At 40.4% G+C, this 144179-nt stretch overlaps 9 protein-coding genes and 1 pseudogene across 12 annotated transcripts in view; 6 read left to right on the forward strand and 4 right to left on the reverse strand.

Annotated features, from left to right (window-relative positions):
• LOC148364458 (bile acid-CoA:amino acid N-acyltransferase-like) overlaps positions 1-685 on the forward strand; it is a 14188-nt gene extending 13503 nt beyond the window's left edge. Inside the window, exon 11 of the mRNA XM_088337353.1 lies at positions 585-685. Coding sequence (XP_088193479.1) covers positions 585-685 — 101 coding nt within the window. The remainder of the gene's footprint in view (positions 1-584) is intronic.
• An 11132-nt stretch (positions 686-11817) lies between these two features.
• On the forward strand, positions 11818-23530 carry LOC148364459 (bile acid-CoA:amino acid N-acyltransferase-like). The gene is made up of 11 exons (XM_088337354.1): positions 11818-11926; positions 13773-13979; positions 15720-15819; positions 16970-17160; positions 18926-19098; positions 20726-20842; positions 21533-21618; positions 21721-21814; positions 21883-21963; positions 22035-22170; positions 23430-23530. The coding sequence occupies exons 1-11, from the start codon at positions 11818-11820 to the stop codon at positions 23528-23530; spliced, it is 1395 nt and encodes a 464-aa protein (XP_088193480.1).
• Positions 23531-30065: 6535 nt separating this feature from the next.
• On the forward strand, positions 30066-53879 carry LOC148364460 (bile acid-CoA:amino acid N-acyltransferase-like). The gene is made up of 13 exons (XM_088337355.1): positions 30066-30239; positions 34301-34359; positions 34957-35069; positions 36628-36834; positions 38562-38661; positions 40753-40943; positions 41920-42092; positions 49144-49260; positions 49955-50040; positions 50143-50236; positions 50305-50385; positions 50457-50592; positions 53779-53879. Exons 1-13 carry the CDS (start codon positions 30066-30068, stop codon positions 53877-53879), a joined length of 1632 nt encoding a protein of 543 aa, XP_088193481.1.
• A 157-nt stretch (positions 53880-54036) lies between these two features.
• LOC148364461 (protein S100-B-like) lies at positions 54037-56437 on the reverse strand. Its single transcript, XM_088337356.1, has 4 exons — positions 56414-56437; positions 56169-56312; positions 55683-55821; positions 54037-54095 (listed from the first exon to the last, which is right to left on the reverse strand). Exons 1-4 carry the CDS (start codon positions 56435-56437, stop codon positions 54037-54039), a joined length of 366 nt encoding a protein of 121 aa, XP_088193482.1.
• Positions 56438-63312: 6875 nt separating this feature from the next.
• inpp1 (inositol polyphosphate-1-phosphatase) lies at positions 63313-76063 on the forward strand. 3 transcript variants are annotated; one of them, XM_088338550.1, is made up of 6 exons: positions 63313-63525; positions 65992-66207; positions 67857-67917; positions 71117-71317; positions 71382-71556; positions 73929-76063. In XM_088338550.1, exons 2-6 carry the CDS (start codon positions 66004-66006, stop codon positions 74416-74418), a joined length of 1131 nt encoding a protein of 376 aa, XP_088194676.1. In that variant the 5' UTR covers positions 63313-63525; positions 65992-66003; the 3' UTR covers positions 74419-76063. The 3 variants fall into 3 exon arrangements, with proteins under 3 accessions (XP_088194676.1, XP_088194678.1, XP_088194675.1); XM_088338552.1 differs by having other exon boundaries at positions 63313-63516; XM_088338549.1 differs by having other exon boundaries at positions 63313-63490.
• Positions 76064-76117: 54 nt separating this feature from the next.
• On the reverse strand, positions 76118-86091 carry dnajc14 (DnaJ (Hsp40) homolog, subfamily C, member 14). Its single transcript, XM_088338548.1, has 7 exons — positions 85938-86091; positions 83147-84541; positions 82959-83065; positions 79730-79849; positions 79486-79646; positions 79292-79394; positions 76118-78547 (listed from the first exon to the last, which is right to left on the reverse strand). The coding sequence occupies exons 2-7, from the start codon at positions 84368-84370 to the stop codon at positions 78250-78252; spliced, it is 2013 nt and encodes a 670-aa protein (XP_088194674.1). The 5' UTR covers positions 84371-84541; positions 85938-86091; the 3' UTR covers positions 76118-78249.
• Positions 86092-87075: 984 nt separating this feature from the next.
• Positions 87076-109492, forward strand: nab2 (NGFI-A binding protein 2 (EGR1 binding protein 2)). Of its 2 annotated transcripts, XM_088338554.1 has the most exons (9): positions 87076-87131; positions 93143-93358; positions 93463-93516; positions 96207-97090; positions 98453-98586; positions 99911-99962; positions 100040-100154; positions 103332-103517; positions 109056-109492. In XM_088338554.1, exons 4-9 carry the CDS (start codon positions 96212-96214, stop codon positions 109151-109153), a joined length of 1464 nt encoding a protein of 487 aa, XP_088194680.1. In that variant the 5' UTR covers positions 87076-87131; positions 93143-93358; positions 93463-93516; positions 96207-96211; the 3' UTR covers positions 109154-109492. The 2 variants fall into 2 exon arrangements, with proteins under 2 accessions (XP_088194680.1, XP_088194679.1); XM_088338553.1 differs by lacking the exon at positions 87076-87131 and having other exon boundaries at positions 93049-93358.
• Positions 109493-112593: 3101 nt separating this feature from the next.
• Positions 112594-116741, reverse strand: LOC148364465 (uncharacterized). The gene is given in 4 exon segments (XM_088337207.1): positions 112594-113636; positions 113638-113875; positions 113935-114066; positions 116621-116741. Coding segments are annotated over 3 exon segments (549 nt in total). The 5' UTR covers positions 114047-114066; positions 116621-116741; the 3' UTR covers positions 112594-113437.
• A 12075-nt stretch (positions 116742-128816) lies between these two features.
• LOC148364466 (U2 spliceosomal RNA) lies at positions 128817-128931 on the forward strand (annotated as a pseudogene).
• A 1415-nt stretch (positions 128932-130346) lies between these two features.
• nr4a1 (nuclear receptor subfamily 4, group A, member 1) overlaps positions 130347-144179 on the reverse strand; it is a 16560-nt gene continuing 2727 nt past the window's right edge. Inside the window, exons 2-7 of the mRNA XM_088337208.1 lie at positions 139950-140731; positions 138055-138184; positions 137638-137801; positions 133604-133806; positions 131944-132122; positions 130347-131862 (exon numbers count right to left, since the gene is read on the reverse strand). Coding sequence (XP_088193334.1) covers positions 131600-131862; positions 131944-132122; positions 133604-133806; positions 137638-137801; positions 138055-138184; positions 139950-140729 — 1719 coding nt within the window. The 5' untranslated portion in view covers positions 140730-140731 and the 3' untranslated portion in view covers positions 130347-131599. The remainder of the gene's footprint in view (positions 131863-131943; positions 132123-133603; positions 133807-137637; positions 137802-138054; positions 138185-139949; positions 140732-144179) is intronic.

Here is a 144179-nt window from a genome sequence, read left to right on the forward strand (position 1 = left end):
CAGAGGAGAACAGACAGCATTATAAAAACCAAAGACCACACTAGAAAGGCCCGGGAAAATGTTGTGGAAAAGTTCAAAGCAGGAATGGGATAAAATAAGTTGTTGCAACATTCACATATCTCTCGGAGCACTGTGCGAGCAATAATATCAAAATGAAAAGAGCATAAAACATACCAATACCTGGCTGTGCCTCTAAACTTTCAGCCCAAGGAAGTATTTTTGTAATATTACTGTAGTTGTCTTTTTGGAGTATTTTTGTAGTAAATAATTATCCAGTCTCATCTTATCTCATCTCATCTCATTAGCTGCACCGCTAGCGGTGCAGCTAATGAGATGAGATGGGAATTTTGCAGTAGTATTTCGTAATATAGTAAACTGTCGTAGTATTTTTGTAGTAATTCTATATTGATTGATTTGATTGATTTGTCGAAAATACTTTGAGCTTTTTATCCATAAGTTTGAAGCCTGAAATCTGGCAATATACATCAAAATGTTTTTTGGCGGGGAGGTGTTGGGGTAGAGGTCAATATTTTCGCAAGGCACTGCAGACGACTGAATCTTGTCGTTTTGTGTTTCCTCTTTAGTGTTCATAATTTCCGGCGGTCACCTTGCCGCCCACGCTGCTGCCCAGGAAGATTCTTGGAGGAAAATTCTTACATTTTTGAACACAAATCTAAGAGTGTGACTGATATTTTGGATTTGACCTTGACATGAACGTTGAAGATTCACCTCAAGGGGGAGCTGTTCAAACTAATGAACTAATCTTTCACACTGTGATGAAAAATGAAGGGGAAAAAAATAATCAAATCATTTCTTGAATGACATTTTTTATTGTTTCTAAACATTTATGTGCCAACTCTTTTGCATCAATTGTTACTGACTGTGGGATTTCATTATTTTGTGAGAGATTATAATCACAATAAACATATCAATCCAATTCACTGTTTTTTTTTCTTTTTCAACCAGAATTTATGACGGATTTTTCACTTGACATTATTTAACGCAGTTGGTTAACAATATTGCAGCCGGTCAGTGCATATATTGCATTTTAAAGGGTCAGTGTGTATTATTTGAGCACTAGCTGTTGCTATATTGTGTAGTGCAGGGCTGGGAAACTATATGGTCAAAATTGTCCCAAGGTGTGAATGCGCGAGCGAGTTGTCTGTCCCTGTGTGCCCTGCGATTGGCTGGCAATCAGTTCAGGGTGTCCCCTGCCCACTGCCGGATGATTGCTGCGATGGGCTCCAGCACCCCAGCAACCCTACTGAAGATAAGCGGTGCAGCTAATGAGATGAAATATATATATATCCATCCATCCATCCATCCATTATCTTCCGCTTATCCGAGGTCGGCTCGCGGGAGCAGCAGCGTTAAAAGGGAAGCACAGACGTCCCTATCCCCAGCCACCTCCTCCAGCTCATCCGACGGGACCCCGAGGCGTTCCCAAGCCAGCCGATAGACCTACGTGTCCTGGGCCGCCCCCGGGGGCTCCTGCCGGTGGGACATGTCCGGAACACCTCCCGAGGGAGGCGTCCAGGAGGCATCCTTATTAGATGCCCGAGCCATCTCAACTGGCTCCTCTCAACGCAGAAGAACAGTGGCTCTACACCGAGTCCCTCCCGGATGACTGAGCTTCTCACCTTATCTCTAAGGGAGAACCCAGCAACCCTGCGGAGGAAACTCATTTCGGCCACTTGTATCCGGGCTCGAGTTCTTTCAGTCATGACCCAAAGTTCATGACCATAGGTGAGGGTAGGAACGTAGATCGACCGGTAGATCGAGAGCTTTGCCTTTCGTCTCAGCTCCCTCTTCACCACGACAGACCGGTACAGGGTCCTAATGACGGCAGACGCTGCAGCGACCCGTCTGTCGATCTCCCATTCCATCCTACCCTCACTCGTGACCCCAAGATACTTGAACTCCTCTACTTGGGGCAAGACCTCCTCCCCAACCCGGAGGGAGCATACCACCTTTTTCCGACTGAGAACCATGGCCTCGGAATTGGAGGTGCTGATCCCCATCCCGGCCGCTTCACACTCGGCTGCGAATTGCTCCAGCGAGAGCTGAAGATCACGGCCTGAGGAAGCCAACAGCACCACGTCATCTGCAAAAAGCAGTGACGCAATACTGAGGCCCCCAAACCGGACTCCATCCCCGCCAAGGCTGCGCCTAGAAATTCTGTCCATAAAAGTTATGAACAGAATCAGTGACAAAGGGCAGCCCTGGCAGAGCCCAACCCTCACCGGGAATGAATCCAACTTACTGCCCACAATGCGGACCAGACTCTGGCACCGGGCATACAGGGACTGCACAGCCCGGATAAGACTGTGCGGTACCCCATACTCCCGAAGCACCCCCCACAGGGCCTCCCGAGGAACACGGTTGAATGCCTTCTCCAAGTCCACAAAACACATGTAGACCGGAGAGGCAAACTCCCATGCACCCTCAAAGACTCTGAAGAGTGTATAGAGCTGGTCCAGTGTTCCACGGCCAGGACGAAAACCACACTGTTCCTCCTGAATCCGAGATTCGACTTCCTGGCGGACCCTCCTCTCCAGTACCCCTGAATAGACCTTACCAGGGAGGCTGAGAAGTGTGATTCCCCTGTAGTTGGAACACACTCTCCGGTCCCCCTTCTTAAAGACGGGAACTACCACCCCAGTCTGCCAGTCCAGAGGCACTGTCCCCGATGTCCACGGGATGTTGCAGAGGCGCGTCAACCATGACACGCCCACAACATCCAGAGCTTTAATGAAGTCCGGGCGGATCTCATCGACCCCCGGGGCCCTGCCACCGAGGAGGTTTTTGACAACCTCTGTGACTTCAACCCCAGTGATACGAGAGCCCAACCCAGAGTCCTCAGGCTCTGCTTCCCCAGAGGAAGACGTACCGGTGGGATTGAGGAGGTCTTCGAAGTCCTCCGCCCATCGATTCACAACGTCCCGGGTCGAGGTCAGCAGCGCCCCATCACAGTGTTGATGGCACACCGCTTCCCCCCCAAGACGTCGGATGGTGTATATATATTTATATATTATGTATATATAATAATATATATATATATATATATATATATATATATATATATATATATATATATATATATATATACATTAAAGCAAAATAATATACTAGGTGCTTGTTTTAAGCGTTTCATTTGATCTTTCGTTTTGTAGTATTACTCTAGTTGTCTTTTTTTTGTTTTTTCAGAATATTTCTACATTTAGGTTTTTCTTGTAGTTCCGTAGTATGTTTGTGTATTACTTTAGTATTAATTCTTAGTACTTTTTTAGTACTTTTTGCTGTATTTCCAATGTATTTGTGTAACATTTCTGTACTATTTCTGTAGTCATTTTTTAATAGTGTAGTTAAAAGAACTATTACCTATGGTAACTGCAGCCCTCCCTTTGTACACTGGGTCCGTTGACTCACTTACAAACAACTTTAATACTGCTTTGGTTAATGATCTGGATTCTGTGGCGCCCCTAAGGCATAAATTTTGACCTAAGAAGCATACACCTTGGTTTACTGAAGAAACCAGGTCACTCAAACAAGGTTGCAGAAAACTTGAACGAAAATGATAGTTCACAGGAATTTGCTGCTCTCTGTGAGCTTTTTGCCCTGTGAGGGAGATCTGGCCAGCGAATCTGAACACCTAGGGTGTGATACTGCTATGCACGGAAGTGATGTATGTTCTGATTTACTTGACGCAGTCGAAGGCAGTGATGTCCGTACAGTAAACTGGGTGATACAGTCAGGTGAAGAGCAAGTTCATTCAGAGGTGGAGGATAACTCACTAGACAGCATTCCTGATGTCCAGTCTGACTCTCTCAGTCGATACATCCAGTCAAGGAAGTCAGCACATCCCGAACAAGATGTTGATCATACTGCAAGTGACAATACGGAAAGCCCACCACGGTGCTCTGAAAACATGATCCCTTTGGGTATGGGCCCACCAGACAATGTCCTCCCAGACGAGACCCCATTGAACACTGACCACCCGGACACTGTCTCCCCTGATACTGACTGTTTAGACTTTACTGTCCCAGACCCTCAAGCTCAGGTTATTTGTACTCAACCTAGCCGTTATGATCTTATGGCCATTCCATCAGGCCTCCCAGTCGTTTTATTTGTCAGATGAATGACCAGTTTGTAGGTGACAACTCTGTGTCTGCAATATCTGCTAGTTCCTTGTTTAGGTTCTTTAGAGATGCACTTTCAGTTTGAGTAACAAAGCTTGAGCAAGAAACAAGAATTGTGCCTTTGTGAGCACTTACAACTACAGGAACAATGTTTTATATTTCAGAGATGTAACAGGCATCTTTGAGTCTGTGCTTAGTTAGGAGTTTGATCGCCTACTTTCTTTCCACACTCCTTTTTGGGAGAGTTTTAGAACTGACATGCACTTCAGTTTGTTCCTTGTAATACTGTACCAGTTTTCGGGTCCTCTTTTTCATCAGTATTTGCCTTTTTGGCATGTGATTTTTTTTTCTGTGTAGTGTAGCACTCCCATATTTAGCAGAATTTCAGGGGGGTGTATGTAACGGGTGTAATAATAACTTTTATTTTATTGAAATTCCTGCTAAAATATGTGTATAGTTTTTGGTAAATGTCCTGCAATGATGAGTCCAACAGTGCTATCTGCTGGTATGGGGTGGGGTTTGGTTTTGGCTTCTGACATGTGACCGGGAGGCAGGGTTTGTTGGCAGTCTTACCAGAGACAACTGCAATGGTAAGACACATCTTTTGGTGCTCCACAAAATAAGTCAATTTTAAACATTATAACGCCAGCTTACAAATCTCTCAACATGCACAGTAATGTGATTGATATTTTTCAAGCTGTTTACGTTTATTTTTGTTTTGTTTCTGTTTCACTAAAAATTTTAATTCCCCTTGTATAGATCAAAGAGATCAAATCCAGCAGAAAAGCTAATGTTGTGGCTCATCCATTTGCAGATAACTTGTACCCGTAGCATATGAATAACCTACTCTTCTCGTTGGCTGAAAAATAGTCTGTGTAATATAGTGTAATAATCTGTGAAGCCCTTTGAGACTCTTCGTGATTTAGGGCTATACAAATAAAAATGACTTGACTTGACTTGAGGGACAGCTTGCTGAAATATAAAGTAGCTCTTGCCTCAGCTAAAGCATCGTTTTACTCTAAAATTATTGTTAAGCATAAGAATAATCTGAAATTTTTGTTTGACACAATGGCGAAACTTACCAGACAACAACTTAACCCAAATAGTTCTACTTATTCTGCTAATGACATTATGGATTTTTTCAATTAAAAGATTCAACTAATCAGGAATGACATTTTAAAAGAACACTCTGTAACCTCCTCCTATCTCAAAGATGTGGAGGTGTTAGGTAAGGACTGTGTTGGCGGTTGTGCGGAAACATTCTCCAGTTTCAATGATTTGTCCCTTGATAGTCGAACACAGATGGTCAGTAGGGCCAAACAAACTACTTGCCTGCTTCATCCGTTTCCACCTTCACTGGTGAAGGATCTGTTTGGGATCTTAGGACCATCGGTGCTAAATATTATGATTTTAACTCTATCCTCGGGTATTGTTCCTGTAGCCTTCAAATTTGCCGTCATTAAACCCACGCTTAAGTGACCTAACCTTGACCCAGAAAGCCTAGATAATTATAGGCCAGTGTCAAATCTGCCATTTTTTGCAAAATTACTTGAAAAGGTCGCTGCACAGCAGTTAAATAGAAGAATGGAATAGAATAGAATTTACTTTTGTTGTCATTCTTTTTAACCATGCACACAGAACGAAATGTCGATACACTTTACCCGTACAGTTAAACTGTAGCGAGCCGATGCAGCCGCAGCCAAACAGGGCGCCGCCATTTTAGACCCAACTACGGTGTTAGGAGTCATTAGGTGACCAAACCCCCCAATTCCACCCCTTATTGGTCCAGCTCACTGTCATGAGTTGTTTTCAAACACTACCCTGAACCTAGACGAATGTAACATCACCCATAGTGACTCGGCCGAAAATCTAGGTGTTATATTTGATCCTAATCTGTTGTTTCAGTCTCACGTGAAAAATATTACTAGAATAGTTTTATACCACCTCCGTAATATTGCGAAGATTCGTTCGATGCTGTCCTAATTAGAGGCAGAGGTTATAATTTATGCGTTTACTTCTCGGCTTGATTAATGTAATGTATTGCTCTCTGGTCTCCCAATGTCTAGCATCAAAAGTTTACAGCTGGTTCAGAATGCAGCAGCTAGACTTTTGACTAAGACAAAAAAGTTTGAGCATATTACTCCTGTATTGGCCAAATTTTATTGACTCCCAGTCCACTTAAGATGTGACTTTAAGGTTCTCTTATAAACATATAAATGTTTGCATGGACTTACACCCTCGTATATCTCTGGTTTGATTTCCCCCTATGTTCCTGCATGAGTCTACGCTCGGAAAATGCCGGTCTACTTGTGACTCCGAGAGCCAAGAAGTCTGCAGGCTTGAGAGCGTTCTCCATCCGGGCCCCGGTGTTATGGAACGCCCTGCCTCTGGAAATAAGATCTGCAACCTCAATGGAAGTTTTTAAATCAAGGCTTAAGACACACTTTTATTCCAAAGCTTATGATTGATGCCCATCTCATATTCTGTATTGTCCTGTCTTTTTCCGACTGCCTACCTGGTGGTGATACGAAGGAGATGGACGATTTGATATGAGTCAGGGGACCAGTGTTTGACCTGAAGCATGTGAACGCCTGCATGGACCAGCTGGCAGAGATGGGAAGCTGCATCGTGGCCGTCATGGACTTCCTGGACTAGTTTACAGGCTGGGGCCGTCGCTGCTGTCATGCAATTTCCGGACAAATTTTGTTACCTAGTGTTTACTATGTTTGTGTACGGTAATGCTAAATGTAATTCACCCTGGTCATCCTGAGAGGGGGATACCACCTGTGAAGTCCATTCTCAAAGTAAGCGGTTAGCGGCGTTATAAATCTTCGGTACCATCCGCAATCATGGTAAATGCGAACTCACTACCAAATGAGATCAACAAGTGCTGGTGGAAAACATTGAAGTGCACAGGGAGCGCAGTTGCTGTGTTTTGCGGAAACGTGGCTCACGTTTAGCATTCCGGACGCTAACGTGTAGCCACCCGGCGCTACCCGGAGCAATCCGGCTTCAGCGTCGCTATACAGAGACACAAAAGCCTATGGGAATCGGAGAGGAGACGGACTCGCTAACACGACGTGGTGTATCCCTGGACACAAAGAAAAAGATTTCCATTTGCCGCAGGGATGTCGAACTTTTGGACTGGCGTGTGACGTCATTTTCTCCGCTACAAGCACCCCTAGGGCATCAAGTTAATCTGTTAATAAACAATGGGGTAGACTGCTGGAAGTGTGAATTTTCCTACAGGGATGAATAAAGTATCTATCTGTCTATCTATCAATCTGTCTATCTATCTATCTATCTATCTATCTATCTATCTATCTATCTATCTATCTATCTATCTATCTATCTATCTATCTATCTATCTATCTATCTATCTATCTATCTATCTATCTATCTATCTATCTATCTATCTATCTATCTATCTATCTATCTATCTATCTATCTATCTATCTATCTATCTATCTATCTATCTATCTATCTATCTATCTATCTATCTATCTATCTACATCTATTGAACTCTGATTTTTTCTTTATTTAACACTTTGTAATGTCCTCAACTGCATTGCTTCTCTCCAACTCTATTTTTTCCAAGTCCGAACACTCGGTCGGGTCCCAGAATAAGAACATGCGGCAAGACATCAGAATTGTCTTTTGTCTTCAACACTTCAAAGGGAAATGCCTACCTGTGCATGTAGCAAATCCACTAAAATGGTCACCACAATATCGACCTGGAGTGTTATTAGTTTGAAAAAAAGATGAGTGGATGCTGGGCCGAATTGGGGGAAAAATTGGTTGATTGGTGTATCAAGGTTTCTTTATTTTTCTCCTGTTGAGGTTTTTGAGTTTTTCCTTGCCTTCGTGTAGGTTTTAGATCAGGGGATGGTGTAATAATGGTCTGCAGTTTGCAATAATCTGTGGTCTGTGCAATCCTTTGAGACTCCTTGTGATTAAGGGCGTTGCAAATAAACATGGCTTGACTTGACTTAACTTGTATTTATTTTTGGATATGCAGATATAATCTTAAAAATAACATAGCTCAATCCCTTTTTTCTTGTTTGCACTTACCGGTACAAGTCATGTTTAATTGCCTTTATGTTTGTAAAGGGAGTATTTCATCCAACAGCTTTGGAAATATTAAATATACAGTGGAACCTCGGTTTTCGAACGCCTCTCAGTTCGAACAAATCGGAGTCCGACCGAAAATTTGGAGAAATTCTTGTTTCGCTGTTCGGTCAAAAAATCAGAGTTCGAACGCCGGTAATGCGTGAGTGCGTACGGTAGGGTGCGAAGCTGAGCGGCGTACGGGTGTAGATCGCTCTTTCGTGACAAACTATTGTCACGTGCGGACGTGCTTCGTTTTGCTTTCGCTTTTAATATTGGTGTACAAAGTGTTTTAGCCCCTAATTATGCCTCTGAGGAAAGTCAGCGCAAGTAGCAAAGTTGCTACAGGTGAAAAAAGAAAAGTAGTGCGTACAACTATTGCATTTAAGAAAGAAATAATAGTAACATATCAAGGAGGTGTGCAAGTGTCTGATATTGCTAGGGAATATCCCACCGTCCACTTGCGCCTTCTGCTGACCACCACAAAAGTAAGAAATCCTATTCATAATTATTTTCTTTATCCGTTTTTATTTTTAATTTTACACGTTCATGTTAGCCCTCTTTCCAATGAACCGCTCACCACTTGTTGTGGAGACCCGGGTGCTAAATGACTTGTAAACGACCTGATTTTTTTATTTTTACACGTTCGTGTTAGCGTAAGATTACGATAACGCAAAGGTACGATTGGCTTGGGTTAGCTTTATGATGACGTTAAACATTCAAGGTAAACATTCAGGGTGTTGGAACGGATTAAAACGATTTACATTACTTTTAATGGGAAAAATTATTTCGCTGATCGAACAAATCGGTTTTTGCACAGGGATCTGGAACGGATTATGGAACGGATTATGGTCGAGAACTGAGGGACCACTGTACAAATCAATATGTTTATTCACAAATACCATTTTTATTTCCAAGTAAAAGCAAAATTTATGGAAGAGGAATGCTGTATTTTGACTTTCCCGTTTATTTCAAAATACTTATTAAAATTGATCCAATATGGCGTGGCGCATTGAAGCAGAAGCTCTTCGCTCTCCCATTTAGTGTTTTTCGTGTACCCCTGAAAGTTTGCCTTGGGACTCTATCCCCCCATACATTGGCGTTACACCACTACACACAACCGGAGCTTGTGGCCATCGGTTACCGATATCGATATATCACAGAAGGAAGTATCGAGATCACCGGGTGCTCTGTGGATTGTTCTGGGGTCTGGGAAGCAACGTAAGCGGTGTCGGGAAATGAAGCAAAAACAACTCTTGAGGCTACGTGATAACACTCACAACTACAAGCAGAGTTGGGCCCGTATCTCACCAAGCCCAGATCCTTTACCTATGACACGGGTAATGCCAGTAAAGAAGAGTCATTAATTCATTCATTCATCCATAATGTTACTTTGTGAGTGGAGGCCAGAGCGATTAGGTCAATTGTAGTCAGCAAATAAAAGAAAAAAACTCTTTGGGAGTGGTGCTTAACTTTGGCGACACCCTCTGGACATAGATAAGACTGCCAGTCATTGTTTGACGATGCGGCTATTGTTCACTTGTGCGTCTTTCAGCTTTGTCTCGTGGGTACGATTAGATCTGTTAGCGGGCCTGATTTAGACCAGGTCTGTAGTTTGACCATCCTCGCTATAGCCCTTAATGTCATGATTACCCAAATGGAGCCACCTGGGGTAATCATGTGGCGCGCTGGAATGTGCTTCCTGATTGGTTAATGCTCCCTTTTTAAACGCGTTACGCGGAGAACTCTTTGTCGGAGGATTACTCCTGTACCCCGTAAGACTCTCCTGATTACCTGTGCATTCTTGTTTACCTGATTCTGCCTGCCTGCCTCCGATCCGACCTGCTTCCGTCCCGCGCTACGATCTTCTCTTCAGTCCCGGTAAACTCGACCTGCTTCCGTCCACGCTACGATCTTCTCTCCAGTCCTGGTAAACTCGACCTACTTCCGTCCCACGCTACGATTGGCTACGTCTTCCGAAGTTGTCTTCACGACGTTGCTGCTGACGTTCGACGGTCGTCGTGTTTCCCGCTAACCCTTACTCTTCCCCAAATAAAGAATTGTACGAACGCTCTGGGGTCTCCTGCTCTGTTCTGGTCTTCCCTGACACTTAATAAATAAAAGTCTGAAAGGACTGCACAGACCACCATTTTAACATCCCCTCACCCAAAACCTAAACAAGGGGAAGGATAAACTTAACAACCTCAGCATTAGGAAAGTTAAGTAATCCCCCTTTCAGGATGACCAGGCTGCAGTCAATGTTTCAAGGGCATCAACAGTCAATCCACAGTCATCATCAACATTAATTATGGGGTAATAAGAAAATGTCCTTTTGACAGCTTTCTGCCCCAAAATTTTGAGAAATGCAGCAGGTTCTGGATGAAAATTCAGAGTGGGTGAAAATTAAGAGAAGTAAAGTCACGAACCAAAGACCTTGATTATTGAAAAATTAACAACAACTGATATGTAATGTTTAAGCTTTTCACATGGAAACAAACTTTAGTTCTGCTGAAACATGGAATTTGTAAGACCCAAAGCTTAATATTACAAAAACATGAGAAATTGAATTTGAAATGAAAGACACAGTGGTATTCATTTCTTATTAAAAAATAAAGTAGTATGGCTCTCCTTTCCTTTTTTAAACAAATCTTTTTCAAAGCCGACAACAACAGAACCAAAAATAGTCATGACATTTGATAAGAATCCAACATTTAAACTAATGACAAACCATGCCTTGCAGTACAAAAGTGGTCTAATTCTATTCTATTCTATTCTATTCTATTCTATTCTATTCTATTCTATTCTATTCTATTCTATTCCATTCTATTCTATTCTATTCTATTCTATTCTATTCTATTCTATTCTATTCTATTCCATTCTATTCTATTCTATTCTATCCAGGCTCAGCCTTCTCCCCCAAGGACAAGTAAACAAGAGTATGAGGTCAACGTCACCATAGAGTATGTGTTTGTTTTGAGCCTAGATTAAAAGACATCTTCTTTGGTTGCAGAATGTATGTCTGAGGTCAGAGCATTCCGCAGCAAGGGGGCTGGATGGAGAATGCTCTTGAACTTGCAGACTTCTTCTTGGCTCTTTGAGTCACTAGTAGACCAGCATTTTCCGAGCGGAACAGAATGATAAGAGGATGCCAGTTCATACAAACTTCTGTATGTTAGCAACATAACCTTAATAATCACATCTTGAACTGACACAGAGCCCAGTGCAGGTTAGCCAAAATTGGAGGAATGTGATCAAACGTTTTTGTCCTAGTCAAAACCCTCGCTGCAGCATTTTGGACAAGCTGCAAACCTTTGATAATTTTATTTTAATGACAATATATCTAACCTGTTTAAACCCAACTGTGACTGACATATCGAAGCCTGTAAGCTTGAATTGCACTTGAACACACCTTCTTAATTGACGTCAACACAATGGATCGGATCTTAAAGGAAATTTCACTAATCTCTAAAGCAAACCTAAAAGTCATATCAAGTAACCTGCAAATCCAAGCTTGGTGAGCCTTTCCAAAGAAAATTTTTGGTTGATTCATCACCGGTTAATTTCCAGAATGATGACCGGAACTTGGGTGAGGATGGCAATAAATCGGCATTTCATTGGAAACCAGCTGACTTCACATGTTGGCTTGCAAAGAAAAAACAGCTGGTTGCATAGTAAAATTGGTAAGAAAAAACATACTGTCGAAATGATGGTCTTGATATCTTTCGTTAAAATAGTTGTAGAGTTGATTTTCTCTGAGTTTACCATTAGCATTGCTGCATTCAGGGTACTTTAGTAACATGCCGTGGCGTTTTGCACATTAACCATTTACTGCTGCAGATAAAAATAACCCAAATACCTGTGTGACATAGTAGCAGTGCTTACACGAAAGGTTTTCTCATATGGCTCTACCTGTTCAGCTCATTATTAAATGTTCTTCTTTCATGAAAAGACTTAAAAGAGATTTGCTATGAGATATGAGATATGAGCTATGAGATATGAGATATGCTATATTAACACGATTTATCTCAAAGATACGCTTAAGCAACGCCAACCTTGTTCTGGAAAGTCTATGTAATTTTAGACCTGTATAAAACCTACCGTTTCTTTCTAAACTACTTGAAAAGGTTATCGCGCAACAGCTGAATGACTGAATGAAATCTTTTTGAGTTATTTATCCTTTTTTAAACACTTAGAAAAGTTAAAACTTTAAGTAGAGGGCACAAATGCAAATATTTAATGTTGTTTTTTAGAAGAAGAACCTGTTCTTTCAGCTCAGCTCACTAAAAAGAGCCGATTCTTTCGGCTCCCAAACGGTTTTTCAGATATTTTTGTTTTTATTGATATATTACCAAAAATAATGAAACATAACAGACCAAATAAATTATTTTGATGCATTATGTTACTATGTCCTAATAGCCTTTAATGTTTAAACATAGAGTTTTTTTTAGACTCTTTATACAAAACAACCACAGAGATATCAGAATCACAACCACCTTCAAAAAAATGAGAGCGGGAGAGAGAGGGGTATGAATGACAGGTAGAGAGATGGCGAGAGAGAAAGAGGTAGAAAAAGAGAAGGGGAAGCGAGAGGGGAGAGGTGAAGCAAGTACAAGCCAGGGAGAACAAGAGCGAAATAACAGAGAGAGGGAAAGAAAAAGAGAAAGAGAGGAGAGAAAACAAGAGAGAGGGAATGGGAGAGAATAAGAGAGGAGGAGGGAGGTAACGGGGTAAAGGAAGAGAAAAAAAAGAGAGAGAGAGAGAGACAGAGAGAAAGAGAGAGAGAGAGAAAGAGAGAGAGAGAGAGAGAGAGAGAGAGAGAGAGAGAGAGAGAGAGAAAAAGCAAGAGAGAGAAAAAGAGAAAGAGAATGAGTTAAGACAAATAGAGAGGGGAAGAGAGAGGAATAGAGAGGGTGAAAGAGAGAAGGAGAGAGGGAGAAAGAGAGACAGAGAGCCTTTTGAAGGGTTCTGGCTACCCTTTGACGGGGATCCGGCTCTTTTGGTTTATTTTATTCGCAAATCACACGTCACCATGAATCACTGTTCAATTTATTTTCCTTTTTTGTCGGGCAAATGGCGTTCCAAGCGTACTTCGGTTGCTGAAAATTGTTGTGCAGATAAAGAGAAAGGCTTAATGGCTTTTTTGTTTAGGCATTTGCCAAGAAAATACTTAAAGAGTAATTATTCTTTTGCGGTATTCCCATATTTTAAAACGTGCAAAATGTATGGAAACAGTCAATGTTTTTTGCGTAAATTATTTTCCAAAACAATGCATTTTGAAGACAGCCTGTCTTGTCTTTGACTTCTTGAGCTGTGAAGTCATCTGCCTCACATGTGGTGTTACCAGGATTCGCCATTTTGAAATTGTTGTGTTCCTTCAATGACGTCACAGCTCCACAAGAAACAAGACGGATGGGTTACCTTAGAGACAAAATTTTTTGATCTTTCCGGCGGGTGGAATATCATGCAACGTATTTGCATAATTGTGGGGAGGAATAACTTTTAACATGACATATTTTTCCCGATCAGGCATGTCATTTAGGACCGTTTTCAGTCCAGCTCCAGTTCTGACAGCTGCTCCAGCCCGCAGCATGATGGACGAACCGGTCAACGTAAAAGCAAGCTTGCTGTCCCCGCACCATCCAGTTACTTTGTGTGCAAAAATGAAGAGTGAGGATGGTAATATGTGGGAAGCGTTTGGCCATTACAACGCAAGGGAAGACGGCACTGTCGACTGTGAGTCACGCCGAATGTGCATTGTTAATTAACTGTACATTGCATTCGTTTGCACTGGTTTCTATTATGATCTTTTTACGAATCCCATTACAGTAATACCTCGTTTTTCACAGGGGTTGCGTTAAAAAAATGTCACGCGCCAGACAAAACCCGCAAAGTAGAAGCCTTTATTTATTGATTTATGTATTTATTCATGTATTTATTTGTTCATTGATATATCTATTTATTTCTTAAATACTCTATTATGCAGAGTGTTTCAAAAACATTGGTATTCTTTGTGTCATAATTGCCGATTCAGAGCACCTGCGACTGCTTGCTTGGCGCCAACTGCCCGGAACGCTGATTGGCTGATGTACTCCTTCCACGAGGTCGATGTCAGATCGTTATGCGAACCGTTGCCCCCAGCTCAGTAAGCTCTTACATCAGATTCTGTTCCTGCCCTGCTTTTCTCTGCATAATCCGCGTTGCCAACCTGTTTCCGGACCTGACTCTGCCCCGTTCTGCCTGCCTGTTATCCGATCTATTTTGCCCCGTTACCTGCCTGCCTCCTGTTGCCGACCTTGTTTCAGAAATGGACACCGCCCATGCTCTCCAGTCCCGCCTGTTTTCAACCCTCCTCGCTAGACACGGAAGTGCCCATTCCGCTTCTCCTGCTCCTCTTGTCCGAAAACCATCGGATCGTGGAAGCAAGCCCTGCTCTCCCTCTTTGTTAATAAAAACTGAGAAAAAAGAGTGCCATTGGCTCCTGTGTCCGTTTCTGGTCTGTGACACTTTGAGATGTACGTATCACAGAAAGTATATATTTTGGGTACATTGAATTAAATGGTATTAATGTTGAAGATCATAAAATGTATTCTTCCAAATCTGAATGAGAAATTCAAAGGCTTGTGGATTATATGAACGATTTCACAAACGTTCAAAATGAGCACTGACTGAGACACTGCGTACGTGATGTTGGTAATACAGCTCCTGCCAATCACTTCAAAGCATATTTTGGGAAACTGTCTCTAATGGTTGTATAGAATACTTTCTGGAATTTTCTATGTTAGCAGGAGAAGGGGGGAATATACACCATTCCCTTCACGTTGTCAAGAGACCGGACCAGAACGGAGGCAGGAGGAAGGGAAGGGAGAACTCATTTACGTTGACGACCAGAACTTTTATTTAGCAAATTAAAAGTCGTCCAACTCTCAGGGACAAAACAAAACAAAAGCAGGCTTACAGGCAAACAGGAACTTAGACTAGGAATACTAACAAAACAAGCTTTTACTCAAAACGTGCAAACGCAGGTTTCCACCGACTCAAACAAAACAGGACAGAGCAAAACAGAACAGAAAATGTAAATGAACCATCACCCGCAATACCCACAACTCACCCTTAAGCAGCACACACGCAAATTAGCTGATCTACTACAGCCCGTGCCCAGGGGGGCGGGGCCAGCCGGTCGCCACGGCGACCATGCTGGACACGACGCACGTATTCCCATTCTTAAACAAATGTTTGAGCCTGGAAACGGGGTTTGATCTTTGGTTCCAATATATAATAGAACATTTGATAAATACATTTTTCTACTTTGCGGATTCTACGAGGAATTACTGTATCAATGTCATGATCATATTTTTACCATTATTGTTTAACAGCCGAATTTTAAAAAAGTGTAGTTTGCCCACACTCGAGAACACATTTGTCCATTATACTTGTAACATCTTTGTCTTTCCTTCTCTCTTGTACCTTCCGCAGTGAGCAGGGATCATTCGGTGGGTGGTTCATATTTGGGTTGCGAGCCCATGGGTCTCTTCTGGGCCATGCAAATCGCTGCTGTGGACAAGCGTGGAATAAGGCATGTAAACTAAATACATTGGTATCTCTTCATACGAGTTGAATTTGTTTCAGGGATGCTTTAATCGCTCATGCAAGTTTGCAAGGGAGAGTGACGGAAATCGCATACTTGTCAACCCATACATGTTCTCCGTACCTTACCTGGTTTAATTCAACAGATGAGTGAATGCAGTTTTGCACCTGAACCAACTCACTAAACTATACGAACTCAACACTGCCTATTAGTGGCAGGAGAGAGCATTTGGTTTGCATTCACTTAAAAATCATAGCTTTTTGTATAGTAAGGACCGAGACACAGAGACTTGCTTCTTTGGCCTGTAGGAATTGGGATGACGTGACTTGTTAGTGAGTGGATGCGGAGGGGTAGAAGACGGCGATTTAGTTAAATATCAATTTAAATATATACTGTAAATAATTTGACTATACAGATACAAAAATTACACAAAACGCGAGAGCCTTTGAGCAAAGGATGTTACGTTATTGCCACAAAGTTTGTTTTTCAACAAAAGTACAAAAGTAAAAAATGATGCAATGCGTATTGTACAAAGTGAAACTAAAAAATCTTGGAACAAAATAGTTTTCCCCCACTGATTTAGTTTCTAGTAACAGTATTATCAGATGCTGCTGACTGTCAATGTTGAAGTTCGGCTCATCTCTGAAAAGCAGGATGACGCTTTCCACCCTAAAAAAAAAAACAACGGCCACCAGATGATAAATGTGCTGTATCTGAGTCAGATAAGGAAGCATCTCCTACTACTGGTGACCATGGAGACCAGTACTACTTTCTGTTCCGTCTGTGGGCTCAAACCCCTACCAAAAAAAAAAAGATTCAGGAGAATGACTTGTACCGCAGGGCCGTACTTGCCCAAGACACACCACATGAAGTGGTGCCCCCTATGACTCCTGGATGTTAAGGCCTACCTGAACCTGAAGTTTGCATGCACAAACTCAAAGGAGCTGATGCAGGCAGTGAGCAGTCACGAACGTCAAGTAGACTCAAGTGGTCTCTAAAGGACCATTAGCCTCTGGGACTGCTCGTGTACTGGAATTTCTTTCACACTCGATTCCTCCACCAAAGTCTTCCATTTTGGACTATAAATACCATTGTTGCCATGGATTGGTAGAAAAGGATGTGATTGTTTCTTGCAAAGGTTTCTGAAGAAGAACGTCGAGACTCCTCTCACCGTGGACGTTTCCTTGCTGGATGGTCACGTTTCTCCGAGAGAGCGAGAAAGTGCTGAGCTGGCAGTTACGACTACCGAGCGCTGGTACACGGCACCGGGCGTTCAACGTATAGACATTCGCCAAAACGGAGTTGTGGGAACGCTATTCTTACCACCCGGTGAGCTAAATTCCTAAGTTTTTAGTAAGGGTGGTAGTACTCATCCATATATTGATATTGTCGATACTAAGTAAATATATATATATATATATATACATATATATATATATATATATATATATATATATATATATATATATATATATATATATATATATTTATAATGGACTGTCTCAGAAAATTAGAATATTGTGATAAAGTTCTTTATTTTCTGTAATGCAATTAAAAAAACAAAAATGTCATACATTCTGGATTCATTACACATCAACTGAACTATTTCAAGCATTTTATTATTTTAATATTGCTGAATTTGGCTTCCAGCTTAAGAAAACTCAAAAATCCTATCTCAAAATAGTAGAATATCATGAAAAAGTATACAAGTAGGCTATTCAACTAATCACCTGAATCATCAAAATAACTCGAAACACCTTTTCTTGAGCCTTAAAAACACTCAGCTTGGTTCAGTAAACTAAATCACAAGTATGGGGAAGACTGCTGATCTGACTGCTGTCCAGAGGACCATCATTGATACCCTCCATCAGGAGGGTAAGACACAAAAAGAAATTTCTCAAAGAGCTGGCTGTTCACAGAGTGCAGTTTCAAAGTATATCCGCAAAAAGTCTGTTGGAAGGGAAAAATATGGCCGGAAACGCGGCACAACCGAGATGACCGCAGCCTTAACAAAATTTTGAAGAAGAGCCGCTTCCAGAATTTGGGGGAGCTTCAAAGACAGTGGGCTGAAGCTGGAGTCCAGGCATCAAAAGCCACAGTTCACAGACGTGTCCGGGAAATGGGCTACAACTGCCGTATTCCCATGGTCAAGCCACTTCTGAACTCAAGACAACGGAAGAAGCGTCTGACTTGGGCTATGGAGAAGAAGCACTGGACAGTTGCAGAGTGGTCCAAAGTCCTCTTTTCAGACGAAAGCAAGTTTTGCATTTCATTTGGAAGTCAAGGCGCCAGAGTCTGGAGAAAGGCTGGAGAGGAGCAAAATCCAAGTTGCTTGAAATCCAGTGTGAAGTTCCCACAGTCAGCAATGGTTTGGGGAGCCATGTCAGCTGCTGGTGTTGGTCCACTGTGTTTCATCAAGTCCAGAGTAAATGCAACTGTGTACCAAGAGATTTTAGAGCACTACATGCTTCCATCTGCTGAAAAGCTCTATGGAGATGAGGATTTCATTTTCCAGCATGATCTGGCACCTGCCCACAGTGCCAAAACCACCAGTAACTGGTGCACTGACCATGGCATCACTGTCCTTGATTGGCCTGCTAATTCCCCTGACCTGAACCCCATCGAGAATTTGTGGGGTATAGTTAAGAAGAAGATGAAACACACCAGACCTACAAATGCAAATGAGCTGAAGGCCGCTATCGAAGCATCCTGGGCATCAATAACACCTCAGCAATGCCACAGGCTGATTGCCTCCATGCCACGCCGGATTGATGCAGTAATCCCTGCAAAAGGATTCCCAACCAAGTACTGAGTGCATCAATGGACATTTTCAAATGTTTGATTTAGTTTTGCTGTTATAAAATTATTTTTTGACTTGGTCTGAGGAAGTATTCTAATATTTTGAGATAGGATTTTTGAGTTTTTTTCAGCTGTAAGCCAAAATCAGCAATATTCAAATAATAAAAGGCTTGAAATAGTTTAATTGATGTGTAATGAATCCAGAATGTATGACATTTTTTCTGGGAACATACTTAAATTTTAGACTTATTTTGTAAGTGTCGTTTCTCAGATTTTTATTTCATTTGCTCAACAGGCCAGGGTACGTTCCCAGCCACGTTGGAAATATGGGGAATGAACAGAGGACTAAAGGAGCAGCGTGCAGCCTCACTTGCTTCCAGGGGCATTGCAAGCTTTAGTGTGGTCTACAGGGACCACAAAGATCTGACCCTGAAACGTGATGTGAGCGCTTTGGGTCCATACATGAAGGCAAGATGACCTCCTTGGAACATACTGATCAATGTATATATTTGGCAGTTAGAGGTCAATGAATAAGAATACATTTTTTTGGTCGTGGCAAAGTTTGCACCAGTCCATTCCTTGATGTTGTCAGCCCAGTTCTTTTTCGGTCTTCCTTTCCTCCTGCCATCTTGGACTGTGCCCTAGAGAATTATCTTGGCCAGTCCTGATGGTCCACTGAAGTTTCCACCTGCACACAGTTGACAACAGTTCTTCGTAGGGTGCAATGAGCCCTCCGATGGTGTTGCGCACCGTTTCATTTGTCAAATGGGCTGATGCCTCGAAGTTACCCGTAGCATCTCTTTTCCAATGCCTGGATTTTCTTTTCCAGCTCTGCTGTATGAGTTCATTTTTCAAACGCGCACAGGAAGGTGGAAGTAACCAGTGTGTGCATGAGTCTAATCTTTGATTTCACAGCTATGTTCTTGTCTCCGCAAATGGGCTTAAGACTAGGGAGTGCGAATATGATTTTGAGCTATCCTGGCCATGATTTCCGGTTCTGACCCCACTTTTGATATGACAGCTGCAAAATGTTTAAGTTTGGCGGTTGGAAATATGTATTTGTTTCTCAGGAACCGTCCTCTTATGGTTCATATTCTATCTCCCAGATAGGACGCACTGTTATAAATATGGTGCAATGACATCTGTTACCTGCAGGGTTCAGTCCTTGGCCCCCTTCTTTTCAGCATTTAGATGCTTCCATTAGGTGATATTATTCGCAAGTATAATATCAGTTTTCATTCCTACGCAGATGACACTCAACTATACCTTCCGATGTGCGAATCTACCATACTAAGTAGTGGAAATTTGGAAGCCTGTTTCACTGTGATAAAAGAGTGGATGTCACTCAACTTCTTGCGCCTTAACTCTGAAAAGACCGAAATGTTAGTTATTAGTCCATCTAATTCTAAATAATATGATTTGTTCTAAAACTGCTCTGAACATTAACAAATGTAAGATAACCCAGAGTGACTCCGTTAAAAATGTAGGTGTCATATTTGACCCTGATCTGTCCTTTCAAACACATGTGAAGAATATTACTAGAACAGCCCTTTGAGACTCATTTTGATTAAGGGCTAGACTTGGCGATTGACCAGATCACCGATTTTCTGTTCTTCTTCTCCCAATCTAGAAATATTATCAGCAAAAGTGGGCTTAGGGGCGTTGTGTCCCCTAATGCTGACTGCACTTTAATGTTGGTCCAAGGCTTCCGTCATGATCCTCTTCAGGAAGATGTTGGATAAAGTTGGAGAGAGAATGAAGCCTTGTCTCATACCGACTGTAGTTTGAAAGCACTCTCCAATGGTACCATCAGTACTGCACTGTTGGCATTGGAATACGGCTGTTCAACAGTCTGAATTAGATCCTGGCCCATAGTGGACTTAGTGAAGAGTACATTGTCAGTATGAATTAAAATCCACCAATTTGTCCTAACATAGTCCATCGACCTTTTCATCCATCCATCCGTATGTCCATTCACCCATCCATCCAGCCAACCATCCATCTATTTATCAGTCGGGCTGTCCATCTATCCATACATCCAACACCTGACCGTCAATCTATTCGTTCATACTTTGTATTTTCATCTCCATTTCAGAAAGCATACAACCTCCTCAGGGATCATCCTCAGATCCATGGCGACAGGATTGGTATCATCGGTTTCTCTTTTGGAGTCTACCTAGCCCTCCAACTGGCCTTTCAGTCTGATGTAAATGTATGTCAGAAAAATATGTACAGTAACAACATGATGCTATCTTGCCTTATGTGGCATGGTAGATGCTCCATCATCAGTACCTTAAAATTTAGTCTATACAGCGCACCTGATTATAAGTCGCACACTTGACACTTTTAAAGGACAAAACATTTTGTACAAACATAAGCCGCACCTGGCTATAAGCCGCATGTCTCCACATTTAAACACAAGTATTTCGTAAAGAAAAACGGAATATCAGAGTTTTAATCATTTGCGGTACCCTAACGAACCCCAAGTTCTGACTGCCTGCCGGTGGGCAGCCGGACTTTTAATAAAACAATTATCCTACGATGTCACCAGTCACTGAAATATGCCATATATCATTGGAAGGCTGAAACTCTTGGGATTCAAGATCTGATGACCATTTCAAAATATACTCATCAAAGAAACATTGCAATATAGTTTAAAACAAGATACCCAAAAACTATAAAGCCGGCGTAACTCACCAATCCCCCATGGCCTTCTTCAATTTCGTTGAATGTATGCAAAAATGGCTTAGTTACATCAAGGACAATGCAAAGAATTCAGCCATGTAAACTACTTAATATAAAACACACGTTAATGCAAACGGATAAATAGAAATCCTCCTTGAAATTTCTTCTTCGTTGGACGTTGTCAACTGTTTTTTTGTGTATTATACCAAAACTGCAGCCATCCTGTTTGGTTTGCATCAATGGCCCAGTTGGATGCAACAAGGAGCTTGCAGACCTATTTTCCGTGGCCAATACATTGGAAAGGTATTCGAAAATTATTGTTGGGTGTTTAGTTGGCTGAATATTGGACTGTTTTTTATTTATTTTTTTTTCTAAGTATCCGCCCTCTCTTGTTTGACCCTTTAGGGAAAATACACTTTGGCTTCGCAATGAGGCAGGCCATTATAGTTTAAAGAGGATATCTTTGCCCAAAGTCTTCTCCCCTGAAATGCAATTGAAGGTGACATGAAGACCATATTGGTGAGTATCAAAGACTAGAACGGAAAAAGATGTGTAACATCTTTGCAGTTTGAGAACCTGGCTTGTCCGTTGATGTACATCTGTGGGGAAGATGACCAATGTTTTCACAGCATGGAGAACCTAAACATGGTACGAACATATAAGCTTTGCTGTTTAGTTTGCTCCAATAATTAATGCAGCCCAGTTTCTGTGCTGTCCAGGTTGAAGATGAACTCAAAACCGCTGGAAAATCTCACCTGCTCACCCGTTTGTCATACCCGGGCACTGGTCACATTATCGATCAACCTTACATACCCTATCTGAGTGTGTATGTGTGGAAAGCCAAATCAAAAAATGGTAAGATCTGGTTAAATTATCTGAATCTCTCAAATCGAACCCTCGTGTGCAATGTCACAAATGTCTGTAAACGGTTCACAGTGCCTAGCTAATTTATTACCCCCCCCCCCCCCCCCAAAAAAAAAAAAAAACCTTTTGTCATATTGCCACTTTTCAGCCTTTGAATTCAATGATAAAAAACTGAAAATACTTTCTAAGAATCACCAATTAGTGAGACGCAATTATGAGTTGAACCAAATTTTCAATATTTTACATCGTACTTACGTCAATCAAACTGAAAAGTGTATATTGCAAAAATATCTCTTCCCAACCATCTGACTTCGGGTGTTTCCTGATGACTCCTGAATGTTACAATGATGACCTAAAAGGACTAACAATGACAGAGTGCAACGGTAAGACATTAAGTCTCTGTTTTAATGCACCTGCTCTGTGATGGGCTCAGAGGAGAACAGACAGCATTATAAAAACCAAAGACCACACTAGAAAGGCCCGGGAAAATGTTGTGGAAAAGTTCAAAGCAGGAATGGGATAAAATAAGTTGTTGCAACATTCACATATCTCCCGAAGCACTGTGCGGACAATAATATCAAAATGAAAAGAGCATAAAACATACCAATTCCTGGCTGTCCCCCTAAACTTTCAGCCCATAAAGAGAAAACTAATCTCAGAAGCGACCATGGGACCCATGATCACATGGGATGACCAGCAGGCATAGACAGCTGATGTGGGCCAATCTGTGCTAAGACAACTATTAGTCATACGCTAAATGATTCTGCCCGTTATGGAAGGGTGGCAAGAAAAAAATTATTTTTAAAGAATACTGCTAAAGCCTTGTTTGGTGTTTGCAAGAAACCACATGGGAGACACAAATAAAGAATAAGGTGCTCTGGTCAGATGAGACAAAAATTGATTTTTTTGTGCCTGAATGCAGAGCATTTTGTAGTATTTCCATGGTAGTATCTTTTTCAAATTTCTTAGTATTTCTGTAATATTACTGTAGTTGTCTTTTTGGAGTATTTTTGTAGTAAATAATTATGCAGTAGTATTTTGTAACATAGTAAACTGTCGTAGTATTTTTGTAGTAATTCTATATTGATTGATTTGTCGAAAATACTTTGAGCTTTTTGTCCATAAGTTTGAAGCCTGAAATCTGGCAATATATATCAAAATGTTTTTTGGGGGGGAGGTGTTGGTGTAGGGGTCAATATTTTCGCAAGGCACTGCAGACTGAATCTTGTCGTTTTGTGTTAACTCTTTAGTGTTCATAACTTCCGGCGGTCACCTTGCCGCCCACGCTGCTGCCCAGGAAGATTCTTGGAGGAAAATCGTAAAATTTTTGAACACAAATCTAAGCATGTGACTGATATTTTGCATTTGACCTTGACATAAACGTTGAAGATTCACCTCAAGGGGGAGCTGTTCTAACTAATGAACCATTCTTTCACACTGTGATGAAAAATGAAGGGGAAAAAAATAATCAAATCATTTATTGAATGACATTTTCTATCGTTTCTAAACATTTTTGTGCCAACTCTTTTGCTTCAATTGTTACTGACTGTGGGATTTTGTTATTTCGTGAGAGATTATAATCACAATAAACATATCAATCCAATGCACTGTTTTTTTTTCTTTTTCAACCAGAATTTATGACGGATTTTTCACTTGACATTATTTAACGCAGTTGGTTATCAATATTGCAGCTGGTTAGTGCATATATTGCATTTTAAAGGGTCAGTGTGTATTATTAGAGCACTAGCTGTTGCTATAATGTGTAGTGCAGGGCTGGGATGTATATATATATATATATATATATATATATATATATATATATATATATATATATATATATATATATATATATATATATATATATATATATATATATATATATATATATATATATATATATATATATATATATATATATATATATATATATATATATATATATATAGATATATATATATATATATATATATATATATATATATATATAGATATATAGATATATATATATATATATATATATATATATATATATATATATATATATATATATATATATATATATATATATATATATATATATATATATATATATATAAAACCTTGTGTAACCGAGGTGTATCTGTCCCACCAAAGGTCCACATTCACCATGGACTGGATGATGAGGTTTTTATTACAGTTTCTGCAGAAATGAGTCACAACATTAGCTTTTCCGCTGGCTTTGATCTCTTTGATCCCTACAAGGGGAATTGACATTTTATTAAAACAGAAACAAAACGAAAATAAATCTTAACAGCTTGAAAACATCAATCACATTACTGTGCATGTTGAGAGATTTGTCAGCTGTGGTTATAATGTTTAAAATGAACTTCTTTTGTGGAGCACAAAAGATGTGTCTTACCGTTAGTAGCTGTTGGAGTTATATACATATATTTATCCTACAGTTGACACAAATATGTAATAAGTGTTCTCAACCCTTTTTGTATAGTTTTCAGCCTAAGCTCTTCTTCAAGGCCATGAGTTGTTTTTTGTTTCTGTCTGTTTCACATCCGAGTGGGTGCACCCTGACCTGTGTATGCCATAACCCAAGTTGTTTTTCTCTGAGGAACCTTATTATTAGAAGGGAGGGTTAGGAGACGTCTTCAGAGCGAGCGAGGAGGAGATTCGTAACAGCTTGGTCTCCGTGGCTCTCATAATGATGATTAATAAAATAACCAATTGTAAAGAACAGATTCTCTTTGTCTTGTATTTCAGAGAAAGAGCGAATGAAATATAAAGTTGTCTCTGGGCAATTGTATTTTATATTTAAAAAAAAAAAATAACTATAATAATAAATATTCGATGAACTCCAATGTGAATACTGGAGAGTCATTTATAGGGAAGATCCAACCGCAATCGAGCCTCTGTGTGGATAAGAGTGAGAAATTTGGGAAAAATATAAATGAGCTATTTTAGATGCGTTAAATCAAAATAGTGCCAGAATAATTCCGAAAAAGATAAAATATTCCCGTTTTCAGTTCAAAAAATTGGTAAAAAAAAAAGACTGGGAAGACTAAGAAAAATCTAATTGAGTGAATTGGAATGGATTAATTTGAGATAAGGGCATTTTTATACACAAAAAAAAATTGAAAAAATTGTTTATAAATACTTTTTTTTTCCTAATGAAAATGGAAAAAAATTGATTGAGTGGAATTCAAATGAGTAAGATAACTTGTAGACCAATACATGCCATTTTCACATTAAATAGATGAAGCTAAAATAGTAGATTTAATGGTTTAAAGGAAAAAACAAAAAAGAAAGAGAAACATAAAGGGGAAAATTAATTAAATATTAAGAGATAATTTGTTGAAAATTAAGTGAGACTAACCTCAATACAATAGATTGGGACAAATAACCTTACTTTTTCAACATTAAACTGTTAAATCTAGATGACTAAGTAAATGGGTGAGAGTGGAGCACATTATAGAGTGCTGTTGAAGATCTTCATTGACTTGAAAGGCGTTGTATAGATGCAAACCATTTGCTATTTATGGCATTACCTTTGTGGAAATACATTGGTGTATCATAAAAAGGAGAGTTTTCAGAAGATAACTAGAAACTGATTGACCCTGAGTAGGTATGATCATAGGAATTTAAAAATAGCAGATTATTGTCTTGAGACATATCATGAGAATTTGAAAATATACCTGCATGGATAAAAAATAATGTCTACATGGCCATTTAACTAAAAAGAAAAAAAGAAATTGTTCTGTGTAAAGAGTTGTTGGAACACGCACGGGTGGATTGGAGAATGACGGACGTATGGTCTGAGATTAATGGTCATTGTGCAAGGTTGCAGGCGCAGTTAATTCACGGGATCAAGAGTGAGTAAATCAAGAAGGAAAGGGAAGGTACATTTTTGGCAGATCCCCGAAAAATGAAGGAGGATCATAGGTCATAGCACGGCCTTCTGCAGTGATTGATTAAAAGGGAGTACATGATAAGAGAAGAAGAAAAAGGGAGTATTTTTCTGGGTTGAATAATGGTTTTAGATGTAGAAGGGGAGGATTCACACGTGACACCTGGGGTCATGCAGTTGATCGAGCAGGCCGTGAATAATAAAAAAAGAGGTGAAAATGATGGCGCAGGAAGTAAGTGGACACTAATTTAAGGAGAAGATAAGGTTATAAATATAATTGATACAATATTTACACAAAAATATTTGCATGTAAGATGTTACAAACAGTTGAGGTTTGTGTAATATGCATTTGGTGACTAGTCATCGTAGTGTAAAAAAAAGTTGTCGGCATTGTGCAAAACACGTGACAGTATTTTTATAGATAAGCTATAAAAATTAACGGAAATTATTTAAAAGATGAAAATCTAAATGAAGGCAAATGAACATAGACATACTATCGAACACAACACTATTTTGTTGCCATAATGGGAAATATTATAGACTAAAGAAAAATTATTAGGGAACTATCGTGAAAACACTACGAAGGAACTAAGGTAAAGTTTGATTTTACAGCAAAAGCGTTGCTCTAATGATGTTTTTTGAGTTTTAGAATTTTGGTTCTTGTCTCATTTGGACTCAACAACCCGCTGAGGAGAGAATGGAAGAACGGTGAGGAAAAAGTAGCATTAATAACCATGATGAAGATCTTACATGGGATGAGCAATGGTAAGTGTAAAACCAATTGTGATGATATGAAAGGAATATGTCAACAATAAGGGCGTTACAGGTGTGATGCAGAAATTGTTTTGTGTTCATATACGGGCAGTATGAACCATAACCTTGATAGGTAAATCTCATCAGCTACACCGCTTGTCCTCAGTGGGGTAGCAAAAAATGCTGGAGTCCATCGCAGCAATCATCGAGCAGCGATTGGAGGACACCCTGAACTGGTTGCAAGCCAATGGCAGGGCACACAAAGATAGACAATTCACTAGCTCATTCACACATAGGGACAATTTGGACCAACCAGCCCACCTGAAATGCATGTTTTTGAAAGAGGTAAGTAAACCGGATAGCCGGAGGAAACTAACATAAACAATGAGAGCATGCAGATTTCGAATAGGAGCCAGTGGCTGGTTGTGAACACACACACCTGTTCCCAGGTCCTTAGTAATGCCGCACAGGTGCTGGCCACTGCGCCACCGTGCTGCACACACACACACACATATATATATATATATATATATATATATATATATATATATATATATATATATATATATATATATATATATATATATATATATATATATATATATATATATATATATATATATATGAAACAACTGAACTATCAATGATGATAATATGATAGGAATTTTTAATTCCGTGTACTAGCTTGCTAAAAGATTTATAGATCTTGGCAGAGATCTAAGAACCCCTAAAATTTGGTGATACAAAGATCGAAGTTATGAATCGGTGACACATATAGTAGATATCTGCATATTCATTCAGTTTTGATCATCAAATCATTAATTTATTTTCTGCATTTGTTGATGGTAATTGCGGATAACAGGCTTGTCTTTTTTCATTTTTCTACTTACTGTACTTTTCTTTAACATCTTAGTACATCATAATTCGTGATATCAATCATCAAAGCAAATGAGCCGTTTAAAAGCAAGCTCTCTTTGATGAATTGAACAAGGAAAAAAGCCGTTTGTCTAATAAAAAAGACTGACCTTCGCTCGACAAGAATTACCAACAACAATGACGTAATCTCGAAGCGACGAGATCTCATTAGCTAAGATCGGCGTGCAAAAAAATAAAAACTCATACAGCAAAACCAAAATAACGATAAGGCTTGTAATGTGTTAAATCTTTGTTAAAGAGTAAACTAAATTATAATGACAATTTAAAGGGAAAAAAAGTTGCGTCCCCAGCATAAATGATGCGTCTAGGACAGGTAAATGGGAAATTGAAAACACTGAGTGTATAATACAATATAATAATACAGAATAGTTTTAAAAGAAAGAATATTTGAGTAAACAACTAATCATTTTTCGTTGAAAATGCAAATAGCAAAGGTTAATAATTTTAAGACGTGTAGTTTTGCTCTTAATAAAGCAAGGACGATTAAAACAATGAAGATGACTGGAAACCGTCCATAATTTCAGTGTCCATCTTCTCGTTCGTAAATGGACAAATTCAAAAGAGGCGTAATACATAAAAAGATTATTTCCTCAGTTGTTCTCGTATTCAATAATACATTACTCTCAATAAATGATGCAGGTCATTAGAACTATTTCAAATAATCAAAATTTTGAAAGAAATTTGAAAATGATGACAAACTAACACAGAAAAGAAAATTCGAGATTAGAAATCATTAATAACGTAGTTGAAGCTATTTCAGTCAATGAATGAAATGTTTCCTTTAAACAAAGGAAAAAAGAAACGTATTAATAGTCTGACTAGATCATGTTGATTTGTATAGCCTTAATCACAAGGGATCTCGAAGGGCTGCATAGAACAAAGACCAATGCGTAGAAACAAAGATTGTTGTGCGGAATAAAAGATAATGAATAATCAAAATAAATACACTCAATTCATAAGTGACAAGTATGTATTGCTCTATATTGAATCAATAACAAAAGATTGATTATGATTACAGAGAGAAGAAAATACAATTAGGAAAGTTTTGACAATAAGTTCGATTTGGCATTTTTAGAGATTTTTTAGATCTTTTGAGATTTTTGATGTTTAGATAGTGTGAGGGTTTGGAATTTTGACAACAACATCCAAGAATATGTCTGCTTGAAGTTATATAGAGTCTTGTTAATACAAAGTGTAAATGTACTGAGGAAGATTGTTTAATTAATCTTTCAAATTTATAAATGCTGTCTTATTTCACTTGTATTCATAAATAGTGAACTTAGGTTTTAACTCAGGGGGGAAATTTTGAGACATTCAGTAAAATAAAAGTTAAAATCTAGTTATGTCTGTAATTGATGAAAAATTGTCTTCTGAATAAGCTCTCCATAGAACTGTTTTTTGAGATTCAAATTACGAAGTTTGGACAGATAGAAAAAAATATTACACAAAAGAAATGTTGTAATATAACAAAATTATAATGTTTGTATAATTTATTAGGAAAAATCAATTAATATAACCATTCACCATTAGATTATCCCCCAAATTGAGAACATTTTTGGATGGTATTTTTCATTTTTGTCAAAATCATTCACTTTGAGCGTGAATTACCTGTTTTGTGTGCAAAATAATGTTATTTTGAACAAATTTACTTACTGAAAAGATAATACATAGGTTAGGATTTTTACAAAAGGCAAAACAAAGAGTGAATCATAACAAATTGCTAATTTAACAATCTATCCTGGTCATCTGCCTCAAGGGGAATGACCAGCAGCAAGATAACACATTGAAAATCAAAAGAAAATGCAATTAAAAAGTGCATACATTTTTTTTCCGATTATGATCAATCTACAAAAGAGAAAACACTCAATCACTCAAATCAGGGTAAACAATTCAGACAGATAATGGTTAAACTGATTCAGTGACTGGATTTAGTGAAAAAGAAAAATTTGAAATTTGGAACTAACTTAAAAATTAAATTGTTTATCTTCGATTTATAGTTTTGGGATAGAATGCTCAAAATTTATAAGACAATTTATAGTGGGGATTTTGATTTTGACTTATAATAAACATAAAGACAACTTAAAAAAATATACAAATCTATAAATGAATTTAAAAAAAATGAGCTAGGAAAGTGTCAACAAGGGGGGGATAAGATTTGGTTTACATAAACTATTAAAAATAATAATAATAAAATAAAATAAAATTTAATTTCTTCTAACTATCCTTTTTTCCCCAACTATAGCTCTCCATATATATTAAATTCAGCGGTATTCATTCACTTTTCTCATCCATACAGGAGATAATGGCCCCTGCTGATCAGAGGACGGAGTTCTGTCAGCCCAGGGAGCTTCAAATTCAAGTTTTCTTCCCAATGGCAGCGGTCAGGACTCTGGGGAGTGTGCCAACACTCTTGCCATCAGCTCTGTCCCCTACACACGTCCGCTACGAGACAGGAGGCTGTTATCTCATGGAAGAAGTTAGCTTGCCACATCCGAAAAGAGGTGCAGTCCAATCTGGACAAGGGGATGGTGTCATCTCATCTACAAGCAACACATCATCACGCCAGGAGGCGTGGGGGTGCCTAACGGTGGCCATGCTCATGAAAAACGGCATCGAAGCCGCCAATGATGTCCTAATCTATTCTCCCGAAAAAATAGGAAAGCCAGTTAGTTGAACCAGGAGATTGGGTCCTGATAAAAAGCATAAAGAAGAAACACTGGCATTCACCTAAGTGGGAAGGGCCCCACCAGGTGTTGTTATCCACAGGCACAGCAGTAAAGATTGCAGAACGAAGCATATGGGTTCATTTGACATATTGTAAGAAAGTAATTAAATACGACTAAAATAACTATTTCTATCTTAGCATACGCCGTAACTGTCCTCATTTGCGTCATTGTAATAGCATTGTGGTACTTGCTGTAGAGCTGTAGTTCCTCAACGAAACTTTCAGAGGAAGTCTGGCTACAAAGGGGGCTGTAATTATAGTTTGCAGTCGTCTCAAACCAGTGAAGATTGTCCACAACTCTGGAAGTATTAGAAGGAATTGCAGATCTACAGGTAGAATGCTCATTTTAACGCATATACAGCTGTCTTAACCGCAAAAAAAGTGATAAAATAGTAATGACACAAATGTTGATGATGATAACCTGTTTTTCCTGATTTCTATTCAGATCCTGGTGATTATGACGGCAACCTCTAAGTGTAACAACTGTTGTTTTATTCATGATTTCTCTGTTGAAAATTGTAATGCAAAGTGACAGTTGAATGAAGTATTAATATCACCAGTTGGATAAAAAAGGGGGGGAATTGTTGGAGTTATATACATATATTTATCCTACAGTTGACACAAATATGTTATAAGTGTTCTCAGCCCTTTTTGTATAGTTTTCAGCCTAAGCTGTTCTTCAAGGCCATGAGTTGTTTTTTGTTCTGTCTGTTTCACATCCGAGTGGCTGCACCCTGACCTGTGTATGCCATGACTCAAGTTGTTTTTCTCTAAGAACCGTATTATTAGAAGGGAGGGTTAGGAGACGTCTTCAGAGCGAGCGAGGAGGAGATTCGTAACAGCTTGGTCTCCGCGGCTCTCATAATGATGATTAATAAAATAACCATTTCTAAAGAACCGATTCTCTTTGTCTTTTATTTCAGAGCGTTTTATTAAAAATGTTGGGGACTTGAACCTAACAGTAGCTCTCTCTGTAGACTGCCAACAAACTCCGCCTTCCAATCACATGTCCAAAGCCAAATATACAGTGGAACCTCGGTTTTCGAAAGCCTATCAGTTCGAACAAATCGGAGTCCGACCAAAAATTTGGAGAAATTCTTGATTCGCTGTTCGGTCAAAAAATCAGAGTTCGAACGCTGGTTATGCGTGAGTGCGTACGCTAGGGTGCAAAGCTGAGCGGCGTACGGGTATGGACCGCTCTTTCGTGATGAACTATTGTCACGTGCGGACGTGCGTGGTTTTGCTTTCGCTTTTAATATTTGTGTACAAAGTGTTTTAGCCCCTAATTATGCCTCAGAGGAAAGTCAGTGCAAGCAGCATATTGCATTTAAGAAAGAAATAATAGTAACATATAAAGGAGGTGTGCGAGTGTCTGATATTGCTAGGATATACCCCACCGTCCACCTGCGCCTTCTGCTGACCACCACAAAAGTAAGAAATCCTATTTATAATTATTTTCTTTATCCTTTTTCATTTTATTTTTACACAATCATGTTAATCCCCTTTCCAATGAACCGCTCACCACTTGTTCTGGAGACCCGGGTGCTAAATGATTTTTTTATTTTTACACGTTCATGTTAGCGTAATCTTTCGTACGGAAGATTACGATAACGCGAACGTACGATTGGCTTGGGTTAGCTTTATGAATACGTTAAACATTCAAGGTAAACATTCAGGGTGTTGGAACGGATTAAAACGATTTACATTATTTTTAAAGGGAAAAATGATTCCGCTGATCGAACAAATCGGTTTTCGCACAGGGTTCTGGAACGGATTATGGTCGAGAACCGTGGTTCCACTGTACAAATCAATATGTTTATTCACAAATACCATTTTTATTTCCAAGTAAAAGCAAATTTGCAATGTTTTCTGGATGTCCAAATGGAAGAGGAATGTTGTATTTTGACTTTCCCGTTCATTTCAAAATCCAATATGGCGTGGCGCATTGAAGCAGAAGTTCTTCGCTCTCCCATTTAGTGTTTTTCGTGTACCCCTGAAAGTTTGCCTTGGGACTCTATCCCCCCATACATTGGCGTTACACCACTACACACAACCGGAGCTTGTGGCCATCAGTTACCGACATCGATATATCACTGAAGGAAGTATCGAGATCACCGGGTGCTCTGTGGATTGTTCTGGGGTCTGGGAAGCAACGTAAGCGGTGTCGGGAAATGAAGCAAAAACAACTCTTGCGGCTGCGTGATAACACTCACAACGACAAGCTGTTGAGCTTGTATCTCACCAAGCCCAGATCCTTTACCTATGACACGGGTAATGCCAGTAAATAAGAGTCATTAATTCATTCATTTATCCATAATGTTACTTTGTGAGTGGAGGCCAGAGCGATTAGGTCAATTGTAGTCAGCAAATAAAAGAAAAAAACTCTTTGGGAGTGGTGCTTAGCTTTGGCGACACCCTCTGGACATAGATAAGACTGCCAGTCATTGTTTGACGATGCGGCTATTGTTCCCTTGTGCGTCTTTCAGCTTTGTCTCGAGGGGAAGATTAGATCTGTTAGCAGGCCTGATTTAGACCAGGTCTGTAGTTTGACCATCCTCGCTATAGCCCTTAATGTCATGATTACCCAAGTGGAGCCACCTGGGGTAATCATGTGGCGCGTTGGAATGTGCTTCCTGATTGGTTAATGCTCCCTTTTTAAACGCGTTACGCGGAGAACTCTTTGTCGGAGGATTACTCCTGTACCCTGTAAGACTCTCCTGATTACCTGTGCCTTCTTGTTTACCTGATTCTGCCTGCCTGCCTCCAATCCGACCTGCTTCCGTCCCACGCTACGATCTTCTCTTCAGTCCCGGTAAACTCGACCTGCTTCCGTCCACGCTACAATCTTCTCTCCAGTCCTGGTAAACTCGACCTGCTTCCGTCCCACGCTACGATTGGCTACGTCTTCCGAAGTTTTGTTCACGACGTTGCTGCTGACGTTCGACGGTCATCGTGTTTCCCGCTGACCCTTACTCTTCCCCAAATAAAGAATTGTACGAACGCTCTGGGGTCTCCTGCTCTGTTCTGGTCTTCCCTGACACTTAATAAATAAAAGTCTGAAAGGACTGCACAAACCACCATTTTAACATCCCCTCATCCGAAACCTAAGCAAGGGGAAGGATAAACTTAACAACCTCAGCATTAATAAAGTTAAGAAATCCCCCTTTCAGTATGACCAGGCTGCAGTCAATGTTTCAAGGGCATCAACAGTTAATACACAATAATCATCACCATTAATTATGGGGTAATAAGAAAATATCCTTTTGACAGCTTTCTGCCCCAAAATTTTGAGTAATGCAGCAGGTTCTGGATGAAAATTCAGAGTGGGTGAAAATTAAGAGAAGTAAAGTCACGAACCAAAGACCTTGATTATTGAAAAATTAACAACAACTGATATGTAATGTTTAAGCTTTTCACATGGAAACAAACTTTAGTTCTGCTGAAACATGGAATTTGTAAGACCCAAAGCTTAATATTACAAAAACATGAGAAATTGAATTTGAAATGAAAGACACAGTGGTATTCATTTCTTATTAAAAAATAAAGTAGTATGGCTCTCCTTTCCTTTTTTAAACAAATCTTTTTCAAAGCCGACAACAACAGAACCAAAAATAGTCATGACATTTGATAAGAATCCAACATTTCAACTAATGACAAACCATGCCTTGCAGTACAAAAGTGGTCTAATTCTATTCTATTCTATTCTATTCTATTCTATTCTATTCTATTCTATTCTATTCTATTCCATTCTATTCTATTCTATTCTATTCTATTCTATTCTATTCCATTCTATTCTATTCTATTCTATCCAGGCTCAGCCTTCTCCCCCAAGGACAAGTAAACAAGAGTATGAGGTCAACGTCACCATAGAGTATGTGTTTGTTTTGAGCCTAGATTAAAAGACATCTTCTTTGGTTGCAGAATGTATGTCTGGGGTCAGAGCATTCTGCAGCAAGGGGGCTGGATGGAGAATGCTCTTGAACTTGCAGACTTCTTCTTGGCTCTTTGATTCACTAGTAGACCAGCATTTTCCGAGCGGAACAGAAAGATAAGAGGATGCCCGTTCATACAAATTTCTGTATGTTAGCAACATAACCTTAATAATCACATCTTGAACTGACACAGAGCCCAGTGCAGGTTAGCCAAAATTGGAGGAATGTGATCAAACTTTTTTGTCCTAGTCAAAAACCTCGCTGCAGCATTTTGCACAAGATGCGAACCTTTGATAATTTTATTTTAATGACAAAATATCTAACCTCTTTAAACCCAACTGTGACTGACATTTCCAAGGCTGTAAACTGGAATTACACCTTCTTTACTGACGTCAAGACAATGGATTGGATCTTAAGGGAAATTTCACTAATCTCTAAAGCAAACCTAAAAGTCACATCAAGTAACCTGCAAATCCAAGCTTGGTGAGCCATTCCAAATAATTTTTTTGCTTGATTTGTCACCGGTTAATTTCCAGAATGATGACCGGAACTTGGGTGAGGATGGCACCAAATCGGCATTTCATTGGAAACCAGCTGACTTCACATGTTGGCTTGCAAAGAAAAAACAGCTGGTTGCATAGTAAAATTGGTAAGAAAAAACATACTGTCGAAATGATGGTCTTGATATCTTTCGTCAAAATAGTTGTAGAGTTGATTTTCTCTGAGTTTACCATTAGCATTGCTGCATTCAGGGTACTTTAGTAACATGCGGTGGCGTTTTGCACATTAATCATTTACTGCTGCAGATAAAAATAACCCAAATACCTGTGTAACACAGTAGCAGTGCTTACACGAAAGGTTTTCTCATATGGCTCTACCAGTTCAGCTCATTATTAAATGTTCTTCTTTCATGAAAAGACAAAAGAGATTTGCTATGAGAGTGTTAACATGATTTATCTCAAAGATACGCTTAAGCAACGCCAACCTTGTTCTGGAAAGTCTATGTAATTTTAGACCTGTATAAAACCTACTGTTTCTTTCTAAACTACTTGAAAAGGTTATCGCGCAACAGCTGAATGACTTTATGACTGAATGAAATCTTTTTGGATTTTTATTGTTTTTTAAACACTTGGAAAATTTTAAGTAGAGGGCAAAAATGCAAATATTTAATGTTGTTTTTTAGAAGAAGAACCAGTTCTTTCAGCTCAGCTCACTAAAAAGAGACGATTCTTTCGGCTCCCAAACGGTTCTTCAGATATTTTTGTTTTTATTGATATATTACCAAAAATAATGAAACATTACAGACCAAATAAATTATTTTGAATGCATTATGTTACTATGTCCTAATAGCCTTTAATGTTTCAACATAGAGTTTTTTAGATTCTTTATACAAAACAACCACAGAGATATCAGAATCACAACCACCTTCAAAAAAATGAGAGCGGGAGAGAGAGGGGTATGAATGACAGGGAGAGAGAAAGAGGTAGAAAAAGAGAAGGGGAAGCTAGAGGGGAGAGGTGAAGCAAGTACAAGCCAGGGAGAGCAAAAGTGAAATAACAGAGAGAGGGAAAGAGAGAAAGAGAAAGAGAGGAGAGAAAAGGAGAGAGAGGGAATGGGAGAGAATTAGAGAGGAGGAGGGAGGTAACGGGGCAAAGGAAGAGAAAAAGAGAGAGAAACAGAGAGAGATCGAGAGAGAGAGAGAGAGAGAGAGACAGAGAGAGAGAGAGAGAGAGAGAAAGAAAAAGCGAGAGAGAGAAAAAGAGAAAGAGAATGAGTTAAGAGCCAGAGAGCCTTTTGAAGGGTTCTGGCTTAATGGCTTTTTTGTTTAGGCATTTGCCAAGAAAATACTTAAAGAGTAATTATTCTTTTGCGGTATTCCCATATTTTAAAACGTGCAAAATGTATGGAAACAGTCAATGTTTTTTGCGTAAATTATTTTCCAAAACAATGGATTTTGAAGACAGCCTGTCTTGTCTTTGACTTCTTGAGCTGTGAAGTCATCTGCCTCGCATGTGGTGTTACCAGGATTCGCCATTTTGAAATTGTTGTGTTCCTTCAATGACGTCACAGCTCCACAAGAAACAAGACGGATGGGTTACCTTAGAGACAAAATTTTTTGATCTTTCCGGCGGGTGGAATATCATGCAACGTATTTGCATAATTGTGGGGAGGAATAACTTTTAACATGACATATTTTTCCCGATCAGGCATGTCATTTAGGACCGTTTTCAGTCCAGCTCCAGTTCTGACAGCTGCTCCAGCCCGCAGCATGATGGACGAACCGGTCAACGTAAAAGCAAGCTTTCTGTCCCCGCACCATCCAGTTACTTTGTGTGCAAAAATGAAGAGTGAGGATGGTAATATGTGGGAAGCGTTTGGCCATTACAACGCAAGGGAAGACGGCACTGTCGACTGTGAGTCACGCCGAATGTGCATTGTTAATTAACTGTACATTGCATTCGTTTGCACTGGTTTCTATTATGATCTTTTTACGAATCCCATTACAGTAATACCTCGTTTTTCACAGGGGTTGCGTTAAAAAAATGTCACGCACCAGACAAAACCCGCAAAGTAGAAGCCTTTATTTATTGATTTATGTATTTATTCATGTATTTATTTGTTCATTGATATATCTATTTATTTCTTAAATACTCTATTATGCAGAGTGTTTCAAAAACATTGGTATTCTTTGTGTCATAATTGCCGATTCAGAGCACCTGCGACTGCTTGCTTGGCGCCAACTGCCCGGAACGCTGATTGGCTGATGTATTCATTCCACGAGGTCGATGTCAGATCGTTATGCGAACCGTTGCCCCCAGCTCAGTAAGCTCTTACGTCAGACTCTGTTCCTGCCCTGCTTTTCTCTGCATAATCCGCGTTGCCAACCTGTTTCCAAACCTGACTCTGCCCCGTTCTGCCTGCCTGTTATCCGATCTATTTTGCCCCGTTACCTGCCTGCCTGCTGTTGCCGACCTCGTTTCCGAAATGGACACCGCCCATGCTCTCCAGTCCCGCCTGTTTTCAACCCTCCTCGCTAGACACGGAAGTGCCCATTCCGCTTCTCCTGCTCCTCTTGTTCGACAACCATCGGATCGTGGAAGCAAGCCCTGCTCTCCCTCTTTGTTAATAAAAACTGAGAAAAAAGAGTGCCATTGGCTCCTGTGTCTGTTTCTGGTCTGTGACACTTTGAGATGTACATATCACAGAAAGTATATATTTTGGGTACATTGAATTAAATGGTATTATTGTTGAAGATCATAAAATGTATTCTTCCAAATCTGAATGAGAAATTCAAAGGCTTGTGGATTATATGAACGATTTCACAAACGTTCAAAATGAGCACTGACTGAGACACTGCGTACGTGATGTTGGTAATCCAGCCAATCACTTCAAAAGCATATTTTTGGGAAACAGTCTCTAATGGTTGTATAGATTATTTTCTGGACTTTTCTATGTTTGCAGGAGAAGGGTGGGATATACACCATTCCCTTCACGTTGTCAAGAGACCGGACCAGAACGGATGCAGGAGGAAGGGAAGGGAGAACTCATTTACGTTGACGATCAGAACTTTTATTTAGCAAAATAAAAGTCGTCCAACTCTCAGGGACAAAACAAAACAAAAACAGGCTTACAGGCAAACAGGAACTTAGACTCGGAATACTAACAAAACAAGCTTTTACTCAAAACGTGCAAACGCAGGTCTCCTCTGACTCAAACAAAACAGGACAGAGCAAAACAGAACAGAAAATGTAAATGAACCAGCACCCGCAATACCCACAACCCACCCTTAAGTAGCACACACGCAAATTAGCTGATCTACTACAGCCGGTGCCCAGGGGGCGGGGCCAGGCGGTCGCCACAGCGATCATGCTGGACACGACACACGTATTCCCATTCTTAAACAAATGTTTGAGCCTGGAAACAGGGTTTGATCTTTGGTTCCAATATATAATAGAACATTTGATGAATAGATTTTTCTACTTTGCGGATTCTACGAGGAATTACTGTCATGATCATATTTTTACCATTATTGTTTAACAGCCGAATTTTAAAAAAGTGTAGTTTGCCCACACTCGAGAACACATTTGTCCATTATACTTGTAACATCTTTGTCTTTCCTTCTCTCTTGTACCTTCCGCAGTGAGCAGGGATCATTCGGTGGGTGGTTCATATTTGGGTTGCGAGCCCATGGGTCTCTTCTGGGCCATGCAAATCGCTGCAGTGGACAAGCGTGGAATAAGGCATGTAAACTAAATACATTGGTATCTCTTCATACGAGTTGAATTTGTTTCAGGGATGCTTTAATCGCTCATGCAAGTTTGCAAGGGAGAGTGACGGAAATCGCATACTTGTCAACTCATACATGTTCTCCGTACCTTACCTGGTTTAATTCAACAGATGAGTGAATGCAGTTTTGCACCTGAACCAACTCACTAAACTATACGAACTCAACACTGCCTTTTAGTGGCCGGAGAGAGTATTTGTTTTGCATTCAGTCAAAAATCATATCCTTTGGTATAGTAAGGATCGAGACACAGAGACTTGCTTCTTTGGCCTGTAGGAATTGGGATGACGTGACTTGTTAGTGAGTGGATGCGGAGGGGGTAGAAGACGGCGATTTAGTTAAATATCAATTGAAATATATACTGTAAATAATTTGTCTATACAGATACAAAAATTACACAAAACAGGAGAGCCTTTGAGCAAAGGATGTTACGTTATTGCCACAGTTTGTTTTTCAACAAAAGTACAAAAGTAAAAAATGATGCAATGCATATTGTACAAAGTGAAACTCAAAGATCTTGGAACAAAATAGTTTTCCCCCACTGATTTAGTTTCTAGTATCAGCAGGGGTCATCAGTAATTGATTTTTGGGAAAAAAATTAATATTTAGGTGCAAAAAATTAATGTTAATTTTTTCGCGGCAAGGCCAATTAATGGGTATTTATTGGATTTCTAGCCATCAAGTGGTAATTTAATTGCTCCAACCGGTGTTGCGCCGTTGGATGCGCTCGGTGCCACATGAGCAGCGCTATTTGCCGTTGACGACATCAAACTGGGTGAAGTACTCTCTAACCATTTTTTACTTCGGTCCCATAACCGTGCGAAGATTACAATCAATACAGCGTAGTAGTAGTGGTGTACAACGTGTGCGTTTGTGCATCCACGACGTACGTGCTTGAGGCAAAACGTGAGCCAATCAACAAGCCCGATTTTGTCCCGACCAATAAAAAGCTGCTTTGCATCCACACTACGTACGTACAGCTTCCCCGAATATAAGGCCGGCCTTACTTCAAAATCATCGTCAAAAATTGAGGTTTTGAAATGAAAATATGTGCAAAAGTAACAAATTTTTGCTAAAAATTTCTTAGAAAAGCATTGCCGTTGTTAAATAACGTTGATATCTACGGTTTTCATAGGTAATATGAGCCTCTTATTTGTAGGAAGGTTGAATATCATTTCTCATAAAAAGCTGGGCCTTATATTCAGGGTGGGTCTTATAATGGGGGAAACACGGTAGCTTACACGTATGCATGCACTGTCCCGATTGTGCGTGTATGTGACCTTGACCGCATGCGAAATGCTCGCGCGGCGTGAAAATTTGCACGTTTGTTGACGCAATCGACTAACAAAAAAACCCGAATATTTTTGCAATTAATGGGTCGCAATAATTGATAATTATTTAAATTTTGCAATAAATGAATTTATGAGTTTAAGCAACCATTCCATTAATTGTTCGCAATTAATGGCATTAATTTTTCACCAATCATTTATTGCTGATCCCTGAGTATCAGTATTATCAGATGCTGCTGACTGTCAATGTTGAAGCTCATCTCTGAAAAGCAGGATGACGCTTTCCACCCTAAAAAAAAAAAACGGCCACCAGATGATAAATGTGCTGTATCTGAGTCCGATTAGGAAGCATCTCCTACTACTGGAAACCATGGAGATCAGTACTACTTTCTGTTCCGTCTGTGGGCTCAAACCCCTACCAAAAAAAGATTCAGGAGAATGACTTGTAGCGCAGGGCCGTACTTGCCCAAGACACACCACATGAAGTGGTGCCCCCTATGACCCCTGGAAGTTAAGGCCTCTCGTAACCTGAACCTGAAGTTCGCATGCACAAACTCAAAGGAGCTGATGCAGGCAGTGAGAAGTCACGAACGTCGAGTAGTCTCAAGTGGTCTCTAAAGGACCGTTAGCCTCTGGGACTGCTCGTGTACTGGAATTTCTTTCACACTCAATTCCTCCACCAAAGTCTTCCATTTTGGACTATAAATACCATCGTTGCCAAGGATTGGTAGAAAAAGATGTGATTGTTTCTTGCAAAGGTTTCTGAAGAAGAACGTCGAGACTCCTCTCACCGTGGACGTTTCCTTGCTGGATGGTCACGTTTCTCCAAGAGAGCGAGAAAGTGCTGAGCTGGCAGTTACGACTACCGAGCGCTGGTACATGGCACCGGGCGTTCAACGTATAGACATTTGCCAAAACGGAGTTGTGGGAACGCTATTCTTACCACCCGGTGAGCTAAATTCCCAAGTTTTTGGTGAGGGTGGTAGTACTCATCTATATATTGATATTGTCGATACTAAGTAAATACATTGTTTGGATTTATACTGTTGTCTTAGGGTTGTTACTTCGTTCCTTCGTCAATGTCCTCATAGCGCCACTTTTCTATATAGATAGCACAGCTCTTTTCTCTCTCACCCAACGCCTGAGCTTATGAAGCAGACTTGTAGCACTACTGCCTACATGGCCTGCTACTTCATCCTCCAAGCTAGGCAGGAGAGAGGGCCTAATGCACACATCCCTACCAATACCTAAAAATACAGCAACAAGCATCAATCGCAACTCAAGAAAAAGGCAATGTCAGTTGTCTTTCTTTTGTATGGTAAAGTGGTCTGCTGCTGTGGCAATACCACACGTCTACATCAACTTATAAATAAAGCTCACCCTGCGTAGGGCAAAGAGCTGCAACAGAATCACAATTTATTTTTAAAACTCACATTATTTTTATGATACTGTATTGTGCAGAGCAACGTATTTTAGTTCTCTACGTGACTTTCTTATACAGTATTTCTACTTTCGTTACGTCGCTGCTTTTTTTGGTTTTACTCTTGCTTTTGTTCTTAGGGATGTGTAACAGACATGTATTTATTACACTGTTTGAATTTGAAATGCAGTTATTTATTAATTTCGAAACATTTTTAGTGACGTAATGTTTCGTGAGTGTAATTTTTAACTAGCTCAAGGGGTGAAGAGTTAAATCGATGTATTTGCTTAGATCGAAACCAGAATTTCCAGTATCACCTTCCCCCAAGCTCAATTTGAACAGTGAACAGTTGGAAGTTTATATACTTATATTTATATATATATATATATATATATATATATATATATATCGCATGTTTATCACCTGCAGTTCTGGGAACATACTTGAATTTTAGACTTATTTTGTAAGTGTCGTTTCTCAGATTTTTATTTCATTTGCTCAACAGGCCGGGGTACGTTCCCAGCCACGTTGGAAATATGGGGAGTGAGCAGGGGACTTAAGGAGCAGCGCGCAGCCTCACTTGCTTCCAGGGGCATTGCAAGCTTTAGTGTGGTCTACAGGGACCACAAAGATCTGACCCTGAAACGTGATGTGAGCGCTTTGGGTCCATATATGAAGGCAAGATGACCTCCTTGGAACATACTGATAAATGTATATATTTAGCAGATAGAGGTCAATGAATAATAATGAAATAGTGAAAAGTTCACAGTGTACAGAATCCTTAACCGCCTGGGTCATCAGGGCACCAATAAGGATGCAACTCTGGACAGCTTACCTCACTGCTGACTGTTCCTGGCCTGCTTTTTGGTCGTGGCAAAGTTTGCACCAGTCCATTCCTTAATGTTGTCAGCCCAGTTCTTTTTCAGTTTTCCTTTCCTCCTGCCCCCTTGGACTGTGCCCTAGAGAATTATCTTGGCCAGTCTTGATGGTCCATTGAAGTTTCCACCTGCACACAATTGACAACAGTTCTTCGTAGGGTGCAATGAGCCCTCTGATAGTGTTGCTCACCGTTTCATTTGTCAAATGAACTGATGCCTAGAAGTTTCCCGTAGAATCTTTTTTCCATTGCCTGGATTTTCTTTTCCAGCTCTGCTGTATGAGTTCATTTTTCAAACGCGCACAGGAAGGTGGAAGTAACCAGCGTGTGCATGAGTCTAATCTTTGATTTCACTACTATGTTCTTGTCTCCGCAAATTGGCTTAAGACAAGGGAGTTTGAATATGATTTTAAGCTATCCTGCTATGATTTCCGGTTCTGACCCCACTTTTGATATGACAGCTGCAAAATGTTTAAGTTTGTCGGTTGGAAATATGTATTTGTTTCTCAGGAATCGTCCTCTTAAGGTTAATATCCTACCTCCCAGATAGGACGCACTGTGATAAATATGGTGCAATGACATCTGTTACCTGCAGGATTCAGTCCTTGGCCCCCTTCTTTTCAGCATTTAGATGCTTCCATTAGGTGATATTATTTGCAAGTATAATATCAGTTTCCATTCCTACGCAAATGACACTAAACTATACCTTCCGATGTGCGAATCCGCCATACTAAGTTGTGGAAATTTGGACACCTGCTTCACTGTGATAAAAGAGTGGATGTCACTCAACTTCTTGCGCCTTAACTCTGAAAAGACCGAAATGTTAGTTATTAGTCCATCTAAATAATATGACTTGTTCTCAAAAACTGCTCTGAAAATTAACAAATGTAAGATAACCCGGAGTGACTCAGTTAAAAATTTAGCTGTCATATTTGACCCCGATCTGTCCTTTCAAACACATGTGAAGAATATTACTAGAACAGCCCTTTGAGACTCATTGTGATTAAGGGCTAGACTTGGCGATTTACCAGATCGCCGATTTTCTGTTCTTCTCCCAATCTAGAAATATTATCAGCAAAACTGAGCTTAGGGGCGTTGTGTCCCCTAATGCTGACTGCACTTTAGTGTTGGTCCAAGGCTTCGGTCGGGATCCTCTTCAGGAAGACGTTGAATAAAGTTGGAGAGAGAATGAAGCTTTGTCTCACACCGACTGTAGTTTGAAAGCACTCTCCAATGGTACCATCAGTACTGCACTGTTGGCATTGGAATACGGCTGTTCAACAGTCTGAATTAGATCCTGGCCCATGGTGGACTTAGTGAAGACTACATTGTCAGTATGAATTAAAATCCACCAATTTGACCTAACATAGTCCATCGATCTTTTCATCCATCCATCCATCCGTATGTCCATTCACCCATCCATCCAGCCCACCATCCATCTATTTATCAGTCAGGTTGTCCATGTCGTGATTACCTAACCGGAGTCACCTGAGGTAATCAGCTGGTGTGCTGGAACGCGATCTCTTGATTGGTGGAGGTCTACTACATAAGCTGTCAGCGTCCAGAGATGGACGTTCGAGTGTCTTCCTCATTTCTTGAGTGAACCTCCAACATTCAAGTTTACGATCTACTCTTCCGTCCCGGCCACCGACTTACCTGCTACGTTTCGCCACGCGTTTTCACCACGGAGTTGCCATATCGTCCCAAGAGGCTTTCCACTGCCAAGGCTCGACGTCCCAAGCCTGCTCCACCGAATCTTGTCACAATAAATCCTTTAACTGACGCTATTGGATCCGAGTCCTTGTTCTGTTCCATGACAGAACACTCGAACCAAAGCATGGATCCAGCGACAGTTCGTCCCACCTCTGAGAGATGCGGAAATGCCGAACAGGAATCCGCGCTACAGCGCCTACAACACACCGAAGGCGCAATACAACAGATCGTCCACGACGTATCCACACTAGTCCGGCAAGTACAACGTCACCAAGATTTTTTTGAACAATGCGAAGCTCCCCCGGCAACACGAGCACAAGATCCAGTTCCGCCCCTTTCTGATCAGGTCGGCAGTGTTGAACCACGAGTAGGTTCGCCAGAGAGGTTCAGTGGAGAGCCCGCCCAGATCCGCCCCTTTCTTATAAATTGCCGACTAATTTTTGATCTACAACCGCGAGCCTTTGTGAACGAAAAGGCGAAGGTGGCTTTTGTGATAAATCATCTGACTGGCAGAGCCCGCCTTTGGGGAACGGCAGAATACGAACGAGGGGCGACAGCATGCACCTCTTTTAATTTGCTAAGCCAGGAAATGATTAAAGTTTTTGATTCTGGAGCCTCATCAGTCGATGCTGCTCGTTCAATCTTGAACATTCGCCAGGGGAGACGCTCCATTGCCGACTATGCCATTGACTTTCGCACACTAGCAGCCCAGAGTCACTGGAACGAAGAGGCGCTGGTCGACGCCTACCTCCATAGCTTGTCCGGTTATATCAAAGACGAATTGGTTTCCCACGCTCCTCCGGTAAATCTTGACAATGCTATCGAACTGACCGCCCGGATCGACCGTAGGGTTCAGGCAAGACGCAGAGAGAGAGAAGATCCCAGCCAACCCATCACCCGGCAAAGTCAAGACATTAGTAAGATACCGAACCCCCCAACCAATTCTACCGCACCTCATGAGATGATGGAGGTGGACCGCAACTTTCTCTCAGTCGAAGAACGCCAGCGAAGGCGTACCGAACGGCTATGTTATTACTGCGGCGGCCAGGGACATAGGGTGGTCAATTGCCCGTTAAAAGCCAACGCTCGTCGGATATAGGGGACATCCGATTGAGCTCGGCTTTAATATCGTCCCCCAAGACTGATAGACCTGTTCTCCGGGCAAATCTCATTATTTCCGGTACATCTCAACCCTTCCATGCCCTCATCGATTCTGGCGCCGAAACAAATATCCTGGATTTGTCACTCGCACACAAGATGGGGATACCTGTTGAAACCCTTCCTAACCCGGTATCAGCTCGGGCTTTGGATGGCCACCTATTAGGCACCGTATCTCAAATAACGGAACCCATTGAACTACAGTTGTCTGGAAATCACAGAGAGAAGATCCGATTTCACTTACTTCACTCCCCTAACCAACCCCTTGTCCTGGGTCATCCTTGGTTGGTGCAACACAACCCCCATTTCGACTGGCGCACTGGGTCGATACTTGAATGGGGCATGGACTGTCACCAAACCTGTCTGCAAGCCGCTCCTTACCCAAATCATCCTGTTTCCACGAGGGCTCCACCCAATCTGTCCAAGGTCCCAGCCTGTTACCACCACCTACGGGAGGTCTTCAGTAAAGCTAAGGCCTCTTCCTTGCCCCCTCATAGACCTTATGACTGCGCAATTGATCTCCTGCCGGGGTCTGCTCCTCCTCGGGGCCGCCTCTACTCCTTGTCCATTCCCGAGAGGAAGGCCATGGAGGAGTACATTTCCGATGCCTTGGCGGCTGGTATCATTCGACCCTCCTCTTCTCCTGCTGGGGCGGGGTTCTTCTTTGTGGGAAAGAAGGACGGGTCACTCCGGCCCTGTATAGATTATCGGGGCCTTAATGAAATCACGGTTAAAAATCGCTATCCCTTGCCTCTGCTTGCCTCTGCATTTGAGCTTCTACAGGGGGCCACGGTCTTCACTAAACTTGATCTGCGCAACGCCTACCATTTAGTCCGAATCCGGGAGGGTGATGAGTGGAAGACGGCATTCAACACACCCAACGGTCACTACGAGTATCTGGTAATGCCGTTCGGATTAACCAATGCTCCAGCTGTTTTCCAATCTTTGGTAAATGACATTTTACGAGATGTGCTTAATCGTTTTGTTTTTGTGTATCTGGACGATATCTTGATTTTCTCAAAGTCCCTCGATGAACACCGAAAACATGTCCAGCTGGTTCTCCGTCGTCTCCTAGAGAACTCTTTATTTGTTAAGGCAGAGAAGTGCGAGTTTCACGCCAAGACAGTCTCGTTCCTGGGCTACATCGTGGCGGAGGGGACCCTTCAGATGGATCCTGCCAAGGTATCAGCAGTCACCTCTTGGCCTGTCCCTGAGTCTCGGAAGAAACTCCAACAATTCCTTGGTTTTGCCAATTTCTACCGGAGGTTCATCAGGAACTACAGTTCGGTGGCAGCTCCCCTCACGCTTCTTACCAGTCCTAGAGAGCCATTTCGGTGGTCTTCCGAGGCTAATGCAGCTTTCAACCGTCTAAAAACCCATTTCTCTACGGCCCCCATACTCCAGGTACCGGACCCTGCACGCCAACTGGTAGTGGAGGTGGACGCCTCAGATGTGGGAGTGGGTGCTGTCCTGTCCCAGCGGTCGGACAAGGACCAGAAAATGCACCCGTGCGCCTTCTTTTCCCGGCGGTTGTCCCCGGCCGAACGCAACTACGACGTGGGGGATCGTGAGTTGTTGGCTGTCAAGCTAGCCCTGGAGGAATGGCGGCATTGGTTGGAGGGCGTAACGGTGCCGTTCATAGTTTGGACTGACCACAAGAACTTAGAATATATTAGATCGGCCAAGCGGCTCAATCCTCGCCAGTCACGTTGGGCCCTGTTTTTCACCCGCTTTAACTTCACTCTGTCCTACAGACCCGGATCTCGAAATGTGAAACCCGACGCGCTCTCCCGACAATTCCAGAGTTCCAATGACACACCTCAGGGTCCCGCAACGGTCCTTCCAGCTTCCTGTATGGTGGCAGCAGTCTCCTGGGATATCGAGTCCCGAGTCAGAGAGGCGATACCCGATCAGGCGGGCCCCAGCTCCTGTCCCGAGGGTCGACTATTCGTTTCCGAACCCTTACGGTCCGAGGTCCTCCAATGGGGGCACAATTCTCACTTTTCTTGCCATCCGGGGTCGGCTCGGACTCACAGTTTCTTGTCCCGACGCTTCTGGTGGCCTACCATGGCCAAGGACGTTAGGGAATACGTCTCCGCCTGTCAAGTGTGCGCCCAGAACAAAACATCCCACCAACGTCCGGCCGGTCTGTTACATCCACTTCCGGTTCCCCGCCGCCCATGGTCCCACATCTCCTTGGACTTTGTGACGGGGTTGCCAGTATCCGAGGGGATGACGACTGTACTAACTATCGTGGACCGGTTCAGTAAGATGGTCCATTTCGTGGCACTACCGAAGCTCCCCTCCGCCAAGGAAACTGCATTGATAGTCCAGCAGCATGTGTTCCGCCTCCATGGCATCCCTCTGGACATTGTTTCTGACCGTGGTCCCCAGTTCTCATCCGCGTTTTGGAAGGAGTTCTGTCGTCTGTTGGGTGCCTCTGTCAGCCTCTCATCAGGGTTCCACCCTCAATCCAATGGTCAGTCTGAACGAGTGAACCAAGATTTGGAAACGGCACTTCGCTGCATGGTCTCTAGTGAACCGTTGTCCTGGGCTCGGCAATTGGCATGGGTGGAATATGCTCACAATTCCTTGGTTAGCTCATCCACTGGAATGTCCCCCTTCCAGTGTGTGTATGGGTACCAACCCCCTATGTTCCCTAGTCAAGAGGAGGAAGTAAACTGCCCGTCAGCTACGGCGAATGCACGTCGCTGTCGGCGAACTTGGGCTCGTGCTCGGGCCACACTCCTTCGGGCAAGCAAGACTCATGCCGTTGGGGCTAATCGACGGAGGAGTCCTGCTCCGAAGTACCAGGTGGGCCAGAAGGTGTGGCTCGCATCAGCTGATCTTCCACTGAAGGTTGAGTCGAGGAAACTAGCTCCTCGGTATCTTGGCCCGTTTCCTATAGTAAAAATTATCAACTCCTCAGCAGTCCGTCTCCGTCTACCAAGATCTATGAGAGTGCACCCCACGTTTCATGTTTCCCGAATCAAGCCCGTCAGCCAGAGTCCGTTGGCACCCATTCCACCTCCTCCCCCAGCTCCACGCTCCTTGGACGGGGAGCCTATCTATACAGTGCGCCGCCTGCTCCGCTCCCGACGCAGGGGTCGGGGCTTCCAGTACTTGGTCGATTGGGAGGGATATGGTCCGGAGGAGAGATCATGGATTCCCAGCAGGCAGATCCTGGACCGATCTCTTGTGGCAGAATTCCATCAACTGCATCCTGACCAACCAGCACCACGCCGTGGTCGTCGTCGTAGGTCCGACGCTGCTGCTCTTCCACCGGCAGACCCACCCGCTACCACCCCTTCAGATGCGGACGAAGGGGCCTCTATCCACTCGGAAGAATTCTGAGGGTTCATCGGACGACCTCTGGGCCCTCCATTTTTGGATTATTGGTGATGTATTTTGGGTTTTGGGGAATTATTTGTAACTGGCCTGTGATTTTTTTTTTTCCCTTGGATTACCGGTGTTGCCATGTGACGTGTTTGGATTTATTTTTATTTTTCCCTGGGGGACTTCTGGAGCCGTCCCTTGAGGGGGGGGTTCTGTCGTGATTACCTAACCGGAGTCACCTGAGGTAATCAGCTGGTGTGCTGGAACGCGATCTCTTGATTGGTGGAGGTCTACTACATAAGCTGTCAGCGTCCAGAGATGGACGTTCGAGTGTCTTCCTCATTTCTTGAGTGAACCTCCAACATTCAAGTTTACGATCTACTCTTCCGTCCCGGCCACCGACTTACCTGCTACGTTTCGCCACGCGTTTTCACCACGGAGTTGCCATATCGTCCCAAGAGGCTTTCCACTGCCAAGGCTCGACGTCCCAAGCCTGCTCCACCGAATCTTGTCACAATAAATCCTTTAACTGACGCTATTGGATCCGAGTCCTTGTTCTGTTCCATGACAGTCCATCTATCCATACATCCAACACCTGACCGTCAATCTATTCGTTCATATTTTGTATTTTCATCTCCATTTCAGAAAGCATACAACATCCTCAGGGATCATCCTCAGATCCATGGCGACAGGATTGGTATCATCGGTTTCTCTTTTGGAGTCTACCTAGCCCTCCAACTGGCTTTTCAGTCTGATGTAAATGTACGTCAGAAAAATATGTACAGTAACAACATGATGCTCTCTTGCCTTATGTGACATGGTAGATGCTCCATCATCAGTACCTTAAAATTTAGTCTATAGAGCGCACCTGATTATAAGTCGCACACAGGACACTTTTAAAGGACAAAACATTTTGTACATACATAAGCTGCACCTGGCTATAAGCCGCGTGTGTCCACATTTAAACATGAGTTATTCGTAAAGAAACACGGAACATCAGAGTTTTAATCATTTGCGGTACCCTAACTAACCCCAAGTTCTGACGGCCTGCCGGTGGGCAGCCAGACTTTTAATAAAACAATTATCGTTTGATGTCACCAGTCACTGAAATATGCCATACCATATATCATTGGAAGGCTGAAACTCTTGGGATTCAAGATCTGATGACCATTTCAAAATATACTCATCAAAGAAACATTGCAATATAGTATAAAACAAGATACCCGAAAACTATAAAGCCGGCGTAACTCACCAATCCCCCATGGCCTTCTTACATTTCTTTCAATGTATGTGAAAATGGCTTAGTTACATCAGGGACAAACCATATAATTTAGCCGCGTAAACTACTTATTACAAAACACACGATAATGCAAACAGATGAATAGAACACTCCCTTGAAATTTCTTCTTCGTTGGACGTTGTCAACTGTTTTTTGTGTATTATACCAAAACTGCAGCCGTCCTGTTTGGTTTGCATCAATGGCCCAGTTGGATGCAACAAGGATATTGCAAGCCTATTTTCCGTGGCCAATACATTGGAAAGGTATTCGAAAATTATTGTTGGGTGTTTAGTTGGCTGAATATTGGACTGTTTTTTATTTATTTATTTTTCTAAGTATCCGCCCTCTCTTGTTTGACCCTTTAGGGAAAATACACTTTGGCTTCGCAATGAGGCAGGCCATTATAGTTTAAAGAGGATAACTTTGCCCAAAGTCTTCTCCCCTGAAATGCAATTGAAGGTGACATGAAGGCCATATTGGTGAGTATCAAAGACTAGAACAGAAAAAGATGTGTAACATCTTCGCAGTTTGAGAACCTGGCTTGTCCGTTGATGTACATCTGTGGGGAAGATGACCAATGTTTGCACAGCATGGAGAACCTAAACATGGTACCAACCTATAAGCTTTGCTGTTTAGTTTGCTCCAATAATTAATGCAGCCCAGTTTCTGTGCTGTCCAGGTTGAAGATGAACTCAAAACCGCTGGAAAATCTCACCTGCTCACCCGTTTGTCATACCCGGGCACTGGTCACATTATTGATCAACCTTACATACCCTATCTGAGAATGTATTTGTGGAAAGCGAAATCAAAAAATGGTAAGATCTGGTTTAAATATCTGAATCTCTCCAATCGAATCCTCGTGTGGAATGTCACAAATGTCTGTAAACGGTTCACAGTGCCTAGCTAAATTATTACCCCCGCACCCCCAAAAAACCTTTTGTCGTATTGCCAATTTTCAGCTTTTGAATTTAATGATAAAAAACTGAAAATACTTTCTAAGAATCACCAACTTGTGAGACGCAATTATGAAGTGAACTAAATTTTCAATATTTCATATCATATTTACATCAATCAAACTGAAAAGTGTATATTACAAAAATATTTCATCCAAACCATCTGACTACGGATGTTTCCTGATGACTCCTGAATGTTCCAATGATGACCTAAAAGGACTAACAATGACAGAGTGCAACGGTAAGACATTAAGTCTCTGTTTTAATGCACCTGCTCTGTGATGGGCTCAGAGGAGAACAGACAGCATTATGAAAACCAAAGACCACACTAGAAAGGCCCAGGAAAATGTTGTGGAAAAGTTCAAAGCAGGAATGGGATACAAGAAGTTGTTGCAAAATTCACATATCTCCCGAAGCACAGTGCGGACAATAATATCAAAATGAAAAGAGCATAAAATATACCAATACCTGGCTGTCCCTCTAAACTTTAAGCCCATAAAGAGAAAACTAATCCGAGAAGCGACCATGGGACCCATGATCCCATGAGATGACCAGCAGGCATAGACAACTATTAGTCATACTCTAATTTTTTCTGCCATTTATGGAAGAGTGGCAAGAAAAAAAGCTCTTTTTGAAAGAATACTGTTAAAGCCCTCTTTGGTGTTTGCAAGAAGCCACACGGGAGACACAAATAAGGAATAAGGTGATCTCGTCAGATGAGACCAAAATTATTTTCATTTTTTTTTTGCCTGAATGCAGAGCGTTACTTTTAGCATAACACTGCACATTACCCTGAAAACATAATTTTCCCTGTCAAACATGGCGGTGGCAGCATCATAATCTGGGGTTGCTTTTCTTCACCAGGGATTTGGATGATCGTTAGAGATGATAGGAAGATGGATATTGCCAAATACAGAGGGATTCTGTCAGAAAATCTTCACCTTCCAACAGGACAACAACCCTAAACATAAAGCAGCATATAAAATGGAATGGTTTAAAAATAACAAACTCCAGCCCAGGGGCCAGTTATGGCCCATGATTAAATGTTTTCATTGCTTCTCTCATAAAAACAATAATATATGGCCTGCCATTTGTATTGACCGCAGTATAAAAAAAAAGTTGTATAAAAAACACCATTTCACCAGATGATGGCAGTTAGCCCTTTGTTCACCTTATCCTTGGTTTCCGTGAGATTTTTATCCCACCCTATTTATGACAAGGCAACTGTAAATTAAAAAAAGGAAAGTTGACTGTGAGGGCCGTCACTTCCACGACATGTGGAAATTTGAGTATTTTTCACCAAAATCCGAAACAAATGAGTCTGGCTAATTTGCCAAAAGTGTGAGTCTGTTTTAAAAAAAAACAGAACATCAAGAGGCAGTGTCAGACCAAACGCGCTGACTACAAAAAGCGACCTGGAAAAAAAGCAGTAAAACAGTAAAGCAACTGGAAGCTGTTTTAACAGCACAGCAGGCCTTTTACATTTGACTCGCAAGGTCTCGCAAATACACTATGTAGATAAAAATGGCTAATATTTATCAAAAAATGTGAAGAGAACAATTTTATAAAATGATAAAATAGACTTGGGACGTTTTCTTTTCATCTCTGTTTATTTTCCACTCGTCTCCAATGGAAACAGATGCCCATCAACTGTCACTCACGACAAGCGATCAAGGCTAAACCAATTTATCCGAGTGACCTCATGATTGATTCTCCGTTTCGCACAATTCGGAAAAATGCACGGGCCTGAATTTTCAAAGTTATGATTAACGTGCATTATCTGTAAGACAGGAGCCGCCAACTAATTATTTTATGTATAGTAATAAAATGAATCCCTTTGTCCCCCGGCTGTTGATTTTTTTGGGACCCAGTAAGAGGAGAACTGTCCCCTGGCCGTACCTCCCCTCCTCCTATGCTTTTCCTTGCCTCATAGTCAGTCTTTGCACACCTTCAGAGGAAGCAGGGGCTGCAACAAAGGACGCCAAAGTCATTTTGTGTCAAATAATACATAACTGCTTTGCGGTGCACATTGATAATTTATTTTTTTAGTTGGGGGGAGAGTTATCGTACTTTTTTAGTATTATTGTTGTATTTTGTTTTTATTTTTTTTCTACTATCTCTATTGTATTTTGTAGTACTTGCATATTAGAATGTTTGTTGTATATCTCTCGTATTCCTGTAGTATTTTTGATACTTCCATCGGAGAATTTTTGTAGGACTTAGGTGTAGTTTGCAGTTTTTCTGTTATAAACCTTGTGTAGTATTTTTGAAGTAATATTTCTCTAGTAGTTTTTATATTGTACTATTATGTGTTGGTATTTTTTAGTATTTCAGTAGAAGTAATACCGATGTATTTCCAAAGCAGTATTGTAGTAGTATTTGTGTAGTATTTCCATAGTAGTAATTTTTTCAATTTTTTTTTAGTATTTTTGTGTTTTCTGTTGGAATATTTTTGTAGAAAATAATTCTGTAGTATTTTGTAATATAGTATAACTGTAGTAGTATTTTTGTAGTAATTTTATATTGATTGATCTGATTGATCTCATTTCATCTCATGAGCTGTACCCCTTATCCTTATTAGGGTCGCGGGGGGGCTGGAGCACATTTCAGCCATCTCCGGGCAGTGAGCAGGGGACACCCTGAAATAGTTGCCAGCTGATCGCAGGGCACACAGGGACAGACAACTCGCTGGCTCATTTACACCTGCAGCCAATTCACCTGAAATGCATGTCTTTGGAATGTTGGAGGAAACCGGAGTGCCCGGAGGAAACCCATGCAAGCACGGGGAGAACACACAAACTCCGCACAGAAAGTCCGGTAGCTGGATTTGAACCCACGCAGGAGGTTCCCATGACCTCAGAACTGTGCCGCCCTTGATTTGATTGATTTGTCGAAAATACTTTGAGCTTTTTATCCATAAGTTTGAAGCCTGAAATCTGGCAATATATATCAAAATGTTTTTTGGGGGGGAGGTGATGGGGTAGGGGTCAATATTTTCGCAAGGCACTGCAGACGACTGAATCTTGTCGTTTTGTGTTTCCTCTTTAGTGTTCATAACTTCCGGCGGTCACCTTGCCGCCCACGCTGCTGCCCAGGAAGATTCTTGGAGGAAAATTCTTACATTTTTGAACACAAATCTAAGAGTGTGACTGATATTTTGGATTTGACCTTGACATAAACGTGGAAGATTCACCTCAATGGGGAGCTGTTCAAACTAATGAATCAATATTTCACACTGTGATGAAAAATGAAGGGGAAAAAAAATAATCAAATCATTTCTTGAATGACACATTTTCTTATAATTTCTTAACATTTATGTGTCAACTCTTTTGCTTCAATTGGTGACTGTGAGATTTCGTTATTTCCTGAGAGATTATAAATCACAATAAACATATCAATCCAATTCACTGTTTTTTTTCTTTTCCAAGCAGAATTTATGACTTCACGTTATCTAACGCAGTCGGTTATCAATATTGCAGCCGGTCAGTGCATAAATTGCATATTAAAGGGGCAGTCTGTATTATTTGAGCATGAGCTGTTGCTATATTGTGTAGTGCAGGGCTGGGAAACTGTTTGGAGTCGGGGCAGTATTGGTATATATATATATATATATATATATATATATATATATATATATATATATATATATATATATATATATATATATATATATATATATATATATATATAGTTGTATATTTTTTGTATTTTCAGATTATTTCTACAGTTAGGTTTTTCTTGTAGTTCCGTAGTTTGTTTGTGTATTGCTTTAGTATTGTTTTTTTAGTACTTTTGTAGTATTTTTGCTGTTGTATTTTTTTGTAGTATGTAGTTTGCATAGTATTTTTGTAACATTTCTCTACCATTTTTGTAGTATTTTCTTCAAGGTTTTGTAGTATATCTGTCGTATTTCTGTATTGTTACCGTAGTTTGTTGTTTCTGATGTATGAATTATGTAGTAGTATTTTTGAAGTATTTGTCTCAAATATTTTTGTAGTATAGTATACCTCTACTGTTTTTTTGTCTTTTTTTCTGTTGATCTTTTTTGAAGTATTTCCAGTTTTGGGTTTTTGTAGTATTTCTGTACTATTTCTGGAGTGTTTCCGCGTTTTTTAGTATATCTTCAGTATTTATTTAACATCACTGCACTTGTATTGTTGTAGTATTTGTTGTAAATGGAGAAGGGCATCACGGCAGGGCAGTGGTTCGAACATGTGCAGCACAGTTCTGAGGTCATGGGATCAAACCTTTCTGTGTGGAGTTTGCATGTTCTCCCTGTGCTTGTGTGGGTTTCCTCTGGCACTCCGGTTTGCTCCTGTATTCCAAAAACATACAATTCAGGTGAATTGGCCGATCCAAATTGTCCATAGGTGTGAACGAGCGAGTGAGTTGTCCATCTCTGTGTGACCTGCCATTTCAGGGTGTCCCCTGCCTACTTCCCGAAGATAGCTGGGGTAGGCTCCAGCACCCCCGCGACCCTACTGAGGATAAGCGGTGCGGATAAAGCCTAACAGGGCGCATATGGCCCGTGGGCCGTTGTTTTACCGCACTTGCTCTAAGTGAAGGTAACGCTATTTAACAATGAATAATTTCTCAAATTAAAATACACAATAACAGTAATATATAAGAAAAGACTTCCGTAATAAACAATTTATTACTTTTGTATTCATCGAAAGCACAAAGTAGTATTATTTTTCTTATATTGTGATTCAATTCAAGACGTTTAATGTCATATAAAAACATATTTATTGGCCTAGGAGTGTTGAAAAGTGATCTATGTTTTAATGATAGTTGATGTAGTCTTACTTATTATTAAAATCAGTATTATGTTTTCTACCACCGAGAGGGGCTTTAAATACGAGATGTTCCTTTATAGGTGTTTATAAAATTAGTATTTTGAAACTTTCAGAAAAATCCCTGCACACATTGAAAAAGAAAAAGGAATACATTACCATCACACTGATGGAATAATTCCTGGCATGCTGATGTAACCATGGCAACAAAGGCAATAAATTCCTTAAAGTCAATCTCAAGGTCACGGTTCTGGTCAAGGTCAGCAAAGAGTTGATCGAGTTCTTTCTTGTGGATTTTCTGTTCAACCATGATAGATAAAAAGGTTGAGAAAAAAGAAGGAAAAAGTGTTAAAACAAAAAAGGTACATGGATTAAATATATATAAAAAACATAAGATAACAAGGCCTACATGTTAGGACAATGAGAGAATGGCTTGATTATTACACAATTAGTAGCATAATTTCATACATCCTATATTTTTTGATAGTTGAAATGTGTGAACTATAAAACAATGATTTTTGATAGATAGATATCTACAGCATATATATATATATATGATTTGTGAAGTAACTACTTATTGTAACCAATTACGTTTTCCAGTAATACACCCAATACTGGTTATTACCTTTGTTTTTGAAAACTTACCTTAATGAAATGACCCATTTCATTGTTAATGAGTTCCTTGAGCTCTGCTTTTTTCAATCTTCCATTTTCAGACGAATAGTTTTCAAACACTCGTATAACGGTGACCATGCTAGCTTCCAACTCCGACGTATGTTCCTTTGAATCCTGTTAATCAACAGATTTTATCATGTTGGATATTGTTTGTTTGAAATAACCACAATTCAAGGAATAACATTCTAAACAATAAACATTCAGATTCCTCTTACCATTCTGGTGTTTTTTAATCCCATGGATCCGATCTGGCAGTTTCTCCAGCAGCGCTTTGATGTTCACAATAGGCATTAAACTGAATTGACTGACTAGCCGTGAACTAAAAAGCACATATTTGGGGGCGGCAGTAGCTCAGGAGGTAGAGCGCTCGTCTTGGGATCAAGTGATCCCGGTTCGAATCCTGACTCGTCCGTGTTACATGTCGAAGTGTCCTTGGGTAAGACATTGAACCCCTAAGACCCCCAATGAGCAGGTTAGCGCCTTACATGGCTGCAAGGCCGCTATTGGGAAATGTGGAGCACATTGTAAAGCGCTTTGGGAAGTCATTGACTTGAAAAGCGCTATATAAATGCAGATCATTTCATTTCATTTCATATAATGGATATGGGAGGCAAAAGACACTAAAAGCCATCATTTGTCGTTTAGATATCGTGTTCTCCATTTCAGTGCCACAAATGGACTCAAGCGGTTAACTCAAAGACCGTTAATGCATTTGTGGTATCAAATATGTGGTGTAATGGGCAAAAACGGATGTTTGGTGAGGATTGTGACTGGTGAGGCACTGTCAGATTCACAAATATATGAAGCTGCATCCCTTTCATCCTGATAATTGACAGAGCAAGAAAGCAATATATAAACTGTAACATAGAAAAAAAAACTTTTGTTCTACCTTAACTGATAAATTAAGTCTATGCACTGCTTCTTTTGAATGAAAGCATCAATAGCAAGGTAATCCTCCACAATGGAAAAAAAAATAATAATAATCCATGCCCTGAGAAAAATAAATACAGGATGACTTGACTTGCTGTTTGCTGGCTGATACTATCACTGTCATGATTACCTAAGTGGAGCCACCTGGGGTAATCATCTGGCGCGCTGGAATGCGCCATCTGATTGGGTTATGTTCCCTATTTAAGCATTCTACACCGAGACATAGGTGTCTGAGGATTACTCCTGTATTCGTAAGACTCTCCCGATTACCTGTGCCTTCTTGTTTACCTGATTCTGCCTGCCTGCCTCCGATCCGACCTGCTTCCGTCCCACGCTACGATCTCCTCTTCAGTCCCAGTAAACTCGACCTGCTTCAGTCCACGCTACGATCTTCTCTCCAGTCCTGGTAAACTCGACCTGCTTCCGTCCCACGCTACGATTGGCTACGTCTTCCGAAGTTGTCTTCACGACGTTGCTGTCGACGGTCATCGTGTTTCCCGCTAACCCTTACGCTTCCCCAAATAAAGAATTGTACGAACGCTCTGGGGTCTCCTGCTCTGTTCTGGTAATCCACGTGACAGAATCCTCAGACCAGAATGGACCCCGCGTTCGTATATCTGCCCCCTGACGACTACGAAAGCCAGGACCAGCAGCCCAATCCCCCTTTAGAATGTACAGTTCGGCAAGTAATTTCCGACGTGGCGAAATTGGCTAAGCAAGTGAGTCAGTTACGGCTCGAGTGGGATCAGTTGGGTCGGGACTGGTCCTATCTCTCCAAAGTAATGACCCATCAAGCCACTTCATCGGTGCCCAACACTGACAGCCCACCTTCGGCCTTTCCCAGTTCATTCAGCGCAGGTTTCGCTGAGCCGCAAGTGGGCACGCCCGAAAAGTTTGGGGGAGATCCCGCTCAGATCCGCCCATTCATAATAAATTGTAGATTAATATTTGATCTCCAGCCCCGCAATTTTGCTACAGAAGCGGCTAAGGTAGCGTTTGCCATTAATCACCTCACAGGAAGAGCGCGTCTTTGGGGAACGGCCGCCTACGAGAGAGGTGCTACGGCGTGCAAGTCATTCAACCTCTTGGCTCAAGAGCTGATTAGGGTATTTGACTCTGGTTCCTCATCGGTCGACGCCGCCCGTTCAATCATAACCATCCGCCAGGGGAGACGTTCCATTGCCGACTATGCTGTTGACTTTCGTACGCTAGCAGCACAAAGTGATTGGAATGAAGAGGCGCTGGTCGATGCTTACCTCCACAGTTTGTCTGGTTATCTCAAGGATGAATTAGTGTCCCACGCTCCTCCGACAACACTAGACGAAGCTATCGACTTGACTGCCCTGATCGACCGTAGGGTTCAGGTGAGACGCCGAGAGAGGGAGGGTCCCAGCCAATTCGTCACCAGGCAAGTTCCAGAAGCTAATAATTTACCGAACCCCCGGGTTCCGGTCAGCCCCATCGTAGAAATGATGGAGGTAGACCAGGTGCCGGTCATTCCCATTGAAGAAAGGATGGAGGTGGACCGGGTCTTTCTTTCCCCCGAGGAACGCCGGCGAAGGTTTGTCAATCATTTATGTTTCTACTGCGGTGCCAAGGGACATCGCGTGGCCACCTGTCCGGTAAAAGGCCAACGCTCGTCGGACGTAAGGGGCGTCCGATTGAACTCAGTCCTTGTGTCTGCTCCCAAAGACGCTAGACCCATTATCCAGGCTTCCCTCTTCCTCCCCAATTCTACGCAGACGTTCCAGGCCCTGATTGACTGTGGCGCTGAAGTAAATATCCTCGATCTGTCTCTGGGACGCAAAATGGGGATACCTGTTAAGCCCCCTCCTAATCCGGTATCTGCTCGGGCTTTAGATGGTCACCTGTTAAGCACAGTGTCTCAAACAACTGAACCCATAGAATTACAGTTGTCTGGAAATCACCAAGAGAAGATCCGATTCCATTTACTCCACTCCCCGAGCCAACCCCTCATTTTGGGTCATCCATGGTTGGTCCAACACAACCCCCATTTCGACTGGCGCACTGGGTCAATACTGGAATGGGGCAGGGACTGTCACCAAACCTGTCTGCAAGCCGCTCCTTACCCAGGTCACTCCACTTCCACAAGAGCTTCACCCAATCTGTCCAAGGTCCCAGTTCGTTACAACCACCTACGGGAAGTCTTCAGTAAAGCTAAGGCCTCTTCCCTGTCACCCAATCAGCCTTATGACTGCGCAATGAGTCCCATGCCTGCCTGTCCTACTCCGCGGCCTGCCCGTCCGACTCCGACTCCGCTACCTGCCACTCCGACTCCGCTGCCTGCCAGTCCGACTTTAACTCTCCGGCCCGCCTGTTTGACTTCCATGCCTGTCTGTCCTACTCCGCGGCCTGCCCGTCTGACTCCGACTCTCCGGCCTGCCACTCAGACTCCGCTGCCGGCCCTGATTCTGCCTGTTCTGATTCAGTCTTTTCTGCCTGTTCTGTTTGCCGGTTCGTATTCTGCTTGTCCTGTTTTTGCTGGTTCTGATTCTGCCTGTTCTGTCTCCGCCTCTCCTGTCTTGCCTGATCTGATTCTGCCTGTCCTGTCTGAATTGCCGGTCCTGATTCTTCCTGTTTGCCCTCCGGACCCACCCTCTGCCGCCCCTTCGGATGCTGATGAGGGGGCTTCCCTCCATTCGGAAGGATTCTGAGAGGTACTGTGCTGTTACATAGTTCCCCGATTACCTGTGTTTCCCTGTGAAGTGTCTTGGGTTAAATTTATTATTATTTTTTTTTCTGGGGGACTTCTGGAGCCGTCCCTTGAGGGGGGTGGGGGTTCTGTCATGATTACCTAAGTGGAGCCACCTGGGGTAATCATCTGGCGTGCTGGAATGCGCCATCTGATTGGGTTATGTTCTCTATTTAAGCATTCTACAACGAGACATGGGTGTCTGAGGATTACTCCTGTATTCGTAAGACTCTCCCGATTACCTGTGCCTTCTTGTTTACCTGATTCTGCCTGCCTGCCTCCGATCCGACCTGCTTCCGTCCCACGCTACGATCTCCTCTTCAGTCCCGGTAAACTCGACCTGCTTCAGTCCACGCTACGATCTTCTCTCCAGTCCTGGTAAACTCGACCTGCTTCCGTCCCACGCTACGATTGGCTACGTCTTCCGAAGTTGTCTATATAACATGCTAAAGTGGGCATTTGCACGTCACACTGGGTATTTGTATATTGTATTCTTTTGGCTTTATTATTGTATTGTTCTCAGCTCAGGGATGCTGCTGGAAATGTGAATTTCCCTTAGGGGATGAATAAAGTATCTATCTATCTATCTTCACGACGTTGCTGTCGACGGTCATCGTGTTTCCCGCTAACCCTTACGCTTCCCCAAATAAAGAATTGTACGAACGCTCTGGGGTCTCCTGCTCTGTTCTGGTAATCCACGTGACAATCACTGATTTTATAGTTTTGGGCTCAATGACATTAAAATTATATTATATTTTAACATTTAATGAAGGGAAATTAAGACTACATGCATTTTAAGTACTTCCCCCAAAATTCCCTGTTTCTATAATTACAAATTTTTAAGGACTTTTATTTTTATTTATTTCATTTATTTCATGTATTTCATGTATTTTGCGTATGAAAGGCATAAAGTGAAGAAAAGGTTGGTAAAAGCAGCAGTGGAATTAGCGAAAAGGAAAGCAAATGATGAATGGTGTTGAAAGATAGGAGTGAACTTTGAGGAAAGGAGAAAGGTGTTCTGGAAAGAAGTGAAACGCGTAAGAAAATGCAAGTCGGGAAAGAAAGAGAAAGTGAAAGTTAAGGATGGTAGATTGCTGGTTAGCGGTAGTGCAGTCGGGACGAGATATTTTGAGGAGTTGCTAAATGTGGAGGATGGGAGGGAAGTGAGAGTCGAGGCGATCAATGGTATGGAGAGAATGTGCGTGTTGAGTGATCTAAAGGTGAAGCCTGTAGAAAATGGGAGGTGCAAGAGACAGTGAAAGAAATGAAAGGGAGGAAGGCACCTGGGTTGGATGGTTGTACTGCTGAATGCTTTAAAAAAGGTGGCATAGCTATAATTGACTGGTTATTACGCTTGTTGAATGTATGCTCTTTAAGTGGTGTGGTTCCTGTTGACTGGTGTAGTGCATGTGTGGTGCCATTGTATAAGAGTAAAGGTGATAATTCTGAATATAGCAATTTGAGAGGTATCCGTTTTTTGTCTGTGCAAGCTGTATTGGAAGAGTCTTCATTAAGAGAGTGAGAGAAAGAACAAATGAGATGGTGATGGAGGAGCAGTGTGGTTTCAGGAAAGGAAGAGGATGTGTGGATCAGGTGTTTGTAGTGTGAGGAATATTTTGCAAACTGTGTTTTTTTTGGCTTTCATTGACTTTGGAAAAGGCGTATGACAGAGTTGATAGAGAGGCATTGTGGCAGGTGATGGTAATCTATGGAGTGGGTGGAAAGCTGTTGAAAGTATTGAAGAGTTTTTATGTGAACAGCAGAGCATGTGTAAGAGTAGGGAGTGAGACAAGTGAGTGGTTCCTTGTGTTGACTGGTGTGAGACAGGGGTGTGTGATGTCACCATGGCTGTTTAATCTGTAAATGGATGGTGTGGTGAGAGAGGTGAATGCAAGGGTAGAGATGATGGAGAACAGTGGAACGGTGGGGCAGGTAAGTCAGTTGTTGTCTGCAGATGACAAAGCGCTTGTGGCTGATTCTGAGGAAACATTGAGAAAGTTGGTCATGGAGTTTGGAAGAGTGTGTTATAGGCGTAAGTTATGTGTCAATGTTGGGAAGATTAAGGTGATGAAGTGTTCACGTGATGGAGTGGGCATGGTGTTAGAAATAAGGTTGCATGGACAGGTGCTGGAAGAAGTTTAAAAGATTTAGGAAGTTGGGTTGTGATGTGGCTGCAGTTGGTGGAATGGAGTGCGAATTATTGCACAGAGTGAATCAAAGAAGTAAGGTTTTGGGTGCTCGTGAGGAGAGTGATGAGCAACAAGAGTATGAGTATGGATGTTAAGAGGGGACTGTATGAGAGTGTGATTGTGCCGACTGTGTTGTACGGTGCAGAGACTTGGAGCCTGAACGCAGATTTGAGAAGGAAATTAAATGTTTTTGAGTTTAAGTGTTTGAGGAGTATGTTAGAAATGACAAGATTGGATAGATTGAGAAATGAAATTGTGAGAGACAAAACTGGAGTAGTAGTGGAGCTGAGTAAGCGTGTGGATAAGAGAGTACTCGGTTGGTTTGGACAAATGGAGAGGATGGATGAGGAGCAAATGTTAAAGAGGATCTGGAGAAGAAGTAAACGGAAGGAGACAAAGAGGAAGCTCGCGATTGACGTGGATGGATTGTGTGATGAGGTCTAAATATAGTGGAAGCTTGAGCTCTTGTTGGTGATAAAAAGGAGTGGAGAGGTGTTGTGAAAGGATAGTGGGATTGTGGACGCGTTCTTAAGGATGGGCAGGGCACCCGTATGATGCGGCAGGGGTAAACCAGTGAAAGCTGTCCGGCCTGCTGTTGAACAAAAGAGTGTGTTGTGTCACCCTGACCCGAGTGACATGGCCGCTTTCTTGTGTCCCGTTTCATCTGGAGGGACGAAAGCATGACCAACTTGGGTGCCGAGGTGCCTAACTTGTTTGGGTTTTTGGGCATGTGGGTTGGCCATAGTTTAAAAAATTCTGTGTGTGTTATTTTTTTGTTGGTATTTTTTCCCTTTTTATCTTTTTATTTTCTTACTTTATTTTATTTTATTTTATTTATTTTTGTATGTGTTGTCTTGCTGTCGGTCACCCTTCTCGAGGGATTTAACCAGGATAGATAGATAGATAGATAGACATTTGTACTCTGATGTTGCTGCTAAATGCCATTGCAGTCTTTTTGATGAACATACAATTGAGGCCAGTTTTGTATTTTCATTTTAAATCTTTTTTCATTTGATGAATCTTGTATTTCATGTTTATTGTCACGTCTAATCTCGTTGTAAGCATTCTATTCTATTCTATTCTATTCTATTCTATTCTATTCTATTCTATTCTATTCTATTCTATTCTATTCTATTTTATTCTATTCTAAATTAAAAAAGATTCCCATTTATGAGGATTTACTTGAAGTTGCAAAGTCTAATGGCAGTGAACGCGCCGCACACCCCCGCTTCCTGTTTACTTGCACGCTCCCACCTTCATTCATTTCCTGGTTGCCAGAACATGAACGCACCACCGACCGCCTTCCTTACGATGACGTCGAGAATTCGGAACGAAAAAAGGAATCCACTTGTGATTAGTGCATTTGCAAACGTAAAAGTCACATAAATTATTTGAAAATCCGTGATCCGGCTGCCGAAGGACGGAGAAAAGGGTTCTGTTTTCGAGAAGGACAATACGAGGTATTAAGAAGGTGCAGATTTAAAATGTGTTTTCGGTGAGCTTTTGCATTCCTTTGCTGATTGTTTTGACATGCTAACCTACACCTTAGCCGCCCTGAAAGCTGTCAGGGTTTCTTAATATCAATCGCTATCTTTCATAATGCCTCGTTTAGGTCAACAACTGCATATGAGGTGCAGTATGTTTTGCACAGCTTAAGAAAAAAACCCGCAATAGTATTGTATTTATGTACAAGTTCTGTATTACCTGAGTGACACTCAACGTCTCATCTTTTTTTCAATAGTATTTGCTTTAAAAACACTACACTGGTAAATATATATAATTATATAACGCCTGATGTTCGACAGTGCAAACCATTAAATAATCCATCCATTATCCATTATCTGCACCGCTTATCCTCAGTAGGGTCGCGGGGGTGCTGGAGCCCATCCCAGCCATCTCCGGGCAGTAGGCAGGGGACACCCTGAACTAGTTGCCAGCCAGTCGCAGGGCAAATAGGGACAGACAATTCGCTCGCTCATTCACACCTAGGGACAATTTTGACCGGCCAATTAACCTGACATGCATGTTTTTGGAATGTGGGAGGAAAACGGAGTGCCCGGAGGAAACCCACACAAGCACGGGGAGAACATGCAAACCCCGCACAGGAAGGTTGGTAGCTGGATTTGAACCCATGACCTCAGAATTGTGCCGCACATGCGCTAACCAACATGTCACCGTGCTCCATTAAATAATATTGTTTTCAAATGTGCACCTGTGTATTCGTAATCTAGAAATATAATTTGATTTCGAAAGAGGCTGACCTTGACCTTGGAATAGATGATTCTAATGTTCGCTGATCAAAAATTGTAAAAAGAAAAAATCTATTTGGATCACAACCATCCATCCATTCATAATCTGCACCGCTTATCTTCAGTAGGGTCGTGGGGTTGTTGTAGGCCATCCTTGCTACCTTTCGGCAGTTGGCGGGGGACACCCTGAACTGGTTGCCAGCCAGTCGCAGGGCACACAGGGACAGACAACTCACTGGTTCATTCATACCTAGGGACAATTTGAACTGGCCAATTAACCTGACCTTCTGGGTAATATTAGGATCATTTATTTTTAAATTGCAATCATTGGCATCATTAGAAAATGCCGTCTAGTGGTGCTGAGCCATCACTCCACTTCATTTGATGGGTCACGTAGTTTTTGGTCAAAGTAATCTTTTGCCCTGTTTTTTTTAGATGCTCTGTCATTTTAAGTTCCTGCGGGCCTTATAAAATGATGCGGCGGGCCACATTTGGCCGTAGGCACGTATGCCTTGAGCAGGGGTGTCAGATAAATATGTTTTATGACTCTTTTAAAACATAAATATGACTTTAAAATAGACAGCAATATCATCCGGAGTAAATGAAGGTAAACATTAATTAACTCAAAATACTTTGCTCTCCATAAAAGTCTGTCAAAACCATACAAATTCAAAGAATGAAAAAATAATGAAATATACATAAAATAAGTGCTTTTCACTTTGGGAGTTGGCTTCAGTGAAAAACATCCTCATATTCTTCTTTAACTCTTCAACTCTCTGTATCTTCTGCTCTGCATTCATGTTTTTCAGCTTACTCTGATGTTTTGTCTTGCTGTGTCGTTTTACATTAAATTCCTTACTTACGCCCACATAAGCTCCACAAAGAAGACACACGGATTTGCCGGCAATAGATGGATAGCTAAATAGATACTTTATTCATCCCCGCAGGGAAATTCACATTTCCAGCAGCATCCCTTCACTGAGAACAATACAATAATAAAGCAAAAAGAATACAATATACAAATACCCAATGTGACATGCTAATACCCACTGTAGCGTGTTGTATAGAGTATTTAAATAGTGCTACATAAAATACACACTGCACTAAAAGTACGATAATATGCAATGTAGGGGGTGTGGCTTAATGTGGGCCTTTACTCCGCCGGGTGGAGTTAAAGAGCCTCATGGCATGAGGAAGAAAAGATCAATGGCAATGTCAGTTAACAAATATTTAGCCACTCCTCGGTTTTAAAAGGCTCCGTTATCCGGAACAACTTTTTGCTCGGCCATTGCGAGGGTTTAGTATCTGCGTAATCCACAGCAAGACTCACTGTTAATGCACCTGTAAGTCCTTTTTCTCAGTGAACTCAATTGATGTGGGAACATTTTTACGAAGTCTTGTGGCGGCAGCAGAAGTGCTGCATTGTGGGATCTATAGTTTGATAGTCATCAGCGTTTCATAGAGCTTGGCCATTATAGTAGATGATTTCACAGGCCGGTTATAATTGTATGCCGGGCCGGATGTGTCCCAAGGGGTGTGAGTTTGACACCTATGCCTTAGAGAGACTTGTCAACTTTTGTGCTGCAATGACCCACATCCTTCCACCGCACTTTTTCCTCTCCCCACATGCCCTATATTCACTCCATGCTATAATAAGCTCAGCATATACAAACCACACTTTTCCATTCGTGTTTTGACCAAAATCTTCATAGCGAGGTGCGGACATGGCCGAGTTGCTGAAGCTGCTGCTGCGGGTATCGGAGAAAGCTGCCAATGTGGCTCGGGTCTGCAGGCAGGAGGCACCCCTCTTTCAGCTCCTGGTCCAAGAAAAGACCGGGGATGACAAGAACAAGAAGTTTGTGCAGGACTTCAAGACGCTGGCGGATGTTGTGATCCAGGAAGTCATCCGACACGATGTCGGGGCTCGGGTACGGGGCCATTCGCTTCTTATGGTTGCTGTCTATGTTCGTGTATGAAGCGCACTCGAATATCGGTATTTAATTTTGTTTCACTTTTTCTCAGCTCAAACATTGTGTTCGACTGCAAAGGAAATCGAACCCGGGCTCCTAACTTCTTGATCACCAGTGATATAGCTTGTTCCTGTACCACAGACGCATTTACAGTCTGTCTATATTCTCATGGGGCGGCAGTAGCTCAGGAGGTAGAGCGCTCGTCTTGGGATCAAGTGATCCTGGTTCGAATCCCGACTCGTCCGTGTTACATGTCGAAGTGTCCTTGGGTAAGACACTGAACCCCTAAGACCCCCAATAAGCAGGTTAGCGCCTTACATGGCTGCAAGGCCGCTATTGGGAAATGTGGAGCACATTGTAAAGCGCTTTGGGAAGTCATTGACTTGAAAAGCGCTATATAAATGCAGATCATTTCATTTCATTTCATAGCCTGGACCAATAAAAACATTGGTAACAATAACATTGATAATAATAATTTTATATCCACTGTGTACTCACTAAACTACCGGGGATCTAGATGACATACATAGAAAAAGGCATTCAATTTGCTCTTATCACCACACTACTTTTACTCACGATGTCTCATTCCAAACGTTGTTTTGGCTAGACTGTTTCCCATAATACTCCGTTACAACGCTGTTCAACATGGCACAGTGAGTAGAAACAGCGTGATGATGAGATCAACTGCCTTTTCCATTGATGTCTTAAACCCTAGTGGCCTAGTGGTTAGGATTCAGCACAATCACTGCCGCAATCCTGGTTCGTTTCCCGTTGCACCCTTGCTGAGCAAATAACGCTATTTTTTTAACGGATCAATCATTGCTCATTTATGGTGACATACTATCATAACACTCATATAACGTGCACCAAAACTATGAATTTTGGTATAAGCAAAAAATAATGCATTTTTTGTTTCCGTTTGCACGGCCAGTACCGATCCCTGGCCCAGCAGTTGCAGACTATTGGTACAGATTACTTACAAAAAGGAATTCGATTTTAGCTCTTCATTGCACTATTTGTATTCATGGTACCAGAGTCAAATGTTAATTTTGTTGTACATTTCACATGTTACAATTAAAATAAATTATGTTGTACTAGTCTATTCTAAGCATAACAAATGACAAACATTGAACTCAATACCGACTTAAATTTACCATCCATTTATTTAATGTCCTTCAAAGTCCGTTTAATCACAAGATACACCAAAGAGTTTTTTTTTTCCCTTGTCGTGCTTTTTTACGTTTATTTATATCTTTGAGGACGACCTTTGGTTTTCTCCATTCTCTAACATTAACCTCTGCTACCGAAACTAAAAATAATGTGATAATGAGATAAAACCTTAAGCCTTTTCCTATGTTATCTACGTAACTGATGGTCCAATGTTTAGATTGAATTGCTCTCACTACCGTAACCCGTGCTTGAGTCTCGTTGCGACCAACGTTGTGATTATGCTTAGCGATATCTTTCTGATTAATTATTTCTCATAAACAGACTGTGCAGCCAAACTTTGAGTTCTTTTTCATGTTAAAAAAAAGCGCATTATACATGAATATATACAGTACCACTAATTCCGTCTCGCTAATGTTCCCTTTTGTCGCTGTGCTCAGTTCCCTGAGATGGTCGGCTTCATTCACGGAGAAGAATCCAACAAGTTTGAAAATGGACTTGGTAAGTAGAGCAGTGATTTGGTATTATGAGAAAAAAAGGCTTAGAGTGAATTTTACAATAACGAAAAATGGATGAGTAGCGGAACTAAACCTCCTTCAAAGCAGGGGTTATCAATCTTTTTTAGGGCTGAGAGTTACTTTTTTGTTACTGGTTAGTGTAAAATTTCAGAATTAGGTCAATCTAAAGCAGTCGTGCCCAAACCATGGCTTGGTGCACATTTATCGCCAAACTCATTTATTGCCGGATAAGTGTATAGTTCATTAGACTCTCAAAATAAGGAGAGAAGACATCAATGGATTTTTACGCAAACATCAGATAAGAAATTCCAACTTGTTCTAAAAGCTTTCCCCTGTGCACATTCTTCTTATTAAATCTTCTAGGTCTCAAAAGGGCCTTGGCTTAAACATTTTTTGAACGGGCCAGGAGGAGAAAAAAATGTTGATTACATTTTTTGTATATACTGATACATTCTCGAATACAAACCTCAGCAATACCTGAGTGTAGCTCCTATGCTGTTAGACAGAGGAAAGAAAAGCTACTGGACTTGTTCTAGGTTTAAGGAGTGGTAACATTTATTTTGTTAAATATGTTTAATTTTGGGTTGCATGGCAAGGCAGTGGTTAGCGCATGTGCGGCACAGTTCTGAGGTCATGAGATCGAACCTTCCTGTGTGGAGTTTGCATGTTCTCCCCGTGGGTTGCGTGTGTTTCCTCTGGGCACTTCTGCTTGCTCCCACATTCCAAAAACATGCATGTCAGGTGAATTGGCCGGTCCAAATTGTCCCTAGGTGTGAATGAGCGAGTGATTTGTCTGTCCCTGTGTGCCCTGCGATTGGCTGGCAACCAGTTCAGGGTGTCCCCTGCCCACTGCCCGAAGACAGCTGGGATGGGCTCCAGCACCCCAGCGACCTTACTGAAGATAAGCGGTGCAGATAATGGATGAATGGATGATTTATTCATTTTTAATCTACTCTAATTTTTATTTTTAGTAGCAAACTTTTATCGTTTATCTGCACTGATAGGGTTGAAAATGAACAATCAATCTATTTTGTGTCAAAATAAGTTTCACACTTATACACTTTGAATTTCAACGACAGTTCAAATGAATGACAAGAAGGTTCATTGAATAACCAAAGAAAACACAATTCCAATGTTTTCCATTTGAGGGGATCCCAAATGCATGGGTGGAGAAGCACCTTTTCCGTTACTGGCTCCATCTAGTGTTAAAACTGAGAAGTGCAACAGAGTTGAGCTCAAGCGCCATGTGCGGGCCATATTCTATATTTTCAGAATAGGCCTGCGGGCCGTAGTTTGGACACCCCTGCCTTAGGCAATACATGAGGGGAAAAAGATAATGTGGGCCTATCTCTATTTTTTGGGAATATTTGTGGAACTTTCCGTTCAGGTAAAAATCAAAAAAGACAAAAAAAAAAGATCAAAGTCTTTTCAGAATGGCAGCGACGTTATGCATTTTAGAAGAAACAAACATTCAAACATTTACAAGTATAATGTTATATTTGTTTTTATGTATGAAAAAAAATAATTAAACTGATTTTAAAATGCTCAGAATTAAAGAAAAGTAGAGGTAAAATCAAGCCTAAAAAAAAATCCAGCCTGGCGCCTACGGGTATTAAAGACCGACCAGTTAAAACTTGAGTTGAGGGACCTAGCCCGAAGCAAACACATTTTCATTTTATCTGTGAGGAGAAGGAAGAAGGAGGGGTGATTTGGGCCAACTCCGACCCCCCGACCCACTTCCCTGTGTCTGACAGTAACGCGGATAAGCGTGTGGCGAAGTCAACCTATCGGACCCGACTGCGCTGCAATTCCCTAGAGGTGGACGGAAGCCATTGCATAGATCCTCCACAATGAACAATGAGGGGTGGATAATTTTGAGCAAGATGAATTACGTTCGGGCTGGGCTTGGGCTCAAGATCTTACCTCGAAAGCAAAGTAACAAATTATGTCCCCTTTTAAGGCGCTGAATTTGATAATATGTATTGAAAAACTTAAAATGCAATACAGCAAGCTCAGAGGTTTTTTTCCATCACATTTTATAAATGTTTTGTCAAGAAATAAAAAACATAATTTTTAAATAGCAAGTAAAGAAAAATGTAGACAACTATTTGAATCTTGAGGAATCTAAGGATAAGACTGTCACCAAATTAACACATTTTCATTCGTTTTTTGTTTTTTTAACCATTTTATATTTATTCGCATTATGGTCATAACATTTTACTTTGGCGGGCCGTAGATTGCCCACCTTTGGCCTCTCATGATAATGATGTAAACGGTGCATAATAATTAGACAACAACAGTGAGATATTGTAGTCAAAATAAGAAAATGGCCTATGCGATTTTCTTTGCAGGCTTCCAATATTAAAAACAAAAAAAATTAACACTGCCATTGATGGCTAGATGTTTTATTGGCATGAATTTGATAACTGACGATAAAATGTATGGACGTCAATGGATGCAGGGTTCATACAGTGCTTAAATCTTTGAAACACTTGACAATTTAATGTTGTGTTTTCAAGGATTGGAAAGTGCCTGAACTTTGGGTGAAGTGCTTGTAAATCCTTGAAATCGTTGCCATGTCTTACAAGAAGTCTGCTTAAATGTGATGCCGACACTGCTCTCTGGTGGCTTCATTTTGCCATTGCATTTCTTTTTCTCTCTTGATTAACAGCAGTTGACATTAGTTTGTATGGCTATGAAGCGCCATCGCCCCCTACGGTTTTCCCCTAAGAGGACGGGTGCATACTACACGTAAACGGGGCACTATGAAATGTGTATTAGTACAAGGATTACGTATCAATTATGGATATTTATTATGGACTGTGCAAAAAATTATGATAGCGTTTCCCAGTAATATGTAATGAGAAGAACTTCCTGTATCTGAAAATGTAAGCTAAATATTACATATAAATGGTGAAAGATTTGTCTAAATAATATTTATACACGTATTGTTTAGACCCACAAATATATTCGCAATTTACTGTAGATCTAAAAATGGCACATGTAAAGCAAAGATTTATTTGTGGATCGCAAAAACACATGAATCACACGGGATTTCTTCTTTTAATGGCACTTGAGAGTTTGAAATATTGGCTTTGAATATCCTTAAAAAGTGCTTGAATTTGGCCATGAAAAATGTTATAATTTTAAGTGACTGAAGCCTCTCTTCAAATGTCTCTCAGGCGAAAGTGTGACTGTGACCGTGCGTGGCACTGAAGAGGAGACGGCAGCGCTTCTGGCTACCGTGCTGGATGGCGACCTGACTGCGGCGGCACTCCTAGCAGGGGCTATCCATCAGGACCCGAAAACTATCGATGCCAACGCGGACGGGATCGCCGTGCCCCTCAGCCCTTCCGAGCTCGGCATATGGATTGACCCGATAGGTGAGTGCCAAGCAAAACCGGACTGCGCCGGGGTTTGAGTGTCAAAGGCAGCTTTTGGGTTCAGATGCCACCAGCCAGTACATAGAAGGTCGTGAAGAGGTCTTGGAGGAGGGCCACCTGTCACCTTCGGGTCTGCACTGCGCCCTGGTGCTCATCGGCGTTTACCTCCGAAGCACGGGTGAGCCCGTTATGGGTGTCATCAATCAGCCATTCAACAATAAAGATCCTGCAAGTGGAAGGTGAGTTGCATGGAAAACTACTGTGTATCCATAATGGATTATGGACAGGACAGGATCCAACTACAGCTTATTCACTGCCATTGAAGTGATGATTTTTAGGAAACAGGCTCTTCATATTTCCATCCATTATCTGCACCGCTTATCCTCAGTAGGGTCGCGGGGGTCTAGAGTCCATCCCAGCTATCTTCGGGCAGTGGGCAGGGGACACCCTGAACTGGTTGCCAGTCATTTGCAGGGCACACAGAGACAGACAACTCACTCGCTCATTCACACATAGGGACAATTTGGACCGGCCAATTCACCTGAAATGCATGTTTTTGGAACGTGGGAGGAAACCGGAGTGCCCGGAGGAAACCCACGCAACCCATGGGGAGAACATGCAAACTCCACACAGGAAGGTTCGATTTCATGACCTCAGAACTGTGCCGCACACGCGCTAACCACTGCGCCACCGATCTGCGCGCTATTCATATTTGTATTGCTTTAATTGATATATTACCAATCGTTATAACAATTTAAACAAAATAACCTAAGAATTAATTTTAAAAATGTATTTTACTAATGAATTGTAATTGCATTTATTTTTTTGTGTAATCGGTTTCCAGGGATCCTTGAAAAGTCTTAAAAGGCATTGAAATCATCATTCTAAAAATAAGGCCTTAATTGGCATTAAAATCCAATTTTCGAAAGTCTTGAAAATGTGAAATTGTTAATAAGATTTGTGTTTGTTTGAACTAAAACGATTTAATATTTTTTTTTTTTTCATGCATCATGATAAAAATGCTTCATGAATGTCGCAGAAGAGTTGTTATCTGCCTGTTTTCACTGTAAACATCCTTTTTAGTTTAGAGAGTGCTGTTATTGAGATGGAAATTTTCAACTTGACCAAAATGTGATTTGTTTGAAATTGCTCCTTATTCATGTTTCCTGTTTGTTTCATTCAATTGTGTTTTTGTCGACTTGTTCTAAAATTTGATTTGAGGAGTCATTAAAAAAAAGTCTTGAATTCAACTTGCCTTAAGCTGTAGGAACCCTAGTAATATTTCACTAATAGATGTCACGATGATGTTGTGCAATGCACAAGGAACATTAAAAGCTAGAGATTTAAAGTGACCAAAAGGCATTATTTGTCTTGTCATTTTATTTCCCAGCCTTCCACAAGCCTTTTTTTGTTTTGTTTTTTTGGGGGGTAACCTTAGCAGCAAGACGGTTGACAATCACATCAGCTCCCTGTAGGTGAGCCTCATGTTATGTAAAATACATTTTTTGACCTGAGTAAGTTTAGAAAATGCATGTTTATCTGATAATTCACACATTTTTGCTTATAATTCAAATCAACGTTGTTGTTTTTAATAAACAAAGACTTTTTACTAATAAGAGGCCCTCAATATACACAATGTTCGTTTGAAGACGGAATCCCTGAAAACCATGTGACACAACAAAATGTAAATTTAGTTTCCAATGTCACAATAAATTACCTGAAATAAAGAATATTACATTTTTATGTAAAAAAAAAAAAAAAAACATTATCCCTGAAAAAGACCTGATATTTTAAATTACGGTAAAATATTTATCGACCAAAATACAATTTGAAACTACAAAATAATTTGAACTTTTTTTTTTTTTTTTTACAGTGGCCCTTCTACATACAAGATTAATCCGTTCCCAGATCGAGCTCGTAATTAGAATTTCTAGTCTCGAACGCATTTCCCCCATAAGAAATAACAGAAAACCAAATAATTCATTCCTGGCTTCACATCTAAGTTGACCCTAAATGGCTACAAAACACATCTTCTCGATCATTGAAACATATTTAAATAGTAATCAAATATTAAAAATACAGTAATAAAATAAATTAGATCATATTAATGAAATGTGAGTTTATTATGAACACTTACCACGAAGGAAAATGGCATTTGCCAACCTTGAGCCTTAAATATTCATGGGTTCTCTGCATGATGCATCAACGGCGGCTTTACTTTGTTGTCACAACTGGCATTAGCACACAATGCTAACAGTTATACATTTGCAGAAGGACATAACCTTCTTCAGAAATTAGCGAAGCCTATGTAAACTCTTTCGTGGCTTTGATATCTGCACTCACTGCATCCCTATGCCGGTCCATTTCGAGCACTCCGCCCTCTGGGAATTCTCGAAACTGGGATTTTCTTTCGCACGTCCGGCACTAAGATAACGACAATAGCTTGTGTGTAAAAGGGCAACTGTACTCAATTTTTTAGGGTCAACAAATTTAAAGCCTACTACTCAGAATTCCAGCAAAAAAAGGGGTTAAAGAAAGCGTCTTTAAGTGAGCTGGCTCATCACTAGTCACTAGTCAATGGGAGTTAATGGTCTAGATGTCTTGTTTCCAGATGGCGAGGAAAGCTCTTCTGGGGCGTGTGCTGCGGCGACGTCAACGTGTGCTCTGTGTCACAGCTCAAAACCGGAGCCAAAGGATGCCGATCCCTGTCGGTGGTGCTGAGCTCCAGCGAGAAGCAAGTTGTAAAAGATAGCCTGGCCTCCCTGTGCGGGCCAGAAAACCTGATGTACGCTTCAGGAGCAGGCTACAAAATCCTCTGCGTCATCCAAGGCCTGGCTGACTTCTACGTCCTGTCAGAAGGAAGCACCTTCAAGTGGGACTCGTGCGCGCCCCACGCGCTGCTCCGAGCGCTAGGTGGGGGAGTTGCCGACCTGACCAAGAGTCTAAATTTCAGTTCTGAGGCTAAGACAGAACTGACGTATAACCAACCTTACACTGAGGGTAAAGGCGCTGATCGTTGGGCTAACTACGGAGGCCTGGTTGCATATAGAGACTGTTCCAAGCTAAAAAGCATCATGGATGCTCTAAGAGGAAAAGTTTAGTTTAATTATGTGAAGCCCTAATCCATTTAATTCCAGAGCAGCGTATGGTTTTATTTTGACACGTAAGGAATTGTTAGAGGCGTGGCAAATAGTCCGGAAAATATTGTATTTTAAAGATGAAAATAACTCATCTGCCAGTTTCACATGTTTAACCCTTTGAATTTTTGTTTTTAACAGTGTGTGTGTATATATATATATATATATATATATATATATATATATATATATATATAATATGTGGGCCAAATGAGTTTCTGAAAATTTAGTACAGTAGACCCCAGGACATGACAATCCATTCTGACGTTGGATTTGTAAAGGGATTTTTCGGTATTGTGGGAGATAGAAACCTGTAATTTGCTGATGCGTTGTAAACAAAAAACCAAAACAGTTTATAGTATTAACAATGTATGTGGATATGATCAATTAACTTTATAAATATACATTTAAAGGGGACATTTGATTTACTCTGTGTGACTTGAGCTGGTCGGGTGGAGTAGCAGGTCGATGCAGATGGGGTGCAACTACGGCAGATTAAAAATGAAGTTCTTTTTCAAAACTTTTACCTGTGACAATATTTATTTTAGTTTTCAGAAGATGTTTTTGCTTTAATTGCCTATTATCAATTGTCCAGATTTTCAATTGGTTACACCCATGCAACTTCGCAATTTGTGTGCCTTCTTCGTATTTCTTGATAATTGCAAGTTCTAGTCCATGGTTTGCAATTTGAACTTGTTTTGGCAAGCCTTGGGACCCATGGCGCCTACAGTACCAAAAGTACAGTATTGTATCACTGACGCGCAGTCTTGAGGAAGCACACAAAATTCTGAACTGACTGAAGAGAATTGCATTGTGAGAGGTAGTTCAGCCACCAACGTATCACCATCTTCATGACGTGATACAAACCAACAACAGGCCAGAATTTTATAGGTCGACCAATGGCAGACAGGCATCTTAGAGACGTAACTCGTCATACCGACGAAAACCGCAGAGTAGCAATTCATATTCCTCATTTAAATTTCTTGATAATCGCAAGCTTTGCTTAGTTATTTTTTTACCATTTTACTATTGTATTCACGCAAAGTCTTAACAAGGCACACAAGATCATGAACTGAATGAAGAAAGGCATTCTGGGAGGTAGTTCAGCCAATAGCGTAGTGGCATTATCACAATGCTAGAAGACAAACCAATAGCAGACTGGCACTGTAGAGACTCATCCTATGCACAAACACAGCAAAGATGATTTTAATATTCTTTTGGCTTTGTGAAATAACTCGATGTTGATCCTGTATATTGGAGAAAATTCCATAAAGAGGGGCAAAAAACATCTTATTTTACGTAGTAAAGTGAAAACAGGCGCTGAATTTCAGGGGTCTACTGTACTGATTTGAATTATAATTTTTGCTTCTCTATATGGTGTTTTTTGTTTTAATTATAAAGGGATTATCCTCTCTAAAAAGCGATAGAGCTGTTACAATGTCAAGTTTCATTTCCTTGTTGAGCTGACCTGTCAGAAGCTATAAATATGCCAAGCATATGAAACGGTGTGCAGTCATGTGCACCTCTTTCAAACATCTCCTTGTAAGGAGATGAGCCAATAGCAAAACTGCCTTCCGAGCCATGTTTTAACAGACCATTTGACTTTCAACCTGTGATTGTGTCATTTTATTTTGGTGTATGCATACAAAGCAGGGCAAACCTGTTGCATTTTAGGAAATAATCTTTACTTTGAAAACCAGAGAAAGCAGGGAAACCTTAAGAGTGACATTTAAAATGGTCTGCAGGCCAGGGAACAAAAGCCCCGATGATTGTCAGATAAAGTTTTCCAATATATCTGTATATTCTCTTAAAATATTAAAACACACACAAAAAAATTTCAGTTGTCTTGAACTTACAAGGAGCACTTGTTATGTTCCTCAACCAACGTCATTATGCTGAGGCGAACGTTTGAGAAGTCAACAAATGCAAAATGTTCTCAACCATCATGGAAAGAAGAACTAAACCCAATCGAGGATGGCAGACCACCACTTGCACATCATTGGAGAAATAAACCAAAGCCAAAACTCAAAATCATGCCACTTTATGAGAAAAATAATAACCTGCTCCGAGTTCTCGGGTATTTCAAGCGTTTGTGAGTTGTGGCCTGGCTCATCCGTCTGGACGCCACAAATGGGTACAAGATGCATGTTTTGACACAGGAAAGAACACGGCAGCTCTCTGCATCAACAACTAAAATATTTCAGAAAATAAAAATAAACAATCACTCCAACTCAAAGTGTCTCCAGAATGTATTCAAAAAAGAAAAAAGTGCTGTGGCACATCCAACTGAGTTCCCGCCCAATGATTACACGCATGATTGATTACATGATTGGAAATTTGTGATGACTAGCAGAGCCATTTTTATGAAATGCAATTATATTGAGCAGGGGTGTCAAATTTTAATCTCAGGGGTAGAAATAAACTCACAGGGGCCGATCAGTAGATTAAAGAGAGAAGGGGAGATAGGGAGACAGAAAAAAAACAAGGCGGGAATAAAGAGGGAAAGAAAAAGAGCTACAGAAAGAAGAGAAAAAAAGATAGAAAGATAAACAGAAGAAAAAAAATGACAGAAAAAAATAGATTGAGAGACCGAGAAAAAAAAGAAGAGAGTGGGAGAGAGAAAAAGAAAGAGGGAGATAAAGAAGAAATAGACAGAAAGATTAAAAAAAAGAGAGCGAGAGGAAAAGTAAGAAATCTAGAGTGAGAAAGAACGGCTCCAGGTAGTCTGTGAGGTGTGCCGGGCTTTGGCGACATCCAGTGGACATATTTCAATCAGCAAGTCATTTTTCTCTTGTGCTTCGCTCTGCGTATTTTCGCTGACCTGATTAAAACCTTTGGTGGGCCTGATATACAGCAACAGATTTCAGTATGGGTCGATCGTGAGTGTTGTCCTTGATAATGTCTCGTGAATTCCCAGTGGAATGAAAAGCGGGTTTAAAGCACCAAGTGGAGTTGACGCTGAACAACGTGGCACACGAGGTGTTTACTGAAGGCGCTACTTCCTTTCAAAGGTGTCTGGAGAAAGATACTGAACCCCCGGGTGTTCCCTATATTGTGTGATTTAAAGCGAGGCCGCATTTTCAGTACCTCGTAGGTAGGAAACCGTTACATAAGCCTGTTTGGAAAAAGTTAACGTGAGCGTAGCTTGACACTGGTGCAGCAGAGTAAGGAGGACCAACAATGCCAAAATTCAAAACAAATAACTGTAGAAATGATCGGCGCACACGTTAACGTCGTGCCTCGACATGAAATTCAAAATTGCATTAAAATGAGGAGCGGACCAAAGTGGCAGTTCCCAGTCTGGACAGCCAATACACAGCTGGGGACCACCCCTCCATTTGAATAACATTATATAAATTAATGTGAATTCAGGGGTTTCTTTACGGATTTAATGTGGGGTTTAGTGCATGTTCGACACCGGAAAATACTGCACTTATTTCGATTTTGGCATTTTTGTTCCTCCGTAGTAAAGGTAATTGTGGACACAAACATAAACATTAAGTCATGCCTTGTGCCACAATTCCTTGCGAAGATTATAGAATAGTGGGTGAATGAATGGTAGGGCAGCTCTAGTTAGGAGGAAAAGATGCAGAAGAACAGCAAGCCGACAGCAGGGCCAAACTAACGTGAAAAGGAAGTTAAAATAAAGCGGCATCACTGTCAACACTCAAATCTTCCAACTGCTCATCTTCAGGTTTTGCTGGTAAATCTCTCGCCATGGTGTCTGCAAGACCCAGGGCAGCCTATGGATGTGACCCGGGGGTTGGTTCAGTATCAGTTGCATCTCATCATATTTCACCTCTGGAAAGGCTTCCGGACTTTCTTTCTTCGACGGGGCGGGGGTTTGCCAGGATCGGCCCACGACTCGCCGGATTCGGGCCGCTGCGATCCCGGCATGAAAAAGCCCGAGTGGCCCTGGGGGTGAGGGAACGTGGGCGCGCCGGCTCCGGGCGAAGGGTGGTGCGATGGACCTGAGGGGAAGAAGCCCCCGTTGGCCGGCATGTCACTGGGGGGCGCTCCCTTGAAGATGCGGTTGAAGAAGTCCTGTAAATCGGCCGGGTTGGCTGGGCCCGGGCCGTGCTCAGATTGTGGCCTAAAATTTACAAAAACGATCAGACAGAACTATAAGGATAAGCAGATAATGGAAATAAAGGGGGAAAAAATACCAAGATCAACATCCGAGATTAGTGGTTAATGAATTACAAAATATACTTTTTTCTCTTTCTAAATGCTATCATTTAATACTTTTTCAATGCTGTCTCGTCACTCATTTTCAAAAGTATCTGTATTACAATAGACCGTATCGTCAATTTTCTATAATGGATAAACACTCAACAGTTCTGTATTTGTAGCACTCCTGGTGAAGTATATTGCTTTTTTTCTGTATTTGATATTTTGCCTGTTTTGAGTTTCTCAGGGGCTAAATTTCTTTTTTAGTATGGAAATCTCAATAAAAAGTGAGTTGTGTAAAAAAACATTACTATATTCTTCGAGCATTTTACATAAAAATGCAACTAAAAGTGCTGCGGTAAAAACATTCAACGCCTAATAGAGAGAAAAACAATCTCGACACATCACTGCTGAGCCATATAGAACCTGTCCGTGGGCTATTCATGTGTTTTTACCATGATGGAGACCCCCGCTTTAGGGTTTCTCCCTAAGCCTGGCAGGACACCATGTTTTTAGGAGGGGGCTGTCAATCGATGGTAAAATCAGATGGACATGTAAACTCCCTCTATCGACAATTTCCCCCAATTTAGCAATCTCCAATCCTGACAACCAAGCTTAACAACTTTTCTGGTGGAAACGCTGTGAATAAGAGTGGACATCCTGTCACCTGTTTCTGGCAGGATTGCTGTTGTTCTTTGACCCAAAGGAGATGTGATAGGGCACGCGGTGTGTGTCTGGAGAAATTACTATCCTCTGGCAGCCCGCCCACTCTGGAACACAATAGAATAAATCATCACTTACGGAACCACTTCGCACCCAACCCACAAATATCCGCATCATGTAAAAGTGAAGAAATGCAACCTGTGATATCAAAGACTTTGCCGTCCATACAGGCAAAGTAGGTGATACGAAGGCCCAACATGCTGGACTCGGCCCACAGATCGCCCTCTTCGGCGCTGTGGCGGCGGCTGCATTCGGCGCAGAAACGGGCCTCTGCGGGTTCTCGGTCCATTTCAAAGCGCCTGCGATGACAAAGTCACAGCCCGGTTGCCTCACTTGTCAACTAGAGCTATCGGATATCTTTTTTTTTCGCGGGAGGACATACTTGTGCTTGCCTTCACATTTGGTACACATCATGGTGTTCATGGCTTCCTTCAGGTCATCCTGCAGTTTGGTAAGGAATTCGTTCATGGACTTGGAGAGCTCAGTTGCCGCCATACGCTTCCTGGGGCCGGACAGAAAAGATTGCTGGTCAAAGTACAAGCTTGAAGGACAATCTGCTTATGTTGACACAATCCAGAAACCATACAGTGTCGCAGATAAGTAGTCAACCACCAATTGTGTAAGTTCCACGACTTAAAAAGATTATAGAGGCCTAGAAATCTCAGCGTGGGTAAACCTCAACCATAAGAGACACACTGTGGGAGGGAGGGGGAAAACACATTGGTTTATTTTTAAAGAATCTATTTCCAGTTAGAGTGAAAAAATTACATTTGATCATTTACAAACAAGATTTATGTCTGTCATACAGGTGTAACTTCTTCTAACATGGCTCCACACATTACCTGTATTAATGGAACCTGTTGTAACTCGTTAACTGTAAAAAAAAAAAAAAAAGACACCAGTCTGGCGGCACAGCGGCTGGGTAGTTAGTAGGGGTGAGACGATATGCTTTGGTCACGATTTGATTGGATCACGACACTAAGGTGCCGATTCGACGTATGTCACGATTCTTGATAATTGCGATTCGATATTATTGATGATTGGGATTTAACTTGAAAAGCGCTAACGGATAGATTCCCAGGGGTGTTCTACAAAAGCTTTAAAGAAAAATTAACACCAGTATTGCATTAAGTATTCAACTATGCGCTTACAAAAGGAGATCCCTCAAATTGTGGTCAGAAGCCATCATAACAGTCCTGCATAAAGAAGTCAAGTCATGTTTATCTGTATAGCCCTTAATCACAAAGAGTCTCAAAGGGCTAGAAGGAAAAGATCCAACGCTGTGTGAAAGCTATTGACCAGTTAGTTTACTGTGTAACGATTTAAAAATTCTTACAAGCATAATGGCAAAAAGAATGCAGAAATTCAAAACGGGATTATTTAAAACATATCAAACAGGGTTTATTTCGGGAAGACAGGGTTTAAACAATATTAGGAGGATATTAAACATAATTTCGAGCACAAAATATAAGGCCCAAACTTCGATGTTACGGAGTTTGGACCTCAAAAAAGCTTTTGATAGGGCAAAATGGAGCTTTTTACATCAAACACTTATAGCTTTTGGCTTCCCTCAAAATAAGCAAATATGGGGAATATTAGATGACGGAGGAGAAGAGCAAAAAAGATCACTGTTTGCAGATGACTTGTTGCTAATGCTGAAAGAGCCCCCTTTATCAATACCACCACTGTTGGAGAACGTTAAAATATATGGAGAAGTAGCTGGGTATTTGACTAATGAGAGCAAATCAGTAGCAATGATGATATCGGGAAAATGTCCAAAAGAGGTGATAGAAAGATTTGATTTCAAATGGACAAATAAAGGTTTTAAAGAAAAAACAGATTTCTATTAAAAACATACATATTTATTACACACAACTGTAATAATAATAATAATAATAATAATTTCCTTTGTATTGTCATTCTTTGTAACAATGTACACAGAACGAAATGTCGATACACCTGACCCGTTGTAGCGAGTCGGTGCAGCCGCAGCCAAAGGGCGCCGCCATTATACCAATTAGGTATGTCTCGGTCGAGGCGCGAACCAGCATATATTTTCAAGATATTAAATTTATTTGTGTGGAAAATTAAACCAAGACATATCTGAAAATTATTTCCACAATTGTGACTAGAGATTGGTACATTTTGCATTTCAACTTGTTAAGTTCTGATTGTATGTACCTGCAAATTAATGCCAGGACTGTAGAGTGCCATTTTATTTTCTTGCGTAGTGTGTGGCAATAATCAGTAATTTATCTGCAAATGTAATACTCAAATTATTTTTTATCAGTTACTGGTGTTTTTCTCTGGGTGTAAATTGATTTATTTAAACACATAAAGGACTGAAATGAGCAGAAATAGAAGTTGGAAGATACACACACTCACAAACAAACAATTCAATTTCTGCCACCATTTAAAGTACCTTTGACTCACGCCAAACGCTTTTTGAGTAGTCTTTTCTTGATATGTCTTACTTTCCAGCTTAAGCCTGAAGGTTTTCTACTAATAAGGATTGCTTTGTAACTGTTCCACCTTGACTAATACCCCAGTTCCAGCTGACGAAAAAAGCACCAACCATCAGTATATTGCAATGGAATCTTTAGTTCTTTCTATCCTTACTTCCTGTACCCTAGCTGATACAAGCTAATCACTCGTTAATGTCCACCACTAAGCCTTCTCTGTTTCGTCTTGAGATGTTTACGATAGAGCTTATCCTCAACTGGAACAGCAACCCCTACGCCAAACGCTTTTTGAGTAGTCTTTTCTTGATATGTCTTACTTTCCAGCTTAAGCCTGAAGGTTTTCTACTAATAAAGATTGCTTTGTAACTGTTCCACCTTGACTAATATCCCAGTTCCAGCTGACGAAAAAAGCACCAACCATCAGTATATTGCAATGGACTCTTTAGTTCTTTCTATCCTTACTTCCTGTACCCTAGCTGATACAAGCTAATCACTCGTTAATGTCCACCACTAAGCCTTCTCTGTTTCGTCTTGAGATGTTTACTATAGAGCTTATCCTCAACTGGAACAGCAACCCCTAATAAAGCCAATATTTTAAGTAGTGTACAAAAAAGAAGTCATCAAAGTTGGTGTATAAAACTTCAAAATATTCTACTTTCTGACGCCATCTTCTAGCTGAAAACATAATTGCAGCTCCTTTGAAATTCTTACATGCGCTCGAAATATCTCTTCCTTTTTCCATCTTTCTTTGGAGTTTGTGTTGGCATTTGGAATCTGTTTGAAACAGTCTTTTTTGTTTTGTTTCACCATTTTCACCTGGGATAAAAGTAAACCATGACCCAAGTGTCACGATTCCACTCCCTCCCAAATCCACCGCCTCTTTTGCTTCAACGTAATACGCTTTGTGGCCAGAACGCCGATGATAAAAGTAGGATAAAAGCAGACAGGTGCAGCGGAAAAATAAATACAAAGGCTTTTTTAACTCAGTCTGGCATTGTTAAAACATGCAAAATAGCGGAAATATTGAATTTATAGTTTTTAAGGACACATTAAACTACACACCTCACCTTTCAAATATTCAGTTTTTTAAGTGCCTGCTTGTACCTTGAATGACGGTCAACGCTTGTGTTTTGTAGGGTCACTACTTACAATTCATACTCTCTTCTTGTTTCTGGGTTACTGACAATATCCCAGGCAGCCCGCAGTACTTTGAAGGCTTCACCAGCTCGTGGGTGTTTATTCTTATCTGGATGGACCTGAAACAGGTTTTTATAAGTCATCCCCTCATCCAAAATAATCAGTAGGAGCATTTGAAAGTCGTAATTAAGCTTACATACTTGGACAGCCAGCTGTCTGTAGGCCTTCTTCAGCTCCGCTTCAGTTGCGTGGACCTCCACACCTAGCACTGAGAATGGATCCAGCTCCTCTTCTGGGACCTCAGCCAGGGCCAGCAGTCTTTCTAGTTCTTGACCCGGGGGGCTTCTCCCAGCTTGTCCCGGCGACTCCCATCCGGATGCGTTGACGTAGCCCTCCCGTCCAAAGCGCTTTTTGACTCTTTCCACAAAAAGCAGCACCCTCTTCCAAAAACGTGAATCCTGGAATGCTGTCCAAAAGTGTTTCCCCCTGTCTCCACCGAGCCGTACCAAAACGCTTTTCACCCGCTGGGACCCAAGCAGGACCACAGCATAAAGGAGTCTAAGAGTCGTTAAGGCAGCTTGTATAGTCCACTTGAGCAACCGAACCAATTTATCCGCTACATACGCGCCTGTCGATTTTGTCCAATTAAAAATCCGACTAGCATCAGCCTTCATTCCCGGGATGTCCGTGATTTTTCCAATAAGCCGCTGCCCTAAGGTGAAAATTTTCAGCCCTCCGGTCTCCACGCCAACACCACAATTATGAGTTAAGGTGACAATAATCTCAATCATCATGTGGATGCAAGAAATGCACCAGACGCTGACAGACTCGGACAGCATTTCTTTTAGGGCAAAAACCAGTTGTCTACCCGAGCGCCTGCGGCCGCGGTTTATTTGGTGTTGGTGATGGTTTCGCCTGCGGGCCTGCTTGTGACGGCCGCCACTCGGCACAAATCCGCCTTTTTGAAAGGACGGTGGCGTAAAAGCGCTTTGACCACCCTGCTCCAAAACAGATCCTCCACACCTTAATTTGTACTTCCTTCCCGATCCGAATCTCCTCAAAGACTCCCCATTCATGTGCTGCTCCTTGGCGGACTCATCCTCCTCTTGATTTATGACCCCCGCGCTTACATGACCGTCACCGCTTTCGTGTTCCATAACGTCGGGAGCGTCCTCATTTTCACCTCTGCCCTCTGTGGGGCCGCAGCACTCCACATCACCGATTCCAGAGTCATGTGGAGTGGTTGGGTCTGAGGTGTCCTGAGCATTGGATGTGTGTTCGCCAATGTCTTCCACTTCTCTCGACTCCCACTGACTGGACTTTTTTACTGGGGCGGAATCCCCATCAGTAACCAGTAACCTCCTCATCAGAATCTGTAAGCCCAGTACCCTATCAGATGCCGCTCTCTTCATCTTCCAATCCATTATTTCAGAGCGGTGAAAAAGGTTCTTGTGGAAGATGATCTCCTAAAGCCATAATCTGTGGCAATATTCACCCCAGACCCTCACTCCAATGTGAGACTGGGGGCTTTTTAGGTACACCATATCAGCAGCTAAATGGGGCCTTTAAACCTATGCCATGGTACAGCAATATATCTAAAAAGAAAACGCCACATGTTACAACTACAGAGCAGAAGGGAAAACAATTTGAATCTATACTACTTTCCTTTAAATAGCACCAGTATAAGAACTGGCCTTGAAACCTAAGATCTTACAATCCCAATACAATCCTTGCAAAGGTGGCACGATTTAAGGAATCATTTGTTGTAATTAACTGAAAAACAAAAACAAAAAAACATTGTACTTCATTTTTAGCACAATGTACAAGTAGAAAACATTAAAACCCAGAGATGTGACTCAATATAACTGCACCTCACATTCAATTATATAAATTGCAAATAAATTCAGTAGTGTCAATATGTTTCTTTATAAAAGAGTGAAGAATATCTTGCTTTTGTATGGAAAAATGTATATTCATATTTCATGTAATTATTCTTATTTAGCACAATGTTGTAGCTAATGTCATCACACAACTTTTCTGAATGCAATTACAACTTGGGCCCGTATCCAAGCACTATCTTGTGAATATCATCTCTCTAACCTAATATTTTTGGTAATCTTTTTAATTTAGATCTTTCATTCGACGTTTATACTGCGGTGCCACCTCTAAACTCTTTACATACAATGTATACTACGTTTTTTAATTTATGACAATAAAGAAAATTATATTCTATTCCAAAAAAAAACACAGCTTTTTGTGTGATAATGTTAATGTCGTTTAGGTAAAAACAAGCTGCAGTCCTAGCAAATTGGCTTGAACTTTAAACATGCTTTTAATCATCAACTAATGTTTTGCAGCTTATTGACAACAATGTTAAAAATAAATTAAAGTCAATGCACCTTGCAATGGAAAAATCTATAATGGCATCAAGCAGTCTGTCAAAAACGCAGAAAAATACAAATTGCATTGCCAACTTTTCAAACAATACAAGTGGAGGCATTTCACTACCTTTTAAAATCATTCTCCAACAATAACCCAGGTATGGCTTCAGTGTAATCGTGTTGCTTTGGTGTTTGATAGCTTTGGTTATAATAATAAAAAAGGGAAGACTATTTCATGTCACCCAGTGAAGTGCGCTACTGGCGGCTAACGTTAGCAGCCTTGGGAAACACCCTACCCAAAAAGCCAGGTTTGCAGTCGGTCTAAATTAGTTCAATCGTATTCGCTTACTTGTCATCTTTCTCGTAAAAGGCAGAAGAAATGCAGCCGCAAGACATGCACAACCATTTACAGATTGCCCTTCCATGAGAAAACATGTCACCCTCAAGCTAACTCTTCGCTAGCAACGAATGGTAACAGTTAGCTGATAAAGAACTGTTTCCTCTTTCTGTGGGGGGAACACCGAGCGGTTTAAATATCATATATCAAATGGCAGCGAAGACGACAGATAATACATTTTGTTGTGCATTTAAATACTTGCGTCATTTATACCTTTGAGATAAGTGAGTAACCTTGTTTTTACAGACTGCCAGGTGCTCGTAGTGTTGTTTTTATGGTCCTCCTTCTTCTTCTCGTGTGAATTCTTTCACTTCCTTCTTTCTTCTCGTTCGGCTTCGTTTTTGCAGGACTTGAACACTACGTGTACACTTGTCACGGTGGGTGCTACCGCCATCTACTGACAGGAATAACCACACACATCCAATTGGCAGTTCGTGATTTTTCATAAATATTGGATATTGGAGATCGGTTCCATACCTGTCAACCTGTACGGTTTTGCCGTACAAAGTACGTTTATTAAGCATTTTAAGACGTGTATGAGGAACGAGAAAATTTGTACGGAAACACGCAAATTTGTCAACTATGGGTACCATCCGGCATACACTGACTATCACAAAACGGCAAATCAATCAACTCAAACGAGTTCGCCGCGGAAGCCTCTGTCTCTGTATCGTTTTTTTCTTCGCAAACGAAGCGAGTGGTTTTGATGGAGTGAAAGGAAGTCCGTCTCTTTTTAGAGAACCGGCTTTTTTGGCTCAACTCATAAAAGAGAGCCGGCTCCCAAACGGCTCACTTGCTTTGATGCATTATATTACGAATTATTATGTTGTGGAAAGAAGTTAAGAAAAAAGTATAAGTATAAAATGAGAAAATGAAAAAAGACAGGTTTGTGGTTATCCCTTTAATCAGTAAATTACCAACAATAATTTAATGCAAAAAATGAATAAATAATTTGAATAAAAAAATGTATTATTCTACTTAATTATATTTGCATGTATTTTTTCCTTCTATGGTGAACTTCCAAGCTACTTATTTTTTGAACTTTTATAATAATAAACCTCATTCATGTCGGAAAACTCAGGATCTCACAACAAAATGTTATTTAACAATATATACGATATAACGAAACACATGTACAATATAACATGTTAAACTACATAAACACGTTTGAAAAAAAATATGGTGTAAGATTATTTTGTATTTTGTAAGGGGTAAAACGACAGTTTGTAAGGGCATGGAGCCCTGGAGGTTGACAGATATGCGGTTCACAGTTCATGGATCCCTTAACTTAATGGGTCGTCGGGGCAGCAATGAGGACGCAACTCTGGACAGCCTTCTCCACTGTTGACAGTCCCTGGCCTGTTCTTGGGTGGCGGCAAAGTTGGCACCAGTACATTCCTCAATGTGGTGGGTACAGTTCTTTTTCTGTTTTCCTCTCCTCCTGCCCCCATGGACTGTGCCCTGGATAATTATCTTGGTCAGTCCTGATGGTATTGTGACGTGACTGTACCCCTGAAGTTTCCGTCTGCCATATGTTGACACAAACTCCCAATCACTCATTTAATCACAAGTAAAAAATCAAAATTATTATGTGAAAAATTATGGCGGCACGGCGGATGAGAGTGGTTAGCGCATGCGCAACACAGTTGTGAGATCGTGGGATTAAATCCAGCTACCAGCCTTTCTGTGTGGAGTTTGCATATTCTCCCTGTGCTTGCGTGGGTTTCCTCCAGGCACTCCGGTTTCCTTCCACATCCAAAGACATGCATTTCATGTTAATTAGCCGGTCCAAATTGTCCCTAGAATGAGCGAGTGAGTTGTCTGTCTCTGTGTGCCCTGCAACTGGCTGGCAACCAGTTCAGGGTGTCCCCTGCCCACTGCCCGAAGATGACTGGGATGGACTCCGCGACCCCACTGAGGATTAGAAGTGCAGATAATGGATGTAAGGATGTAATAAATTACACCTTTGATAAACAGAATTTGGAGTTCTCCAATTTATTGTTGCTGCATGAGCAACGATTACGTTCATGCTCACATGATGCATTTGGCCACTAGATGACGGCGTATCCCAACAAATACAACAAACTGAATACACTTGTCCGTGATCTACCAGTACTACTATGATCCACCAGTAGATCGCAATCCCCCTTATCTGAATAGTGAAGTTCTGATATGAAGGTTTCTTATGCTAACTTAAAATCCATGAATGTGGATTAGAATATAATATAATATAATATAATATAATATAATAGAATAGAATAGAATAGAATAGAATAGAATAGAATAGAATAGAATAGAATAGAATAGAATAGAATAGAATAGTGTAGGTTTTAGATTAGGGGGTGGTCTGAAGGTGGTCTGTAGTGTGTGCAGCTCTTTGAGACATCGTGTGATTAAGGGCTATACCAGGGGTAGGGAACTTATGGCTCGGGAGCCATATATGGCTCTTTTCATGAGTACGTATGGCTCCGAAATAAAATGTAACTTTTGCACATCTCTCTGTGGTGTTCCAAAGTCGAGTGATTTCATCCCGATTTTAGTCCATATAAAGCCGAAGCAACTTAATGCAGAAGTTTGTTAAGAAACCATTTCAACTGATGAATAAAAACGCTGGCAAACGATTTTGATTGGGTGAGCAGTACAGGTGGGCGGATCCCTGCACACAGCGCAAGGCACTTCCTTCTCTCTCTCACTCAGTGCAGTCTACCTCGAAAGTGAATATGACGATATGCTTATCATTTGCAGTAATTTGTGACATTTTTAACACAAGAACTTTGCATGCACATTGTTTTGAAACCATTATTATGGACACATTTCATGGAAAAAAAATTGCCTCAACACTCTTAACTGAAGGTGGAAGACAAATTGTAAATGGCATATTTACAGTGATTTGGGACACAGGATTTGGCATTATTATCATTTCATACATTTGATTAAATTATCAAATGACACCCAGTGAAATAAAACGTGCTGAAGAATTAGCTTTTGTTTAGAGAGCGCGTTTGGCAGTTTTTTCAATTTTGTCTGAAAATATATGATGTGGCTGTCTCAATTTCTTTTTAAAACATTTTTTTGCTTTTATGGCTCTTTGGGTCAAAAAGGTTCCTGACCCCTGCATAAGAGTCTCTAGTTTGAGGAAAAGACGCCTTACAGAGGATCTTAACTAGCAGTACCCATACCTGTCAACTTGTACATTTTTGCCGTACAAAGTATGTTTATTATGCATTTTAAGACGTGTACGACGTACAAGAAAATCTGTACGAAAAATTGCAAATTTGGGTACCATCCGGTAAACACAGACTATCACGAAACGGCAAATCAATCAAGTCAAACGAGTTCACCGTGGTCGCCTCTATCTCTGTATATATTTTTTTTCCGTTGCAAGCGAAGCGAGCGGTTTGATGCTACTGTACGCATGCATCTGCCGCCAGGGTATTTCCCATCATGCATCATTCCGAAAAAAAAAAAAATATGGTGTAAGATTATTTTGTATTTTGTAAGGGAAAATACGACAGTTTGTACGGGCATGGAGCCGTGGAGGTTGACAGGTATGGTACCCGCAAATCACCAGTCTCAACATCTACAGCGAAGTTGAAATTTCGAGAGGCAGAGTGACCAGAAAAAGCCATATCTGAGACGGGCACACTAATGAAAGAGATTAAATGGGCGAAAGAGCAAATTCGTCAACTCATTTGATAAATAAAAGGGTTACTTTTGATCGGACAATAGAAAATTGAATGGTAGTGTATTTACCGTTTACCATAGTGCAGGGGTCGGGAACCTATGGCTCGCGAGCCATATATGGCTCTTTCTATGAGTATCTGTGGCTCAGAGACCAATTTGATTGCATGCAAAATCTCTACATCTTGTTCAAAACCGGGATTGTCTATTCTATTCGGGGTTTTTAAGGGTTATTGATCTATCTTCGTTATTCATTATCCATTATCCGTTATCGGTCAGTTCATTATACGCTACAAAGCCTAGGATCCGGGACACTTACTCTCAGCCAAAAGGCTAAGCTAAGGTCCTAGCCCTAGAGCAGGGGTCGGGAACCTTTTTGACTCAAAGAGCCATAAAAGCAAAAAATATTAATTTCATTTTGGGAAAGAGCCACACCATATATTATGAGACAAATTTACAAAATTGCTAAACCCGCACCCCAGACAAAAGCTTAGTCTTCAGCACATTTATTTTTGATGAATTGATAAAAAATATGAAAAGAGAATAATGCCAGAGCCCCTGTCCCAAAATCAATAAACATACCACTTTAAACTTGTCTCTTTCTTGCAATTACTCAAGATCGGTTAAACTCCTTTTGACCCTTTTTTCATACATATTGGTTTCAAAACCAGATGCAAGCAGTTATTGTGTAAAAACGTCACAACATTCTGCAAATAGGGAGCCTGATGAGCTCACTTTTGGCGCAGATGGCGTAGGGCGAGAGATGGGAGGGAGTGCTTGCGCTTTTTGCATGGCTCCACCCATCCCTCCCACTCACCCAATCAAAAGACTAAGTTCTCTTCCGGTGTTTTGGCGTATTTACAGTGTGTTCTGTGGATTCATCATAAGGTATCTGAACACTGAACACAGATTATATAGTGAACTTTTATATAAAGGATTCTTTAGAGTTGTACAGCCAAAACGAGTTCCCCCCCCCCTTTTTGTGTGACACCTTGACTGTAAATTGTAGTGAAAAACGTGCCCTATATATACTGCGAAGTATCATTGGACTCTTAGCTTTGGATTGGATTTGCGTGTACCTGAATGGGATGAAGAACTCAAACATCAAACAAGATGGAGAAATTTTGCATGCAATCAAATTTGTCTCTGAGCCATAGATTTTTGGTTTGAACAAATTTATTGACACTAAAAACAGAAAACAATCATGACAATCTCAACAGCAATTAAGCACATTCACAATATTATATTCCAATATTACGTTTTTAACAGCAAACACAAAGTGAGGTTTGAACAAACCTTCTCGAAAATCAAACATATTCACAATTTCATTATATAACATCTTTGTTAGTGTCAATAGATCCGTCCAGGCCAAAGTCGATTGTCCTCGGTCTGAACAAATCCACTGACACCAACAGCAGCAAAACACAGCCATCAAGCATATTCACAATTTTTTTATATTTGACAATATGACGTGACGATATGACGTTTTAACATTTTTTCCTGACATTTCCAACATCAATTAAACAATTTCAGAGTTATTTTCTTTTAACAGTAGTTAACCAGCGTGTAAAAGGCAATACTATTGTGCAAGGGCATAGCTCTGCCATCCCACCCTCCCAAGCAGCATTCTTCCAGTCCTCTGTGTGGGTCCTTTCCCTTCTGCGTGGGTCCTCTCCCTTCTGGGTTCCACAACCCAGGCCGTTGCTGCCGGGACTCCCACAGCGTAGCTCCGGCTCCCCCCTCCGGGTGGGTACAGACGAGTCTTCTTTATGGCTGCGTCCTAGGCCCGCCGCTCGCAGATTGTATGGTATCTGCAGCCATTTGGAGCACAGCCACGGGGGGGATCTGCCTGCACCTCCATACCAGCAGGTTTCTGGAGGTCCAGATGGCGTCCTTGATGGCGGCGAGAGTGAGCCAGTCCCTGGCAAAGTCGTTCCGATGCCTCCTCGACCGACTCACCCCGTAAAGCACGTACTGTGCATCAGGGACCTCTCCTGCTGGCAAGTCCGGGAACTTTCCTAGTTGTTCGGCCATTGTCCACAAGACCTTGGCAGCGCTGCACTCACAAAAAAGGTGCCTCACCGACTCCTGGGCGCCACAGCCAGGTCGAGGGCACGTCGAAGTCGCTGACATTCCTCGGTGGTGCATTACAGCTCTGACTGGGAGAACTTCATGAGCCACCATCCATGACAAGTCTCGTAGTCTGTTTGGGAGGGCAGGATGATTGACGTTGCTCCAAACCGTTGTGGATTCGCCAAACGCAAGCCCCCGCACAGGGCTTACTGTAGCTCGCTCTTGCACAATAGCAATAAGGGCCCTGTGGTTTTGTAAAGTGTGACATTCTTGTGTTTCCAAATCAAACTTCTTCAAAAAAGCCCGAATAAAGAGATGTGTTGGTGGCAAGTTAAACGAAACTGGAATCAAACGATTGTCTGGTACAAGCTTTAGCTTCCGCAAATATGAGCCCATCCAAAAACGGGTCATTGCTTGACTTTTCGGGTTGTTGGGTGGGCCCACAGCGTTTTGGAAGTGGAGAGAGACATATTTGCTTCCCAGGAAAAGCTGGAGGTCAGGCACTCCTTTCCGCTCGCGAGCCATAGGTTCTCGACCCCTGCCCTAGAGCCTTGCTGCGATGCGAGGCGGCTCATGCCAAAAGGCCAAGCTAAGGTCCTAGCATTATAGCCTTGTATAAGGCCAAGCTTAGGACTTAGAATCAAAGCGGGTACACGTAAAGCCTAACAAAAGCTGATTGCGAAGAAAACACTTCGCAGTATATATAGGGCACGTTTTTCACTACAATTTACAGTCAAGGTGTCACACAAAAAAAGGGGAAAAAAACTCGTTTTGGCTGTACAACGCTAAAGAATCCTTTGTTTAAAAGTTCACTATATAATCTGTGTTCAGTGTTCAGATACTTTGTGATGAATCCACAGAACTGTAAATACGCCAAAACACCGGAAGAGAACTTAGTCATTTGATTGGGTGAGTGGGAGGGATGGGTGGAGCTATGCAAAAAGTACAAGCATTCCCTCCCATCTCTCGCCAAAGGTAAGCACATAAGGCTCCCTATTCTCAGAATGTTGTGACGTTTTTACAAAATAAATGCTTGCATCTGGTTTTGAAACCAATATGTATGAAAAAAAGGGTCAAAAGGAGTTTAACCGATCTTGAGTAATTGCAAGAAAGAGACAAGTTTAAAGTGGTCTGTTTGTTGAATTTGGGACAGGGGCTCTGGCATTATTCTCTTTTCATAATTTTTATCAAATCATCAAAAATAAATGTGCTGAAGACTAAGCTTTTGTCTGGGGTGCGGGTTTAGCAATTTTGTAAATTTGTCTCATAATATATGGTGTGGCTATTTCCCAAAATAAAATTAATATTTTTTGCTTTTATGGCTCTTTGAGTCAAAAAGGTTCCTGACCCCTGCCATAGTGCATACTGTATGTATTTTTTCTCAATCTTGGGAAAAAACCTAGGGAAGAAGCCATCTCTGAGCCTGTTATTCCAGGCATAATAGAAGCAAGAACAACAATGAGTTGATAATATGTTCATACTATAAAGAAAAAACATGCTAAAGATAACAATAAGAATACAAGTAATAAGAATCGTCATTCTTGTAAATCCGAGGGAATCCCCTCTTCGAGCCTCGACGCCCTTGAACGCATCTCAAAGACGCAGAGGGTTCATTCCGAGCCCCCACCACTACCTCCACCCACCCACATTTTCCAATTTGAAAGCCGCCTCTCTACCGGGAGAGGAAGGCTCTTTTTCGGTCAGATGGCGCGCTGCAGTCCGCCCCCGCCATTCTCCGGCCCACACACCCTCACTGAGAGAAAAAGAAAGAGAGGCAGCAAGCCACTAATACGCTCCTCCGCCGAGGAGGGTTTCTATCTACCACTGAGCGCCAGACCAGCAGCAGTCGGCTCAGAGGATTAACTCCGCCGAGCTCCAAGGTAGGACTGCAAACGTTTTTGTGCATTTTTGTGTATCGAGTCTTAGTTTTTACTTAAAGCAAACAATGATCGAATATGGACTCATTTACAAAATATGTATGCAGGTACAGCCGTCATTTGGAGGACTTCTTTGCACCCAAGTTCTGCTTTCCTGACAGGTAAGACAGCACTTTCTCAAGTAGATGTAAAAACAAGTAGAAAACGAGTCATTCTTGGTTCTTGTGTTCTGAAATCAGTCTGCAAATGGATTTTCTAAAATAATTCAGCTTTTTTGAAAACTAAGGTCACAATATTAGTAGCAAACATAAAAATTCCAGACAATGCAGACTCGATCAGTGTTTCTCAACCGTTTTTAAGCCACAGAACAAATTATTTAATATAAAAATCTTGAAGCACACCATCCATCAAAACAGGTACAAAATAATTCCTGGCGCCAGTTTTATGTTGTTTTTAAACCTTAAAGGGAAATTCGGTATTATTAAACTCATTATAGTGATAAAAACACTTAATTCGCTCAAAAATGTGAATAATAAGCCAAATACATGAACAGTCATACAAACGTGCATTTTTTTTAAAGACTCGTAGGTTGAGAAAGTTGTAATATTTTATATAACATGAGGCTCACCTAGAGGGAGTTAACATGATTGTCCGCCATCTACCTGCTAATGGTACCACCAAAAACCTTGCGAAGGCTAGGCAGAAAAATGGTCTTGTTTGGTCATTTTGTGTCTCTGAAGTCTTTGATTCTTCATTCCCAGTGGTTTAGGCACTTGTTTTGAACCACACAATAGAGCGACATCTAGTGTTCAAATATTACACAGTGTCACTTTCAGTAAATGTAAAAAAATAAGGGGAACATTAGTCATATTTAGTCCTTGTATTCTAATATAAAAAAAGCCTGCAAATTGTTTTCTAAGCTAGTTTGGCTTAAAAAAAAAGTTCATATTAGCAAAGATGTTACACGCAAATTTAAAATGTAAGATAATACAGAATATATCAGTGTTTCTCAACATTTTCCGTAAGGAATATCGTAGATATCAAACACTATAGAAGAGTGTTTCTCAAACATTTTGGTGACACCCGTTAATTTTCTTTTTTAGACAAGAATGCCTGACCACTGCATACCCTTTTTGGTTGGTAAAGATCGTTTAAAGAGTAAAATAAATAAACAAATACATCAACAAAAAATATTAGTAAAAATGTTTTAAAGTCTACTAAAAATAATAACATGTTCTTTTATTTTAGAGCGTTTGAAAACTTTGTATTATGTGATGTCCTTAACTATTTGTTCAAAAATAGAGCTGTGTTTTTAAATGCTATTGTTTTACCACTTAAAAATGACACCAGTTTGTGTCCACTTGAGTGGTCTGTAAAAATAATAATAATAATAATCTTTTTTTTTTAAAAACATACATTTTAGATAAAGTTTTTAGGACAACTAAAATAGATAAGTTTATTTTTCAGAAATATTTCCGAGATAATTACACGATGATTGGATTTATAATAATTTTAATCCATTCATCCATTTTCTCCTGCTTAACCGGGTCGGGTCGTGGGGGGCAGCAGCCTCAGCAGAGAAGCCCAGACCTCCCTGTACACAGACACTACATCCAGCTCACCTGGCGGGTTCCCAAAGCGTTCCTAGGCCAGCCTAGCGACGTAATATCTCCAGCGTGTCCTGGGCCATTCTCGGGGTCTCATGCCTGGAACACCTCTCAGGAGAGGCCTCCAGGAGGCATCCTTATCAGATGTCTGAGCCACCTCAACTGGCTCCTCTTAATGCGGAGGAGCAGTGGCTCTACACTGATTCCCCTCACTTTATCTCTAAGGGAGAGCCCAGCCCCCCTGCAGTGAAAACTCATTTCAGCTGCTTGTATCTGGGATCTTGTAGTCATGACCACTGGTGAGGGTAGGAACGTAGATCAACTGGTAAATAAGAGCTTTGCCTTTCTGCTCAGCTCTTTTTTCACTAAGATGGACCGGTACAGGGTCCGCATAATGGCAGATGCTGCACTGATCATATATATATATATATATATATATATATATATATATATATATATATATATATATATATATATATATATATATATATATATTTAAAAAATACACACATTATCTGCACCGCTTATCCTCAGTAGGGTTGCGGGGGTGCTGGACCTCATCTTAACTGTCTTCAGGCAGTGGGCAGGGGACACCCTGAACTGGTTGGCAGCCAGTCACAGGGCTCACAGAGACTAGACAATTCACTTGCTCATTCACATCTAGGGGCAATTTGGACGGGCCTAATTCACACGCATGAAAAGCCCAGAGGAAACCCACGCAGGCACAGGGAGAACATGCAAACTCGGCACAGGAAGGCTGGTAGCTGGCTTAAACCCATGACCTCAGAACTGCGGTGCGGACTTGCTAACCGCTCAGCTGCGCACACACACACACACATACATATATATATATATATATATATATATATATATATATATATATATATATATATATATATATATATATATATATATATATATATATATATATATATATATATATATATATATATATATATATATATATATATATATATATATATATTCTATTCTATTCTGAATCCAACATTTTCCTTTCTGTAGCGGCTCAATATCCTTTAGCGTTACACGTACCCCAGTTTGAGAACAACTTCTATATATTGTTGGTGCAACATCTGCTTGGTCACAATTAAAAATCTTGTGATTTCACTGCTTAGACTTGGCTTTCCATAAATCAGACGTTTCAATTACTTATAAAGATGTTAACGTTTTTCCTAGGTTGCTCCACGCATCTCATTCATGCTAATATTTTTCCTTCCCGGCAGCGTCCATGTCTCTGCCTCGCACACTTGGGGAGCTGCAGCTCTATCGGGTGCTGCAGAGGGCCAACCTGCTGGCCTACTATGAGACTTTCATCCAGCAGGGCGGAGACGATGTGCAGCAGTTGTGTGAGGCGGCCGAGGACGAGTTTTTGGAGATTATGGCCCTGGTGGGGATGGCCACCAAGCCGCTGCACGTGCGCCGGCTTCAGAAGGCGCTACGGGACTGGGCGGCCAACCCGGCGCTTTTCGGCCTACCCGTCTCTGCGCCACCCTCCTTGGGGGGGATTCCTATCTTCAAAGTGGACTGCACTGGCCCGAGTGGGTCCAGGAAGTCTTTGAGCAACGGGCAGCCGGGTTCGCCGGATGACCGGTCGTGTCTCACACCCATGCACAGCGGGAGTCCCCGCAGTCCCTGTTCTCAGGCGTCCCCACAGCCGCCAGACTCGCACTACCGGGAAAAACTGTCCCCCATGGACCCGCACTGGCTCACCCCAGAACCGGACGTGAACGGAGCTATAGCTTCAGCTCCAGGAATCGAAGATGACCCACCAAGCCCGCCAGTAGGTCATCCGGGTCCATCCACATCGCCGAGCTCATCCTCCGGTCCCGCTCCTCTGTCAGCCTGGCCCGGAGGACAACTGGACGGGGAGACGAGCCGTGCCGTGGCAGATTGCGTGGACAGGCTCCTCAGGACCCTGCCGAGATCAGACCCGACAGAAGTGAAGAGCCTGCTGAGGATCAACAAGAAGATTGCTAAGACTGTGGGCCACATTTTCAACATGGGCTCCAAGGACACCAAAAAAGAGGAGGAGATCCGCAAGTACAGTCTCATCTACGGGCGCTTTGACTCCAAGCGGAGAGAGGGAAAGCTACTCACACAGCATGAGGTAAAAAAAAAAAAATTAAATACAGTGATACCTCTTTAAATGAGCACTTCATACAATTTTGCTAGATGAGTTTTTAATAAAAATCAAACTCGCTATACAAAGGAAAATCCAATTCACAAGCAGTCCCAGAAACTAACTCTAGAGACTGCACGTGACTTCTCACCGCCAGCATCAGCTCTTCCTGTTTGAACATGCAAACTACTACCGGCAAAAGATAAAACATTGTGCTGTAAAAGGTTTTTGAGTGTAAAGTTACTGTACCTTTAATATTAAGTGTGCAGTGGGTGATTTCGTATCATCAGTCTCTCAATCTCATACCTCTCAACTTCTGCCAATTACTCGCCTCATTGATGATTGCAAAGCTTCCTTATTAAGCGATAAGAAATCTTACAAACACACTTTACTCACAGTAAGACAGACGATGTAGAAGAGGGGTTGGGAACCTATGGCTTTTCTTGAGTAAATATGGCTCAGAGATAAAATTATGCCCATGCAAATCTCATCTAGAGATTCCTAATTTTGATGAGCGCAGAGTTTGTCTAGTACGCACAAAGCTGAGGTAGCGCAAAAAAAATGATGCTTCGATCCACTATATGTAGAGCAGACTTCCCACATCAGTTTACAGCCAAAGCGTCACACCAACAGACCCCGTTCTGGCTGTTTTGCACTGATGAATCCTTTATATGGAAGCTAATAAACAATTTAGGTTCACTGTTGAGACACATTATGATGAAAAACTGTAATTCCCAGGAATGCCAACCAAGCACACAGAGTAATTTCATTTGGTGAGCGATAGCTGGTGGTGGTGGGCGGAACTATTCCCGCATGCACTTTCTGCCCAGCACCGTCTGCAGGGTAAATACATCAGTATTCTCGTTTGCTGTGTTTTGTGACATTTTTACAAAATAACTGTGCTTGCACCTTGTTTTGAAACCATTATTTATGAAAAAAGTAAAGCCTCAAAACCTAGCTCAAGACACCCAGGGAGGCCTAAAGAACCACTTCAAGAAAATAGGTTCAGCCCTTTCAAAGCCTATAAGCCACATACGAACACACACACACACACACACACACACACACACACACACGCACGCAAATCAGGATTTTTATTAACAGTCTAGATAGTTCTAGATTACTATTTCAATGTGTTTCTAGCGATCAGACAAATGTGTTTTAAAAGGGCTTAATTGGATGCTTTTGAGTAGACGGGAGCTTACCAATGAGTTTCTATTTGCTTCATATTGGGAAAATTCCCTTGTTACACGAGAAATTAGAGCTACGAGCACGATCCTGGAACAAAGAAGAGGTACCACTGTATACTTCTTCTTTTGCATCACACTCAAAGCTTCTCTTCTTCTTCAGTTAATCATCAACGAGGCTGCAGCTCAGTTCTGCATGCGCGACAACGCCCTTTTACTCAGGAGGGTGGAGCTCTTCTCTTTGGCTCGGCAAGTGGCCAGAAAGTGTGCCTACACCTCCACGCTCAAGCCTGCCAGGTAGCTGCTGGCCCCCAAAAAAGAAAAGCAAAGGGAAACCCGAACATTTTTTTTTTAGCCAAGCCACTCCTTAAAAGACATGCCACAAAACTAAAATGCCAAGAAAATAAACAGAACTTTATTTAAAAACGTACTTAAACGCAGGGTTAGGATTGACATTGTGGTAGTATAATATTATGCTATCCATCTCCGGGTGAAAATTGTCAACTTTGTAAGGGGACAGTGTGTATTATTTGACCACTAGATGTCGCTGTAATGTGTAGAGAAACTGAAAACAAATGCTAAAAAGCACAAAAAAGAATACAAACTACAGAAACTCAACGCACCATTCTACTTCTCATTCTTTTGCCCAGCCTTTTTTAGGTTTGTGGGTACCCATAGCAGCAAGATGGCATATAATTATGTCCCTTTAGGTGAGGATCATGTTATGTAAAATAAAAGCAAATTTCTCAACCTATGAGTATTCAAAAATAATACATTTATTTATGAGAGTTTATGTATTTTTGCCTCTAACAAATTGTTATACTTGTTTTCAATAAAGTTTTTCAACGAATAGGAGGGCCTAAGTAATACACACTGTCCCTTTAAAGAAAGTGAATATACTTTTGTTGACAAACGTTTCCAGTGGCTGAATAGAAAAGTATGTGTACGGAGCACTAAAAATTATATAATAATGCCAACAAAAAGAAATAAACTATTTTTTTTTAATATATAAATGAACACAATTAAACAATTTTAAGACATTAAAACATATTCAAAACGTGCAGGATAAATTCATAAATAAATGTGAAACACAACAAAACTATGGTGTAAATTGTAATTAAAGGTGAAATGAAAAAAAGAATATTACTAAAATTGAATAGAACAACTAACAAATATATAAATGAAATGTCAAATGAAAAAAAGAAGTGTAAATTAAATACATTAAAATAAAAGTGAAGACTTATGTAAAAATGTAAATAGAAAATAAATGCAAATAAAAATACATAAATTTATATATTTATATATATATATATACACACACACAAGAATATAAATAAATAGTTCTTTTTTTCTGCTGATAAAAAAATGAAAATATTTATGATAATTTAATTTTATGCAATAATGCAATCAAAAATTTACTGTGTATGAGAAAATATCCAACAATATAAAAATAAAAAAAGATTAAATCAATAAATAACTACACTCAGAACTAAAGTTATGATAAAACATATGTGAAATGTAGTGTCAAAGAAAACAATATTGTACAGTATTATCCGATATTACATTGTTTGTATTTTTAAACAGCCGCAATGCCAAGATTTGTATTTCACTTGTCCTGCAGGTCAAACGTGGAGGACAGTAGCGTCCCAACCCAGAAAAGAGCAAGGCTGGATGTGAGTTGTGGACCTTATTGGGAATATAACTCCTCGATATTGAGAGGGATTAAACTAGATACGATTTTTTATTTCAGGTGACTTTGCCCGAGAGCACCTCGTCACACCTCGGAGCAGACAGTGCCGAGGCCTCGAACCAGAAAAACGACGACGACAGCTTGTCAGCCGAAAGCCCGGACAGTGTCTCACACGGTAAACATTTAGATTTTAGATTTAATTTATTGGTCCCCATAGGACAGTGTTTCTCAAATATTGGGGCGCAATCCCCAGGAATTGGGACGGGTTTTGCTCCATATTTGTGAGGGGTGCCAGAGATTTCTTCTTCTAGGAGGAGTATGACAGAAGCTAATTGAGAAGCACTACCTTAGGGAAATTCACCTTCACTGACTGGAAAACAGCATACATTACATTACACATAAAAAGACAGCAGAATGACAAACCTGATCGGATGGGTTAGCGGGGCCTATTGTTTTAAATGGTAATGGCAGACAGGATCAGGCTTTTCCTGAGGCGGGCCCTCCGAAATCCCAATGTGCTCTATCTGTGCCCTGAGGGTGGCGGGATTAAGTATTGGGGTAGTGCAGGAGTCGGAATCCTTTTTCACCCAAAGAGCCATAGGAGCAAAAATATTTTGATATTTTTTGATAGAACGAGAGCCACATCATATATTTTAAGACAATATTAAACAAAGTCGTCAAATCCGCTCTTTAGAAAAAAGCTAATTCGTCAATTTTTTTTTTATTGTGACGTTTTATGATTTGATAAAATCTATCAAATAATAAAGATATGGTTTGAACAAATTTATTGACACTAATAACAGCAAACAAACAATGTGAGGTTTGAACAACCCCTCTCGACAATCTTAACAGCAATCAAGCATATTCACAATTTCGTTATGTCTGACAGATGCCAGAGCCTGTGTCCCATATCAACATAAATACACCAAATAAAATATGTCTCCCTCCCACAGTTACTTAAGAGTGTATAAGCTCATTTTGACCGGCGTTTTTGTCGGAAATAATTTCTTCCAATCAAGATGTGAGCAAATTGCTTTTGTAAAAATGTCACAAAATACTGCAAACGAGGATGCCAACGTGCTGTATTTACCTTCAGTGTAGACACTGCTGGGCGAGGAGGAGTTCCTACGCTGTGTGTACAGCTCCGCCCATTCCTACCACTCAATTTGCTCTAAGTGCTTTGCTGGAGTTTTTGGGTGTTTGTATTTTTATTGTGGTGTTTCGTGATCAAGTGATCAGTGAAAAATGATTGTTTAGAGACGTACAGGAAAAAGATGCTCCATTGGTGTGACACCGTGGCTGTAAACTGTACTTGAAACTGTGACCTACATACACTGGACTGAACCTAATGATTATCCAGCTTCGCATGCATTCACTGTGGCCCAGCTTGTAACAATGAACTAAATAAATGCATGAAAATCATTTTTATCTCCGGGTCGGATGTACTCTTGAGAAGAATCATATATGGATGCCAGCCATAGATTCCTACCCCTTGGTGTAGTGGGTAAGTGATATCCTGGATTATTGTGTTTGCCAGTTGGTTGATGGACCTTTTATCTAAGCCTGAGAGGTTGGGTTTGGGTAGGCCGATGAGTATACAGGACTGTCTCAGAAAATTAGAATATTGTGATAAAGTTCTTTATTTTCTGTAATGCAATTAAAAAAACAAAAATGTCATACATTCTGGATTCATTACACATCAACTGAACTATTTCAAGCCTTTTATTATTTTAATATTGCTGAATTTGGCCTACAGCTTAAGAAAACTCAAAAATCCTATCTCAAAATATTAGAATACTTCCTCAGACCAAGTAAAAAAAAAAATTATAACAGCAAAACTAAATCAAACATTTGAAAATGTCCATTGATGCACTCAGTACTTGGTTGGGAATCCTTTTGCACGGATTACTGCATCAATCCGGCGTGGCATGGAGGCAATCAGCCTGTGGCATTGCTGAGGTGTTATTGATGCCCAGGATGCTTCGATAGCGGCCTTCAGCTCATTTGCATTTGTAGGTCTGGTGTCTTTCATCTTCTTCTTAACTATACCCCACAAATTCTCAATGGGGTTCAGGTCACTGGAATTAGCAGGCCAATCAAGGACAGTGATGCCATGGTCAGTGCACCAGTTACTGGTGGTTTTGGCACTGTGGGCAGGTGCCAGATCATGCTGGAAAATGAAATCCTCATCTCCATAGAGCTTTTCAGCAGATGGAAGCATGTAGTGCTCTAAAATCTCTTGGTACACAGTTGCATTTACTCTGGACTTGATGAAACACAGTGGACCAACACCAGCAGCTGACATGGCTCCCCAAACCATTGCTGACTGTGGGAACTTCACACTGGATTTCAAGCAACTTGGATTTTGCTCCTCTCCAGCCTTTCTCCAGACTCTGGCGCCTTGACTTCCAAATGAAATGCAAAACTTGCTTTCGTCTGAAAAGAGGACTTTGGACCACTCTGCAACTGTCCAGTGCTTCTTCTCCATAGCCCAAGTCAGACGCTTCTTCCGTTGTCTTGAGTTCAGAAGTGGCTTGACCATGGGAATACGGCTATTGTAGCCCATTTCCCGGACACGTCTGTGAACTGTGGCTTTTGATACCTGGACTCCAGCTTCAGCCCACTGTCTTTGAAGCTCCCCCAAATTCTGGAAGCGGCTCTTCTTCACAATTTTGTTAAGGCTGCGGTCATCTCTCTTGGTTGTGCAGCGTTTCCGGCCACATTTTTCCCTTCCAACAGACTTTTTGTGGATATGCTTTGAAACTGCACTCTGTGAACAGCCTGCTCTTTGAGAAATTTCTTTTTGTGTCTTACCCTCCTGATGGAGGGCATCAATGATGGTCCTCTGGACAGCAGTCAGATCAGCAGTCTTCCCCATACTTGTGATTTAGTTTACTGAACCAAGCTGAGTGTTTTTAAGGCTCAGGAAACCCTCGCAAAGGTGTTTCGAGTTAATTAGATGATTCAGGTGATTAGTTGAATAGCCTACTTGTATACCTTTTCATGATATTCTAATATTTTGAGATAGGATTTTTGAGTTTTCTTAATCTGTAAGCCAAATTCAGCAATATTAAAATAATAAAAGGCTTGAAATAGTTCAGTTGATGTGTAATGAATCCAGAATGTATGACATTTTTCTTTTTTTAATTGCATTACAGAAAATAAAGAACTTTATCACAATATTCTAATTTTCTGAGACAGTCCTGTAGCTGCTGTGCATGTGATATGTGTGAATTTTGTCTGGTTTGTAACAAGGAGCATAGCGAAAATCTTTTCAAATTGTTGCTGCGTCTACACCAGTATCTAAAATGTGAAACGCCAAATAACATTTTCTTGCTTTGTCCTCTGTCAGACATTACAATCACGCAATGCAACCAGCCGTCTCCTTGCCCCGGCAGCGACGGCTGCAACACGCCCACCTGGAGTCGGCATTTCATGCAGCAAACGCTCATGGACGAAGGGCTACGATTGGCTCGTTTGGTGTCACATGATCGGGCCGCCAAGGTCAAGTTAGGGTCAGACGCAACTCACAACACAGGTAACTTTCCAGATATTAACTTATGGTTGTATGCTTAATTTTGGAAAGCCCTGAGAAAGCAATTCTAATTTATGCTAACAAATTATCTTATTGGTCATTAAAACGAGCTATCTTATCTTATTCTATTCTTTTTTTTGGTAAAGTGTTTGTTTTGTAGAATTATGTACAGTTTTGAGTTCTGAGAAAAGGAGCAGGAGAGATTAGTGGGTTGTATGTGTAATAGAGGTATGATCTTGGGCCCGGGTCTGAACCCGACCCGAACCGGGCCTGAAATTTGGTTCTGTATTAGAATGTCAATCATTAAGTCGGTCCAATGGGGCCTTTTCTCTCACATTTTTTCCTTCGTGGAGGCTCTTCACAGCAAGCACGGCTTCCTCCTTCCACCTCCATCGCGCCGGACGCAATTTCTGTTTCTTTCCAATAGCTTACAAGCTTCATAAACCTTCTTTCTGTTTTTTGGCCAAATCTTTCACTATTTGCAGCTTGTAATCTGAAGAATATGGTTTTCTTCTAAGTGCTATTTTGTTCACTTTCACTTTGCTTCGCTGCACATCGCCGAGATGCGCCAAATCGTTTATTTGAGGGACTAAGCCCCAAGTAAACCCCAAGCTGCGTAGTTGAGCCAGTTCCACGCTTAAGAACGCACGGCCGGGAGAAAGCTTTGCGTTTACTTTGGCGGCTAATTAAAGTTTCAGGTTTATTTTGAGCTCGTTTATCAAATCAAGTGAATCTGGCGCGTTTGGGCGGGTTTGGGTTTTTGTAGGCATGACTCGGGTTGGATCGGGCTGAATTTTTTAAACCCGATCTTTCCTCTAATTTGTATGTACTGAGTAGCCATATATGAATAGTTTTTTTGCACTTGTTCAATTGTGTATTTTTTTTTAGATATTATGTTTCTTATTATTGACCTTAATACACTGTTTTATATTTTTCTAAAGAAAAAATGGTGAGAGGGAGATAGGAGTGGTTAGAGAGCATATAAGCCGGAGCTGTAGCGCCACATATTGTCTACCTGTGCACACCACAGTAAATATGTATATTTTTACTTGCAGTATCTCATCTCATCTCATTAGCCGTACCGCTTATCCTCATTAGGGTCGCGGGGGGGCTGGAGCCCATCCCAGCCATCTCCGGGCAGTGGGCAGGGGACACCCTGAACTGGTTGCCAGCCAATCGCAGGGCACACAGGGACAGACAACTCATTCGCTCATTCACACCTAGGGACAATTTGGACCGGCCAATCCACCTGAAATGCATGTTTTTGGAACGTGGGAGGAAACCGGAGTGCCCGGAGGAAACCCACGCAAGCACGGGGAGAACATACAAACTCCGCACAGGAAGTCTGGAGCTGGATTTGAACCCACGACAGGTTCCCATGACATGAACTGTGCCGCACAAGCGCTAACCACTGGGCCGCCGTGCTGCCCTACTTGCAGTATGTATATGTATGCAAAGATATTCAATTTAAGTGTTGCACTACAGGGAAAATATAATCAGCGTTAAGGTTCTTCTTGGTATCACGCTGTCTTGGGCAGAAGAAGTGATGCGTCCAAGTTAGTTGTGATAGGCAGAGTGAAGAAAAAGAATTTCGGCCAAGACATGAGTGGGCGTGGATGGATGGAGCGAGAAAGGGAGGGAGGCGGCCCAGGAAGCACCACCACAGTCTCAGCGGCAACTGACGTCAAAGCACTCTTGCTGCGTGGGCCGAGGGGCGGGAAGGACGGGCTGCGGGGGCTGAGGGGCGGGAAGGACGGGCTGCGGGGGCGACAGAGTGGGAGGTAATTGAGGGGCGTTGCATTGACTCACCAAGTGACAGCGCACCAAAATAAAAACCTGTGGGCTTGCAAATGGCACAGTCTTTTTTATTCCTCCTCTCCCGGAAACAAAGGACTGAGAAAATAATGAGAATTGAAAAAAAGTTTCCCCCTCTGACGTCTGTCTGCTTCACCTTTCTGTTGCGTAAAACTGTTCGCTCAAGTTATTTAAAAAAAAAAAGACAACATACAGTGATACCTCTTCATATGAGCTTAATTCTTTCCAGGATCGGGCTCATAGCTTGAATTGCTCGTGAGCAAGTTTCCCGATACGAAATAATTAGCCTGTTCCTGACCTCCCAAAATCAACAAAGTTAACCCTTGATAGCTGTTAAACACATCTTCCTTATGACTTAAAACACGTTCAAATAATATTTCAACATGAAATAAAATGAGTAACAAGATGAATGAGATAATATTAACTAAATAAAGGATTAAAAGATTTTGCTTGAAATTGTTGCCATTTTTCTCAACAAGTCTGCTTAAAGATTAGGCCGACACCCTTCTCTGGTTGCTTCACTTTGCCATTGCATTTCTTCATCCCTCGTGATTAACGGCAGCTGGCATTAATTTTTATGGCATTTTTCTATGAAGCATTATTGCCCCCTACGGGTCGAGCCCAAGAGGACTGGTGCATGCTACACCTAAAGGGCTCTATGAAATGTGTATTTGTGCAAGGATTACGTATCAATTTTGGACATTTATATCCGCCCTGAAAAATAATTAAGATAGCGTTTCCCAATGATAAATAGTAATGGGAAGAACTACCTGCAACTGAAAATGTAAGCTACATATTACATCAATTTTAACCCAACACCTATATTGAGAAAGATTAGTCCTAAAAATATTTACTCACGTATTGTGAGTTAAGACCCACAAGTATATTTGCAATTAACTCAAGATCGAAAAAAAATCTGTTGTCTTGATAAATAGCCGCAAGATTAAATTCTTATGTAAATCATAGATATATTTATGGCTCTGCATAATACATGATTGACACTTAATTTAATCTTTTAATGCTACTGGAGAAATTGTACAACTGGCTTTGAAAATCCTTTAAAAGTGCTTGAATTTGTCTTGAAAAACACGTACGATCCCTAAAGTAGGAGATGTTGGCTGATCATACTCCTTAGCAAGGTCACTCACACGAACGCTATTATTTCCTGCTGCCTTTCAATTGACATTCTTTTTTTTTCTCGGAAAACCTCTTATCATTTCCTGTTCCAGAATTCTTCGAAAGGGTCACTAAAAGCCACAAAAATGAGAGGCAATACAATAAAAGCAAACTTATCGACCTCTAGTGTTAGTTTCTGGTATTGCTCGTAGCTTCGATTTACCCTCGTACAAGATTTGTGTTCCAAAAAATACTCATATATCAAAATTCTGGTGTCTAGAGGTGTTCGTATAAAGAGGTACCACTGTATTTTGTCATCATGGCTCATGTTTAGCTGCACGTTTGTGTTTTTCAACTAGCAAGATGTTAATCATGCAATTTATGAGCTGTGATGACTTAACTCCACACGGGGTTGTTTCTTGTTGAATTCCCCAAACAAGACTTTAATACACATCACTCGGCAGCGGTGACTAATGTTTAGCCTTTCATGCCGTCCAGTCATATTAAACAGGGCGCTTTACCAGATCAGAAGAAACCCAAAGGGCGTATTTAAGAGATCTTGCTTTTCTGTCCTTTTTTTAAGACTTCCATTTATGGACTAGTTAAGTCTGTTTGCCTGTGGTGTTTTGGTCCTGAAAATGGAGCAAGGCATTGAAGCAGCAGATGAGATAAATAGTGAGGGACTTCCTCAAGGGCCTCCTCTAATAAAATGAGAGTATTAAAAAAATGCATGGCCAGCAGGATACACTGAATTAGTGTATGACAAAACAGTAAACCTTTAAATGTGTGAATAAGTAAGGAAATCGATTATACACTCACTCCATTTTAGCTGAGTATTCGATCTTACTGGCATCCAGTAATGCTTACAAGACTGCGATATTTTTTGTTTTATGTTTCTAATAATTAGAAAAGGGGAAAATGATAAGGTCATTCTGGTTTTAATATTGGACACCTGCAAAGGAGATATCATGATACCAGTTAGCATTTTGACCCTTATTGTGCGCTAATATTTGTTGTTTTGACGATTGCATCAATGTCACTATCGGCCATCAGTTTGCTGTTCCTTGATACCCCACCCATTAGGGCTGATCTGCTTTTTGTGACCTTGAAGATTTAATAAAAAGAGAGGACTCCGGGGAGGGCCTGAGAACAGTTTGGGGATTCTTTTTTATCTGAAGGCTTCTCTTCCTGCCCTCCTTCAAGATCAAAATCCAGTGATGTATTCTCTCCTTATTCTGAGTCTGCTAAAGTTTAAACGTATCTGTTTGCATTTCTACAATAACTTATGCTACAACTTTGTTGCCATTATGTTATCACGAGGTTGTTATTTTTAGAAGTGGAGTTAAAATAGGCTTAGTCCATCACTAAAACATCTGCATTGTATAAAAGCACTGAAAGATTTGTCATTATGTAAATTAAGGATTGGGAGCCAATGGCTTGCAAGCCAGATATGGCTCTTTTCATGAGTTCATGTGGCTCACGAGCATGATTTGGCTCTTTTTATGAATAAATATGGCTCTGAGATAAAATGCCGCCAGTGGAAAATATATCTATATTTTTCCTAGTTTGTTGATATTCAGACTGATCTTCATACATAAATAGCCAAGTAAATACTAATACTTGATGGTTTTCGGTCCCGCATAAAAAAGGCGGTTTTGACCACAGTTTACAGTCGCGGTTCACACCAACATACCGTTTTGGTTGTACATTGCTCAGGCATTATTTATATAGAAGCTCATTAAATAATATATGTTCATTGTTGAGACACTTCATGATAAAAACTCACCGACAAACTGTAAAAAAAACATCAACGAAGCACACAGAGTAATTTGATTGGGTGAGAGGTAGGAGTGGGCGGATTTGATTGTGTGAGCTGTAGGTGTTGGGCAGATCTCAGCACACATAGCACCGCTCACCTCTCTCTCACACGTGCCCACTGTGCTAAAGGGAAACACATCCGTTCCATTTGCAGTTTTTTGTGACATTTTACAAAAAAAACTCTGCTTGCACCTTGTTTTGAAACCATTATTTAAGGGGAAAAATGAAGTTCAAAATGAGCCTCAACAAACATAACTATGGTAGGTTAGACATGTTTAAAGTGATATATTTGTTGATATGGGATACAGGGTCTGCCATTATTATTAGTATTTCATGAATTTTATCAAATCATCTAAAGTCACACAGTGAAATATAATGCGCTGAAAAACAGGCTTTTGTCTGAAGAGTGGGCAGTTTTGCTGAATTTTGTCTCTCTCCAAAAAAAATCTAAATATTTTGCCATTATGGCATAAGGGTTCCAGACCCCTACTGTGAATAATAATGTACATTTTTCAAAAGAATTGCTCATATATTTAAAGACACTGATATACAATGAGACATAACAAGCCTAAGATAAAAAAAACACCAATGAACATGCACATCACACAGCATCATTGCAAAAAGCCGTGCTAATAATTAGCAATGGACGAATGAAGTTTCATAGGGCAACTCTGATATATTCTTGCTTCATGGCAATGACTCGAATCCAAACAAATCCTACTGTATCCCATCCATCATTTCAAAAGAGAACAATAAAAATGTGTGTTTATTCTCTTTTTCCTGCTTCCTCAGAGCCCGCTGATAAAGTTCAGCAGCGAAGCCCGATCACAGTGTGCCAAAGCATCAGCCCAAACATCGCACAAGATAACGTTGATCACAGAGCAAAGTAAAAAAAAATTGTATATGTATATAGATTTGTGTATATATATATATATATATATATGTGTATATGCATATGTATGTGTATATGTATATACATTTTAAAACTATGAAATGCAAAGGACTCAGGACATCGTGACATGCAAAGTAATAAATGGTGACAACATATGCTTCATTATCAGCATCAAAAACGTTCATTTAATGACATCAGTCTGGAGTGAAATTATATGGACCTGTTGCTAGACATTTTGTTATTAAAATCTTCCCTGAATTTATGTACAGTATTGTTGTTTTTTTCTAGTTAGTTTTTTGAAAAAAATGCCCCAGCACACCAGGGGTCGCTACAACTTTGGAAATAAGCATCTTTCCTCACGGGGCAGAAGTTACATGACAAAAAGGGAAAGTTTTGTTCACATTTTGAGAAAATATATTGTAGGACAGCTTGCCCATCAGTGATATTGTACATGTCATACTTTGCATTATTTGTTCTAAATGGTATAGGCAAATACTGTACGTACATATTACTGTATTAAATATATGCAGCTTGTTAATGTTACAATTATTTTATTTTTGCCTTTGATTCACATATCAAAACAAACACACATGGGCTTATTTTAGTTAAAGTAATTAAGTAACCAGGTAATAGTTTTATTAATTTAAACCTTTGCCCCTTTTGAGGGTTTGATGATACTTATACCATCATTCATTGCCAAATACGGCTATAGTTTAATTTAATTTGATACAGCGGTCCAAAGGTTGTTTCAACCCCACTTCCCCAAAATAAATACATGAATAACGGTAAGCATAATAAAAATAAAATCCTGCTCTATTGGCAGATACATTTTGCCTACTTTAAGCACTATTCTTCTTTTTATTCATGCATTTATTTTTTTTGTGAAATAATAAAATAGATGTATGGATATTTAAAATACATTTTCAATTCAGTAATATTTTACCTGAAATAAACTATTCAAACGAATAAGTTTCAATTAATTTCTCAACTTTTACGATGATATAAACAGAATAAATCCTTTTACAGGAGGAATTTTCAGTAATACTTGAATTAAGCAAACATTTTTATGTCATAATATGATTTTTCGGAAAATAAAAAAAGATAAACAGCAAAATTGTACATGGAAGATAAAAGATAACTTTTGCCATTTTGATAATTTCCTTTAAAACAAAATGATTTTTAATTGTCTGTCATAGCGGACATTTTTTTTCCTCATTTTAATTTTTTTTATCTAAAATATCCAAATGAAGAAAAATACATGGCATCTGCCAAATCAGGACGTTTTCTCATATTGAATAATGTCCCCATTTTACAAAAAGAAATAGGTATAAATATTGTAAGGTAATTGTTCAAAGGTTCCGTCTTATGGCTTAAGTCATCAAGTTTTGTAATTGGTGCGTGCAAGTGCGTTCCTTTCTTAAAATTCTCAAATAAAAACTTTGTTTATCATCTTATTGGGGGTTTCGGTTGGCATTTGGAATGTACTTTAAACAGTCTCCCATTTGTAATATGGTCTGGCCTTGAAAGAGTTAACTCGGCAGGCAGTTAAATAGCTTATATTAGTTACCTGCAGGATTGATTTTCCACTGGAATGAGCCCCTCTGGCAAAATGAATTTGCCCATCGCTTCGGTGGCCCGTTTGGCTTTGTGCTGTGTATTCATTCCACCTGCTTGTCACCTAATCATCAGTGACATTTATTCTATTTGCCAACAAACTAATTATTTCATTTTCTAGCATTGTATGTGTTGATGACAAACAGTTGTCATCATATGGTCATAAAACGATCACTCAAAATGACCGACATCAGGTCTAACCTTCCTCTGTGCACACACGCTCCGAAACAGTCCAAACTTTTAACAATAAGTTTGAAGCTATTTACTATTTATTTTTAATACAATCCGACTGTATCCACACAGCGATTATGAAAGAAAGATGAATTATGGAGGCAGATGAACAGTGTCATCAATCAGCTGTCAGTGGTGCTAATTAGCGCCTTCATTCTTGGATGCTATTCTTAGCCGCGGTCTTCCATCCTTAGCAACACAGCACCGAGCAGCTGACAGATGACCAAAGGGAGCTTGCAAACAGCTATCGTTTTAGGTTTGTTTTTTTTAATTGTGTCGCCTCTCAGATAACCTGTGGTTGAAGATTGCATAAGGTTTAATTCTGTTACGTTCGATTACTCAAACTGAAACATGTATGAATACATTTTACTGAACCGGTCTAAAATTAGGGATGGGTGCCATCAGGCTGTACTTAACCAAGACTCACCACAGGAAATGGTGCCCCTACGACCCTACTTGTTAGGGGTCCAACCAACCACCCAATCAACCATGACATAATAACCCGAATTTCTGTATCAATATTTTATCAATATGCAATATAGATGTGGAGTCAGGAGAGGCAGGTCAAGCTGTGCCTCACCTCTCATTGAGGTAAGATAAAATCAAAAACATATTAAAGGGTTATATGTATTAAAGTTTTTTTCTCATTTAACTTATTAATTTTTGGATTTTCTTTTTCAAAATGTCCAATTGGGATGAAATGTATTACTGGATGCAGAGTGAGGCATGGAATTCTCTTGCCTCATGGCAGAGGGCAATAATAAGACAAAATATTCAGATTTGGCGCACACCTTAGCTCCAAACAATAGAATTGTTATCAATCTTAGCAAGGTATCAGCAAGTCAAGCCGTCGCGTAATTCTTTCTCTAGTCGCATGGATTCTTTTTTAATAATGCAGGATTACGTACTTACTTTACTGACACTTTTATTCAAAAGTAGCAAGACATAAACTTGATTTATAAGTTAAGTTGAGACAATGAAACTTTTTTTTTCTACGCTACAGTTTATATTTTCACTTTTTGCTCTGTGAATAAAATCATTGAAAAGACGTGGGTTTATTTATCTTTTAATCTGGAGGTGTCTCACCAGACAGGAAGCTCACCGCATGTCACTGTTGTACAAGTGCAGGATTGATTTTCCACTGGAATGAGCCCCTCTGGCAAAATGAATTTGCCCATCACTTCGGTGGCCCGTTTGGCTTTGTGCTGTGTATTCATTCCACCTGCTTGTCACCTAATCATCAGTGACATTTATTCTATTTGCCAACAAACTAATTATTTCATTTTCTAGCATTGTATGTGTTGATGACAAACAGTTGTCATCATATGGTCATAAAACGATCACTCAAAATGACCGACATCAGGTCTAACCTTCCTCTGTGCACACACGCTCCGAAACAGTCCAAACTTTTAACAATAAGTTTGAAGCTATTTACTATTTATTTTTAATACAATCCGACTGTATCCACACAGCGATTATGAGGCAGTTTGATGTGACAGAAATTACTATTAAATTCAGTTCCAATCGAAAGCAGGGAAAAAACGGATTTAACAGTTGCTTTTTATTCAACAAAATAATTAACATCTATTTATTATTAAGGCTTGGGTTTTATCCCTTTTTATATAACCACAATTGAAATTCTCTCACTTACAATGCAAGTTTACAAAGGTTTTTCATGTTTCAGTAAAAAATGTAAAACTTTGCAAGACAGCATAGTGCCATTTTGAAGATAACCACATTTTCATCACCCTGAAAATATATCCACCTCCTAGTGTTTGTATTCATTTTTTCTTAACAATTTAAGAGAATAAAATACATATGTCAAGTCAAGTCAAGCAATTTGTATTTGTATAGCCCTTAATCACAAAGAGTCTCAATGGGCTGCACAGGTTATTGCAAACCACAGACTATTATTACACCATCTGCTGTTCCAAAACCTACATGAGGGCAAGGAAAAACTCCAAAACCTCAACATGACAAAAATGAAGAAACCTTGACAAAGGACCGTACATGTGGTAATCCCCCTCCCAGGATGACCAGGCTGCAATGGATGTTGCAATAACAAATAATACACAGATATTGTCAACAAAAATATAGATTATTCATATGCTACAGAGTAGAAGTGTGTTTTAAGCTTGGATTTAAACGTTTCCATTGAGGTTGCAGATCGGATCTCAGGGGGAAGGGCATTCCAAAGCACTGGTGCCCGGAGGGAGAACGCTTTCGAACCTGCGGAAATCTTCTTGGCTCTTGGAATCACTAGTAGACCAGCACTTTCAGAACGAAATATGTAAGCATTATGCACAGGGCCTAATAGTGATTTTGTTTAAAAAAAGGCCCTGTCAGTTAGACCTCTTAAAAACTGATTAATAATGATTGACTTTTTTAAAAGCGCAGGAGCTTTTGCATCACCTAGTAGTATCCGCGCATGCCGCTGCTAGGTGACATGGTTGTGCAGATGCTGCAGGAACTGGCCCCTGGTTGTTGTGTGCCCTGGAAAAACAGCCTGGCAGAAGTCGCAAACGTGCGACTGCATGGCAACATCAGACATGAGCAATCCACCCGGAAGACTCGGGAGGTCAAATCCAAGCAACTGACTTTCCGAAAGAGACACCTGTGGTGAATGCGACACATTTTGACAGTGTTGTGTTAAGTGACGAGTCCTGACATAGATAATTTACCCTCCTTGTGACATCAGGAGCCTTAACGCTGAGTTTGGGTGCATCTTCGAGCGGAAAACCAGATGAGCTTTTGTTTGGAGGGGGCACAAGCGCTTCCGGCTGCGCTGCTGGGCTGGGTTTATCTATTAGATTTCCTTGGAAATGTGCAATGATGTCTTGGACACGCTCGGCTGTCAAGTCTCCATGAGGAGCACCTGCAAAAACTGTGGTCATGGATTATGATCATAGTTTATTTTCAATGGTCTGGTTGAACCTTTTGCCTCCTGCAGGGTTGTCATGAGATGGTGTAACAGAGCTGCCTGTCGAAGACAAAGGGATTTCAGCCGAACAAACTCCCGGTAGAGTTCTCTGTATGCTGCCTCCATCTCACTTCATTGGTAATCAGCTGTGGGAACAAATCACTTAGATGATGATTTGTTATCGAGTTTTGCTGCATGAAGACTGAGGGAGGAAAGACTTATCCTTCTTCCACTATGTTATAATCAACATCCGGGTGTGGAGACGTGCGTTTGAGGTCTTTATTACAAGAAAACAAATTAATTAAATAAAACTGAATATTCTGGGCTTGTGAGTTCCGAACATGCATATAATGGTTTCTTGGGTGCACTTAAAAATGCCTAACAATCGTTTGTATACAAAAGTGGCAGAGCACAAAACTTAGTGGAAAATTCCCAAGGCAGCGGCTTCACACCAGTGCTTTGTTCGGACTCAACTTCACAGGTGGTTTGATAAGACTCAATAGTCTGCATGGTCTGCATTTATATAGCATTCAGGGATTCAGTTGGTTGCCCAAGGACACTTCGACATATAACACGGAGGAGCCGGGAATCGAACCTGCGATCTCTTGATCTCAAGACGAGCACTCTACCTCCTAAGCTAATGCCGCCCTAGACTCAAAGCCTCCCTCCCAACAATAAATCAAAATACCACTTAGAACAATGTAGACATTGTAGATAAACGGACATTTTGCAGTGAGAAGTGAACAAAACAAGAAGTAAATAAGACAATTGGAGTATATGTTCCTGTTGTTGCTATTTCCTCTAAATATGTATTTTGAGTAGTGCAAGGTTTCCTGATTTTGTCAAACTATTTCTCAGAACAAAAACATGTAAAAAAAATTAAACAAATGGCAGGACCAGAACAGGCAGTAGACCCAAACGCGTTTCACACAAAGCTTTAATAGGGAATCGAGGAAGTCAGGCGTGGGAAACAAACAACAGCGATCCGGTGCTCGCTAGGCAGGAGGAGCAGGAAGCCCTTGAGAACGGAACGTGGTCGGAGGACAGAAGCAAGTTGGGCAGCCGGGACGGGAGATCTGAGCGTGGTCGGAGGACGGAAGCAAGTCGGGCAGCCGGGACGGGAGATCGGAGCGTGGTTGGACGACGGAACAATTCAGCTTACCGGAGACGATTGAGGAGCCAGGGACGAACAAGTAGGAAACAGGACAGGACGGGACAGACGGGAGCCAGGTCTTGCCTTGCATGTGCGGAGGTTCGCTGACGGACTGACAAGGAGTGAATTAGAATGATGTGTTTAAATAGGAGGGGAACCAATCAGAAAACCGTGACAACTGGGGCCAAACGAGTGAGCGCAGGTGAGAGCAAGGGGTTAAATCTGTGAATATGATAAATATTCCCAGTATAAAAATGAGATACAACATGTTTAAGAAGAGAGCCCTAGTATACGGTTTAAAATGCAATTATTAATATTACTATTATCATCATTATTATTTTACTTTATTTCATTTTCTCATTTTCTGATTTACTTTCTTTTGGACTTCTGCAGCACTTTCTGTTTCCTTGAAAATTGTTAACTTTGTTTCATGATGAAACAGCAAATCAAAATGAACATTTTCTTGCCAATTTTGTCTGTAATGATGCCCCATACAAATGATTGCTAAGCTAGTTTGCCCCTTAAACTTTAAACTTTCTAATCATTAGCTGGCAAAAGGTTCACTAGCATACCATAATATAGCATATTCTTACATAACATAACACAGCATTTCATAAAGTAGAACAGCATAACATAATATAAAATAGCATTGCATATCATTGCTTAGCATGGAAGAGCAAAGCATAGCATTATACAACAATACAGTATATATATATATATATATATATATATATATATATATATATATATATATATATATATATATATATATATATATATATATATATATATATATATATATATATATATATATATATATGGTTGGGTAGGGTTACTTTTACTTGATTACTTTCAATTACTTTTGGATTACTTCAATACAATACCAAATATGCTAATAAAAGGCACAAGAAACTAAATATGAATAAAATGACTAAATTTAGTGTAGGCCTGGGGAGTAACGGAACACATGAAACGGCAAAAATGATGTTGGCAAGCTGTTTGGATTTATTTTAATTTTGTTTCTGTCGCATTTTATGTTAGTTTTGCCGGAGATCAAAGAGATCAAAGCCAGGAGAGAAAGCTTACCACGTGTTGTGAGTCATAATTTTATTCATTTTTATTGCTGCCTGGTCATCCTGGGAGGGGGATTACCACATGTACGGTCCTTTCTCAAGGTTTCTTTTGTCTTTTATTAGCATATTTGGTATTGGAGTAATCCAAAAGTAATTGAAAGTAATCAAGTTAAAGTAACCCTACCCAACCCTGTATATATAGCATAGCCTCACAGCATTAATTAGTTTATTGATAATTAATACAAAATAAAGTTCTTCTTGATTCATATGATTCAACTTAGTATGCAGTGGAGACATTAAGACATTTTCATTGTAGTTAAACTGACAGGTTTTAATTTAGTGATTAAACATCAATCATCAATTAAAAAAAAGACATCAGCAACTTGGGCTGTGACTAAACATAAAGATGAATATAGATTGTGATATTTGAGTAAAAACAAGATTTTTAGCGTGTTTCAGTAGAGATTTACTAACCTCAAATTGCGCTTCAATAGTCCACTCTGTAAAGCCACTTTCATGTCATTAAGACAAAATAAACAAGCACTGTAGCTAAATTAATTCTGACTATTCTCCAATGCCGCCAGCAAAGTCAAAGGGAAGTTGAGAAGAAGAATTAAGGAAGTGAAAAGCATTTTTGTAAAAGAGGATTTTATCGGATAAGTCAGAAAATATTTTTAGAATGATTTGTCGTACTGGGCCTCTACGGATTTGCTTTGAGAGCAAATGAAAATATTCGTTTTTGCAGTAAAAGCTGAAATCACGATCCTAAAACAGATCCTTAAATTAGTTATCCTTTTTTTCTTCTTTTTTTCATAATTTAAGTGGTAAGGCAAATACTTACTTGTGCCGCTCTCTTCCAGTTTGCAGCTCATAATGCAGAACTCAGTCTGTGTTCTGCTTTTCTTTGGGCGCTGTAAATCATTTCCCTTAATCTGTTGATTATATATATATATTTTAATGGCCTAGTACTATTAATTATATTCCAGTTCAATGTGTTCACTGCCAGTTTAGCTAAATTGTATCTTTGACTACTGCAGCTGTCTATGGTAGCCTAGCTTAAAGTGATCTTGAATGTCTATAGCTGCCTTTAGCAGTAATGATTTAATTGTACTAAATTCACTGAATGTTCCCTGGTTAATAATAACTCTCATTTAGATCAATCAAATGTTCTTTGGGTAGGGAGAAAAGGAGGTAATTGTACATGAAATGTTTGTGTACAACACTTTGAGTTGCACGCCATTGCCTGAAAAGTGCCATACAAATACATTTCAATTTTGTTTGCTTTTACTTCTTGTTTGGTTAACAGTAATTTTGCAGATGATAAGTGACGGCAGACTAAACAAATTTTGGATCAGGTTACTGTTCTCCGGTTATGTTATTGTTTTTTTAATTCATTCTTTGGAAACCCAATCAGGCAAAAGACATTAAGATGATTTTTCACTCAAGTCAAATCAAAGTGCTGTTAGAAAATTGAGGAAAAATCAGTAAATTATGTGAAATAGTGAAGTGAAAATAAAAGTCACACTGGCAGGCAATCTTTCTGAATAATAATTAGCATTTTTTAGATTTCAAGTAATATTTTCTTTTTTATGAGAAAATGATATTTGAAATGAATGAAAAATAAATTGCAAACATATTTTATCACAGTCAGACCTCTATAATTGATTGTAATCCATAAACAACCTCACAAGTAAATATGATTTATCTTTTCTGAAAATCTATATTACAGCATACTATGCTTTACAAAGTCGCTTTCTTTTTGCTCATTTATCCATCTGTCTACCTACCTATCCATCTATCTATCTATCTATCTATCTATCTATCTATCTATCTATCTATCTATCTATCTATCTATCTATCTATCTATCTATCTATCTATCTATCTATCTATCTATCTATCTATCTATCTATCTATCTATCTATCTATCTATCTATCTATCTATCTATCTATCTATCTATCTATCTATCTATCTATCTATCTATCTATCTATCTATCTATCTATCTATGTATCTATCTATCTACCTGTCTGTCTGTCTGTCTGTCTGTCTGTCTGTCCGTCTGTCCGTCTGTCTGTCTGTCTGTCTGTCTGTCTGTCTGTCTGTCTGTCTGTCGGTCGGTCGGTCGGTCTGTCGGTCTGTCTGTCTGTCTACTGTTCTTACTGTTTGAGTACTCACCAATACCAACGCTCAGTACTGATACCAAGAGATATCTCCCTCAAAACAATAAATCGTAATTAAAAAGGGCACTATTTCCCATTTGAATTGCGTGAAATGAATGAGTTTTTTTCTTTTCATTTTTAATCTGTAGTTCCTTGTTCAAAAAGGGCAAAGTAGTGATATCCTTTTAGTACCGGTGCCTAAAAATAACCAATTCATGGTGTACTGATGTTTTGCCATTCTTTAAAGTTCGGGATGTTTCATTCTTCATTTTTCAAATAGATACCGATATCTTTAATATTCATCGGAACCGATCCCAGATACCAATATCACAATGATTCTCTCTGTCTCTCCTTTTTACTCTCTCTCTGTCTTACTCGCTTTCTCTCTCTTTCTCTTTCTCTCTCTCCTTCTATCCCTTTCTCTCTCTCTCTCTCTCTCTCTCTCTCTCTCTCTCTCTCTCTCTCTCTCTCTCTCTCTCTCTCTCACTCTCTCTCTCTCTCTCTCTCTCTCTCTACCTCTCTGTCTCTCTCACACACAAACACACACTCTCCTTGTTCTTCTCTCTCTCTTTCTCTACCTTCTGTCTCTCTTTCTACCAATCTTTTTCTCTCTCTCTTTTTTTCTCCCTCTCTCACACACACTCTCCATGTCCCTCTCTCTCCCCCTTCTCTCTCTCTCTCCCTCTCTCTCTAGGCTAACCAGTTATTGCAAAATATGAATGACGAATTCATAATAATGATGACAAAAATCTTTTTTTTTTTATCATGTTTACAGAAATTCCAAACATTTTACTGTTAGTCAGACCGCATGATCTGGGCGCGGCTGGTGACTGCATATCCAGAGCACAAGTGTGAGTCATTGGCACAACTTTTATTAAGACGAAAGGATGGAAGCCCTGCTTGAAGCTGATATCGGTTTAAAAATAACGCTGTTTAATGCGACTGAGTCCGATGAGTGGCAGACTACTTTGACATCAATGCACTTGAGTGCCAATCCCTCTTTCATACCCACTTCTCCCCTTGAGTTTGCAGCCAGTACCTTGTGATCCCCCTTGTACTTGCCAGTCTCATTCAGTTACATAATTTTCTGTTTAAGGAACATGGGGAGATTCACACTTTTGTGGATTGGGGTGCAGTGGACAGACACATTTGGGGGGAAAAGCAGCGCTGGCAGCTAATTTTGCCTCTTTTAAATATCAATTCGTGATTTTTTTTTTATTTCAATCAATATTTGTTGTACAGTAAGAACAAAATAACTGAGAAAAATAACTAGAAATAAAATTGCTAAGCTTTTTTCCATCTTCACAACATTGCCAAAATTCGCCCTATGCTGTCTCAGTCGTATGCAGGGTTTAAATTCATGCGTTTGTTACTTGCCGTCTTGATTACTGTAATGCACTACTCCCCGGTCTCCCGAAGTCCAAACTCAAGAGCCTTCAGCTGGTACAAAATGCTGCAGCGAGGATTTTCACTAAGACAAAAACGTTTGATCCCGCTACACCGATTTTAGCTAACCCGCATTGGCTCCCTGTTAGCTTAAGATGTGATTTTAAGGTTCTGTTGGTAGTATACAAAATCATGTATGGACTTGCTACCTTATACCCTTCAGATTTGATTTCCCCCTATGTTCCAATCCGGCGCCCTCACTCTGAATATGCTGGTTTACTAGTGATCCCAAGAGCCAACAAGCGATCCGGAGGTTATACTAAATTATACTTGGTGTAATTCAAATATCTTTAAAATTTAGAAGAATTTATTTTTAAAAAAATCTGGTAACTTAGATTTAGTTTTTAATATATGAAATCAAAAAAGGAGATTTTTCTTTGTTCTTTTATTTTGTTTGGTTTTACAAGGAAAATAATAAAATATATTTACAGTGATTATAAATTATCTGATATCGCATATGCAATACTTTTTCCCTATTTGATGTATATTTATGCTGTTTTTATTCAAATATTCTTGAAATAAATTTTGAAAACAGAAGAAGAATATTGCATATGAGCCTAATTATGTGCCAATGGAACAAGACAATATGACATGAAAAGTTGGTGATTTTACTTTTTTTTCCACATTGTTTTCTAATTGGAAAATTGTGAGTTCGTTTAATCGTGTTTCTGCCACAGACAAGTGCTAAAAGAACTGCTGAGAGTACAAGTCAAGCTGCAAGTTTTATATTGAAAGTCTCCGCCACTAACTATCTACTTTCTATTAATATAAGTCTTAATATATGATCTTTGGAGCACATTTGTAACACCATCAGGTGTGTCATGTTACTAGGATGTTAAAAAGGCCTCACATGGTAATAAACATGAGAATATGCTCTCCATATATATTTTCAAAACCTATGTACTCTTCAGGTTTCGATTTTGGGTAATCCTTCCGACAGCAGTTGAGGCACTAAGATTCGCACGTAGTCGCTACAAATCCTGGTAACATAACACCGAGTTGCAGTGATGGCGGTGAGAACTAATAACGCAATTTCGCCTGGCCGCTAACTATGAAAACTTTTGACACAAAACATTTGCGCCGCTATTTTTGACCGCCGCTCTTGTTCCCGGGTACTTACTTGGCACGTTGTCGCTTCTAGTATCCCTGGAGTAAAGGACAACAGAGGATGCTTCAAAGGGAAGGTACACATACAGTAAATTGTATTAAATAGGGTTCACATCCATGTATTTCTTCAGGGTCATTTTATGTATTGTCTGAGCATCTAAAACAGGCATGTCAAACACACGGCTTGGATGATTTGATTTCTGAGTTTGTTAAAAAAAGAAGCAAGTCTTGAAGTCCTTTCAAAGTTATGATTTATTGAATAAATGCGAGCCAACATCTTTTTAGAGGGCAGTGTTGAGTTTGTATAGCGTGGTGAGTTCTTTGTTGTAAAATTGCATTCACCCAGCTGTTAAACTAAACCAGTCAATACATTTAATTGCAAATATTGTTTTGGAATAAATTCATACATGCCAACCTCCAAATACGAGATTAATTTCTTTTTGGATCGTGCTTTTATCTGGAATTGCCCGTATTTGGAACAAATTTACAAAATAACTGAAAATCAATTAATTCGTCCAGGCCTTCTAAAAGCATCCGAGTTAACCCTAAATAGCTATTAAACATTTTGCCTTTTACTAAATACATATTCAAATAGTAGCATAAAAGTACAGTCATAACATAAATAAGATTAGAATGTAATGACTTTGAACCTCGGCATCTAATGATGTCATCTGGAAATATTCGTAATCTGTCGGGCAAAAATATTTGCTTGAGAAACATCTTGTATCTCGAATTTCTCGTAACTCGAGTAGCTCGTATGAATTGGTCTCACTATATTTAATATATATCTTATTATACACAATATGTGTAGTGAGATTTTCAATGCAATTGTTGTGCTTGTGACTTGAATAATAATAATAACTTATAAGTAACTCTCTCTATATATATAAATGCAGATCATTTCATTTCATTTCATATATCAGGTATATCAGACATAAAACCTGCGAGCCTCGCCCATTGGATGATATAATCCGACACGCCATAAATTATGTCAAAAAAGAAGCGGGACTCTGGGTCATTTATATTGAAAGGTATGATTTTTTTAAATAAATGCAAACCAAATGCTCCCTCTGTTTACTAGAAAACCTAAAGGGTAAACACTTGGCTCTGGTAGTGGCCTAGTAGTTTTATCTGACGGAGTCTAATCTGATTGCCCATACACTGCTAAAATGTTTATTTTGAATCTCTCTTCATTCAATTAAAACCAGTATGAAAATTAAGGCAAGCGTTTCTGCATTCAGTCAACTGCTAAACTAAAACAGTTGATGCATTAAGTCAAGTCAAGTCAAGTCAAATTTATTTATATAGCCCTTAATCACAAAAATGTCTCAAAGGACTGCACAGGATTACAGTTACAAAATTACACAATTACCTGATCTTAAACCAGATCAAACATAAAAATCGTTTTTTTCCTATTGATTGTGAATAGATATTTTATGCTTACAAAATATCCCCTTTCATCCATGACCATAATATGTAGGGTAGGCTACTAAAGCATAATACCTAAAAACTACAGTAAGCTTAAAATCTTAAGTTTACATTCTTTTTCTTATCCGGCTCGCCTGAGAACAGAAAGTCTGATATCCAGCCCCAGATCCAAACTGAGTTTGACGTCCTTGGTTTACATCAAGTAGTTAGATTTTTTTTTTAACCTACCAATTATATTCAGTTACATTAAGATCAGGCTCTTTGAGGACTACCATCACACTGATGTGGCCCCCTGTGAAAATGAGGTTTTGTACTTGGTGCGTTGGCTCTGACCTTGAACTCCTCCTTGCACACATAAACTCTGCCACCCTTACGTTGCACTTGATCCATGTGTTGGGCATCGAACGGGGCGGGGGCGCTCTCTGAAGTGTGCGTATTAGTGTTGGTGGTGGGGGCTTCGCTGTGAATAACTCGTGGGCCGGGAACTGTCATCTGCCAGCGCAACACAATCTGCCCTGTCAATCTGGATTTATAATTGTAACATTCTCATGTTTTTTGGCCGAGCCGAGAGAAGTTTCCAACATGGTGAGAAGCGCACATGAACACACGCTGAAAGCGATATGCTTTTTATCTCGCATTGGTCCTCTCAAGCTGCTGTGGGCTATAATTGTAATACAGTATGTCTTAACTGTATTGCACCTGTACAATTGACCCAGCCTATGAAATACTGATTAGTAAGTCAGTCCGTCTGTCAGTCGATTGGGGGGGGGGGTTTAAGGGTTATTGTTCTTTCTTCTTTATTCATTATCCATTATCCGTTATCGGTCAGTTCATAATACGCTACAAAGCCTAGGAGCCGGGACTCTTACTCTCAGCCAAAAGGCCAAGCTAAGGTCCTAGAGTATATCAACCAGCACTCTGCTTTTCTTCGGCAAACCCTCAGGACCTCTGCAAAAAAGGTGTAAGCAACCTGGTGGGGTAACGGAATACAGTGCTGTTCAAAATAATAGCAGCTCAATATGACAAACCAGAACATTCCAGGTTTCAGGGTATTTTTTTCTTTCTATATGCCAAACAAGTTACCAGTGGGTGCAGTAGATTCTCAGAAAACAAAGAAGACCCATGATTCATAATAGGCAGGCTCCGAAGGCTGTGCAATTGGGAAAACAATTCAAAGGGGTGTGTTCAAAAATATAGCAGTGTCTGCTGTTGACTGTACAAACCTAAAAGTATTTTGCTTTACCCCCAAAATGGTAGGATTTAGCAATCCGATTTAGTTGCATGACCACAGTTTTTTATAACTGCTTCACCAGAATTGTGAGCGCACGCCACCTTTGCCGTTTTGCATCCAAAGTAACGCATCGCTTTTGATGCGCTGAACATATCGGCAGAAAAAATAATTAGTTAGATTAACCCGTTACTAATAAAGTAATGCCGTTATGGAACAGCGTTATTTGTCCTCATAACTACTCAAGACTCAATAACCATACCGGGCTGAAATGAGCACTATTGAACGTACCTAGAAATTTCGAATTCTCGTTTTTATTTTAATTTTCAACTGGGATAAATTCAAGTTTAAATCTAAATAACATGACAGAGCGGGAATCTTAAACAATGAGCTACTAGGATATGTTATTTTCTGGAAATTATTTGAAATAAAAAAGGCTGCAGATGACGCTGACCACCAGGCTTATATCACATGTTTCTATTGACTTAAAAGTTAGTTATTTTGAATGTTTGGATCCTAAGTTTACTGCAGATCTTCAGGCACTATTAAAATACTTTACTGTCAAACTTTCACATCAAAGACACAAAAACAAGCGTTGTTAAATGGGTAAGTTGCAAACAGATCCCAGGCAACCTCCAGTATCGCCCCACCCCCACTTCAGAATGATAATTCACTTACAAGTTAATACATTGGGGAGCAAAAGAGCTTTAGCCGGTGTTGTGGGGTGTACGGGTATCACAGGGATGGCACGGCCATCTGACGTCTGCCAGGTCGTTTATCAGCGGATTCGCTCGGCTAGAGAGACACGATCAAATTACAGACGTTTCTATGGGCTCAACAATGGCTGTCTATAAATAAACTCACAGAGGGCTTTCCACACTCAAAAACACGCCTACGCTTCAAACCAGAGGGAGCATATGACCAAACATATGTGTGTAATAATCAACAGGGAAATTGAAAGTTGGAGCCCAATACTAAGACGTGCATCTTTGTTTTTTACCGAACTTGGAAATTAAACGGGGGAGGTCAATACAGAGATGTCCCTACAGAATACAAAGCAGTTTCCCAAAGATATTTGCGTCTCTCTCCATCAATAAGTGATAGGTGAACATCTTTAGAAACTAACCTAATAGCTTCCCTTCCACTGCGACAAGCCACTCCCTCAAATGACCATGAACAATCCATGCAAATGCATGGGATTTACTTGGCCGTGTTAATAAAACTACAATATGATTTTAGATGTAAAACTTCATTGAGAACTTTTACCTGATTTTTTTTTCCAACGTTGTTCATTAAAATAATAATTAGAAGCAGGAGAAATGGTCCTAATATTGACCCCTGTGGGACCCCAAGTTTAATAATAATAATAGTTTCTATCAAAGTTTTCTTGCTGCTGGAATCCGAACAGGTCTGTTTATCTAGAACAGGTTGTTATTATTATAATTACTGTTTTACTTCACACAAAGAAAAGTAGATGTTTAACCAAATACATTATAATATTCATTGTAATAAGAAAATGGATTTGTCCCTTGCGTCGAATAGTTGTGTACATTTGATTAAAATAAGATGAGTATATAAATAAGTAAAATACAACCAATTATTTGTTTTTATTAAGTTTTTTGTCTTAAGATATACAGTATATAATAATCATTGGAATCACAAGTATTTGGCGTATTTTTTCTGGTCCAATATTATGGCACTATTTCTTTTAATTTCCTTTTTTTAATTTTAAAGTGAGAACAATTGTTTTTTTTAAGTATCCGATTGATTAGAATAGATAATACACAGCAAATAATTTTTCTCATCTTTTTTCTCCCAAATTAAACAGTAATACATACTAAAATAAGAAAAATAATCAGTGTTTTTGTTCTTGTTGTTTTTATAGTCCTACATTTTGACAGATTCATTTTCCATTTCCTTTTAGCTTCTTTAATAAGAACAATAAGAACATTTATTTAGAAAAATGTATTACATTGACCATATATTATAACAAGTATGTCTTATATGACTGTGCATTCAAGTATGATTTTTCAAATTTGAGTCACAAAACAGTAGCATTATTAGCATTTTTTTCTTTTTTTAAATGCTAATTCTTGAGATTTAAAAAAAAAAAGATTAAAAAGGCTAAAAAACAGAGTTCCATATATCACCAATATTATCGTTTGCTCATTTTAAGAATCAAGGGGAGAGGACAGTGTCAGCGGTAGAAGTGAAGCAAAGTGTTCTAGTTTAGCAATGATGTAATTTTTATATTTCATTTAAAATCTCAAAATACATCTTGACTGAATGGGGTTAATTGCCGTACCTTTTGACACAAAGTTGGCTAACGTTAATTAATGGTGTAGTATATAATTGTAACATAAAACGTCACCAAATACAATTGGAATTCCTGTCGCTGTGTATGACGCTCATATAGCATAGCCCTCAATTCCAACTATGCAAAATACCTCCCTCACTTATAGATTTTAATGCAATATATTTCTATGATAGATGATTCAACGATTAACAAATCACCATGACAAGCAAGTCACACGCACATATATGTGAATGCACATATGTTTGGTGTGAACATAAATCCATGGGTACACTTTCCTAGCCAGTGTCCAAACACTGCGTCTCGTATGACAGAGAAGAGTTCTTGAGTTGAAAAGCAGACAGCAAATCTTGATGACACAGTTCCAACTTAAAAAAAAAAAAAAACGGGCACTAAGAGAATATCGCTGTGAATGCAAAAATGATACAAATAGCACGAATAGCTGCAGATTTTTACAAGAGCATACTTACCGTAAATTCCGGACTATAAGCCGCTACTTTTTCCCCTAACTTATTCAGAGATGCGGCCAATTTATGTAATTTTTATAACAGCCGATAGTGGCGCTCGAGTGTTGCTACCATTAACTGCCCTGTCAAAGCTATATTATTATCATTAAAGCTTTGAAAACTCTCTCGGTGTACCGTCTTTCTTTGTAAATATGTGTAACCCATGTATAATATGTATTTGCAACTGTATATTTTTGTAATGTATTTATTTGTATTTATTTCAGACACTTATTCTGATATATTTTGCACGGATGAATGAAAAATGAGGGGCGGAACAAACGCGGGGTGCCGAGTTTAAGTGGGGACCGCTAAAGGTGAGGGACAGACAAGGAATGAAGAGGGGGTAAAAAGTTGGTAAAGAAAAAGGAGTTGCATGAGTAAATGTGTCCATCTGATATATTTTCCCCACCCTTACCTGGAAATATACACTTTTTTCATTGAATTACTTTCAACGGGACCTGGACTCTGCAGGTCTGCATCAAACCTTAAGTACCGGTATCATTTTCCGTTCATTTCGCCGGCTGTGATTTTTAGACTGTGGACTTTAATGAAGGAATATGAGCTTGCTCTGTCCACTCCGCGCATCGGCCCGGTATTGCAGTACCTCCGGGAACGGTGCATTCGCAATGATCGCAGCAAGGCTTTAGGGCTAGGACCTTAGCTTGGCCTTTTGGCTGAGAGTAAGTGTCCCGGCTCCTAGGCTTTGTAGCGTATTATGAACTGACCGATAACGGATAATGGATAATGAATAACGAAGATAGATCAATAACCCTTAAAAACCCCAAAACCCCACTTTAATTTTTATGCCTAAAAGAAACATGCTGTTACAACTGGACCGAGCCATCTTTCGCTTTGTCTGGGGCTCAAAGTGGGAAATGATAAAAAGAGATACAATGAAAAAGAAAAAGGAAAAAGGGGGGAAGGGAGTGCCTGACCTCCAGCTTTTCCTGGGAAGCAAATATGTCTCTCTCCACTTCCAAAACGCTGTGGGCCCACCCAACAACCCGAAAAGTCAAGCAATGACCCGGTTTTGGATGGGCTCATATTTGCGGAAGCTAAAGCTTGTAACAGACAATCGTTTGATTCCAGTTTCGTTTAACTTGCCACCAACACATCTCTTTATTCGGGATTTTTTGAAGAAGTTTGATTTGGAAACACAAGAATGTCACACTTTACAAAACCACAGGGCCCTTATTGCTATCGTGCAAGAGCGAGCTACAGTAAGCCCTGTGCGGGGGCTTGCGTTTGGCGAATCCACAACGGTTTGGAGCAACGTCAATCATCCTGCCCTCCCAAACAGACTACGAGACTTGTCATGGATGGTGGCTCATGAAGTTCTCCCAGTCAGAGCTGTAATGCACCACCGAGGAATGTCAGCGACTTCGACGTGCCCTCGACCTGGCTGTGGCGCCCAGGAGTCGGTGAGGCACCTTTTTTGTGAGTGCAGCGCTGCCCAGGTCTTGTGGACAATGGCCGAACAACTAGGAAAGTTCCCGGACTTGCCAGCAGGAGAGGTCCCTGATGCACAGTACGTGCTTTACGGGGTGAGTCGGTCGAGGAGGCCTCGGAACGACTTTGCCAGGGACTGGCTCACTCTCGCCGCCATCAAGGACGCCATCTGGACCTCCAGAAACCTGCTGGTATGGAGGTGCAGGCAGATCCCCCCCGTGGCTGTGCTCCAAATGGCTGCAGATACCATACAATCTGCGAGCGGCGGGCCTAGGACGCAGCCATAAAGAAGACTCGTCTGCACCCACCCGGAGGGGGGAGCCGGAGCTAAAGAAGACTCGTCTGCACCCACCCGGAGGGGGGAGCCGGAGCTACACTGTGGGAGTCCCGGCAGCAACGGCCTGGGTTGTGGAACCCAGAAGGGAGAGGACCCACGCAGAAGGGAGAGGACCCACACAGAGGACTGGAAGAATGCTGCTTGGGAGGGTGGGATGGCAGAGCTATGCCCTTGCACAATAGTATTGCCTTTTACACGCTGGTAAACTACTGTTAAAAGAAAATAACTCTGAAATTGTTTAATTGATGTTGAAAATGTCAGGAAAAAATGTTAAAACGTCATATCGTCACGTCATATTGTCAGATATAAAAAAATTGTGAATATGCTTGATGGCTGTGTTTTGCTGCTGTTGGTGTCGGTGGATTTGTTCAGACCGAGGACAATCGACTTTGGCCTGGACGGATCTATTGACACTAACAAAGATGTTATATAATGAAATTGTGAATATGTTTGATTTTCGAGAAGGTTTGTTCAAACCTCACTTTGTGTTTGCTGTTAAAAACGTAATATTGGAATATAATATTGTGAATGTGCTTAATTGCTGTTGAGATTGTCATGATTGTTTTCTGTTTTTAGTGTCAATAAATTTGTTCAAACCAAAAAAAACATTTAGTTTCAATCTCCTAGAACGATGCAATGCCGATTGTGGTAGGTCTGTTAAAAAAAACATACCTGAACCAACTGGGTGGTAGGACATTACCTCTTGCCATGATCTTTGATTTTTGCAATCCGGAGATGGAATAAGAGCTTGCTCTGTCCACTCCACGCATCGGCCCGGTATTGCAGTACCTCCGGGAACGGTGCATTCGCAATGATCGCAGCAAGGCTTTAGGGCTAGGACCTTAGCTTGGCCTTTTGGCTGAGAGTAAGTGTCCCGGCTCCTATGTTTTGTAGCGTATTATGAACTGACCGATAACGGATAATGGATAATGAATAACGAAGATAGAACAATAACCCTTAACAACCCCATTTAGTTTCAATCGCAGGACTTGAAGTCGGGTTTGGGTTAATTTTGTGTTTGTGTTACATGTTTAAATGTGGGCGCATCCGGCTTATATACAGGTGCGTCTTGAGCATGTACAAAATCGGTTTTCTTCTTAAAATGTGGTGGGTGCGGCTTATAATCAGGTGCGCTCTATAGTCCGGAATTTACAGTAGATAAGCTCGGTATGAACTACATAGACTAGCCACACTAAAACCTAAGTCCAAAAGAATCCAGGCGAATATCAGAAACGCGAACTGACTTAGAGTTGATTGAATCAAAAAGTAAAGAAAACCTTGGTATTCCCTCCTCCTCGTTTCTGCCTTTTGTTTCCACTCAGTCTGCCAGGACCAAATCCCAGACCACCGTGTCTCAGTGTACTGAAGGATCGAGTGTCACAGGGATGAGGATAGCTGCACGGTGTCTTCTTCCTCTGCTGGGGAAGACTCTTTTGTGTTTGACATAATCAACTTGATTTTTCTTGCAAACAAAGTCCGAGATTAGTTTTACCGATTCCGTGAAAAGAAACTGATGTTAATGATTGCGACTGACCAAGGATAGGGATGTCTTCTTCCCAATTCGTCTTTTTCCAGCTCCCTTGTTATTTACAAAATCAAATGAGTGACTCATACACAATAAATGAGGGATACAAGAGCCTTTTTTTACCATTTTTTATACTAATACAATAAAAAGCACATCAATATTTGTGTGTTGTGTTCTCTTGTGTCATCTTGTGTTCTGTTTCATGACATTTTGTTTTGTTTCATTTGGTTTGTAATGTATTTTTAAAGAAAATCTCATTTTCAGCGAATAAAACGTTTTTAAAATTCTGAATAGTTACATTGCAAATAGTCCATTTAAAAAATAATAAAGTTAGCCAGTTATACAAGTAAAAATGATGCTTTTCATTTAAGATATATTGTAATACTACTATTTTTTAAATCTATTCTTACTTTATTCATTTTGGGGGTTTTATGTTCAATATTCAATATTTTATTCATTTTACTTTTCGCACTGTTGGCTGTTGGGCTGTAGTTTTATTTTACCAAAATGATTTCCTAAAATAAGAAAATTTACCATTAGATTTCCATTTGCTGCCAAAGAAACAAAAGTAATGTTTAAAAATATACATAATAAATGTTGATATTGAAATTCCAATAAACTACCGTTTCCGGTAAAGGAAGACAAAACGTTTTTTTTTTTTGGCATCAGTTTTTACTGAAAATCTTAGGGGGGTTCAGATGACAGGGTGGACAGGAATTGGAGATACTCTTGCGTCATGTGAAATATACCCATAAAAATAGACTACAGCATACAAACACTGTACAGGATCATATTTTTATATTAAATATGCCGTACTCTAATTTAAAATATCTTAAGCATGGAGAATAGAGTCTGTATCCAGTTTTACCCCTTACATCAGAGGGACAGTTTTCACAGGTTTTATCTTAAGGCTCAAACAAAAAGGAAACACAAAAATATTGTAACAGACATGAAAATTCTTTAATTTAGCAGCTTGAGAACCCAGAGAGAAAATGCACTCATTTCTTGTTCATATTCAAAAATGGCTTCAATATTCTATAAAAAAATAGTTTGTGTTTCATTATGCTTACATATTTAAATATTACTGGATATGATTTTAGTACTATCGTACTGACTCAAAGCATTTGCTGAGATTTTTTTTTCTCTACTCAATGCATATTTATAAGTAACCTGGTAGTTTGCCAGTAACCACTTTTGAAGGGGTTTCGAAACACATACATTTGAGTAATAAAACATGATATAAAATTTAAGGCTTGAAGCTTCATCATTAAACTTTTGTGTTTTACCAAAACACGTATAAACTTTGGCCCTTCCAGAACTTTTGGTTTGTTTGTGTTAAGGATTTTCTGATTTTCAATCTATATTTTCTATTGTTTCCATTTTTTATATATCCCGTAAAATCACAATGACCCTTCATTTGTGAGGTCATAATTAGTCTGGTCTGCGTCTCTACGTTTGGGACCCCCGCTGTTGAAAATTGTGCTCTTTTCCAACTTGTGATTTGTGCGGACATACTTATAGGGACCAACGGGCAAGCAACCACTTGGTAGATTTTAGCGACCATCATCCACACTGCATGGCCGACATTGTTTTGATTTGCATAGCATGGCAACGTTTACACATTTAGCACAGCAATAAAGACACTCCAAATATATAGACCACTAAAATCAGTTCGGCTCTTTTTGCAGTATCCCAACATATGTCGTCGTACATATTGTAACTTGAAGACATCTCAGCAGACGTCATGACACACATAGGAGAATCCAAGGAGTGCTTGGCGCGCCGTTGCATCTTGAATGGTTCTGCGGGGGTGCCAGTCTTCAAATATCCTGCCTCAATGTTTAAAGGCAGCCACTTTAGAGAAGGTCCATCCTTACAGAAGGCGAGTAAAGTGCACCAGCGCAGCCCCAAAAGTTATGAGTAAGGTGCATTCTTTCTCCTTTGGTGTTTAAGTTCAGAATGGGAGGATGTCCATAAAGATTTTCTCCACAATCAGCGGGGGCGGGACAAGGTTCTCCAGTTTTAGATAGAAAATGCGCTGCAGGCCCTGTGTGCAAAGTGTCCTCAGCTCTGGGAGCTTACCTAAAAGCCGAGAGAGATAATTCGGCTGGGTTCGACCCGTCTCCGACCTGTTTCCGGTGGCGTGCTCCCGTAAAGAAGAAATTAGGTTGCTCTGGAAGTCCTCGACTCGTTTGGGTTCTTTGAGGCCGTGGCGATCTATGAGTCAAGTGTGGCAGATAGTAAGAAACGACCAATAAGACACAATTGACAGCGAGAAGGGAAACATGAGAGACCAACCGGTGATAATGACGAGTGCCGAAAGGCACGAGAACATGGAGATGTCCAAGTTCATCCGGTGGAGGCTCTGGGAGAAATCCATGATGGAGTCGATCCAGTCGCCAAAACTGCGAACACACTGCAGTCGGTGGAGGACCACGCCATTGCAGAAGATCAGTTTGTGCTTCTCGGGATTGGACCTGGAAAAATGAGAGCCATCGATAGTATAATGCAGGGGTCTCCAATGTAGTGCCCTGGGCATTGGGTATCCCCCTATGATCATCTCAATAGTTTGTGGACTGGTTCAGAAAGTATATCATGGGTCATTAGGATTGTCAGGAAATTTGATGTCTAAAGCCTCGCGCACACCTAGCACCCAACCACGTGTGACGCCAAAGGCGAGCTTCATTTTGCTTCTGGCGTCAAGTGTACTGAGGAAAATATACGTATATATAACTAGTTTCTATTTTTATTATGTTTTTATTATTGTTATGGGGGGGCTTAGATTTTTCTAATGCAATAGTGACCAAACTATGGCACAGGGGCCCTTTTCTAGCTCATTGACCATTTTTAGTGCCCAAACAGCCTATCCTATAAATTGGATTGCTTTTAAAAACAAAAGCATTTTACAAAAAGAACAGATTTTTGTCCTTTTTTTCAATCCAAAAATCTACTGATTTTAGATGTAATGTTTCTTTGTCAATGAAATGTATCATTTTCGTGACATTTTAACCTTGAAGAAATCTGTATGGGTTTCTGCTCATGGAAGAAAAACCAAAAAAAAACATGACTTTCTATCTCATCTCATTAGCTGCATCGCTTATCCTCAGTAGGGTCGCGGGGGTGCTGGAGCCCATCTCAGCAATCATTGGGCAGTGGGCAGGGGACACCCTGAACTGGTTGCCAGCCAATCGCAGGGCACACGGGGACAGACAACTGACCCGCTCATTCACACCTAGGGACACTTTGGACCAGCCAATCCACCTGAAAAGGCATGTCTTTGGAATGTAGGAGGAAACCGGAGTGCCCGGAGGAAATCCACGCAAGCACGGGGAGAACATACAAACTCCGCACAGTAAGTCCGGTAGTTGGATTTGAACCCACACGGGAGGTTCCCAAGACCTTAGAACTGTGCCGCACACGCGCTAACCACTGCAATAATAAAACTTAAAATTATTTTGTTATGCACATATTTAGTTCATATCATGAATACATCCCTTTGCACATTTTTACCTTTTTAATTTGTTTTGCTTGAACTATGGGCTGTTGGGCTGTAGTTTTATTTTACTGGAAAGAGAAGCACTCCAATTTTGTTATACTTGTATAAAGACAATAAAATCCATTCATTCATTTATTATTCATTTTTCGATCTGGTACTCACGGGACACTTTTGACTATGGTTCTTACTTCGTTCATTAGTTTTTGTGCAATTGTTTTTTTGTGAAATATTTGATGGCACATTTGGTGCTATTGTTATTAGCAAAATGTTTTTTCCATGTAAAAGTATGTCTGAAGTCAATAAACTAGATAATTACAGTATATGTATATATTCTTTTAACCTATATGTTGTCTTTATTGTTGCTAGACCTTTCTTAAACAAATAAGATATTCACCAAATTCTAAACACAAAATGACAATGGACGTTGTTTACTTTAACACACAGGGACTTATTCCAACGAACCTGTATGCCAGGCGTAGGATGAACAACTCAACAAAGGCAGACTCAAGAAGTAGTTGCTGGTCCTCTATGCAGAAGTCGGAAAATCCTGGGATCGTTTCAGCCCAGGTTTTGATGACCTCCAAAGACCCGGTCAGGAGGTCATAGAACTGTTGGATGTCACCTGCATCCTCCTTCTCCGATACCTTTTCCACTTTCTCCTGGTACTGAATAACAAAAGGGGTGTTATTCGGACCTTTTGTGGTCAAGACTTTAAATCACTCAGGACAAATTGCATAACGTAGTTTAACCTAATATCAAACAATTCATCTGGGACGCAAACTAATCACATTTTGTTAAATGTTGGACCAATTCTTGGGTTAAGTTGATCAAGCTTCCTAGGTGTTTTTTCACAAACACTCCTCAAATGACTGGTCACTTTACTTCAAACGACCCCACCATATACAAAACACAATTATAGAAACCGCCCATTGCCAAAATGGGTAATTTTGTTTTAAGTATTAAGAAAAAATACAAGAGCTGTTTAATACCATTTATTTTTCCAATCAGGATGCTCAAATCTTGTGTATTCATCGATACAGATACAATATTTCAATGCCATTAGTACATGCAATATAACTATAAACCATAGATTCATTGTCTGTGCTGCTTATTCTCAGTAGGGTGCGAGGGGTGCTGGGGCCCATCCCAGAAATCTTCAGGCAGTGGGCAGGGGACACCCTGACCAGGTTTCCAGCCAGTCGCAGGGCACATGGAGACATATAATCATTCACACGCTCATTAGCACTTAGGGACAATTTGGACTGGCTAATTAACCTGACATGGATGAGGCTGCAGTAGCTGGAATTGAACCCTTGATCTCTGCCCTGTGGGGCTGCGGGGTTACCATCTAAACACATCATACAATTTTTATTTGAGAAATAATTTTTGGCAATTAAAAATCCCTATCATTTCAGGTTTATTAAAACCATAAAAGGTTTCAGTTTAAATGTCCTCTACAGAAGGCAACCAACACTGGTATCAGCTAAGATTGCAAGTACTGGTTCTTAAAGAAAGCTAGTATTGTCACTGATACCAAGTCGCTTGTCCATCCTTAAAAATAGTGTATTTTGCCATTAAAAAAACAATAATCTATCTTGGTTTGGAACAACTGTAAACAAATCTGTCATAGTGTATCAGTAATTTAATAATTCAATTTTACAACCTCCTTACAAAATCTCCCCGGAATCGTGTCGCTTGTGATTAACGGTCTCAAAAATGTTGTTGTGTCATGCAAACCCCCCCAAAACTGTGTCATGTTGATCGTGGGATGTATCAGAAACGGGCAGGAGGAGGAGTACAGGAAATTGATTCAGGACTTTGTCCGATGGAGCGACGCAAACCACCTGCACCTAAACACCACCAAGACCAGAGAGATGGTGGTGGACTTCAGGAGAACCAGAACTCACCCGGTTCCTGTAACCATCAAGGGAGAATGTGTAGAATTTGTCCAGACCTACAAATACCTGGGTGTGCAGCTGGACAACAAACTGGACTGGACTGCCAACACAGAAGCTCTATGTAGGAAAGGGCAAAGCCGACTTTACTTCCTCAGAAGGCTGGCCTCCTTCAACATCTGCAAAAAGCTCCTGAAAATATTCTATGAGACAGTAGTGGCAAGCGCCCTCTTCTATGCGGCAGCGTGTTGGGGAGGCAGCGTCAAGAAGAAGGATGCCTCTCGTCTCAATAAACTGGCTAGGAAAGCGAGCTCTGTTGTGGGCAAAGAGCTGGACAGCCTAATTGTAATTGTATTGTAATTAGTTTTTAAGCTGAGAGACAGGCACTGAAAAAGCTGAGGTCAATCATGGACAATCCATCGCATCCGCTTCACAGCATTATCTCCGGACAGAAGAGCAGTTTCAGTGACAGACTGCTGTCACTGTCTTGTACTACGGACAGACTGAAGAGATCTTTTCTTCCTCATGCCATGAGGCTCTTTAACTCCACCCGGCAGAGTAAAGGCCCACATTAAACCACACCACCTACATTGGATATTACCGAATCTTACTGCATTATGTGTTCTGTGTAGCACTATTTAGTTACTCTATATAACATGCTAAAGTGGGCATTTGCACGTCACACTGGGTATTTGTATATTGTATTCTTTTGGCTTTATTATTGTATTGTTCTCAGCTCAGGGATGCTGCTGGAAATGTGAATTTCCCTTAGGGGATGAATAAAGTATCTATCTATCTATCTATCTATCTATACAAAACATTTTTGTGCAAAAAAACAAGAAATCAGATCAATATTTATCTAAGTAGAAGTTCGTCCATTTTATTACCCAACTTGGATTATTTGTTCACCTAAACAGTGCATAGAGACACACTTTTAGTTATTTTTTTCCATCCATGTGTGGCTTCCCTAAAAGAGACCCTACTTAATATTTGACCACTAGATGTTGCTGTATTGTGTAGTGCTACTTAAAAGTATTGCTAAAAAGCAGAAAAAAGATTACAAACTACAGAGAAGTGAGAAAACCGCACCATTTTTCTTCTTGTTTTTTAGCCCAGCCTTTCACAAGGTTTTGGGTTTTTAGGGGTACCCTTAGCAGCAAGATGGTGGCCAATCATGTCAGCTCCTTTTAATTGAACCTTATGATTTGTAAAATAAATCTAAATTTTTTTCAGCAACGAGTATTATTTTAAAAAATTGATCACGCATGTTTGCTGATCATTCAAATGATTTTTTTTATTACCACTAAAAGGTGCTAAAAATTACACAATGTCCGTAATAATTAGAAAAAAATGAAATAATTTATAGTCATAAATTCCAGGAGCAAAAGAGGCAAAATTAGATAAAAGCTGGCCACATAACAACTACTAAACATTGATAATTATATGATTATTATTAACTGATATTATTAAATAATATTTAGTTAATAGTTCTCTGTAGCATTTTCTAATGTAACTTTCTTTACAACATGGTGCTATACTTAGCTACTTTTTAAAACATCCAACGCTTTCAAAAGTGTCATACGGTACTAAGTTTGCCATCAACACAACGCTGGAAGGATGCGGATGATTCTACTGTATGTCCCTACAAACAGGGTTGGGTAGGGTTACTTTAACTGGATTACTTTCAATTACTTTTGGATTACTCCAATACCAAATATGCTAATAAAAGACAAAAGAAACTAAATATGAATAAAATTACTAAATTTTGTGCAGGCTTGGGGAGTAACGGAATACATGGAACGGCAAAAATGATGTTGGCAAACTGTTTGGATTTATTTTCATTTTGTTTCTGTCGCATTTTATGTTAGTTTTGCCGGAGATCAAAGAGATCAAAGCCAGGAGAGAAAGCTTACCACGTGTTGTGAGTCATCATTTTATTCATATTTAGTTTATTGTGTCTTTTACTAGCATATTTGGTATTGGAGTAATCCAAAAGTAATTGAAAGTAATCCACTTAAAGTAACCCTACCCAACCCTGCCTACAAAATACAACTGGGTCAGTTTATATGCATATATTTGGTCATGTGTCACCAGTAGCGAATGGTAGGCAGTGTGTTGGAAAATGTGTGTGGCTTTTACGAGAACAACAAGATCAATGGGGCAAACGTGACTACAGAATTTACAGTAAAAGAGTGTTGAATTTGTAACATTCTTTTTCTGCAACACACCATGAAGAAACTGTCTTGGACATTCCCAGAAATGGAGAGGAAATCTTCAAGTGGTTTGAAGAGAAAGGTCAAATTGGATATGGAGTGTCTCTGTTGTGTTTGTTTGCAAGCTCTCAAGATTTCAAAAGTCAGGGGTTAGTGTACATGTTTTCTTCTAGTTTTTTTCTTATGTGGATATTCTTAAGCAGTTTTATGGGGTCGGTTTCAATGTGAGTATATATGGTTTTGTGTAACTAAACAGTTACTTTCACACCAACACGCTACTTTTGGGTGTCGTTGATCTGGGCGTATTGTAATTAGTTTTTAAGCGAAGTACCCAGTAACTCTAATGTTTTCAGTAATGCACCCATTACTGAATATAAGGGCCACCTACCTTGGAGTAGTCAAGCTTTCCAATGGTCGGGTTAGAGTCGATATGCGCACGTACTAGCAAGGAAATGACGTTGGGGGCCGGAGTTGTGGAGGAAGCCTCAACTGCCGTCTTGGGTTTGGAGGGCAAACGGCCTCGGCGACCTTTCAGGCTGTCTGTTCGAACCACTTCAGACAGAAAGGATGGGAGAATGACTTCAAGTACACGCTTGTGTCATTCACATGGCCGCGCCACACAGTCGGATTAAAAAAAAGAAACAGCTGCTGCAGTATATCCATTTCTTTCTGCAGCTGGCATTGTAAATCTCGACGAACATGTGTCTTTCATGCCAAGCTTCGGTTTCACAAGATCGCCATTACAAACCCGTGTTTATCCTTCAAGGTAGTGAAAACTCTAAAGTGAAAACTGACGTGACTTTACCTTCTTTGACCATTCCCACTGTGAGACATTTCTGGAAACGGCAAAACTGGCAGCGGTTCCTCCTCCTCTTGTCCACCGGACAGTCTTTATTGGCCAAGCAAACGTATTTTGCGTTCTTCTGCACAGTTCGCTGTCAATCAGGGTAAGGAACAAAACAAGACAGTGTCGGTATAATGTTAACTTAATAGAGGGAAATTCCAGCTCCATATGCAATCAATGATTTGATCGTTTTTCAAGAAATAAAATTATTTTTGATCCTGTTTGATTTTTTTTTATATTTAGTTTTAGGTAAGAATGGTGCCAGGCTGGATTTTAGATCTCAGTACAGTACAGTTAAGTGTGATGCTCTCCAATGGGAGTTTTAGATTTAAACATAGAAATTGTAAGTTTAAATAACCATCTTTTTAGGGGTTAACGAGAAACTTTTTGTCATAGTAATATTGATATCTAGGATCGGTATTGATGAATACTGAAGATATTGGTATTGATTTGAAAAATAAAGTATGAAACATCTCACATTTTAAGGAATGGCTGAGCATCGATACTCCATGATTTGGTTATTTTGAGGTATCCACACTAAAACAATATCATTACTGTGCCCTTTAAAAAAAGGAACTCCAAATTAAAAATGTAAAAAGTGCTCGTTTTTTTTACCCAATTTTAAGGGGATATTGCTTTTTCTATTTTTATTTTTTTTACAAAATGACATGTTATTGTTTTGAGGGAGATATCTCCTCGTATCAGTACTGGGCATCGTTATAAGTGCCGACTCAGACGGTAAGGAAATGGACTGGTCTTGATCTCCATAGAAAGTGCTATGAATTATCCCCAATTCTTTGTCCTGTTTTGCACTTGAAAAGTTATTTAAAATGCAATCGAGATAATCCAAAATACAAAGTAGTGTTTTTGGATAATTAGTGACCAGAATAAATTGTAAATGTTTACCAAAACAAATGAATGAATGATTGAACAGATAAATAAATACATAAGTACATACATGAATAAGCAACGTAAATACATCGTGATATATGGCGAAATGGACAGACAGACAGACAGACAGACAGACAGACAGGACAGGACAAAACAGGCGGTCAGGTAGGTAGATAGGTAGGAAGGTGGGTTGGTAGGTATGTAGGTCAGTAGGTTTGGGTAGTTGGTTTGGTGGTAAGGTATTTTGGGTGTGTCGTTTCGGTCCGTAGGTTGGTGTTTGGGTGGGAAGGTGGGTCGGTCGGGAAGGTGGGCTTGCCTGTGTGGTCAGGTCGGTAGGTGGATTGGGTTGTTGGGTAGGTGGATAGGTAAGCATGTCGGTAGGTAGGTAGGTAGGTAGGTAGGTAGGTAGTTTGATGGTAATGTATTTTAGGTGGGTGGTTTCGGTCGGTAGGTTGGTGGGTTGGTGGGTTGGGTGGGAAGGTGGGTCGGTCAGGAAGGTGGGTCGGCCGGGTGGTCAAGTCGGTAGGCTGGTTGGGTAGGTGGGTGGGTGGCTAGATAGGTAGGTAGGTAGGTAGGTGGTTTGTTAGTAAGCTATTTTGGGTGGGTGGTTTCGGCCGGTAGGTTGGTGGGTTGGGTGAGTGTCTAGGTCCATACGATGTGTAGATGGGTAGGTAGGCAGGTATTGCAGGCAGGTAGGTAGGTAAATAGGTAGGTATGTAGGTAGGTAGGTGGTAAGATAGGTACAGTAGGTGGATGGAAAGATGACCGTTTAGAGCATAGTATGTAATTATACCGTCTTTTGGAAAATCTAAAGAATATATATTTGTGAAGTTTTTCTCTATGTGTGTTGCACAACTGTTTATGTTCAAATATCTATTTTTTATACTGTATTGTTGCAGTTTTTCTTTGGTTTGTGTTTAGAGAGATTAATCTTGGAGAAAACCAATCTGTGCTTCTCCACTCACTTTGAAGAAACCTTTGCAGCCTTCGCAGGTACGCACTCCATAGTGCTGACAGGACGCGTTGTCCCCGCACACAGCACAGCGGCCCTCGCTCACAGCTGGATTGTGGATTTTCGCGGATCCTTCCGCCAGCCTACCGCCGAACTCCACGGACAAAATGGGGCAATGGAGTGAGGGTGCCTGCTGCTGAGGAGACATGAAAAAATGTTCATCCTGACTCAGCTGAGCATCCTGGTGGGGCGGCACGGGGGAGTGCTGCTCGGGTGCGGGGGCGGACGGGAAAAAAGAAAGCTGTTTATCAGACAGGGTGGGCGCATTGTAGGTGCCGAAAGGGGATTCCCATAAAGGTGCGCAGAGTGTCTGAAAAGCCGTCGCCGGGGGAGAGGGGGCGGGGTACCCCGGACTGCCGTAATAGTCGGAGCCACATGACGAAAGCGTCTCATCCAGGCAGCTAAGCGTAAATGACCCGGGGTAGCAACCATACACTTGGAGGTCGTCCAGCTTGTAGGCTTGGTTCTGCGCTTGGCAGTCCAGACCTTCCGCCAAAGGGACATGGCCGAAAGAAAGGCCCGACGGGGAAGGCGGGGGTCCAATCTTGCGTGAAAATGCGTCAAACTCCCCGACGTAACCGGTGCCCACTAAAGTATTGATGCTCGGTAACAAGGATGCAGACAGCTGATCCTTGTCCATCGCCGCTTTGGCGCCCGGGTCCGGGTGGAGGAAGTCAGAGTTGAAGTGGGGGTCAAGGGTCAGGGGTACGTGCTGCGTTTCCACACAGGGCATTGCTGCAGTGCACACAATGACAACAGTTACTACAAAACGACAAGTCATTTTCAAGACAACAGCATTAGTATGGTTTCCTTGTTATTTGATAGGACTGGTCGAGGTTACTACTATAAAGAGTCTATTGACTATTTTCTTATGTCACCTGATGACTATTGAGTAGAGGTGGACAATTATCGGGCAGGCTGATTATCGGCACAGATATTTGGGAATTTGACAGATATCGGTATCGGCATTTTAATTTCTTTGAAGGGCCAATTATTTAGGCTCAGATGCAGCCGAGCCTCTCACTCTCTTCCCTCCATCTGTCTCGGACGCTAAACACCACGAACGTTCTGATTAGATAAGCGACCGGGGGCTGAGCCACTGAAGCAGGAAGAGTAACGTTAGAGCGTAGTAAACAACAGCAGCTCTGCTAACTAAATCGGTACCGACATGCCTGTGATTCAAAATACAGCTGATAATATTGTGATTTTTGAGCCTCAACACTCTTAAGTAACAGCGGGAGGCACACGAATTTGAAGTGGACTAAGTCTCTGGTATTATCATTATTTTACAGATTTTATCAAATTGTCAAATATCATACAGTGAAATAAAATGTGCTGAATAATTATCTTTTGTCTGGAGAGTGGGTTCCACAGTTTTGGAAGGATATTGCGTTCATAATACATGAATTTGAGACATGGAAATCAAAGCAAAAATGATCTCTTCTTCTCTCTTATTATCATTAAAGGCAATTTTATGGGTAGAAAAATCTCTGTTATTGCCTTTTAATGTGAAGATAAACAATTCATGTTGTCCATACAACTTACTCTCAACCGGAAAGCCATTAAAACGAACAATATTTGTAACATTTTGGTATTCATAAGTACTTTATCCGTTTCCGCTCTGGTGAGTTTATTCGAATTTTTGTATAATTTGGAATGTTTATACAGTTTGGTTATGATGTTAACACTACATTGCAAAATAATGTTTGCATGCAAATGTGTATTCGTTTTGTTAAATAAAGAATTTAAAAAAGTCAAATTCAAGACGTTTGGTCATGCTCGGGAAATGTTACATATCCGAAATGGCTACCACTCAAACATCTTGCTTGCCACACAGCACTAAATCAGAGAAAAGCGCTCCAGAACTTAGGTACATCAGATACAGTGATACGCCGGGCGTCAGCATACTTGTCGGACAGGGATCGCTCTGATTTATTTCTTCGGACTTGATTCATGTGAAGGGCAAACAGTTTGATGCGTGATTCTTGAATAACTTCTCTCTAGTTACCTTTTAATTTTACTTTAATAGTCCTTATTGATAGCTGTCTATGCTATTGTTTCCTTCGATTGTTACATTAATTATGAGTGGTGGAATGTAATGGATAAAATGTTCTTTGTTTCTGTTATTATTTTTATTTTTTGTTTATTTATCTTGTCTTAAAGCACAGGTGTCAAACAGGCGGCCCGCGGGCCAGATCAGGCCCGTTAAAGGATTGAATCCGGCCCGCGAGACAACACTCAGAGAAGCGCAAGAGAAAAACAAGCTGCGGGTTGAAATATGTCAACTTGATGTTGCCAAAGCCAGGTGCCTCTCACAAAGACACTGTACTTGTATTTATCTCCTCTCTCTCTCTCTCTCTCTCTCTCTTTCTTTTCCACCCTTTTTCTCCCACTCTGTCTCTGTCTCTTTCACTCTCTGTGTCTTTTAACCTCTTCTGCTCTAACTTTCTTTTTTCCTTTTCTCTCTTTTCTCTTTCTCTCTTCATACCCTTTGCACTTTCTTTTCTCTTTTCTCTCCTTCTGTCTTTCTATTTCTCTTTAGATTTCATTTCTTCCTCTCCCTTTCTTTCCCCCCTCTGTCACGACTTTTTATCTTTTGTTTCTCACGCTCTCCCCCTCGCTCTTTTTCATTCTTTGTCCCGCGCTCTCTCCTTTTCCCTCCCTCTTTCTCTTATTTCTTTATCTCTCTTTTTCTTTCTCTTTAATGTACTAGTCCGGCCCACGACAGAATGTTTGTTCTATTGTGTGGCCCCCGAGTTAAAATGAGTTTGACACCCCTGTCTTAAAGGGGCATTGTGTATTGTTTAGTGGCTTCTAATGGTAGAAAAACCTGCATTTATTAAAAAAAATGATTTGAATAATAAGCAAAAATAAATGAACAATCATATCAATGTAAAAAAAATATTCTTCCTTGTGCGTTGTATCACTCAATTTCAGTTGCAATACACAATACAGCGACAGTTGGTGGTCAGATATTACACATAGTTCCCTTTAAGTACGCTTTTCTTATTGTAACACACTTTAATTTAACGTTACTACATTAGAGAACAGTATTTGTACTTTTTACACCTCTTTTTACATTTAGTTTACTTTGGCTAGAAATGATACCAGGTATCAGTGTAACGCATTGGTACCCACAATGATGGCTGATAACGTCCTTGAAATAAGAGGAATAATACATTGATTGTGTTAAATGCAATCTAAAAGAAAATATTTGGAGAGGGAGATGTGTAGATATTTCATTAAGATAATATAAGAGGGAAGGGAATTTTATAGATCAGTGATACTGTCATGTCTTGCATGGTCGCCAAGACAACCAGCTTGTCCCGCCCCTTGACACCGGCTGACACAGATTGTCTTAATGACGTGTGTGATTCATAAGGGCTCGTTTTGGGACTGCCGGTTGCGAGATCATTATTCTGTTCTGCATTATCCTGTTCTGTTTTGCTCTGTTCTGTTTTGTTTGACTCGAGGAAGACCTGGCATGCCCGTTTGTCTGAGTTAGTGCCTTTAAGCCTGTTTTGTGAGTATTACCTAGTCTGAGTTTCTGATTGCCTGTAAGCCTGTTTTTGTTTTGTTTTTGTCCCTGCGTGTTGGACAACTTTTATTTTCTAAATAAAAGTAACTGATCGTTACGCAATTGAGTTCACACTTTCTGCCTCCCGGTCCGGTCCTTGACAGACACCAGAACTTGGTATCGGTATGGACTACACACGTGTTAAATATCTTATCATAATCGGTCTGAAAAATGTGGTGTATTGTTTCTATTACACAATGCTTTGTGTTTTTTTTTTCAAAATGTTTTAAAATTACATATATATATATATATATATATATATATATATATATATATATAATATATATATATATATATAATATATATATATATATATTTATTTATTTTTTTCCTTGCTAATTTTACAGCTATTATACAGTATACAGTATGTTAATCATTGCATCGGTATCAGGTTATTCATAATATTAAGTAAGTGCATATTTTACAATTGAATCAGTATCAATTACATTTACTTTTCACTTTAAAGTACATTTTAAGCTGTGAACTCTTACATTTTTACCTAAGTGGATTTTTCTACATATACTTCTACTTAGTTTTTTTATGCAACTGTATTCTGTATTTCAATTTTTACCCAAATAGCTATGTTTTTAGCAATTTTTGGCATGA

The sequence above is a fragment of the Urocampus carinirostris genome, chromosome 6 (assembly GCF_059441175.1).
Source record: "Urocampus carinirostris isolate Australia breed hairy pipefish chromosome 6, RoL_Ucar_1.0, whole genome shotgun sequence".
NCBI classification, from domain to species: Eukaryota; Metazoa; Chordata; class Actinopteri; order Syngnathiformes; family Syngnathidae; genus Urocampus; species Urocampus carinirostris.

Coding starts and splice junctions, on each gene's coding strand:
- inpp1 (XM_088338550.1), top strand. CDS start 66,004: ATGGCCGAGTTGCTGAAGCTGCTGCTGCGGGTATCGGAGAAAGCTGCC. Junction 67,918..71,116: donor CAAGTTTGAAAATGGACTTG/GTAAGTAGAGCA, acceptor AATGTCTCTCAG/GCGAAAGTGTGACTGTGACC. Junction 71,318..71,381: donor CATATGGATTGACCCGATAG/GTGAGTGCCAAG, acceptor TTTTGGGTTCAG/ATGCCACCAGCCAGTACATA.
- LOC148364460 (XM_088337355.1), top strand. CDS start 30,066: ATGGCCCCTGCTGATCAGAGGACGGAGTTCTGTCAGCCCAGGGAGCTT. Junction 34,360..34,956: donor GAGGTCAACGTCACCATAGA/GTATGTGTTTGT, acceptor GTTAATTTCCAG/AATGATGACCGGAACTTGGG. Junction 50,386..50,456: donor GCATGGAGAACCTAAACATG/GTACCAACCTAT, acceptor TGTGCTGTCCAG/GTTGAAGATGAACTCAAAAC.
- dnajc14 (XM_088338548.1), bottom strand. CDS start 84,370: ATGGATTGGAAGATGAAGAGAGCGGCATCTGATAGGGTACTGGGCTTA. Junction 79,850..82,958: donor ACAAGAAGAGAGTATGAATT/GTAAGTAGTGAC, acceptor GTCCGGCCCCAG/GAAGCGTATGGCGGCAACTG. Junction 79,647..79,729: donor AAATGTGAAGGCAAGCACAA/GTATGTCCTCCC, acceptor TTGTCATCGCAG/GCGCTTTGAAATGGACCGAG.
- LOC148364459 (XM_088337354.1), top strand. CDS start 11,818: ATGACCGGAACTTGGGTGAGGATGGCAATAAATCGGCATTTCATTGGA. Junction 20,843..21,532: donor CCTTTCAGTCTGATGTAAAT/GTATGTCAGAAA, acceptor CCAAAACTGCAG/CCATCCTGTTTGGTTTGCAT. Junction 21,964..22,034: donor GCATGGAGAACCTAAACATG/GTACGAACATAT, acceptor TGTGCTGTCCAG/GTTGAAGATGAACTCAAAAC.
- LOC148364461 (XM_088337356.1), bottom strand. CDS start 56,437: ATGGGATTAAAAAACACCAGAATG. Junction 55,822..56,168: donor AAATGGGTCATTTCATTAAG/GTAAGTTTTCAA, acceptor ATGGTTGAACAG/AAAATCCACAAGAAAGAACT. Junction 54,096..55,682: donor ATTATTCCATCAGTGTGATG/GTAATGTATTCC, acceptor ATAATCTCTCAG/GAAATAACGAAATCTCACAG.
- nab2 (XM_088338554.1), top strand. CDS start 96,212: ATGTCTCTGCCTCGCACACTTGGGGAGCTGCAGCTCTATCGGGTGCTG. Junction 97,091..98,452: donor AGCTACTCACACAGCATGAG/GTAAAAAAAAAA, acceptor CTTCTTCTTCAG/TTAATCATCAACGAGGCTGC. Junction 103,518..109,055: donor AGACGCAACTCACAACACAG/GTAACTTTCCAG, acceptor CTGCTTCCTCAG/AGCCCGCTGATAAAGTTCAG.